The sequence below is a fragment of the Patiria miniata genome, unplaced genomic scaffold (assembly GCF_015706575.1).
Source record: "Patiria miniata isolate m_02_andy unplaced genomic scaffold, ASM1570657v1 HiC_scaffold_3, whole genome shotgun sequence".
NCBI classification, from domain to species: Eukaryota; Metazoa; Echinodermata; class Asteroidea; order Valvatida; family Asterinidae; genus Patiria; species Patiria miniata.
In genome coordinates, this window is record NW_024037069.1 from 4,090,672 (window position 1) to 4,234,850 (window position 144,179).

A 144,179-nucleotide genomic window follows, 5' to 3' on the forward strand; every position below is an offset into this window, starting at 1 on the left:
ATGCATCTTTGATAGGGACGAGTGAATCTAAACGGCGATAGAATGCTCCGATAGTAAAATTGAATGATTCTTTTTGATTGTCGAATGCCGATCTGCATGATCTTTCAATTTCAATCTAAATCGAATGAGCCAGGCGTTAAATTGAACGAAAACTTGGTGAAATTGGCCGAAAAAACCTATATAATATGACGCATGATGCATGGACATTTTTTACGAAGGGACCACTTTAATAAAAATAATGTATGACATCTGAATCGATTTCTTTCTGTCTATTGTTTTTTTTTTATGCATGGTCTCTACTTTTCTGTTTTAGACATCGTCACATTGATCTGTTCATGATATAATTACTAATAAAATGTTACATGGATATCGAACAAACTTTTCAACAGTTTCAACAGTGCATTCAACCTTTTTTACGAGTTGTTCCCATTAAAACCTCCGTGGATAAATGTTTGTTACGCTTCTGATTTTGGACATAGATCCACATGAAGGTTAATTCGTGGGTTGGATTAATAGGCAAGCGGCGGAATAGGGCGTTCTTTTGGAATAGGAGTAGATCCAGATTATTGCCTGCATATTCAAACGATCAGAAATCAGGTTTTATCGGTTTATTAATTTTAGGATAATTAGATGAGAACAACGCAGTTAAACCTAAATTGATATCGTAGAAAACAGTGCAAGACTCATGAGAGAGGTCCTAAAGGGAAGGATACTGAAAGTTCCGGGTATTAAGTACCTGCATCTCCATTCTCCGCAATGAAGGTTTGGACACGAAGCCGGTAATTGTACTCAGATCGGGTTATCTTGAAGTACCCATAACGAATACGGGCCTCATCCCCATCGAACGCCCTCAGAGTGATGACCAGCTCCCACCACGTGTTACCAGTCAAAATGTGCACCTTCTGGTTGCCCAGCCAGAACTCTCCAGCCAGATCCCCGAATCCCTCGGCGTACTCCTGCCAGGTTCGGTTGAAGCTCACCGAGCCGTCCTGGCGTCTCTGAAACACCTGTCAGAAAAGATATGAGTGACGGTAATAATGAGAATTAATACTGGATCCACTTACCCAGAAATATCTTATAGGTTTGTGGGATTAAATGTAATCGGACGCTTTGCCAAGCGCGGTTCAAAACATGTTCATACGACGAGGTACATTTGATCTAGAACACCAGTTAAAAAAAGTAACATAGACATAAACTGAGGACATAATTAACAAGCCTTTAAAACACATTTTTTTTAAATGAAATTGTTTAATTCCACTACAGAAAATATGGAGCTTGGGAGCCAATATAACTAATTTCGATAGAATCACAGTTTTGTACAACAAATTGGACTTTGTAGATGGCAGGGACAAGTGAAACATACAGTTTGTATGGTGCGATTTCCCAATTCATGGTTGATTTTGTTACACTTAATTACAATTACTGATTCAATACTTAACGGCACCCGTGTGCACGGACTAACATTGTTTTACAGTGGTCATACTGCTTTTCCATAGCGAGTGGTACTGGATTTGTTTACCTAAAAAATATTTCTAAATTCAAATTCCGCTGGGAGCAAAATCCACAATCCATCCACCACATTTGACTTGCGAAATACAGCATGGTTTTGAAAAAAAAAAAAAATAACTCACTATGTATCCTTTCCCCGACTCCGGCTCCATGCGGCAGTAGACTTGCATAATCTGGCATGCGTACTGGATGGTATACACACCGCTAGCGCTCTGACCAGCATCCAAGATCTCTTGACAATCTGCAGGCAGCTCCGTTATGGACCGATTGCTTGATAACAAAAGAGAAAATAATTGTCATGTTTTTCTAATAAAGCAAATGAAAAGGGAACAGATTCCGATCCGCTCTCTTCGGGTAAGTGTTGACAATTGATATCCTGCTGTTAAAACATCAAATAAACTGAATCTACATGTACCACAAATAATCAACAAAATCACAATTGTTCACAAAATCAAGAAACATTTTATGAATGGCTATAAGAAATTGTATCACGTATGATAAAATCCATTCTACTCAACGGAAAACATTGGTTTGGTGCCGTGTGCAAATTTCCATGCTAGCCGTCTTATATCTCACGATTGCGGGCGTAACATGAATAGCTCGCATTTTATAGCAGCAGTCGGGATTCTAGGCAACCATTAGTGTTGGGATTGTAGGCAGCCAATCATCGTTAGTGGGTTGCCGCCAAAATGCTAGGCCAATCCGTAGGCACGAATGCGTATTGATATATGTGTGTGTGTCATTTTATGTCGCGGCTTCAAAAGACAAACGTGAAAGTTTAGTTTGAAAAAAAAATTCTCTCCTCCTCCCCTACAATCCTTCCTTGGTAATGTGTTGCAACTGGTTCGGTTGGGAAAGAGGTTGCGTTTTTTTCGTGCCAAATAAGAAGTCGAACACCCAATCTTGTTTGGATATGGAATTAGCTGACTTCAATGGGATGGGACATTTTCGCTTGTACATATACGTCTAAAGTTTCATGGGCTAGTAATTTTGTAATGTAACAATATAGCGCCGGGATGTGCCACACGGCCCATTCCCTACCATACCTGGGAGTTTATCCTTATTGTAAACACAAATGTGTAACAAATAGCCCGTGACATCCCACACGGATTATACCGGCCGTATATTCCAGCGGTTGGAACATTTGATTGTAATTTACTATTCTAAGAAAGTTTTCTGGAATAACTAATTTGTTGACCTTTATGGTCGATGGTTTTACTGTAGCGATTTTTATTGAGTAAAGAACATTCATACTGTTGCGTTCCTTTTGATGGTTTGTGTGGATAGTGGTCATGGGTATCACTGTCTATATTGTGGTTAATGTTATCGTTGAGTCACTGGTTGCATTCTTTGTTGATGGTTTATGTGGATAATGGTCTTGGGTATCACTATCCATATACATGTAGTGCCTACTGTTATCATTGAGTCCTTTGTGAGTTTGGGTGTAACCTCTATGTTTCCGGTTCGCCCTACCTTTTTTGGTATTCCGGTAATCTTGTATTGGTATCACTATCGGAACACATGTACATGTAGCCTGTAGATATCATTATTCATTGATGATTTACGGTGGTCAGGAGTACCGCCTAATGTTCCGGTTTGCCCAACGTTTTGGTATTCCGGTGGATTTTCTTAAAATAAATTTGAAGCTGCAGCACATACACACAACTTTGGTGTCTGTCTACTTTTTTGGAGTTTGAGTATAATGAAAACAAGAGTTATTAATATTTCGCACATAACCGTTTCAAAAATACGCACTGCAATAAATAAAATACGCACACAAATAATTAAGTATGTAATAAGATTGCCAATCTGCAGGTATCGGATGAGAATCGACTCTTGTTGGGGATGGTCTTGCATTGCCGACGATGCCCCGGGGCCCAATTCCCGATGCCAATACGCCTCGTGACTTGTACCGTGTTACGAATACAATCAGTAAATATGTCATTTTTTGAATATCGATATTTGAGAGATTTGGTAGAGAGAATTTAGAAACAATGGTTCGATGGTTAACCCGTGGCGAATGGTTAACCCATGTGGTTAACTGACTTAACCTCAGTGTTGTAGTCCAGTATTTTTTTCCGAGTACCGAGTACTGCCGAGTACTTAGGTTGCCGAGTACGAGTACAAGTACCTCCGAGTACAAGAATGGGTCTCCGAGAACGAGTAGTTGTACTTCCGAGTACGAGTACGAGTACTTGCATTTCCGAATACGGCCATACGGCAAATGGTTCATTGTGCGTAATTGGCCCAGGCCCAGTCAGACCGATGTATAGACCCACTCATGGCTAGCTGTTAAATGTGTTTATCCGGACTGTACTTGCACAGAGGCAAATCAGGAAATCTCGATTTCTCCACAAGCCAATCAACCATTTCAAACTGAAAGCATCTATAAAATAAGGTCCTCGTGGTAGTTGAATTAAGCTATATCATCCCCCGAGTACTGCTATTTGAGTACTAGTATTTTAATAATCGAGTACAATTTCGACATGTCAAGTACGAGTACTTTGCTGCCCGAGTACAAGTACCGTTATTTCGAGTACGAGTACTTTGACATTGGAGTACGAGTATGAGTACTCCAAAAAAAGTACACGAGTACGAGTACGAGTACCGAGTGCGAGTATTACAACACTGCTTACCTGCGTTCACTTCTCGATCAGAGTACAGCTTAACAGAGAAAAGGTGGACGTGAGCCTGTAACCTCAGAAAACCGTACCAGTGCCGTATCGATTGAAATGTTGGTTTCCCATTCAGATTAAATGTGCTCGCCAACAAAATCATTGTTTTTTTTTGCCTGACAAATGTTAACGTTTACATGGTTCAATGTTACGATAAAAACTTTCGATTGCGAGTACAATGGTACCTGGTCCAGACATTATCGATTTTAAAAGAGGGGCATGGACAAGTCTATGTCGTGCGAAAACTTAATTAGTTTCATGTAATTTGATATTTGTAAAGCCTTTTTTAGGGGGGGGTGAAACTCAAAAATGGCACGAACAGACCATTGGTTTTTTTTTTATTTTGTTAGTGAACTTGCTGTTACTGGTAATGTTTCTTAAACGTGGGATATTTGTTTTCAAACCATCTTTCCTACTAAGTTGCCCCAAAACATTATATAGGCCTAGAGCGAAATCAATGTTCTTTATCCAAAATATTCCGAACTTAGTTTTGGGCCCCGTAACATCCCCCTCGTTGCACTCTTGTCTCATTATGGGTCCTTTCTATTACCGGTAACGCTTACCATTTGGGTCGTGTCATCATTTCACACCCTTTAAGAGAGACTGCTTTACCCTTCCAGGTGACCCACTGTATCCCCATGTAATCATCGACTGCTGCGTTTTTGTAGTACAAGCCGTTCAGGTTGCTCTTGAAGAACAAGCTGATATAGCTACCGCAGCGTTCGAACCACCAGCCTCCGTGAAATTTCTCAGCGCAGTTTTCCCCGAAGGTGTCGTCATGGTCTTTATCTAGAGTTGAGAAGTAGTCGAAACGATGTATCGCGAGTGAATCCCCTGTGTGCATAAAAAAGGAAAGATCGTCAGACCTTGTATAAGTACATTAATGGATAACGAATGCTGCATGGACATGTCATAAAGGGACTACTTATTAAAATGACATTTGAATGGATTCCTTTCTTTTCATTTTTTTTTGTTAGGCATGGTGGCCTTGGTTTTTTGCATGGTCGCCTTAATCTGTTTATTTGTTTGTTTATTTATTTATTACATTTTTTTAGCCAAGGTATGCCCAAACAGTTCGAAACTGGTTTCCATTGGGGCCCTGCATACAACAAAAAATGACTTCAAACATGTATACAAATACAATACATTACAAACACAATACAATACTGTACAATACAATGGAATTTTAGTGGATGCCAAATTAGTTAATTGAATAATAAATTGAAAATTTATGTTGCTAACTTTGCCTTAAAGATAAAATTTCTGTGGCTTACATTGCCAAAAAAGATAAAATTTCTGTGGCTAACTTTGCCAAAGGGAAATAAAATTAGACTAGCTTTTCTCTTTAAATAATTAGATAACCTGGGCAGTATTTTTGCCAGTGAAAATTAAGTAAGGCTTGTATTTATTTATTTATAAGTAACAAAGAATATTTAAAAGGAACCACCTGGGTTATCGGTAAAAGTAATAATTAAATGCGACGTCACCGTAGCTCATCTCTTAGCTGTATAGCAAACCTGGTTCACTACGGCGACGAAGCAATGACTCACAGATAATAATTGAAAATCATTGGAATAGCAAATATTATAAGATTAATACAATATATTGTAAAACTAGTATAACTACTTATACAGAGTAAAACAACATTGTTAACAGGCTTTATTACACGGTGAATTCAGTCTACACAAACAACTTGGATCTATAGTGTTCATGATGTAATTGCTGCCTTGGCACCAAACAATTTATTCAACAACAGTTTTAACCCTGCTTCCTGTCCGCTTTATGCGTTTCTATCGGCTGGACGTTTTGAAAAAAAATTGCGGTAAACATCCCTGAATTTTTTTTGTTATACGCTACTGATTTTGAACATTCGTAATTCGTGTGTTATATCAGTACATGTATATAGACAAACGGCCGAATGAAACATCCATTTGGGAGACACAGAAACAGATTATTGCCTGCAATTCAACAGTCTGTATAATATGGTTTTATCGTGGTTTTTTTGTGTGATTAGATGACAGCAGCGCAGTTGTACCAGAATTATATCGTATACAATTATAAACAACAGTGCAATACATACTATGTTAGATAGGAGCAGTCTCAAAGTGAAGCTTATGAAAACAAGGGGTTTCTGTATACCTGCATCTCCACTCTCCTCACTGAAGCCATCGAAATAAAGCCCGTATTTGCCCTGAGAAGTGTATACGTTGAAAATGTCATAACGAACACGGGCTTCATCCCCATCGAATGCATTCAGGGTGATGACCAGCTCCAACTCCAAGTTACGAGTCAGACTATGCAGCTTCTGGTTGCCCAGCCAAAACTCTCCGGTCAGATTCCCGAATCCCTCGGCGTACTCCTGCCAGGTTCGGTTGAAGCTCACCGAGCCGTCTTGGCGTCTCTGAAACACCTGTCAGAAACGATATGAGTGACGGTAAAACTGGGACACGTTTACCATCATCGCTTTATCCTTGTTCGGGTTTAACATTAAGGAATCAATTATGCTGTTCTAAGCAAAATCAAGGACTTTTTCTTAATTGGTGGAACTGCGTTTCAGAACACAAGTTGAAGTCATTTTTTTTGGAGTTGGCAAACAAACTTAAAAAACACAGGCACACCCACGAACAACACTGGACATTTCAGACATTAACTAAAAAATCCATTAACCATTAATTAGTCTGTTCGTAGCTAAACCTTTCATTTTATTTGGGGTAGAATATAAGGCTGGAAGTTAAGTAGCTTTAATCGCATTTTTATTATTAATGACAATAAACAAATTGATGATTACAGGATCATAATGAAATATATTTAGTTTGTATATGGTGCAACTTCCAACTTCCCGTTAGCTTAAGCGCATGTTTGTTAATAATCGTCACTGGTTCAGTTATCAACTGTACGCGTATGCACGGACGTTCTTTTAGATTGCATTTCCTTAGTACCAACAACAGTACTCAGTGCAACAAGTTGAAAACACAATTGCCTGAAGTATTCTTTTTTTGTCAATGTCAAATACATTTCGGAGCTAATTTGCCAAAATATCTTTCAACCATGTTATAATTGTAAAATACAGAATGATTCTGAGAAAATAAGTAACTTTACTCACTATGTATCCTTTCCCCGACTCCATGCGGCAGTAGACCTGCATATTCTGGCGTTTGTGCCGGATGGTATATACTCCGCTTGTGTTCTGACCAGCATCCAAGATCTCTTGACAATCTGCAGGCGGCATCGACGGCTCAGGGGTGGTGCTGAAAACTGGTGTCATGACTCCGAGCGTTGACTCCTCCAGTTTGCTCTCAGTGCAGTTGAACCAACGGCCGATGACCTCAGCAGTCACCTCCGGCAGCATGTCCATATACAACGGTGGATCCTGTCCCTGCATCTCAGGCGCGTAGCGGTGGTAATGACCGCCCAGTCTGACCCCTGTACAGGTGAGAGGATCGCCTGGTGGCAGGACAAATCTCCCCATGCGCTGGCCGCAACCGCGTGAGTCTAGGTCAATCATCAGAGTACAGATTCGGGCTGAGACCGAACTGACGACTGCATTATTCAGTGAGAAAAATAAAGAAACAACCAAACGAGTGAAAATAGTTTGAAACTGCATATAGGGCAAGAAGTGTGAGGGGACTATGGAGCAAGGCGTATCCAAGTTCTTGCCATGCCGAGTTTGTTTTCAGTTATATCGCAGAAACGTTAAATTAAATACTAGTCAAAGACAAGAAACCTACTGGCAATTGCACGTATACGAATGCCAATTCATCACAAGAATTGGCCAATGTAGTATAGAATTTGGACCCTATGAAATACTTTCAATTCAATTCAAAGTAACATTCATTTCCACATGATCATAAAGAAAAATACAATAAATATAGACAAATGTGGAGGCACGTTCCAAAAAAGCGGGGCTTGTCAAGGAACAGCCTGTTTACAAAAAACAAAACAAAGTAACAGCTTCACAATAAACGAATAAACATAACAACACCTATAACAAAAACACAAACAGTGTGTATACGTGTACGACGACTAAGATAAGAAAAGATATGATTCAATAAGAAAACAATAATAAACCAAGATCAGAAAAGTGAAGTAAGTGGGGCTTACTGAGGTGACTGGTAGATTAACAAAGACTTCAGTTTGTGTTTGAAAAGAGCGAGTGATTTACATTCAGAAAGTGGTAAGGGAAGACTATTCCAGTTTTTAGGGCCTGAGAACGTAATAAAAAGTTGAGAGAGAGTGGTTTTAACCAGTGGAATGTGAACTTTAGAAGAAGACCGAGTATTATGACTGTGAACAGATCTGTTTAACTGAAAAAGATTATGCAGAGTTGGAGGAAGTACATTATTGAAGAATTTGAACATGAAAATATTTTGTTGGAGGCAATTGATATTGGCAAGAGTGAGAAGATTAAATTTGCGAAATAACGGCGTGGTGTGATCTCTAAATTGAGCCTGGGAGATAATACGGACAGCTTTTTTTTGCAATTTCACTAATTTGTCAATTCTAGAATGAAAGTTATTTGCCCAAACAATGTTACAGTAAGTTAAATGTGGTAGAATCAATGAACAATACAGAGTGCGTAAAATATTACATGGGAGAATATGTTTAAGCCTGCCGATGACACCAATACTTTTAGAAAATTTGTTTTCAATCTCTTTTATGTGAAACTTCCAGGTAAGACTACTATCAACATGAACACCAAGAAATTTGGTATGAGACACCTGCTAAATAGGAACTCCATTAATCTCAACTTGGCAACCAGGGGGGGGAGAAATATTTGACTTTTTATGAAAAATCATGTAGTTACATTTGTCCAAGTTAAGAGAGAGTCTATTGGCTTGGAGCCAGGTGGCAACATTACCCATTTCAATGTTGATGAAATTAATGATGGAAGCAAGAGTAGCATTGTCGTCAGAATAAAAAACATTGGTGTCATCGGCAAACAAAATAAACGAAAGAAACTTAGATGAATAACAAATACCATTTATGTACAAAGAAAACAACAACGGCCCTAGAAGTGATCCTTGGGGTACTCCACAAGTAAAAGTGTCGGTAGCAGAGTTAGAACAACCAATTCTGGTATACTGAGCTCTGTTGCAGAGATAGCTAGTAAACCAGTCTAGCGGAGTGCCCCTTGGGATGTCATGATTTATCGTGTCAAAGGCTTTGGAGAGGTCTAAAAAGATGCCTACAGAACTGGAATTAGTCTCAAAACCTTTACTGATTTTATTGACCATGTCAATAAGTGCCATATCAGTAGAGTGGTTGCTTCTAAACCCGCACTGTCCATCGAATAAAATGTTGAATTCAGTTCATTAGAAAAAGAGGCAATATTACAAGTATTGATCTCCCTTCTCACATACTGTTTAGATCTCGCTGGAGTTTGGTGAGTATTGAAGGTAGATATTTGGAACACTGGCAAATGATCAGTAATGTCAGCAAACAAGATTCCACTGGAAATATTGCAATCAATATTGTTGGAGAAGATGTTATCAATAAGAGTAGCAGTGGTTTCTGTGATCCGGGTAGGTTTGTTTATTAATGGAATTTGGTAGTTGCTGAACAAGCTGTTCACAAAATCATGAGTGGCCTGATGCGATTCATATTGCAGAAGATCTATGTTAAAATCGCCCATTAAAAAGGTGAGTTTGTCTTCCTGATTAATTGAATGTACAAGGCCATCAAAACATTCAATGAAATCAGCTTGGTTGACTGAAGGTGGCTTGTATAACACCCCTGCAATGATATTTTTGTGACCTGGAGAAGATATTTCGATAAAAAGTGACTCACAGATATCACTGTTTATAGATAAGTCACCCCTCGTTTTGAAATTAAGCGAATTATGAACATACAAAGCAACTCCTCCACCTCTTTTGTCAGCTCTATTTTTACCAAGAAAACTGTAACCTCGTATGGTGGACTATCTTTGTGGAGCCAAGTTTCGGTAAAACCAAGAACTGAAAAGTCAATGTTCAGAAGACTAAGATAGTCACCAATGGCATCGAAGTTTTTGTTAAAGCTTCTAGATTCAAATGAAAGGTAGAGAACTTGCTTTGTTTAACATCTTTGTCATACATTGCATTAAACTGATCACAGAATAAGTAGTCAGATGGGTGATTGTGTATGTCAGAGAAAAAGTTTGCATCAGGATCAATATCAGAGTTGCCACCAAATTGGTTGTTGAAAATGAGCGGATTGAAGTGCATATCTGAGAGTCTCTGAGTATCAATTCTGTGATCAGTTTTCAATTCCAGGAGAGCTAGTAAGAAATCTTGATCGTCACCCAAATGATTAAACGGCAGTGCATGTTGGAAACACGAATTGTGTTGGTTACATAATCTACAACTAGCCATACACAGGAGGGGGGGGGGGGGTCGATTGAGAGTGCTAAACAGACCTCATCAAAAGAATGCCTTTCTACAGCTGTGAGACGTTTAAAGTCAGTGGTACACGTATCCATGACGATTGTAAACACACAAACACTACAGTGAGACATTATGTACAATGAAAACACAGATAAACAAGTTAACTTTGACATGAAAAAAAGGCAATGCAAATCAAGAGAATCACAATAAGTTAATTGTAATTACTTTACATCTGGTGTCCGAGCTGTCCATGAAGGACGATTTTGTCTATAACTTAAAAGACGCGTTGTGCTTCTGTCCATCAATGAAGAGATCGCCGTTTCGGAATACGACTTTGTGTCCAGAGTCATATGCGTTCTTCATGAGCTCTCTCAAGGATCTCTTCTTCACAAGATCGGCGGCAGGCAAGTCCTGAAGTACAAACATACCAGTGGTGCTTAGAGAAGACTTGGCATGCTTCAAAATCGCCAGACGTTCAGGTCGGTACAGGAACTTGACCAGGATATGGCGAGGTTTCTGCGACATTTCAGAAAGTAGTTTGGGTGCGCGACCAGACCGATGTTCGTATTCTACCTTAATGTCCGCCATGTTGAATTTGGTAGATAGGATCTCCTTCACCTTCTGAAGGGGGTATGACGGATTCTCGTTCACAGTTTCTGGTATACCCCCAAATCGTAAGTTGAACCCTCGGGAGTAGCGTTCGAGGTGCAGATTAGCCTCTTCAAGCTGGACGATCTTTGTTTGGGCTTCTTTCATTTGAGACGCCATCTTGGATAGATCGTCGGACATCGAAACATTTTTCTTTTGAATATCTTCGATGGATCGTGATGTAAAGTCAAGGGATTTCTCCATCTCTTCATGATTGGCCTCCATTTTCTCCATTCTGGTAAGGAGATCTTGTTGATTCTTGATAACTTTGTCAAGCTTACCATGAAGATCAGCTGCCAGGACCATGATGTCCTGCCGCAGACCAGCGATCTCACTGGCCGAAGGGCTTGGGGAACTGGCGGTGGGCGACTGGTCACCTGACTGACTTGGCGCGGGAACACTGGAGCTTGATAGTTCAGCTGAAACAGATCCTTTTTTCTCCTTTCTTGGAGGCATGATGATATCAAAAACTCAGCAAGAGAGAGTATATTAGCAGGATGTTTGTGGAAGCGTACATAAAACGGATAAACAATATGAAGAGATGGAGAAAAATCGAGGTTTTGCTCTGATTCTCACGGAGCTGGCACTACATACGTCCGTTCATGATGAGCGCCCTCTGTCTCGGCAGAATGGTTACATGTACTGCACATTTGTTAGGGAAGATAAAAGTCAAATGTTGGAGTCCATACAAGATAAAAGTTGAACCACTTTTCATAGCAGGACCATTCTGTAAATCCAGACGTACACGTCAAACACTTTAGGGAGGAGATCAAAAGGATTTTTTCCCTTTCCGACGCGAGAACACGGGAGGAACGGGCCTATTGTTCCTAATCCCGCCGGGCGCCTGCGTTCGCGGGCGTTCCGACCGCGGGATCACACCCGAAATTGCCTAACAACAGCACAATGAAATGGTCACGCTGGGTGCCCACAGCATGGTAGACAATAGACCTGTGCGGTGACGACGGTGGATAGTGACAACTGCTCAAATAATATCCGAAGAAACATCGGCCACACTGAAATTTAGACTTTGGAAATGTTGCAATAAAAAAAAAAGTTTGTTGTTTTCTCATCTCTTGCAGGCGATGTATAGTTGAAGATGGATAGTGATTTAACTTGTTAAAATGCTAAACAAATCGAGAAGACGTCTCGGAAATTAGAGTTACATGTACATGTTTGATAGTTTTGTGTATTTAATGGGAAATGTGCAACAGTGACGTCTGATGGAGTGAGTGAAGGAAATATTCCTGAATAAACGATCACACCTGGACCCACCAACCAACCCATGGACTAAATAATGTCCCCGGGCCACCACGTGGTTGATCTCAGGAAAGACGCACTGCTAAACTATGTCACGCACAGCTGGCCACTGGTTATCTACTTTCAGATCAGCGAGGCTGGCTACATTTATATACAATTGTAACAATCGTGAATCGGTAGTTGGTTTTTTTTTTCGTTGGATGTCTCATAACCAAATTTAAAACCAAGTTTCGGTGTGGATATTGAAAAGCATGAGCAGGTATACCAATAGCCCTAACAGTAACATTATCAACTACCCAACAAAGAAGTTAATAAAACTTCACATTTGTTTGCATTCTTTTGAGCCTTTATTATTGGGCCATCTAAAATACCGTCCGACTTAACCTTCCCTGTAACTGAAAAAAAACTTTTTACCCCCCCCCCCCTGTTTGCAGGGCTGGGGGTACGAGCGAAAGAAAAACATCAGGTTTGGGCAGACATCACATCACAGGCTGCGATCCTCGTAGTCTTGGAGTCCAGTGGTTGAATAGTCCAGTTTTTATAGCGATTGGTAATCGACGCCCGCGGCGTGTTATAGAGCCGATCTAGTACACCTGGTACCCTGCTGCCTCTGCACGGCCTAACCGCTACAAACGCCCGGCGTCCAAGTCTACTGAAAAACCACCACCCTCTCATGCCACAGTGGGTTTACACGTACATGACGTACATGTACAGTACATACATGGGACGAAGTTGGAAAAGAAACACGCATCGCGATATCGGAACGCTTGCGCGTAGTTCAGGCAGTTCAAAAGATCTATCTTTCTTTTCTTTTTTTATCTTTTTCCATGGAAAGTGAATTTCGATTTTCAATTATTTAGCTTGACCCACCCACCCACAATTTAGAAAAAAGATCGAAATGTTAAAACATTGAAAATTCTGAATGGCCCTTTAGAAGCTTCTGGTGCATTTTAGAGCATTTCAGAGAAGATCTTTTAATATTTTTGTAAAAAAAAAATCAAAATTGTAACCTTAAATCACTTCTGCTTCCGATAACATGCCTTTCAAAATAACGTCGGTAGTATTGTTGGACAAATTATTTCACCAGTTCTATATTTGTTGTAGTAAAGCAAGGAATCGTTTTGTGCCTGGATTATTCTCATTTGCACCACAAAAATTATCAAGACTGACCATCAAAAGTGATTAAAACTTGCCTCACCTAATTAAAAATATATTTGAGGTGGGTCATTCCACAATTATGCCTAACGTACATCACGGCCGCTAGCGCCGCAAACATTCAGTCTGGTCGGCCGTACATCGCGCCGTACACACGGCGCAGTGTCAGTGACAGTGTGCATTGCTTCACTGTGAACGGCCCATCCCACGTGGCCGAAAATTCTGCACTACTGCAGAAACACGCTGCGATGTTTCTCAACAGGTTCGAGTTTTGCAATCTCGTCATTTCAATGGAAAATACATACACAGAAAATGAAGATCCCGTTCTGTGAATTAATTTGCAGAAATTCTCTTTTTCCATCGATGTTTGTTTGGTATTTTTACTATTTTCACAAATTCCCTGAAAGCGGCAGCATTCCTGAGCTGCCGCTTTCACATACAAGGTTTCAAAATAATCACATACAAGATTTCTGGCTACGCAACCGGCAGTCCCAGGCATCACAGGGGAGCCTCCTAGCAACAATATTTCTAAGCCTGCTGCTGGAAAAGTTAATGTGATGCGACATCTAATGAGCAGACAAATATAGACCAAACTGAGGAACCACCACCTTAAAGCTATAGTCCATCATTTGCAGCCATCCAAAAAGTATCTGGCATAATTATTGCTGAAAAACAACCTTGGTTGAAAGATAGTAAGGGAACTAAACTCCCTGTGAAATTATTCTTCCTGGGAAGTTGTCATTTTGAAGCAATCAACGAAAGAAGGCATTTCCAAAGGTGATTCTTAAGAGGCACCGTAGGACAATTTAAATTAGTAGTTCGTTTTGTTATTCAGCGCAGCGCGCTTAGTATTGGAACGACGCACACGCGCGCGCGGTTGTTATAATTCGTCGGATCAGTGCGCGACGTCGCGTATAGCTGCAATTCAAAACAATTCAAAACATGATTTAGTAACTTTTGATTTGAAATTGAGATCTTAGAATGCTGTTTTTTTCTCGGAATGTACAGCTGAAGCTTAGCTGAAACTTCATCAGGTTAGTTGCTCAGTATCCTTCATTAGATTTTGAACTCTCTTGTTGCTTCAAACGAACAAAATGCACCAATTACAAATGATGGACTGTAGCTTTAACGACATTGTACATGTTCACCATGTGGTAGTATACGACGTACGTTGGATGTACGTTACTGGATGGCCCAGTAGTCAAGATATAATGATAACATGGACATATCCCAGATCGGCATGAAACACATGCAAACACATTAGAACTGAATGTTTTATGATGCACAGTCTGGAAACAACTTTGATTTTAAAGCAGTTTTAATATCCAACATAATCATATACATTTCCACCGAAATTGCAAGATGAAACAAAAATGCTTTTCCGAAAACTCCAGCCTGTGCCAAATGATGAATCAAGCAAAATACCTTAAAATATGATGGGTTCTTTACAACCTTTCAGGCCTTAAATTCACACTTCACGACGTCGTGAAAAAGTACTGCTCTTTTTTTTCCCTCTCAAAGCACTTAACATCAATATTACCCCTTCTCGTTGGGATCATAAAACAACTATCTCAGCTCCAGCCCTTTGGGTGTATACACCTCGATGCTGCCATTTAGGTGTAAAGCAGCCAAAATCAATAACATGAACCACTTCTGTCCTCGCAGTTAACTATTTATTCCTGTGTCAGGAAAAGTGTCTTGCCCAAGGACACATGCATCGCAAGCCCAGGCTGGACTCGAACCCACAACCTGAACAATTTCCCACATAATTTGAGTTTGATGCTCCGGACCACGGAGCAACACCACTCCACTCATTAATCAAATAAATACCACAGACCCATATAAATATGTAACCGAGCTGGAAAGGTTACGCAGAAATTTGAAAGTGACACTGGGTATATATTCCACTATAAATTGATCAAAATTGTATTACAAAAAAACGACATTCATTCTTCAGCAGTCTGTAATAACAGAAAACAGAAGAATAGAAATTAATTTATTTACAAATATACAATGACTATGAATCCAATATTCAATTATTTAATTATTTGAAATAACCATCTCTCCTTATCCTTGGTTATCTTTTATCATGACAAATTGCTTTGCTGGTTCTATAAACCTCAATTTCCATTGATTTGTTCCATAGACATGTTTTTGCTGCGAATTTACAAGTACATTTCTTAAAGAGGCATAAAAATATTAAAGGCATAACAATTTAATCAAGGAGAAATAATCTCCATAAGCACTTGCTATGCAATAATTTTACAACACATTAATCTCCAAATCTCTAAATCTCCAATTACTTATTTCGAAGTATGTGCAAGTGTACAGTCAATATTACCAGGAGGTTCAGTATCGAAAATTCAAGTCATATTATGCACAACAATCTTCATACAGACTTGGCTTTCAACCTGGGATATTTATTTTATGGCATAAAAATGTGTCGTAAAGTGTTATTTAAGATAACATCAAAAATTACGAAGTTGAAACACTTACCGGAGCAGTTGCGGCCCGTGTACCTATGCCTCGGGATGTTTGGGCAACTACACGATATGCATGTACACGATATGTGTATGCACAGGCAGCGTGCTAACCATGGCAAAACCACGTGAGAAACACAGCAAAATATAGACAAGCTGGCTCGCAATAAGGTGTGGCTGGCAGCAGCAACGACAAGCAGTCAAGTGACCTACCCATGCTTGCTTACTCTCCAAGAAAACTAGCGAAAAATTCACGGAATGTGCGTCCGAAGCCCTATGCTTTTGAAACACTGCACGGAATAAAAGGCTTTTTCGCACTGCATGTCATATGCAAATTGTTACGCAACTCGGTATGCTCTATTCAACGGAAAACACAAGAGGGCGCTCGCAATGCTTCGACAACTTTCGCATCGCTGTTTATGCTAAAAATATTAGACATCGACAAAGAAATATTTTACAGACGGGAACTGGCAGCATGATTACAGAAATTTAAGTCTGGCCGGTCACAAATAGAATATTGGTTAATAACGACGTACCGATAGCAATCAGTGCTGTCAGCAATTCAGATGATATCCAGCCCGATCCCATGACTTGATGGTCCTTTTTCATTTTAAACATCTGAAGAGAAAAAAAAAAAAAAAAAAAAAAAAGAGTCAAACACGAAATGATGTTGAACTTGAAGGCAGGAAATAATTGACCTGGATTTGAGTCATCCCAGCTCATGCCGCGTTGTGTGAAGCGTGAATGGAACTGTAGTTTGCCCGTGTCTATACGGCGACGGAGTTGTGTGGTCGCATCGCGAAGTGGACTTGGTTCGTACAATCGTGCGGTGTTCCGAAAAAAAAATCATAGCCTTTTTGCAATGAAAGATACAAAGTTAATTCCAAAACGAAAATAGTGTTTATTTCATCAGGATCCTGTGATATTAAATATTTTAGACAGGTCTGAAAATTTTAGAGGTGTTAATAAATTATGCCCTATTTTTACACTATAATTGACAGAATGTTTTCATTGTATTTTGCCATTTAAATTGGCATATCTCCAAAACGCAAGCCATTATAATAATAATTTATACGTTGTTGTGTCGTGTGATTGTGATTTTCTTTCAAATGAAAAAAACGCATTTCGAGAAAAATCTGTTTTAAAGTTCAGGGTCTTCTACGTTTCTATTTTACCATTAATTAAACCTATTTTCTACCACAGATTGTGAATAATGTTGTGATTATACAGTGGAAATTTCAGCCTCTTGTCTTTGCTGTGTTTTAAATAGAAGCAATGGAAAACAGTTGAACATTTTTTACCATGAAGTATCACAAACATAATTAAACGGATTATTTGGTAAAAGGGTGTTCCTTGAGAAAGCATATCCAAATGTACTATTACTGCATTTCTACGATGCGTATAACACACTGCCTAATAACGAGGCAAAAAGGTGTATCTTTTATAGCTACGCCGTTTTGCCTTGTCATATCTGGGCCCAATTTCACGGCGCTGCTAAGCACACGATTTCCTGCTGACAGAGCCTTCGTCTAATTCATAGAGACCGTTAGCATGAGCGCAACAAAAAGCACGCTTACTTCGGAGGAAAAAAAATGCTTGACTTAGTGACGTAACAATATAAATCTCCAAGCACGCACCACCGCTAGCACGTCCATGCCGTGAACTCATGTTCAAGGTTAGCATTTTTTTTTCTGCTATGGTAAGCACAACTTTATTGCCAACTGTTAAGCCGTGAAATTGGGCCCAGGTCACATCTGGCACAAAACAGGGTGTATCTCAAAATGCACCCTTTTGTCAAAGAAACTGAACCAAGCAAGCACGTTTTTGCTATCTTTGAAACGGAAGACCGTGTGGACTTGAGAGTTCGTTTAATAGAAACAGCGCCCCCAATATCCCCCAAAAGGTCAACATTAAGTTTCACTATATATTCTTTAATGCTTGCATTATATTTTCAAAAACCAACAGGCGATTTGGTTGTCGGATTCCTTTGCTTTATCTATGAAAGCCTGGTAATAGGAAATTGTCTACGCAGTTATCATTATGGATGAGAATAATTTCATTCGGTGCCGACAAATACATAACATATTGTGAGACTGAAGACGAGGCCACAAGCAAACGGATAATTGGTTTGTTTCTTTGTGTAGATTCCCGCAGTTACTACATTATGCATGATAACACAGCTCAAATTGTTGCTCATATAATATTTTCAGGCATAATGACTTTTCTGTAATTGCCAACGGCTTAACGTCAAAACCAACTTGGCAATTGCAACAAGTGGCGTGACTTAATTTATTGAGCATAGTTTTTTTGAATTTTAAGCCTGATTCAGTGTTGAATGGTGGCACTTTCTCCCACGGATATTTCAAAGCTTTGGCTTGAATCTAAAATAATGCGCTCACCTCACGTGATATTACGGTTAAAATTACCAAAAGCCAATCCCATAGCAATCCCTGTGTAAGTTCAGCGGCTTAGCGGGGGGGGGGGGGGGGGATGGGGGTAGGATCCTTGCCTACGAGTCGCCCCCAAACTGTAAATGTGTCAGCATACTTGCAACAGAAAGTAAACTCCCACTCCCGCACTGTAGCATCAGCCTCATTCTCCCTTTATGTTGAGAACCCTGGCTACACAGCTGTTTGAAAGGGGGCTCAACCCGCCCCGAAAAAAAGGGACATGGAGAAAAAGTTGACCCTTGTAAAATAACATTATGCAACAATTTCGTAACTGTTACAAACCTGGATTTAAACTGCCAATTTGAACTTAAAATCGAAACAGGGACAACCGTGGTTTACAATCAAACTACAATCAGACACGTAGAAGTAGGTCTACATGTAAACAGGAATATTGAATGTTTATGCGTTAGTGGTACATTTTAAAACGTGTAAATTATTTTCGCAAACGAACTTGATATATCTTAATAATTAAATAGCATTGCTAGAAAATTATTCTTGACACCGAGACTAAAAAATGTATCAAAATGCGGCGCGCAGAGCAACTAATGGTTGTGTCTCTTTTGTTGATGTTCATGAAATATGCAAAACGTCTGCTCGTCAATTTCCTTTCTACACATGAAGCGGCGCAAAGGACGATGATTGATGATGTCATTTGAGTTGTTTTCAATGGAAAGGCATCGTTGCTTTGATTCAAAGCGTTTGGCAGTTATCATTTATGGAGAAGCTGTATTAGAAAGCTTGACGAACATGCAGCGTGTGATTGTATAGTTTTTGGAATTTGAAAGGTTAAAGTTGGTATACACGTGCTTTTTCAAAATCTCGATTTTTCATTCGCGAATGAAATGTAAAAGAATATAATGTCCTGCAGTAAATAAAGTTGTTGTGTATTTGAAAGCCTTTTTACAGTTTCGGGAAAAAAAAGTCGTTGGAATGACGTGCTCCAGTTCAGAAATTGCTCACATTATTCAGAACGAATCAAAAGCGTCTCGCTCTTAATTCCAAAGTTGAAATCAATTAATTAATTACTTGTCTTGGGCCGATTGGCTAAAAACTGTTGCATTCAATTTGAAAAACTGTTTTTCTAGTTGCCACACCCAACAGGCACGTATACACAAACTTTAAGCAGGGTGGCCTCATCAGTAATAACAACTTATTTTTATTTTTTCAAAAACGGCAGTTTGCACCACGTCCCTTCGGCCAAATTTTCGGCATTTGAAAAAAAGAGAAAATCTGACAACAAGATACCAAAGGGAAAACTTGTCTTCTGCTCAACTGCCAGGCATATGTGATAAAATATCACCTTGTAGAGTAAGCCGGTAATAGGCTGTGAAAGGCCATCGTGATAGTTGCACTTCGTGGTGAGAAATGAAGGATACAAAAAAAAAATGTTATTCTTGTTTTTAAAGCCTTCTACTCTTCTGGTCTTCATTTCTTGAAAAAAAAAGGTATCACAAACTCTAAGACAGTGTACCAAGTAAACATATTACCATATTTTAGGGTGTTCTATATATTTTGTCCAAAAATAAAATAATTTTCATTAACCAGTTAAAAACTCATACATTAAATGTTTAAGAAAATGTATTTCATTCTTCGCGAGGGATTATGTCAGCCTTAATGATTTAGGTCGATTTGGGATCTAAAATCGCTTGTAATTTCATACTTGATGACATCAGAATAACGTGCCAGTGATATTGAGAGCAATGTCTCGTTCAAAAGTGAATATTTTTTTATTGCCTGGAAAGGAGCAATTGAAAAGCAAATTTACTTTTCGAGGTAAAACTCAAAAATATAATTTATCTCGGCAAGTCGTCATCTTGATTTTCGTAAGTCAACTGGCAAGTTATCACTTCTTCACAAGTTGTCATGTCAAATTCGGGAAGTTGACTTGGCAACATGATTTATCAGGACAAGCTGACATCTCAATTGAGGAAGTCGAATTACCGAGATGATTCATCTCGACAAGTCGTCATTTAGAATTCGTTAAGTCGACTTGGCGTGATGATTTATCCCGGCAAGTCGTCATCTAGAATTCGTTAATTCGACATGGCAAGATGATTCATCTCGACAAGTCGTCATCTCGACTTCGGAAAGTCGACTTGACGAGATTATTTATGAGATTAAGTAACCTTACTCTCCACTATATGTCAACATGGCGAAGTAAATTATATAAATAAGTGCATGGCACTCATGGCGCGCCATATAGGTATCAATTTGTGAATACGAAACAAAAAATGTTAAGGATTCCTTATTTTACCTTAAAGATAACAAGGCAAGTGATACAATGCCATTGGAATATACAGTGATTGGGACAATACGTTGTTTCGAGGAAAATGAGATAGATGAACACGAAAATAATGCCCCAGAAGAAATGCATCAATAAAAGAAATAACATTGATGAGGATATGATCGTTACGTGCCATTGCATTAGACAGTTTTCTTCAGCCAAGTATTATGGGACATGAAATTCTTGATCCGTATTTAGAAGAGGTGATTTATGTGTTAATACTCCTTGCGAATGCTATTAGCAATCAAGATGTTAATGGACAAGTGCATGAGGCCAAATGCTTTCCCGCACCATTTCCATCAGGTCAGCCTATATTTGATGATGATCGTGAAGTGAAGTTGATCCTCTTTAGATATTTTCATAACAGATTAATACATGTTGATAGTTGATTTGCACAAAATATGCAATTCAATTTGTTATGCTAAGTATTTGTCAGAGATTCAGAAAGGTATGTCAAGTGTTTATATTGCACTGAGAAAAGGCTCTGATCAAAAGTATATTGGTAACAGTGTAAATTTCCCCATGATCAATGATAGGGAACTATCAAGTTTGGAAAAGGGGTGACACTATCCCATTCAGTGACACTTCTTCTCTGGTTACTTGTATGGCTTAAGATGGATGTTGTTAATCTCTTTCATTTGGTACTTGTTTGTGTAAAAAAAAAAACTATTTTCCTAGCGTGTGCGGTATTGGAAAAACACGTTGTGTTTCGTTGTTTTGTTTCTTTATTTTAATACGAATGTATATTTATGTGGAGATGGTGCTTTTTCTTTCCCAAATGTGGGTTGCTTATTTCGTTTGTACCATTCGATGTTGAGATTTATTTATGTTTTTTTTGGGGGGAGGCCAAATAAAGTGTTTATATTGCACTGAGAAAACGCTCTGATCAAAAGTAAAATGGTGACAGTGTAAATTTTCCATGATCAATGACAGGGAACTATTAAAAGATATTTTGAACTTAGACAGTGGATTAACATTTCTCAAACATATTCGTGGTACATCCCTATATTGGCAAGCAGCAGAGAAAGATGTTTTGGCTATGATATGACAGTTAGGAATACCAACATGGTTTTGTTAATTTTCTGCAGCAGATATGCGATGACGTAAAATATAAATACAATTTCGAGACAGCGATGTGATTCTAGAGATGTGAACAACTTAAACTAAAAAAAAAAATTTACCATATTGAGAATTATCCTGTTAATGCTACTAGAATATTTGATCGACGATTCCATAGTGTTTTGAAAGAAATAATTATGTCCAGAACTGAACAAATTGGAAGAAAGTGTTAAAAATAGTTTTTACTGATTATAATTTTTCCATACGCATTGTCTTTTTCGTTTGAAAATGCACTAAAATAGGGACATGAGAGTTACAAGAGGTTTTTAAGTTGATTAAAAAAACAACAGTAGTTGAAGAACCCCGTCAAAGGAGATGTTTGAGGATTGTTTGAAATATTCTCTTATGTGCAATTACATGGCAAAATCATTCTAAATCATGTAAGAAGAAGGGTACGGAGTGCAGGTTTAATTCCCCCAGAACTACATCAGAAAGCATAACCATTACAGAGCCTATGCCAACCAATGATGAGAATTGAACTAGTGATGTTTGAAAGTAGTAACAGAAATAATGCTAATGAATTACTGCAATCCACGGAAGACGGACAGTGCCACTCAATGAGTGTGAATGTATTTGTTTTGGTGCGTGTTAAAATACTTTTGTACAGCGGCCGCCACTTATTATCTGGCGGCCGCCAGATAATAAGTGACGGCCGCTGAAAAAAATACACAATTAAAGTATTCATAGTTATAATAAGTGGCTGCAGCCGCCACATAAAAAAAAGTGTTAATATATATGTGTACGTGTGGAAAAAAAATTGTACAGCGGCCGCCACATAATAACTGGCGGCCGCCATATTCACACTTTTCATGTGGCGGCCGCCACATAAAAAAAGGTGTGAATATATTTTGTTGCACGTGTGAAAATATTTTTTGTACAGTGGCCGCCATTTATTATCTGGCGGCCGCCTGTCCGCTGTTATATTTTCACACGCACCAACAAAATATATTCACATTCATTGAGTGGCACTATCTGTCTTCCGTAGGAATCCATACCAATCAGTATGGATTGCAATATAGAAAAGTGAGAACGAGCACATGACTACCTCTGAATTGATTGCAAGCGTAAACGTCACACAGGCTGATTTTGAGAAAGCAAAAAAAAAAAAAGCATTTTAAGCAGAAGTTCCTGTACTTTAAATAGGAGACAGCCACAAGATGTTTGGGTCAATTTGCACAATCCAGATATGATTAGATGTTGGAATGCGAATATAGATATTCAGTTTATTTGTGATGCTCTGCTTGTGTAGCTTATACGTGGTATCCTACAGGTCAAAGCTGAACGTGAAATTAGCAGATGACGGGAAAATCGTGCAAATGGTGATACAAGCACTAAATTCAGCACAAAGATTCTTTAGGTTAGATTTGGATGTTCTTGGTGCCTATATCACTGTTTTCAGGCATGCCAAATTCATTTGTGGTAGTTTCAATAACCTCTATTGAATATTTATCTCAGTTTTGGTCGATTTAATGATTTCTTGTCTTTTTTTTCTCCGTGATTGTGTTAAGCAAGCTAGACCTATTATTGTAAAGGGGAAGTTGGCCTGGGTGGCTGTGGGTTGAGCTGGTGACCTTAGATTCGTGTGGTATGTGCAGCAGTATTCCCTGGTCGGGAATTGGGTTGCCTGTCGCCTAGACCTGTGTCGCCAGGAGTCATCTCGGGGTTTATAAACCGCGCTCCGTAACCCGAGTCCAGCGCTTACTGTATGCTAGTTTGCATGGAGTGTTACTCTGGTAAAGTCTTGATCAGTGTGTGCAGTTCATAACTTGTTGCTGTTGATCGCACTGGATGGGCACAGTGACGTTTATTACCACTGTCGGATAATCGATCTGGTGGACAAGGTTAATTACATAGAGCCCTGTTATGCTAGTTGTTACAATCATTGGAAAATATAAGAGTTTATTGTTGTGTAAGGCTTATTTAGGGTTAAACGTACAGCAGCGGGTAACGTTGTGCTGCGAGGTTTAGTACCACTCATTGAACCCTCAGCTTGCGTATTTGTGTAGCGGTACGCCAGTAAGGAGGTCCGCTCAAATGATTAGATTTAAGGACGCCAAGGACAAATCAAGATCAAAAGAAACAAATTTAAGCAGGAGTCAAATTATGCTTGGTCTCATGAACTTGTTCACAAAAATCGATTACAATAGTTTAATTTAACAGATGATCTCAATTTCAACTCACAAAAGCAACTGTTACAAAAAGTATTGATAAGATAATAGATCAGTTTCTAGCTCTATAAATTGTGACACAGTTGCCAATGATAAAATATATTAAATCACAAAGGTTGTATTTCTAAAGTTCCCAGATTCAAGGTGAGGTTCCTAAGATTCCACCGGTTCCTAAGATTCACCGGTTCTAATATTTTAATTAGGTTCCCCGAAGTTCCCCGAACGCCTGGCAAGTGTACGGCTGTGTTGTGAACTAGGCCTCCATATTGCACCTGACAATGAAATAGTCGTATTGCAATAAATCAACATGTGACACACGGTGATTAAAACTTTGAGATTGCAAAGACCGTAATTCACCCCAAAATCACTCCTTTTGTCAACATGAAATAAACTAAAACCTAGCCCAGCGGTAGCAGAGAACTTGCATTATGACATTAGAATGTAAAGATAATACAATTTTTTGAAACTAAAATGTTGGTTTTCAAGCACAAGTTGTGTACACGATACTCACACTTAGGTGTTGTTGTTGTTGTTATCCTTCGCGCATGTGAAGTGGGGTTTATTGAGGTTCCCTTGTCACCTTGTCACGTGAATTGTAATTTCTTTATGGTTGGTATATTTCCAACAAACGGACAGGCCTAGGATTTAAATCTTTCGTTCGTGACATTGTCCCCCTTATTTGTGTGTAGCCGCTCATGCGCATGTAAGGTCATTAAGTATTTTTTTATGGGATAGTCAGCTCTTGTTTGTGCGGGTGTATTTCCTTATCCATAGACGGGCAAGCGCGCCACAAATGGTGTCAGTAGTGGGATACTTTATCAAATTCTGCACTAGAAAGCAGGAGGTCGTGGGTTCGAGTCCTACCCGAGTGATTTTTCCAACCTTCGCTCGGGAGGTAACCCACTGAGTATACAGTGTTTAAAACGTCGGTGAAGGGCAAAACCTAATTGGATTTATATCACCCCGGCGCAAAAATTCCATCTTATAATGGGATACTTTAGGTTTACTTTTCACGAGGTTAAGCACCCTCTGTAACGTTGCTATGGTTTACTAATAACCCTCGTGTGGGGTACCTTGTCAATAGTTTGTCTATTGGTTGATTGCACTCGTTTGGTTGTTCTAGTCTCACTGCGACTGTTGTCGGTTGCATGTGGTGTTTCGGCTAGCAGACCAACAGAGACGAGGTTTACTGTGGTTGTCGGGTGTGAGGTTTAACACCTACGCGGAAGCACTTCGGACGTCAGTATGAGTGACGGTTTCAAAGGTAGTGTTGATAATTCCCAGGGAGTCAAGGCTGACATGTCCCTGGAGGCAGCGAATCAATTAATTGCTGAAAAGGGAGATTCAACAGTTGAAAGCTAAGCGACAACAGAATTGCGAAGAATCGCTGGTTGAGGGTGACTTAGACATGCTGCCGCTACGCGTGTTTAACCCTTATAGGGAGAGGCGTGTCGTGCAGCAGGGTACCACCGTATAGGGATGGTCTGTCAGGCTGGGGTTGACCGTGGTCATGATATGTAGAAGAGGCGAGGTTGAGGGTAACCTCTTTGCACATCTACGGGATCTGTACAGTAGAAACGTGAGGTTTCTGTGAGACAAGATCATCATCAGGTGATGAAGTGTCTGTTGGAGTGTAAGGATGTGGTTTCTCGGGATGATCACGCGATATTGGTCGAACTGAGGTTGTGAAGCATCACATTAACCCTAAAGGGGCCGGGTTATTTTGACCATCTCTCAGCCGGCTCAAACTCGGCACATGCATAGAGCAACTCTCCCTAAACATACCCAAGAAATTTCATGACTATAAGTCAAAGGGTTTTGGAATGGCAATTCTGCTCTGTGTACACGATGTATATGCGAAAATTCAGTTTTCACGGCGCGCAACGCCGGAAAATTTTTCGCTAAGCGGCAACCCATGGTCCGATTTTTATGTTTTTGGTATCAAAAGATGCGCAAAGCTCGAGCCTAAAAAGTCAAAACAGCTCGGGTCGCGAAAATTCTTTTTTTAGAGGCTATCACGGAAAATTTTGAGGGGGGGGGGGCGGATTCCGCCCCGGCCCCTTTAGGGTTAACACGGGCGATGCAAGGCCAATCCAAGAGAGGCCTAGGTGTTACCCGAGTTGTAATCAAATGGAGGTGCGGGAGCCAATGCTGAGCCGAAGGTGGGTTACTGGTGGCCAAGCACGACTGTTTCCTGTGCCGTAGATCCTGAATAGAGATCAGTGCACGTGGCCCCCAGACGATAAATGCATGGTACAGGAAACAGCCGTCGCATTTGCAACTCGAGCCCTCGCTCGACAAGCAATTTGCATAAACGCGACGTCACAGCTTGAGGTCATCTCTTGTCACATTCAAAAAGGCTGCCATTACCGGACGTTTCACGAGTGCATATGGGCTCCAGAAAGATTCAAGAATATCTCGGAAAATTGAATATCATTACACCTAAGCATCCCAGAAGTGATAAATGGGACATCGTAGAATACAACCATATGTAAGAAATTCCCTGCAAATTTTATGAAAACGTCCTCAGTAGTGCGCGGATCACGGTCTGTGGCCTTAATTTCAGCGCAGCATACCGACGGCCACACTAGTTGGGCTAGGGGGGTGCCCCCTCTCCCCTCTCCCCCCCCCCCCCCCCCCCAGTTACGCCACTGATTGTACCGGTATGTGATACCTCTTTTTGAAGAAATGAACAAGAAATATAACTGTATATATATTTTCAAAATATCCTTCATTTATCACCATGCAAACGAAGGCCATATTTTACAGCCTAACCGGCTAACTCGGCAAGATAATATTTTTATCACATCTGCCTGCAAGTTGCGCAAAAAGGATTGCTTTCCCTGTGGAATTTTGTTGTCAAGTCTCTCTTTTTGGAAATGTCGAACAAATTAGCTAATGGGACATGCATCAAATCGCCATACAAGTGGTCAGTTCGAAGTAGAGGTCACTGATGAGGCTACCTTTTACAACCATGCATGCGCTGCTCAACCGATACTGATTCGTAAGGCTTTCTACCGGCTTCTCTATACAGGGCGAGTCAAAAAGAAAGTGACTGAATTTGAAAATATTTTTAAATATTTGGCTTGCTCCATTGCATTTAAAGGGAAAATACAGCATTTGCAAACATCGAAAAATAAAATGATCAAGTTTTTACGAAATATCTTACAGGATGTTTCCAGCATTTTCGAAAACAAAACTTCAAACATGTCAGTGTAACAATAATTTGATCTATTATACTAAAAATTAAAGCATAAGCCAATGATGTACATTCCCTTTAATACAAAATAAGATAAAGTACATCTAATTGACTTTTAACTGTTACAATTTCACATAATTTGCACACTATATTCTAAAGTTATGGTTATTTCAATAAAAAGATCACCAAACTCGGCTGTCCACCTCTGATCTTTACTATTCTACGAACTGGTTTATACCCATTGAGTACAATGAAGCATGGACGTTTTCCCACCTCGATGAAAGAACGAGACCTTGCAAAGGAAACATCTATATATATAAGAGAGAGTTTAACTCGGCCTCCCAGACGATGTTTGCTCATGAAAGGATCCGAGACCGCGGGCTCCCGCGGCGCCAAAATCGCTCCACGTCCGTGGAAAAATGCGGAGGGTGTCTTCCGCCGGGTCGGACACTTCGGGTCGTCCTGATTTTCCCGTACGGACCGGCGATCCGTTTCGTCGCTTTTTCGTGACTGCGTTTTGAGCAGGAATTTGCCGTCGTGTGCGCTTTCACGTTGACTGTCTGGCCGCCCCCTGTGCTGGCTTTTCTGCGTGTCTAGACTGTGCGGGGTCAGCGGCTTCGACGTAGGGGTTGCGTTTACGTGTTCTACTCGGCTGTTCTGCAAAAGTGTTCACCAAACTGTAGCATGGCGTGACCTTGGCAAAATATTTTTTCTATGGTGCGTGGCCACCAAGTGTCCCTATTCTTTCATGTGCTTTGCTTGCCGCCCCTGCACAGAGTGCAACGAATACTCAGAAGGACCACACATTAGTATGCCTTGTGCGGTCTGACCAATCGAAAGTCTATACTGCGTAGTATTTCCGGGCTATGCAAAACTGTCGATGGCAACGCGTACTGCAGCCTGCTGCACACCCTGGAAACGAGGTTGAGTCTACGGTGCTCGCTATTTTCAGGCGCAAGCAATGTGACGTCGCGTGATAGAGTGCTGTTGCTTCCATAATGTGTTTACAGCTCCATGCTTCCACCACCAAAGCTGAGCGTTGTGAGTTCGCTGCCCGCCACGTATAATTCAGTGTCGTGTTATAATTTCGGGGGCCTGTTTGGGGTCAACGAAGGATCCGATGCATTCACAAAAAAATCGACGAAAAAGTGTCCGACCCAGCGCCAAAGACACCCGCATTTTTCCACGGTCGTGGAGCCATTTTGGTGTCGCGGGAGACCGCGGTCTCGGATCCTTTCAGGAGCTTAGAAAAGCTTAGAATACCGATAGCTGATTCAATGACTACAACCTCAAAAACGATGTTCTAATAATTATCTTTTGCTAAGAAAATTTAGTTAAAGCATGGAGGAAAGTGGTAAGAAATTGCTTCCGATCACACCACAGAACATCTAGAATCCAATTTTTTTTCGGGGCCCTTAAGCGGGCCCCGAACTTCCACGCCGTAAGGGCTTCGCGCTTCGCGCTCGCATCAGTTCTGATCAAGGTATGTCCCCTCCCCCCACTTTTGAGAAGCGATTGACGCCCCTCCCCCCATGAAATGTGCGCCCCCCCCCCCCCCAGCGCTCCCACTGGTGGGCCATAGGCTAGTGCCTAAGTTTGTAGACAGCAGGCCATTTACTTATGCACAAGTTTCCACTTCCACCACTTTAATACTGCTAAGACAATGAACATTTTGGATTTGTTTAACAATGTATAATTTCATGTTTCTTTTGAGGCCTTCTTCCTTTGTGAAAGCGGAACTGGCAAAACAGATCATAAAGGACTTTCCATTCCTCAAAGACCCGCAGGGCTTTACTGGCTATGTAAGTTTACTTCTTGAATGGAGCACTTTTTTTAAATTTCATTAGTGTATTTCACTGCAATACAGATGTTAAAAACTATTTTTACTGTGAAAGCAATTTTAAAATGTGGTGTTGCAAAGTATTTACCACTTACCCAAGGTGATTTTAAAAAGGCACTGTTTGAGCAGTTCCAAGCCACTAGTACTCACTTGCTAGATCGTTCATGATTTTTTTTCATACACTGATGCATGATTTTGTCATTTGTTAACAACCCTCTATGTTGTATATATTGAAGTGGTACATTTTTACTTCAAGTTTAAATTTGAACATTGTGTGATACAAACAGGAACGTTTCTACTGCCGGGGGGCATCACATTTGCCAGCATGTGGGTCTATTGAAGATCGCATTTGCTACCTATGCAGGATCAGCAACATGAGTCTCCAAGGGGAGTCATCTCAGTCCAGCAAAAGGCACAGAGAAACTTCTCCAGAGAAAGCAGCTAAGAAGCAATGTAATGTATATTGCAGTCGTAATAAGTAACAAAAAGTAGCCTCAATATTAGGTTTTGCCTTTCATTGACGTTTAAACACTGTATGCTGAGTGTCTAACCACCTGAGTAAACGTTGGAAAAATCTCCAGAGTGGAACTCGAACCCACGACCTCCTGCTTTCTAGTGCAGATGTCTTACCACTAGACCACCGAGCTTATGGGATTCGTATACGTCGGTGAAGGGCAAAACCTAATATTGATTTACAGGGGTCCGACGCAAATTCATTTTATGAATAGTTAAAAAGTAACCTGTTGGAGGTAAGAAAAGTGGAGTTAAAAGCTCCAAGGAATAGAAAGATAAAGTAACTCCAAAACGAAAGGTTTGAATATGGCTTTGTAAATGGGTGACTCAATTTAATAAGTCATGAAAATAAGCAATTTTAGAAAGAGGATCAATAAGTGTGTTGCTGAAACTAAGGTTTCCCCGGATTGCACTTCACGTCTTTGTTAATGCTCCAAAAGCTGTTCATATTTAAATTCTGTAATTAAAATTTGCAAACACAATGGAAGGTAATGGCTGCACCTTTGGCCTTCAAATTTGTATTTGGTTGTAATTTTTTGTTCAAACAGACATTGCAGAACCAACTGAGCAAATATAATGGATGAAAGCTAACACCTGGCGAAGAGATTCAACAAAGGTGAAGTACTACATGGGAGAAACAACACAGTACAGGAAGCAGTGGATAAAAGAAGGGCCAGAGAAAACTCTCCATGACATTCTGTCAGAGTATCCACGCCTGTTAGATCCTGGAATGGTTAGTATGAAGATGTTATAATGTTGTAAACTTGGCTATCCTGAAACTGAAATAGAAAAGTAGGGTAAACTTTGTCGGTCCCTGCAACATTCAAGGTAAGACATTGTTCTCATGGAACATGGAATACTGTGTTGCTCATATGCAACAAGGCAGGGGCATGCTTTCTCTTTTTTTCTATGCTTTTTCCTGCATTTCCGCTGTTTTGAGAATAAGTTTAGGAACTTTAGCATTCCATTTAGTAATTTTTGCCCCATTTTTACATTACTGTAACCCCCCCCCTCCACCTCTGTTGCTTAATTATCAACAGCATTTTTAATCCATACACTGAATGTCTAATTTCAAATAACTTTTCACAGATTGAGCAAGACTTTGAGATACTGCACCCTGATGCTGCCAACAACCTTTACAGCAAATGGGCTACACTGTCGGAAGATCTGCTGGCATATTGTCCCAAGGCATGTCCATCATGGCAGTCGCTGGTGTTAGAGGAGTAAAGTAAGCCTTGTTGAAAACCCATGTTAATTTTGAATTTGTAAATTTTGTGCAGCAGTTCTCCCTTTTGTCAACCCTTTGAGAAATTGCCTAGCATAAGCTAACTCTTTGTAAATGTGTGACAAAGGGTTTATCCTAGGTACTAAGTGTTGTTATATTCTTGTTTGTCCAGAACAAAGGAAGAACTCGGCAATTTTTGTTCTGCCTATCCTGTTTACGGGCAGAAGGAAGGGAAAGGGAGGTCGGATCAGCTTCACTGAATCATCAAGAGCCTTCATGGACTTCGAGTGTGTAAGTTGCAGAACACCTTCAATTAAGTTAAACAAGTTAAGAACTTGAACATACATGTTTCATATTTAAGACCTTCAGAAACCGGGGTCCCAATGTGACTGGCAGCAAGGTTTAAAAATGTACTGCTTTGAACTTCACCTGTTCATAATTTACCACAGTTTCTGTCATAAATAATGTGCATAAGATATTGGACAACTGGAACTCGATCTTTCTTAAGATAGTGATGTCCTGCCCATCTTGCTCCTTTCTAAGCACTCGGCTCCCCCATACAGGGGAATTTTCTTTTTCCTTGTCTTGTCTTGAGTGGCATTTATTATAAGATGGAATTTTGCGTCGAGGTAATATTGTGGCATTGTGAAGCATAAACGTGCAGCGCACTTCAACTAAGTAACACATCCATTATCTAATCAGAATTATGATTGCTAGCAAAGGCTACGTTCCCCGGGGTTCGCTCAGTTGATTTCTCTGTCGAGGTCTAAAGTAATTGAACATCAGTCGCGTAGCCAGGAATTTTTCGGGGGTAGGGGGGGGGGGGCTGGGGGTAGGGGGGGGGCTGGAAGATTTCATTGGGGGGTGTCATGTAGATCAATGATATTTTTTTAGAAACTCAAAATCTCAGTGGGGGGGGGGGGGCCACGGGGGGGGGGGGCGACAAGGTACGCCATAGTTGAACATGTAAAATTGTCATGCCCACATGGCTTACACTATTAGCGAGTAAGCATCTTGCAATGCAAGTTGACTTTTCCCTTGGTTGTAATTTTTGTATACACAATATTTCAAAATAACTGTTTTCATCCAACTCTATTTTTTGTTCTTGTTTAGGAAAACGTGAGCTTGGAGCGATATCTCACAGATATTGACAGCAACACACGGTCTCAGCCCTACACTGTTCTGGCTCTTGGGGGACATTAACTTCACCACAGCAAGTGTTTGTCCTAATAGAAAGGAGGGCCTTACGGCAGCCGTCTTTTCTGAAGGCGTTAGATGCTTGCTTCAAGTCATACCTTGTATGCGACCTTCAGTACCAAGACAAGTGCTGTGGAGCATGGGAGTTCGTGGAGTCTGTGGTCTTTGGGATCAAAGGCAATGTTAAAAGCAGCGCAATTAGGGATTTTAGGGCCTTTTGCTCAAGCAAGAAGTAAGCCCATCAAAGGTTAGCAGAAAGTTCAGTGCTGTAGAAGTTAGTTGGAGATTTTTTGTCAGACCTGAAACTAACAGTTATAAGTGATGTACAAATTTATAGCAACCTTAATAATTGTTGAGTGGAAGCCAACTGCTTATTAAAATCCCTGTTTGCGCTGCTTTTAAGATTGGGAAGCCCATCATTATCCAACCGCAGCAAACCAGTGGTTACCAGCGGTTTCCTTGGAACACCTCTGAAAACCGCCGAAAACTGCTGTGGATTGATGAAAACCGCCTGTTTTCCGCGGTTTGTATTAAAATGTGTCCCTAACCAAATGACATGTTGAAGTAGAGTTATGGATTTCAGAAAGTTTTTGGATGAGTGTTTTAATGTTGTTTATATTGTATTGTGCCCTTCACAGGTGTGGAATTTAAGTCATCACTGTATTCTCAGTCCTGCCCGAGTTCTGTTTAAGCTTGTGAATTTATTCTCTCAAGCTCTCAGACAACTTTGAGCATTCAGTGATTATTAATACTATGCCAGTGAAGGAGCACAGTCTACATTCTGGCTCTTGGTTGAACAACAACTTCACCACAGCAAGTATTGTTCATAATAGAGAGGGGGGCCTTATAGCAGCCATATCTTCTGAAGGCGTTTGATGTTTGCTTCAAGTCGTTGTAGGACAAGTGCTGTGGAGCATTGGAGTTCCTGAAGTCTGTGGTCTTTGGGATCAAAGGCAATGTTAAAAGTAGCGCAATATTTTAGGGCCTTCTGCTCAAGCAAGAAGTAAACCCATCAAAGGTCAGCAGAAAGTTCAGTGCCAAACGACAATGAAAACTATTTATTAAGTAAAACTGTAGTAGTTTGTTGGAATTTTTTTTTTCAGACCTGAAAAATAACAGTTATAAGTGAAGTACAAATTTAAAGCAACCTTAACAATTGTAGACTGGATTCCTTACCAGACAAGCTAACTGCTTAGACAGTTACATGCAGCTTCTCTACATTCTCTGTTTACGCTGCTTTTAACATTGCCAGATGACAAGTTGAAGCTAAGGCTTATGGATTTCAAACTGTTTTTGGGTATATTTAAATGTTGTTTATATTGATGTGTTTAAATGTTGTTTATATTGGAACGTGCCCTTCGCAGGTGTAGCATTTAATTAATCTCTGTATTCCGAGGTTCGTTCGTGTAAGCTTGTGATTTTATTCTCGCAAGCTCTCAGACAATGCTGAGCATATGCCAACATGTACAGTAATTATTAATACTACATGTGTGTAAGTAAGGGGTCTTGCCCATTTTGAAAATGTACATCTCCCTAACGTTATCATACAATTATCAGTCTTTTTGATCAATGTTTTTGTAGCCCTTTTTTTATTAAAGTTAACAGTCTTTTTATTATTCTGATATAGTTTCTCCATTTTAGAGACAGGCCCAATTAGGCTATTCAGCAGTGACACAAAACCAAGGTATTGAGAGCATCACTCACTATCAAGAAATAATCATGTAATTGCCTTGATTTGCTAAGCATATTGTCCACAATCAAAAACCAAACTCAAAGTGTGTAACTTTTTTATGGAAAAAAATTAAAACTTATTGACTTTTTTTTTTTCCTTTTGAATTTTTGCTTGAACTCCTCGTCATATTAAGTTTACTTGTTTTTACTTTTAGACATGTATCTTGCCCAACTTTTACATGTTTCGGTGTTTTATTGTTGTTGTTGCAAATTGATACTGAAATAAAGACAAAAATGATATTTGAATTATATTTAATGTGAAAAGATTGCCAACAGGTTGACTTTGATTATTGTAAATTGTTAATTGTCATACTTCGAGAATAATATTACAGTTTTATAATAGAAATGTTTTTTGTTCATGTGTTGATTACTTCACGTCTAAGAATTTTTTTTTATTTAACCAATTTTTAATACATGAATATTAAAGTACCTGAAAATCAAGTTGTTGTTTTTTACATGGTGAAACAGTAAAAAATAACCTAATAAACAAGTAAAAGTCCAGTCATTTAACAAAGACACCATGTAGTTTTTTACCGTTAGATTTTGTAAAGTTTTACTTCACCGTTTTTTACCATGATATTGGGTAAATTTACATACCTATTTTCAAAGTAAAATTTTACCAAACAGTTGTGATAAACCTTACCCATCACCTGTTATGTAAAATGTTATCTACTTATTAGCAGGTTCGTGTAGCACATTGCAATTATGTAAAATTTTACACAACTTGTGTATTTTTTTCTGTGTATATATAGCATCACACTGCAGTCACATTTGCCCTCAACTGATTCTTTATTTAATCCTAAACTGGGGCCGAGGCGGAATCCGCCCGCTCACTTTTTGGCTGGTCTCGACTCGAGACCGGCCAAAATATCGAGACCATAGGGGACCCAGACCAAGACCAAGACCGAGACCACAGCTCCCGATACCGAGACCGAGACCAGCAAAAAGTGGTCTCGAGACCGAGACCGAGACCGGTCTCGAGACCTACAACAAACCGACCACTCGCATGGCGGTTTGCATCATGTCCCATTAGCCAAGTTATTCGACTTTTCAAAAACAGAGAGACTGACAACAGGGAAAACGATCCTTTTGCGCAACTCACACACAGATGTGATAAAAATATAATCTTGTCGAGTTAGTCGGTAATGCTGTAAAGTATGGTTCCGTTTGCATGGTGATAAAATGAAGGATATTAAAAAGTATGGAATAAACATGTTGACATACAGTTATGTATTTTTTTCTTGGAAAAAAAAAGGGTATCACATACTTTCAGTGACGTAACTGGGGGAGGTGGGCCCGGCGCTCCCCATTTAAAGTCTTGAAACGAACAAAAACATGTTACTTACCTTCAGTGCCCAATTGAATGTGGGCACCCAGGTGCCCCCCACCCCCCGGCCCACCGGAATTAAGTTTAACCCTAGTCGCGCCACTGATTGTTGATACCAAGTAACCAAAATAATTACTCTCTTTTGACGTCTTACTTTCTTCCCGGTTTCTATCGTCGTGGAGGAAACCATTGTGAATTCATTTGTATGGAAACTGTTTAGGTTCTAGGGAATTTGAATTAAATGTTTAAGAAAATGTATTTCATTCTTCGCGAGGGATTATGTCAGCCTTAACGATTTAGGTCGATTTGGGATCTAAAATCGCTTGTAATTTCATACTTGATGACATCAGAATAACGTGTCAGTGATATTGAGAGCGATGTCTCGTTCAAAAGTGAATATTTTTTGTATTGCCTGGAAAGGAGCAATTAAAAGGCAAATGTACTTTTCGAGGTTAAACTAAAAAAAATAATTATCTCGGCAAGTCGTCATCTGGATTTTCGTAAGTCAACTTGGCGAGTTATCACTTCTTCACAAGTTGTCATGTCAACTTCGGGAAGTTGAGGAAATGATCTTTTACGTGCCATTGCATTAGTATAAATAAGACAGTTTTCTTCAGCCAAGTATTGTGGGACATGAAATTCTTGATGCGTATCATCAGGTCAGCCTATATTTGATGATGATCATAAAGTGAAATTGACCCTCTTCAGATATTTTCATAACAGATTAATACATGTTGATAGTAGATTTGCACAAAATACGCAATACATTTTTTTTTATGCTAAGTATTTGTCAGAGATTCAGAAAGGTATGTCAAGTGTTTATATTTCACTGAGAAAAGGCTCTGATCCAAAGTATATTGGTGACAGTGTAAATTTCCCCATGATCAATGATAGGGAACTATTAAAGTTTGGAAAGGGGGTGACACTATCCCATTTAGTGACATTCCTTCTCTGGTCACTTGTATGGCTTAATATGGATATTGTTAATCTCTTTCATTTGGTAGTTGTTTAAGTAAAAAAAAAATATTTTCTTAGCGTGTGCGTTATTGGAAAAACACGTTGTGTTTCGTTGTTTTGTTTCTTTATTTTGTTAATACGAATGTAATTTTTTTGTGTGGAGATGGTACTTTTTCTTTCCCGAATGTTGGTTGCTTATTTCGTTTGTACCATTCGATGTTGAGATTTATTTATGTTTTTTTTGGGGGGAGGCCAAATAAAGTGTTTATATTGCACTGAGAAAACGCTCTGATCAAAAGTAAAATGGTGACAGTGTAAATTTCCCATGATCAATGATAGGGAACTATTAAAAGATATTTTGAAGTTAGACAGTGGATAGGCCTATACATTTCTAAAACATATTCGTGGTACATCCCAATATTGGCAAGCAGCACAGAAAGATGTTTTGGCTATGATAAGACAGTTAGGAATACCAACATGGTTTTGTTAATCTTCCATATTGAGAATTATCCTGATACTGCTACTAGAATATTTGATCGACGATTCCATAGAGTTTTGAAAGAAATAATTATATCTAGAGCTGAATCAATTGGAAAACAGTTTAAAAAATAAATATATTTTACAGAGTAGAATCTCCCCATACGCATTGTCTTTTTTCGTTTGAAAATGCACTTAAATTGGGACATGACAGTTAAAAAGAGGTTTTTAAGTTGATTAAAAAACAAAATAGTTGAAGAACCCCATCAAAGGAGATGTTTGAGGATTGTATGAAATATTTTCGTGCAGTTACATGGCACAAATCATTATAAACCATGTAAGAAGAAGGGTCCGGAGTGCAGGTTTAATTCCCCCAGAACTACATCAGAACGCGTAACCATTACAGAGCCTATGCCAACCGATGGAGTGAATTAAACTGGTGATGTTTGAAAGTAGTAACATAAATAATGAATTACTGCAATCTACGGAAGACGATAGCGCCACTCAATGAGTGTGAATGTACTTTTTTGGTGCGTGTTAAAATATTTTTGTGTACAGCGGCCGCCACTTATTATTTGGCGGCCGCCAGATAATAAGTGACGGCCGCTGAAAAAAATAGTTTCACACGTACACAAAATAAATGTATTCATACTTATAATAAGTGGCTGCAGCCGCCACATAAAAAAAGTGTGAATACATAATGTGTTCGTGTGAAAATATTTTTTTTTGTAGAGCGGCCGCCACATAATAACTGGCGGCCGCCATATTCACACATTTTTATGTGGCGGCCAAAAGGTGTGAATATATGTTTTTGTACGTGTGAACATATTTTTTTGTACAGTGGCCGCCACTTATTATCTGGCGGCCGCCAGATAAAAAGTGGTGGCCCCTGTAATATTTTCACACGCACCAACAAAATATATTCACACTCATTGAGTTGCACTATCTGTCTTCCGTAGCAATCAGCATGGATTGCAATATAGAAAAGTGAGAACGAACTCATGACTACCTCTGAATTGTTTGCAAGCGTAATTGTCACACAGGCCGATTTTGAAAAAGCAAAATCATTTTAAGCAGAAATTCCTGTACTGATTAAAGAAGACAGCCACAAGATGCTCGGGTCAATTTGTACAATCCAGATATGATTAGATGTTAGAATGCGATTATGGAATCCAGTATATTTGTGATGCTCTGCTTGTGTAGCTTTCGTGGTATCCTACAGGTCAAAGCTGAACGTGAAATTAGCAGATATCAGAAAAGTCGTGCAAATATTGATACAAGCACCAAATTCAGCACAAAGATTCTTTAGGTTAGATCTGGATGTTCTTGGTGCCTATATCTATGTTTTCAGGCATGCGAAATTCATTTGTGCTAGTCTCAATAACCTCTATTGAATATTTATCTCAGTTTTGGTCGATTTCATGATTTCTTGTTGTCTTTTTCCCCCGTGATGGTGTTAATCCTTTCCCTAAATGGGGAAACATGTAATGACGATCCCAACATCATTGCTGATACATTATAGTTAGCATATCCGTGCTTTTTGGTTGTGGCACCCCGATAAAATAGATTTGAAATTGAAAATTGTCAGGCCGGCCTGGCTGCACGTAAGTCTTCCAAGATCAGAGAGCACGTATCAGAACGGCCGTGATAATCGCGTAGTTACGATCGGTCCATCCATGGTGCACGGCTGATACAAATCGCGTGATTCCAAAATTAACATATGTAATACACGGCTACATACTGTACGTTACAAGATATAAATATTGAGAGCGTTTGGCTCAAAACTTACTGAACTGGAGCGCGATGTGTAGAGCTACATTTCAAAACTGTATAAAGGCCTGCAAATGCAACAAGCAATTTGTTTGTGACGCGGCATTAAATTCCTCCAAATTTCGTTCGGAAAAGACATTTGACATTTTCAAAAAGCTCGTGCTGTACATACCAACTTTCAAGGAACCCTTTGTTCTACAATGGGGAAACGTATGGCTGGTAATCCCCCCCCCCCCCGACGAACCTGAAAAACAATACTCGAGCCTCTGTCCCCGATTATCTCGACGATAAAAGCCTAGTACCTTTTATATTACAAAATAATTGTATCATCAAAGTCGGTTGTGAAACAAAACAAATCCGGAAGGCATTATTGTTCAAATGATTTAAATAACCTCTCGGTATATTACATAACTTTTATCTCACATATTGAACCTCTCAATAAGATGCGCGCAATACGCTAAAGACTGGAAACACGCATTGGCAACACCAATTCACATGGGAGGAGACAAAACAATGTAGTACAAGTAATTATTTCCCTACCTCCATACTGCCAATTGTCTCCAATATTTTAGGAAGATGGGTTGCACACAGCAGCATGTACATGTACATGCCCAAATGAAAATAATCTGATCCCCTGTTTCATATCAGGATTTAGACCATATTGCACTCAACATAGAAGCACCCTACGCCATTAAACAAACAAGCGTTTTTAGGCCATGGAGCATGGAACTTTAGCTACAGGTAGTGTGGTGATATATCTCAGTTGAGCATTTGATTGTGTTGATCATATAATCCTTCTGAATATGTCAACTTCCTTATTCAATTTGATTAAGTCATACCTAACTGGCGGTAGTCTATATTCCGAGCCCGTATTATGCATTATTTTGCAAACTGTAAATGGTATCTTCTTTTGGAAAAAAAAAATGGATTCTAGGTGCTCTGTGGTGTGATCTAAAGCGATTTCTTTCCACTTTCTCTCCATGCTTTAACTAATATTTTCTAAGCAAAATAATAATTATTTGACCATCGTTTTCGAGGTTGGAGTCATTGAATTGGCTACCAGAATTCTGAGCTACAGGCGTGGGGTTCGGGGCAAGGGCCCCCCCCCAAAAAAATTGGATTCTAAATGCTCTGTGGTGCTATCTGAGGCAATTTCTGACCACTTTATCCAATATTTTTTCAGCAAAAGATACATTGAAGTACATAATAGGGCCCTGTAAATGAGGCATAATGGGGCCCTGTAAATGGGACACCAGTTCAAAAATCTGGGGGCGGGGGGGGGGACATTTGATATTGTGTGCCCCACCCTTCAAAAAGTGTGGGGGGGGGGCATGTCCCCTATCCCCCCCAAGATTGACGCCCATGTACAAAAGTATTTACTATCGCTCTTCTCTTATGGAGCAAAGCCTGATTGTTCCGTATTTTAAGCTTGATTTTAATGATTCAAGCTTTATTTCTGTCATAAATGAGCAGGATTGTTGATCTGCCTGTTTGTCTTTTTTGTGCTAGATCTTCTCCCAAACCTCATTTTAGATCTTTCTGCTTTGGTGCACAACGTGTTTCTATTAATTACGTAATACACAGTGAAAATGTAATCTTTGGGCGATTTCATTTTAGATAAATCAGAACGGAATCAAAATGGGGGAGCAGAAACATCACCAGCGGCCTTTCTACTACTAGTCCTGCTACACGTGCTGCGTCATAGCAGGAACAAATCTGCTCCATTGTGCACATGCTTTTGCCTCAAGTCACATTTTGCATTTAAAAAAACGCCATAGTACATTTTGTTTTTATGTCTTCTTAGCAAAACTTTAAGTAATAACCTGACAAATAAGGGAAGTTGGCGGTACATGAGCTCTGACATCGGACATTATTTTACCAGCGACATCTTGTGACCTGCAAGTTTGTAAGACATCTTGTGACCTGCAAGATTGTAAGAAGCGACCTTCGTCGCTCTGAGGTGAATGGTCAACTCGTCTAGTCTACCAATCGTCTCTAAAAATGTGCCTCATCGAAAAGCAATCGAAGCCGGCTACACTTACCTCGTTTTGTTATCTTTTCCCCGCCACTTCTGTCCCCGTCACTTGGGAAAATCTCTTAGTCTTGTGGTTGGTGGAGAGAATAAACAGTAATGGCTCCTTGATACCAGAAAAACAAATCGGCGAAGAAATTTGATAACGTGGTATCAGCGCCCTTCGTCGATATCCGCCGCTCAGTGCGACAATGCGCTAAGTGAACTGTGCACAAATGGACTTAGGTATTGGGTTTTTATTCGTTTAATTTGTTGTCTGTTTCCGTGGTAACATGACGCAGATGACGAAGTCAAGATGGTACGTGCGGGCTATCAGAGTGTGCCCCATAAAATACTAAATTCACGAATCGATCGGCTAAATACATTAAACTAAATCATTCTCAAATTAGACGAACTTCATAATAACAAACATTAATGTTTAGAATAGTGCATTTTCGGAGGCATTGCACCTAACCTTACGCAGTCTGTCTGGGGCTCTTCGATGAAATGGTATTTTATGGACACCAAAACACCAATTCTAAATAAATAAATATGGACATAAATGTTGATTGAAAATGGAAAAAAAAAAAAAAAAACCTAGTTAATATACATTAATAATAGTGTAATGAGCTTGGGGGAGATGGAAACATATCATTTACAGATGTGGTGAAACTATGGTTATTTGAGGGGCCTTCTGAGGGGCTTCGCTCGTATCCCCCGCTCTGCAAACAGGACGCTGGGAATGGCTGATGAATTCCCTCTCTGATTGGATAGATTTCGCGTGACATGTGACCTGCAAGTCATCACGGCCACGACCCTGCAAAGTTTAAAACGGCCCTGAAAACTGAGTCATCACTCGTTTATTCCCATTCACATCAGCGTGATAATGTATAGGAAAATCTGTAAATCTAATCTGTATTGTAAATTTTCAATTCCCGTCACTCGCTCAGGCGCCGTTTCGAATTCACGAGGGGAACTTGTATATCAGGCGACGCTCAAATTTTATCCAAATGGTCCGCAATGAAAAAAAAAATCACATCCAGTATGGAATGTGTGCATTCCTATGAGTAAGTTTTCGGATAGCATTTGCGCGCATTGGATAACTGCAGTCTTAAACAGCTGCAGCCAGATGCTTAACACATAGGTAATGAAAAATTACCCAGAATGCCATCCCACATCCTTCACATGATTCTGTGGAGCTCATCAGCCCTCTCGATATCTCCAGCGCCCTGTTTGCAGGGCTGGGGCTACGAGCGAACCTGAAGGGCCTGTTTTTACCAAGAAATAATAATCAATAGATGGCGCTAAACCAGTCGGTCGAGCGTATTCTAAAAATAAACTGTTTATCTTGGCAGACGGACGGAGGTCACCAGGTCAGGCAGAAGGTGGCCGGCACTTTCAGAAAACCAGACTAGCTGGCTTATGTCTTTTAAAGGTCATGTTACCGATTACAATTGGGGAAGTATTTGAGGGCAAAAAAAACGTTGATGATGGTTGGCCCCCAAACCATATTGGTTAAAAATGATACAAAATTCCGTTTTTCTTGAAAATGGCAGCATACCAGGCGCAACTAATTATTAGACAATTATTTACTCACAGTCAAGTAAAATATTTCATAATAATTTGCTGGTTTTATTCTTTAATTGTTTGCAAATGTTGTACATTACCTTTATATGCACGACAGCAAAAAAATATTTTAAATCTCAACTACAGTCGCATATAAAGAGCTATGTGACACTATATTTATTTAATTTCATATTAGCCTGTTTTCGGTCACGTGAGCAACTGCGGCGCACTTGGGAATCCAATATGGCCGCTATCGACGCGATAGGCTAGGTTTTATTTTCATCCTTTTTCTGCATGATTTTCTTTTGGGTACTTATTTGTTAAGTCGTGCATAAGGAAATCTAAACAAGTATAAATCCTCTCATCAATTTCCAACTGGAGCCCCAAAAATTCAGTGCCAGTTACTGACTAAATAGATGTATTAATGACGCAAGTACATGCATTACTTTTGCAAAATTTGAAAACATTTGAATGAAAACATGAAAAATATGTTGGACCAAAAATGGGCCTACCAACTTTTGTAGTATCCGCAGCGCAATCAAATGATGCCATTTTTGAGTTGCCTAAAATATTTTTTTGAGACAGGCCTATACAGTCCTACATTTTTTATTACTTCGTTCACCATTATGACCGTAATGTATGTTTAAGTTTTGGTTATTTTGTTACTTTAATTACAGTTATTTCGCAACTGGTCCCCCGAATTCCATTAAATAGTGACACTAGGATTTAATGCGTAGCAAAGATCAAGTTTGGACGAAACAATTTCAGGTCAAGGGCCATTGGCCAAAAAGGTAAATTGAGGTCAACAACGATGTAATTCACAAGATTATTTTGGGGGGCATACTCTGATTGAATTTGTTGAAACTGAGATGCAGTGACCCTTGAGTAGGAATTGTGGAGAGCAAAGGTCACGTAGGGTCATTAGAGGTCAATGTACACACTCACCTAAACTTTTCTTTTCCTCAACAATTTGATGGATTTGGATGTGACTTGGATAGAAGTGATCCATTGGTTCAAAGACAAAGTGGGACATTTTAAGGTCAAAAGTCGTGTGCCATGACGGTCAACTGAGGTCAATAGTGATTTAATTCACATACGTTTTTTGGTACATGTTCTGATTGAAACTTAGATGAAGTGACCCTTGAATAGGAATTGTTCTTCTGAGATGTGGAAACCAAATATCATGTAGGGCTCGTTAGAGGTCATTGTACATACTCACCTGAACTTTTCTTTGCCTCAACAATTTGATGGATTTGGATGTGACTTGGATAGAAGTGATCATTTGGCTGGGGTATAAGGGATCATGATGAGGAAAAAAGGCAACACATGTGATACCTAGATAGCCTTCAATGTATAGAATGACGATACCGAACTAGAAATCGTTAGGAAAATCGGCCCAAAAATATGTAAATTACCATGCATAAATAATCCAAATAGCCCGGTTTTGACAGGGTTGATGATCAATGCTCACAATACAATCTACAACAATTACTTCGATTAAACTGAATAATTAAGAAATACGTGTTTACAATGAGCGATGTTTCAAAACGCCGGTTTCTTTTCCCGCAGCCATGTATTGTTCTTAACGCCAACCAAAGTGTGATGGAGCAGTTATATTCTTGTGGTTTAAAAGGGCCTTGCCGCCGAATAATAGCCCAAGCCGAAGGCGAGGTGTATATAAGGCAATCAGGCCTCTAACCGGTCAACTGCTCATCAATCTCATCAATCAAAGATCACACAAAGGCGAACAGTTGACAACGATACAGTTTTTCTTCAGGCTGCTTACATACTTTCTTTTTTATCACATATCATAATTTTCCTGCTAAATCAATAACGTACGATAGTTCTCAGTAAGTGTAAAAATTTCAAAACGAAGTCGAAATTAAACTACGTAGCAATGTGAACAACAAAAAATTGATATAATAATTGATTAATTAAATTTATATCACTAATTTACTGATACTGATAAAGCCATACGCAATGTACGATATTCAATTAATTTCATATCTACCATGAATTCAACCCTATCAGAACCCGGGCCACACTAGCCAGTTTTCGGCCACGTGATCAACTGCGGCACACTTGGTAATCCAATATGGCCGCTGTCGACTCGATTTTATCCTTTTTCTGCATGATTTTCTTACTTTTGGGCACTTATTTGTTAAGTCGTGTATAAGGAAATCTAAATTAGTATAAATCCTCCCATCAATTTGCAGTTGGAGCCCCAAACATTAAGTGCCAGTTACTGACTGAATAGATGTATTAATGGCGCAAGTACATGTATTACTTTTGCAAAATTTGAAAACATTTGAATGAAAACCTGAACAATATTTTGGACCAAAAATGAGCCTACCAACTTTGGCGGTATCCGCACCGCAACCAAATGATGCCATTTTTTAGTCGCCTAAAATATTTTTTTGGGACACATAGGCATATACTGTCCTAAATTTTGTATAATTTATACAAAAATATGTAAATTACCATGCATAAATAATCCAAATAGCCCGGTTCTGACAGGGTTGATGATCAATGCTCACAATACAATCTACAACAATGACGCTCGATTAAACTGAATAATTAAGAAATACGTATTTACAATGAGTGATGTTTCAAAACACCGGTTTCTTTTCCCGCAGCCGTGTATTGTTCTTACCGCAAACCAAAGTGTGATGGAGCAGTTATATTCGTGTGGTTTAAAAGGGCCTTGCCGCCGAATAATAGCCCAAGCCGAAGGCGAGGTGTATATTAGGCGATCAGGCCTCTAACCGGTCAACTGCTCATCAATCTCATCAATCAAAGATCACACAAAGGCGAACAGTTGACAACGATATAGTTTTTTTTTTTCAGGCCGCTAACATACTTTCTTTTATATCACATATCATAATTTTCCTGCTAAATCAATACCGTATGATGGTTAACAGTAAGTGTGAAAATTTCAAAACGAAGTCGAATTAAACTACGTAGCAATGTGAACAACAATACATTGATATAATAACTGATTAATTAAATTTATATAACTAATATACTGATACTGATAAAGCCATACGCAATGCACGACATTCAATTAATTTCATATCTACCATGAATTCAACCCTATCAGAACCCGGGCCACACTAGCCAGTTTTCGGTCACGTGATCAACTGTGGCACACTTGGCAATCCAATATGGCCGCTGTCGACTCGATTTTTATCCTTTTTCTGCATGATTTTCTTACTTTTGGGCACTTATTTGTTACGTAGTGTATAAGGAAATTACGATGATTCACCGTAAGTGTGAAAATTTCGAAACGAAGTCGAATTAAACTACGCTGCAATGTGAACAACAATAAATTGATATCATATTAATTAATTAAATTTATATAATTAATATATTCTGATACACGTACTGATAAAGCCATACGCAAATTTAACCATAAAAGAGCCGTCCGTTCTTAGACGTCGGAGTGAAGATTCCCTCTCACATTTTAGATTTCGGAAATTGAAGATTTTCTTTGAAAATAGAGGTAACATTTTTTTTTTCAATATTTCTTAATTTAGAACGTCTGCCATGTTCTAGTTCATCAAACCTTAGTTCTGTACAAATAATGTAAATGTTTATTCCGTCTATGGCGAAGTTTTTTTTTTCCAAAGCACGGTCAAAGAACAACTTTTCCTTTTTGCTTTAATACCCAAGCTGGGTCGAATTATGACACTGCGCAAGAATGTCAACATTCTTTGAGAAAAAAAATGGTGCTAAAACGTACGGTAGGTCACGAGCAAAACAAGCAATTATGGTTTGATACTGAATACTTGTGAGCTAATGCTATTAGAATAGGTGACGAAATCCATCCAGCTCTTTTAAGGTTAATATTGGTAATTGATATATCATGATATTATACATCAAATACATTGAATCTATATGCAATACTTTCACCACAATCACAATTATCCACAATATCAATTGATATTTTACGAATTATATATACAAAGTTAAAAAGCTTCATGCTCTTTTAATATTTACCACGTAACCATGGGCGTAAATCCCGGGTGGGCAATGTGGAGGGTACACCCCCCCCCCCATTTTTGAACCAGGGGGATAAGGCATGGAATCACCCCTCCCCATGGATTTTCGTGAGAAATGAAATTACAATGTTGTTGTTATCTTGTAATTTGCCAACTATCCTATTTGACCCCACTTATTAGATAGTTTTAAAAGGCAAAGAACAGTACAGAAGCTTTAAGCGCACTGTTTCTTTGTGTATGGTTATCGGACGTAGGCTCGCAAATTTGCATTACATGTACATTTGTATCATAAATAGCTCCACTAAGTGTCATGTGGTGTCCAGCCCAGCCCCCCTCCTCTCCTCCCCCACCCCCACACTTTTTGAATTTCCACGGCCGGGTTGATGATTTTGCGGTTTGATTAGTCCCCCCCCCCCTCGCCGACCGGAATTTACGCCACTACACATGACCGTTTCAAGTAATATCACGCAAACATAGGTTTTCCTGGCCAATTAAAAAAAAAATTGTTTTATTTAACACGAGGCCAATGCAACTTCGTTTTACAACGCATGTTCCCTTATGGGCATTCGAACCAAAACATATATCAATTTCGTTATTTGAGCAGTTTTTCGATAAATAAGTTCATTAAAACTCAAATAATCGTTTCTTTCATTCAAATTCGTTGAAAGACCTAGAAAGTGGTTGATGAAGATTTCGATTTCTACATTGTTCACATGTATGCATTCAAATTTGTTTTTGTGGTATGCGCTTTCTGATTTGTATTCGTCTATAAAGGTAACAAAAGCAACATTATTTTGTTTTCATGTCATAACGATAACCCTATTTCTGCAAACTTTTGTTAACTTTTAATTTGAAATTGTCAAAATAATCATGAACAGCAATAACGAAAAATGAGCCGCACCTTTACATACAATCACGGGCAAACAAATTAAAGAAAATGCTGCCTTGATTTTATATGACTAAAGAGACAGGTGGGGTGCTGTGGTCCAATGGTTACGGTGTTCGACTCGTGTGCCGTGGTACATGGGTTCGAATCCTGACCGTGGGAACATGGTGCTTGTGCTCTTGAGCAAGGCACTTTACCATTACTGCTTCGTCCTTCGGATGGGACGTAAAGCCGTAGGTCCCGTGTGTTGTGTAATGCACGTTAAAGAACCCAGTAGCACTTATCGCTAAGAGAAGGGGTTTGCCCCGGTGTTTCTGGCAGTGGCTGCAATATGCGCCGCAGCACCTTGTAAACCCTTATAAGGTGCTACAAAATGGGTCTCATATTTCTCGTAAACTTTATTTACCTTTCTTTAATAATAGACATATCTCCAGCGCCTTGAGTACCTAATTGTTGGTAGATACGTGCGCTATATAAGACTCCGATATTATTATTATTATTACACGCACAAATAACAGATTAATGATGCAAATGAATTATTCAATCCAAGACAATAATTATGGAACAAGAATATCATTCAGAACAACTTATAATGAAAGAAAGATAGCAATACCTTTATACCCCACTAATCCATATCACTGTAGAACGACTAAAACGAACATCAATGGCAAAACCAGAAACCAAATTTAACTCACTATGTATCCAAAAACAAAACCCCAGTATTGACAAAAACGAGAAAATAATCTGCACTAATCTGAATGCGTGTTGATGAAAATTGTGTTAATTAATCGGTTACACAAAATACTCCAGCCGCTATGCCTGTAAAAACAATACGAATGTTATATGATTGCCAGTCTTTACATATCCAATGGCAATGACCCAGGACTGTAGAGGATGGTCTTGCATTTCTCGTGATATCCCAGGGTCTAACGGCCGATGTCAATACGCCCCGTGACCGTGTTACGATCGAGGTCCTCCTTGGAATATTGATATTTGATAGTTTAGTTAGAGAGAATTTGGAAACAATAGTTCATTGGTTAACCCGTGGTTAATGGTTAACCTCGGCTGTTACCTGACTTAACCTGCGTTCACTTATTTCTAGATCATAGTTGGGCTAGATTGAGAAAAGCTGGATGTGAGAATGTTTGTTTCCATTCAGATGAAACTAACTCTCCTTGATCTCCAACAAATGAATTTCGTTGTCACTTTTGCATGTTTGAATTTTACGGCAAAAGGGTTCTAGTTGCAAGTAGATTTGTACCTGGTCCAAATTAACAGCCTTACATTATCGTTTTTAAAAGAGGGGTGGGAACCAGTCTACCCTTGGAGTACGGAAGTATTGTCGGGCGGCAAATCGTTTGATTTTTTTTAAAGACATTAGGGGCCAATCAAAATTTTCGATGTTTTTAAATTTCATATTTTTTCTTCGAAAATGTGGATTGGTGGGTCAAACTGATTTATTGAAATTATTGAAAATGGAAATTAACTTTTTTTTACAACTAAAATGAATAGAAAATAGAAAATAAAAGCTCTTTTGACTTGCCAATTCAACTCCCTGCGTTCCGATTCGTAATTCTTTTAACGTTTTTGCCCGTACCGTACGGCCAGGAACAGTATGCATCAGGTAGTACCGCACATGTATAATATACGGTACATTGTGTATACGTCCATCGGAGCAACACATGCATGGGGACCAGTGAAGTATAGGCTTGAAAGCATGCGTAAAATCAGTGCGCCGTGCGAAAGGAGCGGGATACCAGGTTCATTTGTCTTAATACACGCCACCAGCATCGGTTACCGATTGCGACAATGAAATAAACCTACTTGTGTTCAAGACTACATAGGCAACTTGTGTGCCCGGTATTGGTATATGTGTGCAATGAACATGGCAGCGCCGACGCGTCTGGAAAGCGCGAGTTAAGAGTGTATTACTTCTCTATCCAAAACGCCTGAATTTCTGAATAAACTTCATGAATAATGGGAGTCATTACACCTCTTTACGCCAAGACAATATAGGCAATTTTTTTAGAGCCAGTTGATACTTGTTTTGGGGGGGATGAAACTGAAAAATATCATGAACAGTACATTGTTAATTTTATTTCATATAAAAACCCAAGTGAACAATGAGCATCCTTTTTGCCGTCACTGGTAATATTTCTTATATGTTGCCATCGTGTGTGTCTTTTTTATACCGCCTCCTCCCAGCCCACTCCTTTCAACTATTTTCCTAAACGAAAAACCCCAATATGTTTTTAGAAGATGGCGTCTTTTTTTTTTTTTTGCCAAAATAATCCAAACTGAGATCTGTCGCCCCCACTACCACCCCTAGGTTCATTGTTATCTTTCAAAACGAATCCTTTCGATCACCGGTTACGGTCCGCGTCGTATCATCATTTCACACCCTTTTAGAGAGATATTTTTACCCTTCCAGGTGACCCACTGTATCCCCATGTAATCATCGACTGTTGCGTTGTTGTAGTACAAGCCGTTCAGGTTGCTCTTGAAGTCCCTGCTGGTGTAGCTTCCGCAGCGGTTGTACCACCAGCCTCCGTGGAATTTCTCAGCGCAGTTATGCCGGTTGGTGTTGTCATGGTCTTTATCTAGAGTTGAGAAGTCTTCGTTACGATGAATCCGGAGTGAATTACCTGTGAGCATTAGAGAGGAAGGATGGTCAGACCTTGTATATAACTACAGTAATATAATATAAGGCATGATGCGTGGACTTTTTTACGAAGGGACCACTTTAATAAAAAATAATGTATGACATCTGAACCGATTTCTTTCTTTTTATTGTTTTGTATGCAAGGTCTTTACTTTTCGGTTTTAGACATTGTCATATTGATCTGTTCATGATGTAATTACTAATAAAATGTTACCTGGATATCGAACAAACTGTTTTTAGTTTCAACGGTGCATTCAACCTTCTTTACGGATTTTTCCCATTAAACCCTCCGGGAATAAATGTTTGTTACGCTTCTGATTTTGGACATTATTCCATAGATCCGCATGGAGGTCAATTCGTGGGTTGGATTAATAGGCAAGCGGCGGAATAGGGCGTTCCTTTTGGAATAGGGGGTAGATCCAGATTATTGCCTGCAGATTCATACAATCAGAAATCAGGATTTATCAGTTTATTAATTTTAGAATAATTAGATGAGAACAACACAGTTAAACCAAAAAATGACATCGTAGAAAACAGTGCAAGACTCATGAGAGAGGTCCTAAACGGAAGGATACTGAAAGTTTGGGGTATTAAGTACCTGCATCTCCACTCTCTTCACTGAAGCCAGATAAATGAATTCCGTATTTGAGCTCAGACGAGTCCATTAAGAAGTACCCATAACGAACACGGGCCTCGTCCCCATCGTATGCCCTCAGAGTGATAACCAGCTCCCACTTCCCGTTACGAGTCAGACTATGCAGCTTCTGGTTGCCCAACCAAAACTCTCCGGTCAGATCTCCGAATCCCTCGGCGTACCCCTGCCAGGTTCGGTTGAAGCTCACCGAGCCGTCCAGGCGTCTCTGAAACACCTGTCAGAAACGATATGAGTGACGGTAATAATGAGATACAATACCGGATCCACTTACCCAGAAATATCTTATAGGTTTGTGGGATTAAATGTAATCGGAGGCTTTGCCAAGCGCGGCTCAAAACATGTCCATACGACGAGGACATTTAGATCTAGAACACCAGTTAAAAAAAAAAGTGACATAGACATCAACTGAGGACATAATTATCAAGCCTTTTTTTTTATGTAATTGTTTAATTCCGCTACAGAAAAATATGGAGCTTGGGAACCAATATAACTCATTTCGATACAATCGCAGTTTTGTACAACAAATTGGACTTTTTAGATGGCAGGGACAAGTGAAACATACAGTTTGTATGGTCCAATTTTCCAATTTCGGGGTGATTTTGTTACACTTAATTACAATTACTGATTCAATACTTAACGGTGCCCGTGTGCACGGTGTGCACGGACTTACAACCTTTTACAGTGGTTATATTGCTTTTCCATAACGAGCGGCACTGGATTTTTTTGACTCAAAAATTATTTCTAAATTCAAATTCCGCTGGGAGCTAAATCCACAATCCATCCACCACATTTGACTTGTAAAATACAGCATGGTTTTGAAAAAAAATAAGAAACTTAACTCACTATGTATCCTTTCCCCGACTCCGGCTCCATGCTGCAGAAGACCTGCATAATCTGACATGCGTAGTGGTCCAGGATGGTATACACACCGCTGGTTGTCTGACCAGCATCCAAGATCTCTTGACAATCGGCAGGCAGCTCCGTTATGGACCAATTACTTGATTAACAAAAGAGAAAATAATTGTCGTGTTTTCTAATAAAACAAATGAAAGGGGAACAGATTCCGATCCGCTCTCTTCGGGTCAGTGTTGACAATTGATATCCTGCTGTTAAAACATCAAATAAACTGAATCTACATGTACCACAAATAATCAACAAAATCACAATTGTTCACAAAATCAAGAAACATTTTATGAATCACTATAATGAAAAAAAAAGGTATGCCTATTAATATCTCGTACATAACTGTTTAAAAAAATACGCACTGCAATAAATAAAATACCGCTCACAAATAATTACGTATGTAATACGATTGCCAATCTGCAGGTATCGGATGAGAATCAATTCTTGTAGGGCATAGTCTTGCATTGCCGACGATGCCCCGGGGCCCAATTCCCGATGCCAATACGCCTCGTGACTTATACCGTGTTACGAATACAATCAGTAAATATGTCATTTTTTAATATCGATATTCGATAGATTTGGTAGAGAGAATTTAGAAACAATGGTTCGATGGTTAACCCGCGGCTAATGGTTGACCCATGTTGTTAACTGACTTAACCTCAGTGTTGCAGTCGAGTACTTTTTCCGAGTACCGAGTACTGCCGAGACGAGTACTTGTGTTGCCGAGTACGAGTACGAGTACCTCCGAGTACAAGAACGGGTCTCCGAGAACGAGTACTTGTACTTCCGAGTACGAGTAAGAGTACTTGCATTTCCGAATACGGTCATACGGCAAATGGTTCATTGTGCGTAATTGGCCCAGGCCAAGTCAGACCGATATATAGACCCACTCATGGCAAGCTGTTAAATGTGTTTGTCCGGACTGTACTTGCACAGAGGCAAATCAGGAAATCTCGATTTCTCCACAAGCCAATCAACCATTTCAAACTGAAAGCATCTATAAAATAAGGTCATCGTGGTAGTTGAATTAATCTATAACATCCCCCGAGTACAGCTATTCGAGTACTAGTACTTTAATAATCGAGTACAATTTCGACATGTCAAGTACGAGTACTTTGCTGCCCGAGTACAAGTACCGTTATTTCGAGTACGAGTACTTTGACATTGGAGTACGAATATGAGTACTCCAAAAAAAGTACACGAGTACGAGTACGAGTACCGAATACGAGTATTACAACACTGAAACTTACCTGCGTTCACTTCTCGATCAGAGTACAGCTTAACAGAGAAAAGGTGGACGTGAGCCTGTAACCTCAGAAAACCGTACCAGTGCCGGTGTAGCGTGAATATCCGACTCCATGAAATGTGGACTCATTGGCAGTACTGCGCACGCGTGAGTACGATACTATGCTATTTTAGGATCATTTCGGGAGAGTGACTTGTCACGTGCGGGGGATCAACCAATAATAGGGAAATAGGGGTCCGATTTTCATAGGAGTCGGATTTTCATGTGACACCGTATCGATTGAAATGTTCGTTTCCCATTCAGATTAAATGGGCTCTCCAACAAAATCATTGGTTTTTTTTAACCGACAAATGTTAACTTTTACATGGTTCAATGTTACGATAAAACTTTCGATTGCGAGTACAATGGTGCCTTGTCCTGACATTATCGATTTTAATAGAGGGGCAGGGACAAGTCTATGTCGTGCGAAAACTGAATTATTTTCATGTAATTTGATATTTGTAAAACTTTTTTAGGGGGGTGAAACTCAAAAATGGCACAAACAGACCATTGTGTTTGTTTTTATTTTGTTAGTAAACTTGCTGTTACTGGTAATGTTTCTTAAACGTGGGATATTTGTTTTCAAACCATCTTTCCTACTAACTTGCCCCAAAACATTATACAGAGCGAAATCAATGTTCTTTATCCAAAATATTTTGAACTTAGTTCTGGGCCCCGTAATATCCCCCCTCGTTGCACTGTTGTCTCATTGTGTGTCCTTTTTTATTACCGGTAACGCTTACCATTTGGGTCGTGTCATCATTTCACACCCTTTAAGAGAGACTGCTTTACCCTTCCAGGTGACCCACTGTATCCCCATGTAATCATCGACTGTTGCGTTGTTGTAGTACAAGCCGTTCAGGTTGCTCACGAAGCGGTGGCTGATGTCGCTACCGCAGCGTTTGTACCACCAGCCTCCGTGAAATTTCTCAGCGCAGTTTTCCCCAACGGTGTCGTCATGGTCTTTGTCTAGAGTTGAGAAGTCTTCGTTACTATGAGTCCAGAGTGAATCACCTGTGAGCATAAGAAAGGAAGGATCGTCAGACCTTGTATAAGTACATTAATTGATAACGAATGCTGCATGGCAGTGTCATAAAGGGACTACTCATTAAAATAACATTTGAATGGATTCCTTTCTTTTCATTTTTTTGTTAGACATGGTCGCCTTGGTTTTTTTCATGATTGCCTTAATCTGTTTCTTTGTTTATTTATTTATTATATTTCTTTAGCCAAGGTATGCCCAAACAGTTCGAAACATTTATGTTGCTAACTTTGCCTTAAAGATTACATTTCTGTGGCTCACATTGCCAAAAAGATTAAGTTTCAGTGGCTATGTTTGCCAAAGGGAAATAAAATTAGACCAGCTTTTCTCTTTATTAAATAATAAGATAACACGGGCAGTATTTGTTGCCAGTGAAAATTAAGTAAGGCTTGTATTTATTTATTTATAGCAAAGAATATATAAAAGGAACCACCTGGGTTATCGGTAAAAGTAATAATTAAATGCGACGTCACCGTAGCTCACCTTCTAGCTGTATAGCAAACGGATGAGAATCAATTCTTGTAGGGCATAGTCTTGCATTGCCGACGATGCCCCGGGGCCCAATTCCCGATGCCAATACGCCTCGTGACTTATACCGTGTTACGAATACAATCAGTAAATATGTCATTTTTTAATATCGATATTCGATAGATTTGGTAGAGAGAATTTAGAAACAATGGTTCGATGGTTAACCCGCGGCTAATGGTTGACCCATGTTGTTAACTGACTTAACCTCAGTGTTGCAGTCGAGTACTTTTTCCGAGTACCGAGTACTGCCGAGACGAGTACTTGTGTTGCCGAGTACGAGTACGAGTACCTCCGAGTACAAGAACGGGTCTCCGAGAACGAGTACTTGTACTTCCGAGTACGAGTAAGAGTACTTGCATTTCCGAATACGGTCATACGGCAAATGGTTCATTGTGCGTAATTGGCCCAGGCCAAGTCAGACCGATATATAGACCCACTCATGGCAAGCTGTTAAATGTGTTTGTCCGGACTGTACTTGCACAGAGGCAAATCAGGAAATCTCGATTTCTCCACAAGCCAATCAACCATTTCAAACTGAAAGCATCTATAAAATAAGGTCATCGTGGTAGTTGAATTAATCTATAACATCCCCCGAGTACAGCTATTCGAGTACTAGTACTTTAATAATCGAGTACAATTTCGACATGTCAAGTACGAGTACTTTGCTGCCCGAGTACAAGTACCGTTATTTCGAGTACGAGTACTTTGACATTGGAGTACGAATATGAGTACTCCAAAAAAAGTACACGAGTACGAGTACGAGTACCGAATACGAGTATTACAACACTGAAACTTACCTGCGTTCACTTCTCGATCAGAGTACAGCTTAACAGAGAAAAGGTGGACGTGAGCCTGTAACCTCAGAAAACCGTACCAGTGCCGGTGTAGCGTGAATATCCGACTCCATGAAATGTGGACTCATTGGCAGTACTGCGCACGCGTGAGTACGATACTATGCTATTTTAGGATCATTTCGGGAGAGTGACTTGTCACGTGCGGGGGATCAACCAATAATAGGGAAATAGGGGTCCGATTTTCATAGGAGTCGGATTTTCATGTGACACCGTATCGATTGAAATGTTCGTTTCCCATTCAGATTAAATGGGCTCTCCAACAAAATCATTGGTTTTTTTTAACCGACAAATGTTAACTTTTACATGGTTCAATGTTACGATAAAACTTTCGATTGCGAGTACAATGGTGCCTTGTCCTGACATTATCGATTTTAATAGAGGGGCAGGGACAAGTCTATGTCGTGCGAAAACTGAATTATTTTCATGTAATTTGATATTTGTAAAACTTTTTTAGGGGGGTGAAACTCAAAAATGGCACAAACAGACCATTGTGTTTTTTTTATTTTGTTAGTAAACTTGCTGTTACTGGTAATGTTTCTTAAACGTGGGATATTTGTTTTCAAACCATCTTTCCTACTAACTTGCCCCAAAACATTATACAGAGCGAAATCAATGTTCTTTATCCAAAATATTTTGAACTTAGTTCTGGGCCCCGTAATATCCCCCCTCGTTGCACTGTTGTCTCATTGTGGGTCCTTTTTTATTACCGGTAACGCTTACCATTTGGGTCGTGTCATCATTTCACACCCTTTAAGAGAGACTGCTTTACCCTTCCAGGTGACCCACTGTATCCCCATGTAATCATCGACTGTTGCGTTGTTGTAGTACAAGCCGTTCAGGTTGCTCACGAAGCGGTGGCTGATGTCGCTACCGCAGCGTTTGTACCACCAGCCTCCGTGAAATTTCTCAGCGCAGTTTTCCCCAACGGTGTCGTCATGGTCTTTGTCTAGAGTTGAGAAGTCTTCGTTACTATGAGTCCAGAGTGAATCACCTGTGAGCATAAGAAAGGAAGGATCGTCAGACCTTGTATAAGTACATTAATTGATAACGAATGCTGCATGGCAGTGTCATAAAGGGACTACTCATTAAAATAACATTTGAATGGATTCCTTTCTTTTCATTTTTTTGTTAGACATGGTCGCCTTGGTTTTTTTTTATGATTGCCTTAATCTGTTTCTTTGTTTATTTATTTTATTATATTTCTTTAGCCAAGGTATGCCCAAACAGTTCGAAACATTTATGTTGCTAACTTTGCCTTAAAGATTACATTTCTGTGGCTCACATTGCCAAAAAGATTAAGTTTCAGTGGCTATGTTTGCCAAAGGGAAATAAAATTAGACCAGCTTTTCTCTTTATTAAATAATAAGATAACATGGGCAGTATTTGTTGCCAGTGAAAATTAAGTAAGGCTTGTATTTATTTATTTATAGCAAAGAATATATAAAAGGAACCACCTGGGTTATCGGTAAAAGTAATAATTAAATGCGACGTCACCGTAGCTCACCTTCTAGCTGTATAGCAAACCTGGTTCACTACGGCGACGAAGCAATGACTCACAGATAATATAATTGAAAATCATTGGAATAGCAAATATTAAAAGATTTATACAATATATTGTAAAATTATTATAACTACTTGTACAGTTTGAAACAACATTGTTAACAGGCTTTATTATACGTTGAATTTAGTCTACACAAACTACTTGGATCTAGTGTTAATGATGTAATTGCTGCCTTGGCACCAAACAAACTATTCAACAACAGTTTCAACCCTGCTTCCTTCCCGCTTTATGGGTTTGTATCGGCTGGACATTTTGAAAAAAAAAAAAAACTTCCCTGAATATTTTCCCCTGAAGTATGTTATTTGTGTGTTGTATCAGTACATGTATATAAACAAGCGGCCAAATGAAGCATCGATTTGGGGGACACAGAAAACAAATTATCGCCTGCTATCAACAATCTGTAATATGGTTTTATCGGTCTTTTTTGTGCTGAGAGCAGAGCAGTTATACCAGAGTTATATTGTATACAACAGTGCAAGACATGATGTGTGATAGGAGAAGTCTCTGTGAAGGATAATGAAATCACGCGGGGGATTCTGTATACCTGCATCTCCACCGTCCTCACTGAACCAACGAACAAAAAGCTTGTATTTGTTCTCAGATGAGTCCACGTTGAAGTCCTCATAACGAATACGGGCTTCTTCCCCGTCAAACGCCCTCAGGTTGATGACCATATCCCGACCCCAGTTACGAGTCAGACTACGCAGCTTCTGGTTGCCCAGCCAAAACTCTCCGGTCAGATTCCCGAATCCCTCGGCGTACTCCTGCCAGGTTCGGTCGAAGCTCACCGAGCCGTCCAGGCGTCTCTGAAACACCTGTCAGAAACGATATGAGTGACGGTAAAACTAGGACACGTTTACCATCATCGCTTTTATCCTTGTTCGGGTTTAACATTAAGGAATCAATTATGCTGTTCTAGGCAAAATCAAGGACTTTTTCTTTATTGGTGGACCTGCGTTTCAGAACACAAGTTGAAGTCATTTTTTTGGAGTTGGCAAACAAACTTAAAATAACACAGGCACACCCATGAACAACATTGGACATTTCAGACATTAACTAGAAAATCCATTAACCATTAACCAGTCTGTTCGAAGCTAAACCTTTCATTTTATTTGGGGTAGAATATAAGGTTGGAAGTTTAGTAGCTTTCATCGCATTTTTTTTTATTAATGACAATAAACAAATTGATAATTACAGGAATATAATGAAACATATTGGTATATGGTGCAACTTCCAACTTCCCGTTAGCTTAAGCGCATGTTTGTTAATTATCGTCACTGGTTCAGTTATCAACTGTACGCGTATGCACGGACGTTCTTCAAGATTACATTTCCTTAGCACCAACAACAGTACTCAGTGCAACAAGTTGAAAACACTATTGCCTGAAGTATTCTTTTTTTGTCAGTGTCAAATACATTTCGGAGCTAAATTGTCAAAATATCTTCCTACCATGTTATAATTGAAAAATACAGAATGATTCTGAGAAAATAAGTTTACTCACTATGTATCCTTTCCCCAACTCCATGCGGCAGTAGACCTGCATATTCTGGCCTGCGTGCCGGATGGTATACACACCGCTAGCGCTCTGACCGGCATCTAAGATCACTTGACAATCTGCAGGCGGCATCGACGGCTCAGGGGTGATGCTGATAACTTGTGTCGTATCGGTAGGAGTCGATGCGACAGGTGTCGACCCCGGGGCAACTTTAGAAGTCAACTCTGGGGCAGTCTCAGTGACTCCAAGCGTCGACTCTACCGGTTTGTTCTCAGTGCAGTTGAGCCAACGGCCGATAACCTCAGCAGTCACCTCCGGCAGCATGTCCATATACAACGGTGGATCCTGTCCCTGCATCTCAGGCGCGTAGCGGTGGTAATGACCGCCCAGTCTGACCCCTGTACAGGTGCAAGGATCGCCTGGTGGCAGGACAAATCTCCCCATGCGTTGGCCGCAACCGCGTGAGTCTAGGTCAATCATCAGAGTACAGACTCGGGCTGAAACTGAACTGACGACTGCATTATTCAGTGAGAAAAATAAAGAAACAACCAAACGAGTGAAAACAATGTGAAACTGCATACAGGTCAAGAAGTGTGAGGGGACTATGGAACAAGGCGCATCCAAGTTCTTGCCCTGCCGAATTTGTTTTCATTCGTATCACAGAAACGTTCAATTAAATACGAGTCCAAGCCAAGAAACCTACCGGCAATTGCACGTTTACGAATGCAAATTCATCACAAGAATTGGCCGATGTAGCTGTTAAATTTGGACTTTATGAAATACTGACTCAATGGTTGCACGTGCTGCACATTTGTTAGGGAAGATAAAAGTCACATAATATTAGAGTCCGTACAAGATAAAAGTTGGACCACTTTTCATAGCAGGACCATTCTGTAAATCCAGACGTACATGTCAGACATTTCAATGACCTGCTGCTGGAACAGTGAATGTGGTGTGACATCTAATGAGCAAAAAAAACACATTACAGACCAAACTGAGGTACCACCACCTTAACGACATTGTACATGTTCGTACACCACAATGTGGTAGGACGTATACGTCGGATTTTACTGGATTGCCCAGCAGTCAAAATATGATGATCACAACGACATATCACAGATCGGCACGCATGAAATATATGAAAATGTTTTGTGATGCAAAGTCTGGAAACAACTTTGATTTTAAAGCAGTTTGAATATCCAACATAATCATATACAATTCCACCGAAATTACAAAATGAAAACAATGCTTTTCCGAAAACTCCAGCCTGTGCCAAATAATGAATCAAGCACAATACTTAAAATTATGATGGGATCTTTACAAACCTTTCAGACCTTAAATTCACACTTCACGATGTCGTACAAAAGTCCTTTTTTTTTTTTTTTGTAGCGCAACTAGATGGACTCTTAAACCACTGTTACCCCTAATTCTCGTTGGGATCATAAAACAACTAACTCAGCTCCAGGCCTTTGGATGTATACACCTCGATGCTGCCATTTAGGTGCAAAGCAGCCAAAATCAATAATATGAACCACTTCTGCCATCGCAGTTACCTATTCCTGTGTGACGAAAAGTGTCTTGCCCACGGGACACACGCATCGCAAGCCCAGGCTGGACTCGAACCCACAACCTGAACAATTTCCCACATAATTTGAGTTTGATGCTCCGGACCACGGAGCAACTCCACTCCACTCATTATTCAAATAAATACCTCAGACCCATATAGAGAGAATATTGGTTAATAACGACGTACCGATAGCAATCAGTGCTGTCAGCAATGCAGATGATATCCAGCCCGATCCCATGACTTTATGGCCCTTTCTCATTTTAAACATCTGAAGAGAAAAAAAAAAAGAAAAAAAAACACAAGAGTCAAACACGAAATGATGTTGAAGGCAGCAAATAATTGACCGATTTGTATGGTGTACTATAAAGGACAGCTATCTGTTATCGTCGTGCGTGTGGGGAGCTCCGTCGTGCCTGTGAGCAGGTCCGTCGTGCCTGTGAGCAGGTCCGTCGTGCCTGTGAGCAGGTCCATCGTGCCTGTGAGCAGGTCTGTCGTGCCTGTGAGCAGGTCCGTCGTGACTGTGAGCAGGTCCGTCGTGCCTGTGAGCAGGTCCGTCGTGACTGTGAGCAGGTCCGTCGTGTTTGTGAGCAGACCGTCGTACGTGTGAGTAAAACCGTCGTGCCTGTGAGCAGACCGTCGTGCGTGTGGGGAGCTCCGTCGTGCCTGTGAGCAGGTCCGTCGTGTTAATGAGCAGACCGTCGTGCTTGTGAGTAAAACCGTCGTGCATGTGAGCAGGTCCGTCGTGTTTGTGAGCAGACCATCGTGCGTGTGAGTAAAACCGTCGTGCCTGTGAGCAGGTCCGTCGTGTTTGTGAGCAGACCGTCGTGCGTGTGAGTAAAACCGTCGTGCCTGTGAGCAGGTCCGTCGTGTTTGTGAGCAGAGCGTCGTGCGTGTGAGTAAAACCGTCGTGCCTGTGAGCAAGTCCGTCGTGTTTGTGAGCAGACCGTCGTGCGTTTGAGTAAAACCGTCGTGCCTGTGAGCAGGTCCGTCGTGTTTGTGAGCAGACCGTCGTGCGTGTGAGTAAAACCGTCGTGCCTGTGAGCAGGTCCGTCGTGTTTGTGAGCAGAGCGTCATGCCTGTGAGTGAAACCGTCGTGCCTGTGAGTAAAACCGTCGTGTTTGTGAGTAAAACCGTCGTGCGTGTGAGTAAAGCCGTCGTGCCTATGAGGCGCCATGTGTAAATAAATTACTTAACAACATTATTTATATATAATTCATTATTTATTATATAGTTCAGTTTTCTGGACAATTATATGTTAATAACTGTTTGGCAGTTTGCATTATATGTAAATAAATTTATTTGCCACTGCATTATTTATATATATAATTTTTTTTGCAACCTTATTATTTATATATAATTTATTTGGTACCTCATTATTTATATATATATTTGTATGCACGCTTTTTTTTTTATTATTTGTTGTATGATTTATTTGGTACCTTATTATTTAAATATAATTGTTTTTCACACTTTATTTATTTATATATAATGCATTATTTAATATATTATTCATTATTTATTATATAATTCATTACTTATTATATAATGCAGTGCCTCAATTCAAAAGAAATAAATAATTCTTAAGTAAGATTTTGAATTTTGACCAATTTTGACCAAGTTCGTTTTAATCTTTAAAAACACTACGCCTAGCACCCTCTAGTACTGGTGGGGCTATTATTATATATAAATAAATAAAGTGTACAAAAATTATATATCAATAAAAAGGCATATGGAGAACTAGGGCGCATTTGCTCATTCGCCACTAGTGCAGCTTTGTTTACGTGGGAAGACTGGCACATTTCAGGGCGCTCTTAGCAAACTTTCGTTAATATGCGGAAAGTGTGTTGGTTAAACTTACTTCCTCGCATCGCATCACAAAATACAGATTTCTCTCTTTCATATGAATATCATTTCTTCATGATTGGAGGCGAAGAATTATGTGCACTTTTTCATTGAAAAACGGGCAACTCAGTGAAAATTTCGCGTTTCCTATGGAGGTCACGGCACATCTCCCCGATTTTTGAGGGTGCGGGTTTACTTCTTCGAACAGCACACGTGTGAACCCGGTCGCATACAATTACCTCGCACGGTTTCTGAAAGAGGAAACAATAAGCTTTCTTTTCATGTAACAATCATTTTTATTGGTTGAGAAGAACCAGGGGCACTTTTCTTGTCAAATCAGACATCGCTTTTGTTCTGAGGTACGACCTGCTGTTCATTTATAGTCCGGTCTACGGACCTATTGCAACCGCGGCACTTGCGTATGTGGTGTGCAGCGGTCTGGCGACTGGCACCAGACTTGCCCATGACACGCTTCTGCCGTAGATTTTACTTGTCGAACGAGCCATGTGTACTATTCTCGTATTTTTGTTGATGCTCTGATCTATTTCAATCGATTTACTCATATTGTTGATGACAAGGGTACTTTTCTGGTCTGTGTAGGTCTTTTCGTAAACCTGCTAGACTTCATTTTGGTGCCATTTTAGCCTACTTTTTTTTACCGCAAATGCCAACCTGATCGCGTGGATCAGTTCATCTCATGTAGAGGGGTGATACGTGTAGTGCCAGCCTGCCAGCGTGGGATGCACACGTGGCATACACATGTACTTGCAGTGCATGAAGAGGTGAGATTTTTAGCTTTATTTTACATGTGATGTTTACTTAAAAATAGCCATGATAAGTGTACAAACCCCATGACTTTCATTTCTGTTTTCAACAGTGAACTTGCTGAGTGATTTATTGATTGTTTCGATGGTTTACATGTATTTCCATACAGATTTCATGGCTGATTCTGATGACAGCAATTTGAGAAGCTCGAGGCTCCGGCAAACTGGACGAGTGGACTACTGCCCGTTGAACAGTGGACCATCTTTGCCAACCGATCGGGTAGGCCTACCGAAAAAGTCTTGGTCAACAACTAAACTTTACAGTTTGGTGGTGGTGGACTCTAAATTTGTTCAAGACAAACTTTTTCTAAAGGTCCACTACACAGATGAGGAATGGAAATCTGCAGAATATGATGAATGGCGGCCAGCTGATGCAATGATTGACATTCCCAACTGCTTTGTGGAAAGTACTCCGGAGGGAAGGGCCTTCTTTGTGGAGCAGCTCAAGATTTCCATCAAGGAGTCACTCCATGGCCAACGCAAAGTTGACAGTATTATGAACATTGAATTGCCAATCCAGAGAGAGTTGTTTGACGAAATTGCGTCGCTTGGGAAACTTACGGAATCCCGTCAATTCCATTTGGAACTTTTGACGGCCTTTAACTCTCTTTTAGGAGAAGGATGGCACTGGCGAATTTTTAATAGCCAAGGAGACGTTGCTTTTGTGACACCTCACACAGTCAGCTTTCGACTCACCGAGAGAAAGCCCCTGGAGCAGTTTTCTTCCGATGGTAACTTGGAAATTATCCATAGAGGTTTTGTATTTAAATTGAAATTCGTCCGTGGAATGGGAAACAAGTTTGATTTCCAGCCCTTTTCCAAATAATCCCCCAGGTCACTTGTCTTCTTCTCTGCACAGGTTCTTCTGTTATTATATATCACTATATAGGATTTTGACATCATATTGTAGTAATGTATTAATAATTTAATTTAAAATTGCATGTACATGTGCATGTACATGTACGTGTAACTGCACTATAGCAAGCGGTTAATTCCACACGTTTTAACACAAGGTGTATCAGTGTTTGTTGTCACATGATTTTCACATGATTTTCTTTCACATTCTTTTTCTCCAACGCCATGGATCTTTTTGGTCCTTTCATAATTTTGCTTTTGGCATTGATGTCCATTGTACGTCCTGTTTGTGCAACTCCTGATGAAACAGACACATATGCTTGTATTGTTGAGATTGACGTTTCTGACATTTTTCTGTTAAATTTGGTCAGCAGTTTTAATGGATGCCTCACGCACGAAAACATTCAATCCTTGTTTCAACGCATACTGGCAAAACACCATGTGTCCCTTGAAAATTGTAGAGTGAACTCTTTGAAGTTTCTCGAAAGTAAATTGGGTAGACTCTGGAAAAAATGGACAAGTGCGAAAGGAACAAGTGGACGTGAGAAATTGTTGGAAAGATGGGGAGAATCTGTATACAAAATGAAAGTCCAACACAAAACAGGCAGTCCAACTAAACGGAAACTAGAAAATGAGCTGGAGAATGAAAGTTGTAAAACAAGAAAGTTGGAAAATGAGTTGAACGATACAGGGATTGAGCTGAAAAATGCTAAGGAAGAGAACGCAGAATTACAAAGCAAACTGCATAGATTATCAAATCCAGTAAAACGCCAACGAGGAGAAAGGGGTCGGAGCAAGGGGATGGCTTGTTACAGTAAATCACAGAAACGTCGTCATAAAGATCAAAAAATCAAAATGGTTCAAGACGTGTTTGGAAACCTCAGTAACATGGGATGTCAGGCAATACATGTGAACGCTCAGTTCCAAAATGATGATGGCCAAATTGTTCATGTAGTTTTAAATGAACAAAATGTCCCAGTCCAGAATACAATGAGCAAAGTGACTCAAGAAGAAATTGATGAAATGATATTCATTATGGACTCCTTTAACATTGCAGATAAAGCATACCATGAAATTGCCCAACGTGTTAGTTCCCTACCCAGAATGTGTAACATAAAGAAAAGAAGACACAAACTAAACGGCACGTTTGAAATCAAGACATTGGTTGCAAAGTACAGGGGTGTATTTAAGTCGTTGGCTGGTCACCTGGTTCAAACCTTGGGTAATCCTTCGAATAAGCATCTTATTCAGGATGGAACAGTGAAAATAAAGCTTAGTGGCGATGGGACACGGGCGGGAACCAAAAAACATCTCATAAATGTGACTTATACTATCATCGGTGATGAACACTGTCGGTCAGAACGTGGGAATTACTTGCTTGCTTTAGTGCAATGCCCAGAGACAGGAGAATGTATACAAAAAGCTTTGAGGGAATTGATAGATGAGTTTAACAGTTTGGACTCGATTGCACTTGGGGAAAAGGTGATCAGCATTGAAAAGTTCCTGGGCGGTGATCTAAAATGTATCAATCAAATCACCGGCATAGGGGTTTTGCGTCTACATTCTCCTGTCTCTGGTGCAAATGTCCAAAACTTGAACGGGCAGACATGACTAAAGTTTGGTCAATGGCAGATACAAGTAAGGGAGCGAGAACGGTCAAAGAAATCATTGAATGCTCCCAGAAGCCGAAGTCCAGTAAAACCAGATTTAACTGCAATTCTGTGCCGATATTTCCTTCTGTCCCCATTGTTAAAGTCATCCCAGACACGTTACATTTGTTCTTGAGGATCATGGATCAACTAGTATATCAAGTGACATTTTACCTCCAGCAGTGTAATAATATTACACGGCTAAATCCAAACCTCAAATTAGAAACTTGCAGCAATCTTATGCGATTTCAGAATTTCATTAATGACTTAGGAATCACTGACTGGAAATATGCAGTACAAGATTCAAAAATCCAGGCACGGACTTTTACAGGACCAGAACACAGGAGAATTTTGGCAAAAATTGATTTGGCTGCAATCATTCCAGACCACCCAAAGTTACAACAAATTCAAACCCTGTGGAATAGTTTCAGATCATTGATAAGTCAGTTGAACAAAGATTCTGCATCAGCTGAGATTGATGAATTTCAGTCATCAGCTAAGGAATGGGTAATGTTGTACCAGAATGTGCACTTGGCAAAAGATGTAACTCCCTACATGCACGTCCTTGCAAACCATATACATGAAGTCATGCGCCTATATGGAAATCCATCGTTTTTCTGTCAGCAAGGTCTTGAGAAGCTGAACGACTTTGTAACCAAGTGGTATTTCCGATCCTCAAACTTTGGGACGGATGCACTCAAACAGGTAATGCAAAAACAAAATAGATTGAGGTACTTGGAAACAAATTGTAAACGTTCTCCCAAGTGGGCGGTGCAGTGTAGTTCATGTAAACAACATGGTCACAACAGACTGACGTGTTCCTTGCAATAAATTAATGTGCAAAGTGAACATATCATATGTTGTCTTATTTTGAATCCCTTAAGAATCAACATAACAAACGGTAGGCCCTATGAAAGGAGATTTGTGTACTTTTACTGTAATTTATATTTCACGATTACATGTAAATGCGTGTTACATTTATGGCAGGTGCATAAAGTATCATGTAGTCTCATTGTTTATGATGAAATGTTACTAATTTTAGGGCTACCTTTTGATGTATTTCATTGCTATTTTTATGTGAGTTGCCAGTCAGTAACAGAGAACGACATAGAGCTGGAACTCGGCTTATTTGCCACTAATGCCACGTTTGTGCACTTTGTGTTTTCTAAAACTGATTTTTGTGTCTTTCTTGTTAGCTTTTTTATGTGTTTAGCCATTTAGAATAGAGTGTAGCTTTATACATGTATTTATATCTTCACACTGTATTTTTTTTATGAAAGAAATATGTAACCTAAGGCTTCCTTTGCATACAGAACATTCAGGTTTCAATATGAAATAAGAATTTAGATTCACAACATCAATCCAGTGTTAAATTTTGCAAAAGGAATACGCTAATGGTACCGCTATAACTATTAGTGTTAATAATTTTGATATGAGTTTCCAATCTGTGCATTCAAGTTTCAACTCTACTATTTGCCACATTATGCCACGATTTAGTTAAACAATGCCATTTTCATGCCTACTTAACAGGTTTTCCCGAGAACTTGTATGATGCCATATAACTATTGTTTGCCATATAACTATTTTTCATAACAAATACTACATTCTACCTCAAAAGTATATATTTAAATGTGCAGCTTCTATTTTGTTAATTTAGCATTTGTTATTCATTATTTGATGGTTAATAATGGCATGCGAATTGAAGCCATTACAAGCTGATACAAAGTTTTTACATTGAGTTATTCAAGGCAGTATTAAAAATAAAAGTGACGTTAAAGTTTTCAAACAAACATACTGTTTCCAGAAGCTTTTTTATTCACACCATGTTGATGTACATTTTGTACATGTACATTGCATACCCGCATTGAAGTTCTTTGTTTACACTTAATGTTTTCCCCTAATTCGCGAAATGGAATGGTCCTCCTTCTGTGCTGACCCAGAGTGGGGCTGTGAAGGTCGCGGGGTCAATTCACCCTGCTGTGTGTGACCGCAGACCAGGGCTGTGATTTTCTGCACATATGAGTGGCAAAGTTCTCCATATGTTGCAAATAAATTATAAATAAATACAAAAGTGTGCAAAAATTATATATAAATAATAAGTTTGCAAATAAATTATATATAAATAATTCTAGTTTGCCCAAAATTATATGTAAAAAAATTAGGTTGCAAAAAAAAAAATATATATAAATATTGCAGTGGCAAATAAATTTATTTACATATAATGCAAACTGCCAAACAATTATTGACATATAATTGTCCGGAAAACTGAATTATATAATAAATAATGAATTATATATAAATAATTTTGTTTAATAATTTATTTACACATGGCGCCTCATAGGCACGACGGCTTTACTTACACGCACGACGGTTTTACTCACAAACACGACGGTTTTACTCACAGGCACGACGGTTTTACTCACAGGCACGACAGTTTTACTCACAAACACGACGGTTTTACTCACACGCACGACGGTTTTACTCACAGGCACGATGGTTTTACTCACAAACACGACAGTTTTACTCACACGCACGACGGCTTTACTCACAGGCACGACGGTTTTACTCACACGCACGACGGTCTGCTCACAAACACGACGGACCTGCTCACAGGCACGACGGTTTTACTCACAAGCACGACGGTCTGCTCACAAACACGACGGACCTGCTCACAGGAACGACGGTTTTACTCACACGCACGACGCTCTGCTCACAAACACGACGGGCCTGCTCACAGGGACGACGGTTTTACTCACACGCACGACGCTCTGCTCACAAACACGACGGGCCTGCTCACAGGAACGACGGTTTTACTCACACGCACGACGGTCTGCTTACAAACACGACGGACCTGCTCACAGGCACGACGGTTTTACTCAAACGCACGACGGTCTGCTCACAAACACGACGGGCCTGCTCACAGGCACGACGGTTTTACTCACACGCACGACGGTCTGCTTACAAACACGACGGACCTGATCACAGGCACGACGGTTTTACTCACACGCACGACGGTCTGCTCACAAACACGACGGACCTGCTCACAGGCACGACGGAGCTCCCCACACGCACGACGGTCTGCTCACAAACACGACGGACCTGATCACAGGCACGACGGACCTGCTCACAGGCACTCGGACCTGCTCACAGGCACGACGGACCTGCTCACAGGCACGACGGTCTGCTTACAAACACGACGGACCTGATCACAGGCACGACGGTTTTACTCACACGCACGACGGTCTGCTCACAGGCACGATGGTCCTGTTCACAGGCACGACGGAGCTCCCCACACGCACGACGATAACAGATAGGTGTCCCTTATAGTACACCATAGATTTGAGCTATGGTTAGACCATAGGTTGTGCTGCGTTGTGTGAAGCGTGAATGGAACTGCAGTTTGCCCGTGTCTATACGGCGACGGAGTTGTGTGGTCGTATCGCGAAGTGGCCTTGGTTTGTACAATCGTGCGGTGTTCCGAAAAAAAAAAGCATAATTTGTTTGCAATGGGAGTTAAAAAGCTAATTCCAAAATATAAAAAGGTGTTTATTTTATCAGGATTCCTATGATATTAAACATTTTAGACAGGTCTGAAAATTTTAGAGGTGTTAATAAATTATGCCCTATTTTTACACTATAATTGACAGAATGTTTTCATTGTATTTTGCCATTTAAATTGGCATATCTCCAAAACGCAAGCCATTATAATAATAATTTATACGTTGTTTTGTCGTGTGATTGTGATTTTCTTTCAAATGATTCCACATTTTCAGGGTTGAAAAAATCTAAAAATTGCCGGACTCCCTATTAAAAGTGTTTGATCGCGGCCGTCAATCTCAGCGGTACTTATAGAATGTCCAATACTTGCTGGAACTGTCCTTACTGGCCTTATTCAGCCATTCCAGTAAGGTTTCAGATACAAACTCAGGGGTTTTCTTCAGAGGTTTCGAGAACGAAAAAACCTCGATCGAACAAACAAATGCAACAATCATCATGTACTTTACAACAGAACGCAGTTTTGATGTTTGATACCCACCATAGGTCACCTGACTTATATACAGAGCGCAACCGGTCAATTCCAAACTAACTTACATTCATCTATTTCTTTTTTTTCTGTTGAAGAGCATGGTAAAATGGTGTATCTTGAAAAAAACGCATTTCGAGAAAAATCTGTTTTAAAGTTCAGGGTCTTCTACGTTTCTTTTTTACCATTGATTAAACCTATTTTTCTACCACAGATTGTGAATAATGTTGGGAATATACAGTGGAAATTTCAGCTGCTTGTCTTTGCTGTGTTTTAAATAGAGGCAATGGAAAACATATGAACAATTTTTATCATGAAGTATCACAAACATAATTAAAAGGATTATTTTGGTAAAATGGTGTTCCTTGAGAAAGCATATCCAAATGTACTATTACTGCATTTCTACGATGCGTATAACATACTGCCTAATAACGAGGCATAAATTTGTATCTATTATAGTTACGCCCTCTTGCCTTGTCATATCTGGGCCCAATTTCACGGCGCTGCAGTAAGCACACGATTTCCTGCTGACAGAGCTTCCGTCAATTTCATCGAGACCGTTCGCATAAGCGCAACAAAAGGCACGCTTACTTCAGAGGAAAAAATGCTTAAATGCACGCCCCACCGTTAGCACGTCCATGCCGTGAAAACGTGTACAAGGTTAGCAATTTTTTTCTGCTATGCTAAGCACAACTTTATTGCCAACTGTTAAGCCGTGAAATTGGGCCCAGGTCACATCTAGCACAAAACAGGGTGTATCTCAATATGCACCCTTTTGTCAAAGAAACTGAACCAAGCAAGCACGTTCTTGCTATCTTTGAAACGGAAGACCGTGTGGACTTGAGGGTTCGGTTAATGGAAACAGCGCCCCCAATATCCCCCAAAAGGTGGACATTAAGTTTCACCATATATTCTTAAAAACTTGCATTATATTTTCAAAAACACAACAGTCAATTAGGTTATCGGATTCCATTGCTTTATCTATGCATTGCCTGGTAATATGAAATTGTCTTCGCAGTTATCATGATAGATAAGAATAATTTTATTCGGTGCCGACAAAAAGTACATAACATTTTGTGAGACTGAAGACGAGGCCACCAGCAAACGGATGATTGTTTTGTTTCTTTGTGTAAATTCCCGCAGTTACTACATTATGCATGATAACACAGCTCAAATTGTTGCTCATATTATATTTTCAGGCATAATGACTTTTCTGTAATTACCAACGGCTTAACGTTGAAACCAAACTGGCAATTGCAACAAGTGGCGTGACTTTATTTATTGAGCATACATTTATTTGAATTTCAAGCCCGATTCAGTGTTCAATGGTGGCACTTTCTCCCACGGATATTTCAAAGCTTTGGCTTGAACCTGAAATAATGCGCTCACTTCACGTGATTTTACAAATAAAATTACCAACAGCCAAGCCCATAACAATCCCCGTGTAAGTTCAGCGGCGGGGGGTGGGGGGGGGGGGGGGTGGGTAGGATCCCTGCCTCCGAGTCGCCCCCAAACTGTAATTGTGTCAGCATACTTGCATATTTTAACAGAAAGTGGGCTCCAACTCCAGGACTGTAACATCAGCCTCATTCTCCCTTGATGTTGAGAACCCTGGCTACACAGCGGTTTGAAAGCCCCCCCCCCCGAAAAAAGGGACATGGAGTAAAAGTTGACCCTTGTTCTATATAATGTTTCGGTTTCTATCATCGGGAAGGAAACTTTCTTTCATGTAATAATGGACCTAAAATAAAATGATTTTCATTAACCAGCTTACAAACTCATGGGGCATCATCCCGGGGCCATCTGTGGGTAGGAGAGTAAACAAAAACAAAGAAATGTGGATCGTATCTAATGATTTGCCTCTATACGTGTGTAAGTGAATGTTAAAACGTTGGTGTTACATTTCGAAAGGTGTAAATTTAGGTGAAAATTTACAAATTGACTTGATGCACATATATTATTGAAAAACATTGCCAGAAACTTATTCTGACACTAATGCCGCGCGCAGAGGCAATTAATGGTTGTGTCTCTTTTGTTGATGTTCATAAAATATCCTCAACCAAAGAAGCTGGTGTATTCCATTTTTACGCTGAAGTGGTACAAGGAAGAGTGACTAATGATATCATTATAGAGTTGCTTTGAATAAAAAAGGTTGTGCGTATACGGCAATTATCATCTACAGGGTGATCCAACATGCAAGAAAATTGATACACAAATTTGATACATGAAGTATGTCGTAAAAGAGCATAATCTTCCACTCATCTGAAAAAGTAATACTGAAATTGATCTATGCCAACAGAAGTTATGCATGTTTTACTAAAAGAAACCATTAGTATAGCTGTCCATTGAAGTGCCATGTGAAGCTATTGAGCGTAGTGAGAATTACAAATTTCACACAAGCATTCAAATGAGATTTTGTTAATTGAAATCAAGACCATTAATTTAACTGTCTTATTTTGTGATTTGAATATGAGGAACAAGTTTGTTTTCCCCCCAGAAATATTGGTAGCGATATAATATATGTTTTTCTTTGCAAGTTCTCGTTCATTTATCGAGGTGGGAAAACCTCCATGTTTCATTGTACTAAATGGAAATTAACCAGTTCGTAGAATTGTGATCAGAGGTGGACAGCCGAGTTTTGTGATCTGTTTATTGAAATAGACATAACGTGGGAATGAAGTATGCAAATAACGTGAAATGTTCACAGTTAAAAGTCAATAAGAAGTAATTTATCTGTGTTTTGTTATTATGAAATGGAGCAAGCAGTATATGTATATATTACATCAGTAACCTCTACTTCGAACCGACCACTCGCATGGCGGTTTGCATCAGGTCCCATTAGCCAATTTATTCGACTTTTCAAAAAGAGAGACTGACAACAGGGAAAAACGATCCTTTTGCGCAACTCACAGACAGATGTGATAAAAATATAATCTTGTAGAGTTAGTTGGTAATGCTGTAAAGTATAGCCACCGTTGCATGGTGATAAAATGAAGGATATTAAAAAGTATGGAATAAACATGTTGACAAACAGTTATGTATTTTTTTTTTTGAAAAAAAAGGGTATCACATACTTTCAGTGACGTAACTGGGGGAGGGGGGCCCGGCGCTCCCCATTTAAAATCTTGAAACGAACAAAAACATGTCATTTGCCTTCAGTGCCGCATTGAATGTGGGCACCCAGGTGCCGTGCCCCCCCCCCCCGGCCCACCGGAATTACGTTTAACCCTAGTCACGCCACTGATTGTTGATACCAAGGCTCTCTTTTAACGTCTTATTTTTTCCCTGGTTTCTATCGTCGTGGAGGAAACCATCATTAACTTATTTATAGGGAAACTGTTGAGGTTCTAGGGAATTTGCATTAAATGTTTAAGAAAATGTATTTCATTCTTCACGAGGTATTATGTCAGCCTTAACGATTTAGGTCGATTTGGGATCTAAAATCAACTACAATAATGAATTACTGCAATCTACGGAAGACGGATAGTGCCACTCAATGAGTGTAAATGTATTTTTTTGGTGCCTGTTAAAATATTTGGCCGCCCAATAATAAGTGACGGCCGCTGTACAAACAAATATTTTGTATTCATACCGATAATAAGTGGCTGCAGCCGCCACATAAAAAAGGGTGAATATATATGTGTACGTGTAAAAATATTTTTTGTACAGCGGCCGCCACATAATAACTGGCGGCCGCCATATTCACACTTTTTTATGTGGCGGCCACCGCATAAAAAAAGGTGTGAATATATTTTTGTTGTACATGTGAACATATTTTTTTTGTATAGCGGCCGCCAGATAATAAGTTGTGGCCGCTGTAATATTTGCACACGCACCAACAAAATATATTCACACTCATAGAGTGGCACTATCTGTCTTCCGTAGCAATCAGCATGGATTGCAATATAGGAAAGTGAGAACGAGCTCATGACCGCCTCTAAATTGTTTGCAAGCGTAAATGTCACACAGGCCGATTTTGAGAAAGCGAAAACATTTTAAGCAGAAATTCCTGTACTGTTTATAGAAGACAGCCACAAGACGTTTGGATCAATTTGTAACTTGTAACTTTGTAAATTTGCTGAGCTGGAGCGCGATGGGTAGAACTACATTTTGTAATTGTATAAAGGCGTGCAAATGCAACAAGCAATTGTTTGTGACACGGAATTATATTCCTCAAAATTGCCTTTGGTAAAGACATTTGACATTTTCAAAAAGCTGGTACTGTACATACTTACTTTAACAGTTTTGTTCTACAATGGGAAAACGTATGGCTGGTAATGGCCTTCCTGACGAACCTGAAAAGACGGTAATACTCGAGCCTCTGTCCTCGATTATCTCGACGATAAAAACCCTAGTATCTTTAATATTACAAAGTAATTGCATCATTAAAGTCGGTTGGGAAACAAAACAAGTTCGGGGAGCATTCGTGTTCGAATGATTAAAATGGCCTATCTTACATATTTAAACTTTCCATAAGATGCGCGCAATACACTAAAGACTGGAAACGCACATTTGTAACACCAATTCACAAGGGAGGAGACAAAATAAGTAATTATCGCCCTACCTCCATACTGCCAATTGTCTCCAATATTTTAGAAAGACAGTTGCGCACAGCAACATGTACATGTCGGCCTTAATGAAAATAATTTGATCCCCTGTTGCATATCCATATTTGGAAAATGTGGAGAATGTTTTCACCCCGTGGCTGCTGCGAGGGTTCTGCAGACGCCGTGGAGTGAGCATCGGAAAGCGAGTAGTACGTGCCGATTAGTGAGTTAACCTCGTGCTGCGACGGAAAGTAGTGTGAGTAGTGCTGTTGAAAGTAGTGAAAGTGGTGCTGTTGAAGGGCAAATGGTAACCGCTTTGTGCAGTAAATCCAACAGCATTGCCTGCAAGCGCCAGCGACACGAACTTTGTAGATAAAAGTGATAATAAGCAAGCTAGACCTATTATTGTAAAGGGGAAGTAGGCCTGGGTGGCTGTGGGTTGAGCTGGTGACTGGGGACCTTAGATTCGTGTGGTATGTGCAGCAGTAGTCCCTGGTCGGGAATTGGGTTGCCTGTCGCCTAGACCTGTGTCGCCAGGAGTCATCTCGGGGTTAAAAAACCGCGCTCCGTAACCTGAGTCCAGCGCTTACTGTATGCTAGGTTGCATGGAGTGTTACTCTGGTAAAGTCTTGATCAGTGTGTGCAGTTCATAAGTTGTTGCTGTTGATCGCACTGGGTGGGCACAGTGAGGTTTATTGCCACTGTCGGATAATCGATCTGGTGGACAAGGTTAATTACATAGAGCCCTGTTGTAGGCTAGTTGTTGCAATAATTGGAAAATATAAGAGTTTATTGTTGTGTTAGGCTTATTTTACCTTAGCTCGCCAGGTTCCCCGACGTCGCGCGCCTGGGGTATAGCGCGTTGTCAAAAATTTTAGGCAGTTCGTCTGCAGACGCCGTTGAGTGAGCATCGGAAAGCGAGTACTGCCCAGCCTCGACTCCATGGGTGCATGTGCGTTCCTTACACTAACCCCTGGCCGTGATGATGACGTAAATGACACTGATTGTACTGATTGCACTGATTGCGCACTGCGCGCGCATTTTTAAGATTGCACGTCGCGCGCATAGATATAGAATAAAAAGACTTGATCGTCAGCGCGTCCACACGCGCGGACTTGCATGGAGGGTCAAAAGCTGGAGGAAAGATACAACTAATGCGCGCAAAACGTGAAGAACGCAACGCCGTGTACGCGCAAAGTGCCCCGTGTGCATCGCTAACGCGTGTGCGCATCGCGTAATTCTCGGTGCTCATCATAGGCGCGCGCATAATGCGCTCGCGTGCTTTGCACGTAACGCCCAGTACGAATAAAAATTGTTATTCAAAAGTCGCGATGCCTGTAAAATATGGATTAAAGCAGCCTCGTTTTTTGCTAAAAAAAACCCTGTATCTGCGTTGTAAAGGCACGAAAGGGGTACGTACATTTAATACAAATCTTTTCTAAATAACACAACGTCTAAACGTTATGTTTGAAAGGATTGATTCTTCAAAATCACAACTTTTAACGTTTTAAAGATGGCGTCGGCACGTAAAACGGATAAACCGCAGCCTAATTATAATGTGCCATATTTTGAAACATTTAAATGACACAATTCCAGGTGTATAACATCGCGCAAGGCATGATGGGAAACAACATGGCGCAGCAAGATCGTACCCATGGGGAACGAGGTTGAGTACTGCCGATTAGTGAGTTAACCTTAAACCTAATTCCGGTGGGCCAGTGGGGGGGGGGGGACCTGGGTACACACAATTTTCAATTGGGCACTGAAGGCAAATGACATTAGGTTTGTTAATTTCAAGATTTAAAATAGGGAGAGCCGGGGGGGGGGGGGCACGGACATTCGGTGTAGGGGGTGCCCCCCCCCACCCCCACCCACCCACCCCCAGTTACGCCACTGATTGTACTGGTATGTGATACCTCTTTTTTGAAGAAATGGAAAAGAAATATAACTATATATATTTTTTCAAAATGTTTATTCCATACATTTTTAATATCCTGCATTTATCACCATGCAAACGATCAAGGCCATATTTTACACAGCCAAACCGGCTAACTCGGCAAGATAATATTTTTATCACATCTGCCTGCAAGTTGCGCAAAAAGGATCGCTTTCCCTGTGGAATTTTGTTGTCAAGTCTCTCTTTTTGGAAAAGTCGAACAAATTAGCTAATGGAACATGCATCAATCGCCATACAAGTGGTCAGTTCTAATTGGAGGTTACTGATGAGGCTACCTTTTACAACCATGCATGCGCTGCTCAACCGATACTGATTCGTAAGGCTTTCTACCGGCTTCTCCATACAGGGCGATTCAAAAAGAAAGTGACTGAATTTGAAAATATTTTAAAATATTTGGCTTGCTCCAATGCATTTAAAGGGAAAATACAACATTTGCAAACATCGAAAAATAAAATGATCAAGGTTTTTGCGAAATACCTTACAGGATGTTGGTAAATGACAGTCTAAAGCGTCCTGTAAAATTATGGCACCTGGTGTGAAGTCATTTTCAAGAAAATTGTATTTTTGTTTACATTTTCAACGGTGGTCGGCCGACCACCGTAGAAAAAAAACCTAGCAGGGCGAGCCAAAAAAAAAATGTCAGTGTAACAATAATTTGATCTATTATACTAACCCCTCGAATAGTTCATTTCTGAAAATTAAAGCATAAGCCAATTATGTACATCCCCTTTTAATACATAATAAGATAAAGTACATCTAATTGACTATTTTTTATATATTTTTTCTTGAAAAAAAAAGGGTATCACATACTTTCTACAGATGAGCAGCACAAAGAATGATGATTAATGATGTCATTTGAGTTGTTTTCAATGGAAAGGCATTGTTGCTTTGATGCAAAGCGTTTGGCAGTTATCATTTATGGAGAAGCTGTATTAGAAAGATTGACGAACATGCAGCGTGTGATCGTATAGTTTTGGAATTTGAAATTTAAAATTCAAATGAGATTTAAATGATTGAAATCAAGACCATTTTTTTACCGACATATTTTTTTGTCAACAAGTAAACACTATTTATTTTCAGAAATATTGGTAAGGATATAACGTATGTTTTTCTTGGCAAGTTCTCGTTCATTTATGGAAGTGGGAAAACGTCTATGTTTCTTTCTACTCAATGGGTATTAACCAGTGAGTATTGTGATCTTTTCATTGAAATAGACATAACGTGGGAATAAAGTATGCAAATTACGTGAAATTTTCACAATTAAAAGTCAGAAAGAAGGATTATATCTATGTTTTGTTATTATGAAATGAAGCAAGCAAAAAATATATTTTTCTTTTACCAATTCAGTCACTTTCTTTTTTGCTCGCCCTGTACGGAGAAGCCGGCAGAAAGCCTTGCGAATCGGTCACGGTTGAGCAGCGCATGCATATTTGTATACACGGTAGCCACATCAGTAACCTCTTCTTCGAACCACTGTTGTAGTCGAGACCGGATAGCCCGAGACCGAGACCAAGACCGAGACCTGAAGTTGCGAGACCGAGACCGAGACCGAGACCGAGACCAGCCCCTTCAGGGCGGACCGAGACCGAGACCGAAATGGTCCGAGACCGAGACTGAGACCGCGGATAATAAATAACACTAATCTAAACAAAAAAAACAAGACATTAATTACAGGTGAACAGTCTGTCCTTGAGATGATGATTTGATGGGGATGTGAAGGAAGTGATTGAAAGCTAGGAATCACTTGTACCTGCTTAATTGTGTCATGCGAGTGCTCATCTTGTTTGCTTCATACCATAAATTTCAACGTGGCAACATAATTTGTTATTGTCACAATCATTTAAAAAAAAAAATGGAAACAACCGAATTTAAAGAATGGAAAAATCTAATTTGATGAACTCCATATATTGTTGCCATTTTTCTAAAAACATTTTCTTTTAAATATAATATTGTTTAACTACTATAAAGTGTCAATCTGATCAAGAAACTCAAACTTAGGAGTACGACAATTTGCACTAGTTTTTTGCAATGTTGAAACTTGACAAAAGTAAAAAGTTAAAGGTGGATGTTTCATCTGTTATACGAACTGAACTGTTACAGGACCCTAAACTCCACAGCCACCCCTTGGTTTCAGCAATGACTATCAACAGATATTTAAAAACAGCTTTAATTTTACATTAGAGCTCCTTGTAAACCTGATTCCAAAAAAATTTGGAGCAAGAAAATATTGATATATTTTTTAAAATTTCAGTCATGGAATATAGACTTGTACATGTAGACCCAAAAAATTGAGAGGTGGTAGCCAGAGAGGCCTGGCTTAGGCTGAAATGTAATGCCACTTTATTTGTGTATAATGTTAATACCATTAAATATACTATAAAAGATCGATGAACCATATTTACCTGATCTATCTTCTGTTAATCTGCCCGCCGTCATCATCGCCATTAGCCTATTGGAGAATATTGCCGACACAATAAAAGGTCGCTGTCACAAACTGAATGTGGTGGGTGAGATGTACATGTACTTTTAGGATTCATGGCTGCGTGCGCACGCCTATTTTGTGTTTTGTACCAGCGTATCGCCCGCATCGGCTGCTATGCCGGGCAATTTACTTAAATATTTTAGTAATTTACAAGTACATGTACAACATATTGCCAATATTTCATTCGTTTATTGTGATGGCCGTAAACAGCATTTAGCGATTAATGGAACAAAAGTCTTCTCGACTCATGCAAACGCAATTGACATTTAGAAAGGAGACAAGGCAGGCAAGTAGACTCTATTTTTGTGTGACTATGGCAGTAGCTCAATTTGTGTTTATCACAGATGAAAAGATGAATACATGGCGAGTCAAAAAGAAAGTGACAGTATGATTAAAAAAAAAGAAATGGCACCCTCCATTTCATAAAAAAAATATGATTGGGATAAAGAACATGTTATTGAGTAGTAACTCTGAAAATTTCACGTAATTTGCATTCCCTATTCCCAAGTCGTGTCTATTTTAATAAAGAGATCACAAAATTCAGCTGTCCACCACTAATAGCAATTTAACGGTCTACGAATTGATGCATATCCATTCATAAATGTAATGAAAAAAAAATGTTTTTACACCTCCACGAATAAAGGAAAAATTGGAAAGGAAAATAGTAAAAATCACCAATATTTCTGGGGAAAAGAGTTGAATTGTTTCCCATATCCAAAACAAAAAATCTGACGGTAAGAATAATGTTTCAGTCTTGATTCATAAGATTAAAATCGAGACCGAGGCCCACCGGAATTAAGTTTAACCCTAGTCACGCCACTGATTGTTGATACCAAGTAACCAAAATAATTACTCTCTTTTAACGTCTTATTTTTTCCCGGTTTCTTTCGTCGTGGAGGAAACCATCGTTAACTTATTTATATGGAAACTGTTTAGGTTCTAGGGAATTTGCATTAAATGTTTAAGAAAATGTATTTCATACTTCGCGAGGGATTATGTCAGCCTTAACGATTTAGCTCGATTTGGGATCTAAAATCGCTTGTAATTTCATACTTGATGACATCAGAATAACGTGTCAGTGATATTGAGACCGATGTCTCATTCAAAAGTGAATAATTGTTTTATTGCCTGGAAAGGAGCAATTGAAAAGCAAATTTTCCTTTTCGTGGTGGAACTCAAAAAATAAATTATCTCGGCAAGTCGTCATCTGGATTTTCGTGAGTCAACTTGGCGAGTTATTACTTCTTCACAAGTTGCCATGTCAATTCGGGAAGTTGACTTAGCGACTTGATTTATCTGGACAAGCCGACATCTCAATTGAGGAAGTCGAATTACCGAGATAATTCATCTGGACAAGTCGTCATCTAGAATTCGTTAAGTCGACTTGGCGTGATGAATTATCCCGGTAAGTCGTCATCTAGAATTCGTCAATTCGACATAGCAAGATGATTCATCTCGACAAGTCGTCATTTCGACTTTGGGAAGTCGACTTGACGAGATTATTTATGTGATTAAGTAACCTTACTCTCCACTATACGTCAACATGGCGTGATAAGTTATCTCAGTATATAAATAAGTGCATGGCACTTATGGTGCACCGTATCAGTATCAATTTGTGAATACGAAAAAATGTTCAGGGTTCCTTATTTTACCTTAAAGATAAAAAGGCAAGCGATACAATGCCATTGGAATATACAGTGATTGGGACAATACGTTGTGCGAAGATAATGAAATGGATGAACATGAAAATAATGCCCCATAAGAAGTGCATCAATAAAAGAAATAACAGTGATGGGGAAATGATCGTTTACGTGCCATTGCATTAGACAGTTTTCTTCAGCCAAGTATTATGGGACATGAAATTCTTGATCCGTATTTTGAGGAAGTGATTTATGTATTAATACTCCTCGCGAAAGCTATTAGCAATCAAGATGTTAATGGAAAAGGGCATGAGGCCAAATGCTTTCCCGCACCATTGCCATCAGGTCAGCCTATATTTGATGATGATGGTGAAGTGAAGTTGATCCTCTTTAGATATTTTCATAACAGATTAATACAAGTTGATAGTAGATTTGCACAAAATACGCAATACATTTTGTTATGCTAAGTATTTGTCAGAGATTCAGAAAGGCATGTCAAGTGTTTATATTGCACTGAGAAAAGGCTCTGATCACAAGTATATTGGTGACAGTGTAAATTTCCCATGATCAATGATAGGGAACTATTAAAAGATATTTTGAAGTTAGATTTCTCAAACATATTCGTGGTACATCCCCATATTGGCAAGCAGCACAGAAAGATGTTTTGGCTATGACAAGACAATTAGGAATACCTACACGGTTTTGTTAATTTTCTGCAGCAGATATGCGATGATGTAAAGTAATAAATAAAATTCCGAGACAGCAATGTTATTCAAGTGATGTGAACGATTTGAACTGGAAAAAAAATCTACCATATTGAGAAATATCCTGATACTGCGACTAGAATATTTGATCGACGATTCCATAGAGTTTTGAAAGAAATAAATATGTCCAGAGCTGAACCAATTGAAAAAACGTTTGAAAAATAATTTTTGCAGAGTAGAATCTTCCCATACGCATTGTCTTTTTTTCTTTTGAAAATGCACTTAAATAGAGACATGACAGTTAAAAAGAAGTTTTAAATTTAATTTAAAAAACCATATAGTTGAAGAACCCCATCAAAGGAGATGTTTGAGGATTGTATGAAATATTCTCTTATGTGCAGTTACATGGCAAAAATCATTCTAAACCATGTAAGAAGAAGGTACGGAGTGCAAGTTTTAATTCCCCCAGAACTACATCAGAACGCATAACCATAACAGAGCCTATGCCAACCGATGATGAGAATTAAAGTGGTGATGTTGAAATTAGTAACAGAAATAATGCTACTGAATTACTGCAATCTACGGAAGACAGATAGTGCCACTCAATGAGTGTGAATGTATTTTTTGGTGCGTGTTAAAATATTTTTTTTTTGTACAGCGGCCGTCACTTATTATCTGGCGGCCGCCAGATAATAAGTGACGGCCGCTGTACAAAAAAATATTTTCACACGTACAAAAAAAACATGTATTCATACGTGTAATGAGTGGCTGCAGCCGCCACATAAAAAGTGTGAATATATATGTGCACGTGTGAAAATAGGTTTTTTTTGTACAGCGGCCGCCACATAATAACTGATGGCCGCCATATTCACACTTTTTTATATGGTGGCTGCCACATAAAAAAGGTGAGAATATATTTGTTTGTACGTGTGAAAATATTGTTTGTACAGTGGCCGCCACTTATTATCTGGCGGCCGCCAGATAATAAGTGGTGGCCGCTGTAATATTTCCACACGCACCAACAAAATATATTCACACTCATTGAGAGGCACTATCTGTCTTCCGTAGCAATCAGCATGGATTGCAATATAGAAAATTGAGAACGAGCTCATGACCACCTCTGAATTGTTTGCAAGCGTAAATGTCACACAGGCAGATTTTGAGAAAAGAAAAACATTTTAATTAAGCACAAATTCCTGTACTGTACATAGATGACAGCCACAAGACGTTTGGATCAATTTGTATAATTCAGATTTGATTAGATGTTGGAATGCGGCTATGGATATTCAGTATATTTGTGATGCTCTGCTCGTGTAGCTTACGTGGTATCCTACATGTCAAAGCTGAACGTGAAATTAGCAGATATCAGAAAAATCGTGCAAATATTGATACAAGCACTAAGTTCAGCACAAATATTCTTTAGGTTAGATTTGGATGTTCTTGGTGCCTACATCACTGTTTTCAGGCATGCCAAACTCATTTGTGCTAGTTTTAACAACCTATATTAAATATTTATCTCAGTTTTGGTCGATTTAATGATTTCTTGTTGTCTTTTTTTCCCGTACTTGTGTTAATCCTTTTTCCCAAATTGGAAAAAAAAATATTGACGATCCCAACGTCGTTTCTGATACATTAAAGCTAGCATATCCGTGCTTTTTGATTGTGGAACCCCGAAAAATAGATTTGAAATTGAGCATTTTCAGGCCGGTCTGGCTGCACGAAGGTCTTCCAAGATCAAGAAGCTTGTATCAGAACGACGACGAGAGTCGCGTAGCTAGAATCGGTCCATCCAATATTGAGATGTATTTGGCTCAAAACGTACTTAACTGGAGTGCGATGGGTAGAACTACATTTGGAACTGTATAAAGGCCTGCAAATGCAACAAGCCCTTTTTTTTGTGACACGGCATTATATTCCTCAAAATTTTGTTCGGTAAAGACATTTGACATTTTCAAAAAGCTCGTGCTGTACAAACCCACTTTAAATGAACAATTTTGTTCTACAATGGGAAAACGTATGACTGGTGATGGCCCTCCTGACGAACCTGAAAAACAATACTCGAGCGTCTGTCCTCGATTATCTCGACGATGAAAGCCTAGTAGCTTTTATATTACAAACAATTGTATCATCAAAGTCGGTTGTGAAACAAAACAAGTCCGGAAGGCATTAGTGTTCAAATGATTTAAATAACCTCCCGGTATATTTCATATTTTTTATCTCACATATTGAACCTCTCCATAAGATGTTCGCAATACACAAAAGACTGGCAACACGCATTGGCAACACCAATTCACAAGGGAGGAGACAAAATAATGTAGTACAAGTAATTATTGCCCTACCTCCATACTGCCAACTGTCTCCAATATTTTAGAAAGATGGGTTGCACACAGCAGCAAGTACGTATACATGCCTAAATAAAAAATAATCTGATCCCTTTTTGCATATCAGGATTAAGACCATGTTGCACTCAATATGGAAGCACCCTACGCCATTAAACAAACAAACGTGTTCAGGCCAAGGAGCATGGAACTTAAGTTACAGGTAGTGTGGTAATATATCTCAGTTGAGCATTTGATTGTGTTGATCAAATAATCCTTCTGGATAAATTGTAAAATCTGAATAATATTATGTCAGCTTCCTTATTCAATTTGATTAAGTCATACCTAACTGGAGGTAGTCTATATTCCGAGTCGTATTATGCATTATTTTGCAAGCTGTAAATGGTATCTTCTTTGGGAAGAAAAAAAATATGGGGTTTTGATGGGGTTTTTTTGGAGAAATGCTCTACAAAAGTATTTACTATCGCTCTTCTCTTAGGCCAAAAAAAAAGTCTCCGGTTTCTGGTATGGAGCTTGCCCCAAAAGTGGTGCGGCGACGCGGCTTTTTTTTTTTTTAACCTGTTTTTTTTTTTTTTTTTGCTTCAAATGTCGGCTGATGACTGCAAGTGGTGCCCGACTAAACTTAGTGCAAATATATCGGAGTCCAGAGAGGCCACATAAAGCTTATTATCGATCATAACCCCATCTAAAAAAACGTTAAAATTGTGCAGCAGCAGGATTCCAGTCAAACCAGTGAGTTTGGCGGTTTTGAGACATCATCTTGTATTGAAAAAAAAACTTTTTCATTTTGCCGACGCGCATGGCTGCGGAGACGCGCGCGCATACCAGAAACCGGAGACTTTTTTTTTGGCCTTATGGAGCAAAGCCGGATTGTTCCGTATTTTAAGCTTAATGTTAATGATTCAAGCTTTATTTCTGTCATAAATGAGCAGGATCGTTGATCTGCCTGTTTGTCTTTTTGTGCTAGATTTTCTCCACAACCTCATTTTAGATCTTTCTGCTCTGGTGCACAACGTGTTTCTTTTAATTACGTAATACACAGTGAAAATGTAATCTTTAGGCGATTTCATTTGAAATAAATCAGAACGGATTCAAAATGGGGGAGCAGAAACATCACAAGCGGTCTTTCTACTACTAGTCCTGCTACACGTGCTGCGTCATAGCAGGAACAAATCTGCTCAATTGTGCACATTCGCTTGTCTCAAGTCACATTTTGCATTTAAAAAAAAGCCATATCACATTTTGTTTTTATGTCTTCTCAGCAAAACTTAAAGTAGTAACCAGACAAATAAGGAAAGTCGGCGGTGCGGAGCTCCGACATCGGACATTATTTTACCAGCGACATCTTGGGTCTTGCTTGACATTGGTAGTGTTTGTAAGAAGCGACCTGCTTCGGTCTGAGGTAAATGGTCAACTCGTCCCGTCTACCAATCGTCTCAAAAACATGTGCCTCATCGAAAAGCAATTGAAGCCGGCTACACTTACCTCGCTTTGTTATCTTTTCCCGCCACATCTGTCCCCGTCCCTTTGGAAAATATCTTAGTCCTGTGGTTGGTGGAGAGAATGAACAGTAATGGCTCCTTAATACCAGAAAAACAAATCAGACGAAATTTGATAACGTGGTGTCAGCGCCTGTCCTCGATATCCGCCGCTCAGTGGACAATGCACTCAGTGAACTGTGCACAAATGGACTTAGGTATTGGGTATTTATTCGTTTAATTTGTTGTCCGTTCCCGTGGTGACATGACGCAGATGACGAAGTCAAGATGGTACGTGATGGCTTTCAGAGTGTGCCCCCATGAAATACTAAATTCACGAATCGATCGGCTGGATCAAAATTTGTTTCGCTTTTTTCAAAGGTCGATTTAGTAGCCAGGGAAATACATTAAACTAAATCATTCTCACATTAGACGAACTTCATAATAACAAACATTAATGTTTAGAATAGAAAATAAAATTGCCGGTTGGACTCTGGCAGGTACGGAGTGCATTTCGGAGGCACTGCTCTTAACCTTACGCAGTTTGTCTGACATCGCAACAAAAGGCATCTTTTTTTCCTGAATGTTTCTTCGAGGAAATGGTTTTTTATGGACACCAAAACACCAATTCTAAATAAATCAATCAGTCCGGTTTACCCAATGCAACAAGTGTAACGAATTTTATCCTAATTTTATGTTTATTAAAAACGGGGGGGGGGGTGAAAACGTAGCTATTACACTCAGAAACGAATACATGTACAATCAAAACATCATTAACCAATATATTGGATTTGCCGCAGCCTGAATGTGTTTATTATTATTAAATCATCATGCCAAATCAAAGAATGTTTTGTTTTCCGTTTCACCATACGCACCACCAACATAAATAGACGGCCAGATACCAGTCTTTCATTGCTGAAATCCTTTGGGCAAACTGGCTCTTACAAACCATTGGGTTGATCAGGCCCACCGAACCTGGGGTACATAACCGGGCCCCCAATCCGGATCCACTTTAAACCGTACCTGGGGTAATAACGGTCCCCCACTCCGAAAACCACCTGTGGTATATCCACGCCCCTTCTAAATTGCTCCGAAATTGAAAGGACACTTGTAAAAACTTTTAAAGTAATTTCCTTAATTGAAACACAAAGTTCGCTGGCATAAATAGCTGAAATGCTTCACGGTCGGAACCGACTTCGTGGAAGCAAACCCTAGCCGGCACCGGCTGGGTTATTGTTGTAAAGGTTTGGAATTAAACAATTATAAATCAATGTCAGCACATTTCACTGGACAGGCTCAGCGACCCTGGAATACGGCTTGCCGAACCCTGTCCCACGACCACAGTCGGCGCCACCCGCGCACTAGGGCGCGGCCCAAGGGACGAAAGACAGCCACCCCAAAGCGAGCAGTCCAGGGAAATGAAAATGTAGTCATCTTTAAAAATAAAAACTACGCAAAAGACCATTTATGCAAGACTGCAGGTTGTCCTTAAATAACTGAGTACCTTCCGGGGACAAATGAACTCCATCGAAGTGGAAAAGCTGAGAAGGACACGACTCAAATTGAGGATGATGTAAATGTACGCATTCAATCTGTAAGCCATAGCCCTGGCCCATTTATTCAATGCGAGTCGTTTTTTATTGATACTGGCATTGGACTGTGCGCCGTAATAAAAGAGCCTTGGTAGAATATCGGACCAAACCAGGCAGACAGATAGATAACGAGTCCTGAACTCTTCCAAGAGTAACCTAATACGCTGGCGCATACAAAAAGTATCAATGGAAACAAGGTCATTAGTACCAAGGTGCATAATTACGACCGTAGGAGCCATGCCATGAGCCAAAGCATCAAGGCGGCTTAACAGTGGGACAAAATTGCCTATCCCTGCCCCACCTTTTCCCATCCAGTGTACTTGTGCCCCGCAATCCATGTTCTTCTGAGCTCTGCTAATAATAGAATCACCCACGATCCATACTGTATCTGTACATAGTGATAAAATTAAAATAGAAATTATCGCGGCATGACCATGCAGTTACTCCCGGAAAATGACACTGCGGAATTGTTGTACATAATTATACATGTATAGGTGTAAACCGCATCCGAACGCTTACGACCGATATTTTGGAATTGCAGTTAAGGGCAAAAGTTGCGGTCGTAATGCAATAAACTTGTGCAATGCCCGCACGGGACAGATCAAAGAAATCTGTAGTTGGGTCTGGAAATGATTTACTTTGGAAAATAGCCCACAATTGATTGATAAGCTGCAATAGTAGAAGAGACTAGACCCAGTAATGAAAAATATACCATAAATAGTAGACAGACGAATGAACGGACTAGTTGCATAAGTTTGTCACATCGCGACGATTGCTTGTTAATAATATGAACTACAGCGCTGTTGTCAGTGCGGAATATGACTTTGCGATTTGCGAGAAATGACCCCCAGCAATAAACAGCTACGACCCAAGGATAGAATTCTAAGTATGCTATAGACAGAGGTGACTGACCTATTCGGGTCATCTCCCTTGAAACACTTCCCTTTGAAGTACGCCCCGTACCCTATACTACCGGCGGCATCTGTGTAAAGCTCAAGTGTGTCATTTGACTCCCAGCCATTAGTCAGAAACGGAGAAACCCCATTAAAATGGTCAAGGAAATAAAGCCACATCATGAGGTCCATTTTAGCCCCATGATTAAGGCGCACCTTGTGATGCGGCTGAGATAAACCCCGGGTTAAAGCGATGAGTCGCCGCAGAAATGCCGTCCCGGAGCGACCGCTTTACACACAAAGTTAAGGGAGCCTACCAGGGATTGTATACTTCCACCAATGTGACGCAGTGCCTTGGAAAGTTGTTGGCGAATAGCCTGCACCTTTAACTCAGGAACTCTAACCTGCTGTTGGTGAGAGTCTATATCTAAGCCTAGATAAGCAATTGTTTGCGATGGGCCCGCTGTTTTCTCTTCAGCAATTGGTACCCCCAAACGCGCACATACCACTTTAAAAGCTCGGAGTGAATCATGACATGCATTTAGAGAATGGCCAACAAAAAGAAAGTCGTCCAAATAGTGGGTTATTAGTGATGTTGTTGCCATCTGTTTGGTCATGAATTCAAGGAAAGTACTAAATGTTTCGAACAGAGAGCAAAATATGGAACAGCCCATCGGTAAACATCTATCATAGTAATACAACCCTTGAAACGTAAGCCCAAGTAGTTCATAGTCAGATGGGGCTACTGGGAGTAAACGGAATGCAGACTTTATGTCCGATTTTGCCAGCCAGGCGTTGGGTCCTGCCTCCATGACTAATTCTACTGCCCTATCAAAAGTTGCATAATGTACGACACATTTGTCTTTGTGTATGTAATCATTGATAAATGCTCCTTCGGGATAGGATAAGTGGTGAATAAGTCGAAAGGAGTTGGGCTGTTGTTTAGGCACCAAGCCAATGGGGGAACACTGCAGATTGGGAAGTGGGGGTTTGTCAAAGCGACCCGCTACGCGACCTAATTGATCTTTTCGATGAATATTGTTGGCTGTTGCGAGGCAAAGGAAAGGCATTTCGCCTCACGCGACACACGGGGACCTTGGTAATGTAAAGTAAACCCATCAGAAAATCATACCCGTAGTAATTCCGCCGCTCTAACATCGGGATAAACGGAAAGCCATTCGGTTAAAATGTCAAATTTAATTGGGGTTGGAAGAACGAAAATTGTCTCCAGCACACGATTCTCTGGCTCTAGCCCCCTGCGAAGCCGTCAGTTGTGTGCTGCGCAGAAGTCAACCCTGAAGAGGGCTGCCGTTTCGGCTCGAAAAAAAAAATACACGGCATGTTAGAGCTCCATAGCCAAAACACAACTCGTTCACTTATGAGCGAATTTACAATTCGCCCAGTGGCAACCCTTCGCCTGGTTATAGGCGAAGCAGAAACCACCGCCTTTGGATGTACGATGCGCAAAAGTGGCACCAGAACTAGGTGGTGCAGATGGAGTGGAATTGGCGAGTACGGCAGCGGCTGCTACCGTAACCCACAACTCCATGTCAATGGCCCCCAGGAACGGCTCGGATTAGCTTCTTGGCGCAGACGAAACTGCTCGTCATACGCGCGCCATCCTAAGCCGCTAAATTGGGAGGCAGCCATCCTCACCGTCTCCGCGTACTTGAGTAATTCGCGGTGGCGCACCGCATAAATGGCCGTAAAGGTGTGAAAGGCAGTGAGCCATTTATCAATGGTATCGAGTCTCCTTTTAGCCCCATTCTCAAGCGCTAACTTTAAGGTTTTATCACTTGGTTGCACCAGAGAAGTCGCGGCCGGATCATGAAAAAGTAAGGAAAGATCAATGTACTTCCCACTCCATATTTTCTCTTTAACCCCAATGGGTACTTGAAACCCTAACGGAGCCTCGCCCTATGGAGTTTTTTTTGGTATAGCGGCTGAACGCTATGCCCCAATCTATAACAAATTAGCTCAAGTTGTCTACTAGTGACACTCGTTCAAATGGGCCATGTTTTGTCGACCGTAAACTTGAATAATGGACTCTCCACGGCAAACTCTTGGTGGCGAATGCATTGTGAAACGCCCGAATTGTATTCATTTGGAAAGTTGGCCTGGGAACTGAGGGAGAGAAAGAACGTGTTTTGGACAAGGCTGGAAAAAAGTGGAAAAATATAGTTGGTGTTGCTCAGAAAGAAGAAACATCATTGGTTTCGTGTTTTAGTTTGAGTCAGCGACTACAATATTTCGGAAAGAAGCAATCCCGCCCCTCTCTTCACAACGTTTCATTACAAATTTCGGTAGCACAGATGGGTGCCGGCCGCGATTTTTTTTCCACGTAGGCTGGTTGCTCAAATGTCATGCGAAATTCGGTTTTCCTTTTAATCGTTGCAAGACACCTATGTTCTCGTTTTTTTTGTTTTTACTTAGAATATAATTATTTCAACTATAAATTCAGAAAAGAAAAAAAAAGGCGATGAAATGATCAGCGACGACGTTGATTCAAACCAGGGATCTTGGTATCCATAGCTCATCACGCTATATAGGCTTCTGTGGTAGCTCTACGACGTCCACACTTTAAAATGCTCTAAAGGTAACTGCATGGTTGACTAAATAACAACGATACTCTTGATATCATGGTACTGTTTCATTAATAAACATACTGGCCAGGTCGAAACTATTGAATTATTCATGACTTTATAGCAACCCACTTACGGAAAAGAAATTCGCGTGCCAGCCACCTGCGGCCTGACCAGGTGACCTCGGTCCGTCTGCCAAGATTCACAGTATATTTTTAAATTGCGGTTTGGACCGACTGGCTGTGTTTAATATTTAGCGCCCTCAATTGATTGTTTAATGCTTCGTAACAACAGGCCCCTCAAAAGGCCCATCAAAATAGTTTCACCAATGTATAGCTTACATAAAATACGTACAGTCCATTACCCAGTTCTTAAGGTTGCACGTACATCACTGATCCAGACTCACGCCACCATCTTTGCAATCGGTAGTCCAAGAATCTACCGATCCGTCCGCTTTCCGCACGTAGGCCTCTCGGGTGCCTATGGCAATTTTCGGCTAGCCCTGGCAAACTTCAAGACCACCTGCTCTGCAAGTCCGCCTCGGTACAGCGGATCGTCGACCGGTGAGTCTAGTCCCGTCAAAACTACAGCCAAGCCTGGTATGTCGACGCGTGTTCCAGTTCGTAATCCAGCACGTTTCCACCCATCTGTGCTACTGCAATTTGTGTTGAAACGTTGTAAAGAGAGGGGCGGGATTGCTTTTTTCCCAAATATTGTTGTTGCTGACTCAAACTAAAACACGAAACCAATGTTTCTTCTTTCTGAGTAACACCAACTATATTTTTTCCCACTTTTTTCCAGCCTTGTCCAAAACACTTTTTTCTCTCCCTCAGTTCCAAGGCCTGCTTTCCAAATGAATACAATTGCAACAACTTTCTCCCAAAGTGCCGGCCACCTCTGGCTTGACCCGGTGTCCTCCGCCCTTCCGCCAAGATACGTAGGCCCGTAGTTTCACCCCATCTGTAAATGCAAATATATGTTTCCATCTCCTCCTAAGCTCATTACACTATCATTAATGTATATTACCTACGTTTTCATTTATTTTTTTCCATGTTCAATCATCATTTATGTCCATATTGCAAGTATACAATTCGTTCCACTTGTTGCATTGGGTAAACCTGACTGATTGATTTATTTAGAATTGGTGTTTTGGTGTCCATAAAATGCCATTTCCTCGAAAAAACATTCGAGGGGGGGGGGAAGTGCCTTCTGTTGCGATGTCAGACTGCGTAAGGTTAGGCCTAAGTGCAGTGCCTCCGAAAATGCACTATTCTCAACAATAATGTTTGTTATTATGAAGTTCGTCTAATTTGAGAATGATTTAGTTTAATGTATTTCCCCGGCTACTAAATCGACCTTTGAAAAAAGCGAAATAAATTTTGATTCAGCCGATCAATTCGTGAATTTAGTATTTTATGGGGAACACTCTGAAAGCCCACACTTACCATCTTGACTTCGTCATCTGCGTCATGTTACCATGGAAACAGACAACAAATTAAACGAATAAAAACACAATACCTAAGTCCATTATGTGCACAGTTCACTGAGTGCATTGTCCACTGAGCGGCGGATATCGAGGACAGGCGCTGACACCACGTTATCAAATTTCGTGTGATTTGTTTTTCTGGTATTAAGGAGCAAAACTGTTCATTCTCTCCACCAACCACAGGACTAAGAGATTTTCCCAAGTGACGGGGACAGAAGTGGCGGGAGAAAGATAACAAAACAAGGTAAGTGTGGCCGGCTTCAATTGCTTTTCGATGAGGCACATGCTTTTGAGACAATTGGTAGACGAGACGAGTTGAACATTTACCTCAGACCGACGCAGGTCGCTTCTTACAAACTCTACCAATATCAAGTAAGACCCAAGATGTCGCTGGTAAAATAATGTCCGATGTCAGAGCTCATGTACCGCCGACTTCCCTTATTTGTCAGGTTACTAAGTTTTGCTATGGCTTTTTTTTAAATGCAAAATGTTACTTGAGACAAGAGAATGTGCACAATTGAGCAGATTTGTTCCTGCTATGACGCAGCACGCGTAGCAGGACTAGTAGCAGAGAGGCCGCTTGTGATGTTTCTGCTCCCTAATTTTGATTCCGTTCTGATTTATTTAAAATGAAATCGCCCAAAGATTACATTTTCACTGTGTATTAGGTAATTAATAGAAACACGTTGAGCACCAAAGCAGAAAGATCTAAAATGAGGTTTTGGAGAAGATCTAGCACAAAAAAGACAAACAGGAAGATCAACGATCCTGCTTATAATGACAGGAACAAAGCTGATTTCATTTAACATCAAGCTTAAAATACGGAACAATCGTGCTTTGCTCCATATTGAGAAAGCAACATTTCTCAAAACAAATTTCAAAACCCAACATTTTTTTCTTTCAAAAGAAGATACAATTTACAGTTTGCAAAATAATGCATAATACGGGCTCGGAATATAGACTACCGCCAGTTAGGTATGACTTAATCAAATTGAATAAGGAAGTTGACATATTCAGCTTTTAAAATTTATTCAGAAGGATTATATGATCAACACAATCAAATGCTCAACTGAGATATATCACCACACTACCTGTAACTTCAGTTCCATGCTCCATGGCCTGAACACGTTTGTTAGTTTAATGGCGTAGGGTGCTTCCATGTTGAGTGCAACATTGTCTAAATCCTGATATGCAACAGGGGATCAGATTATTTTCATTTAGGCATGTACATGTACATGCTGCTGTGTGCATCCCATCTTCCTAAAATATTGGAGACAATTGGCAGTATGGAGGTAGGGAAATAATTACTTGTACTACATTATTTTGTCTCCTCCCTTGTGAATTGGTGTTGCCAATGCGTGTTTCCAGTCTTTAGCGTATTGCGCGCATCCTATTGAGAGCTTAAATAATTATGTGAGATAACAGTTATGTTATATACCGATAGGTTATTTAAAACATTTGAACACTAATGCCTTCCGGATTTGTTCTGTTTCACAACCGACTTTGATGATACCATTAGTTTGTAATATGAAAGGTCATAGGTTTTCATCGTCGAGATAATCGAGGACAGAGGCTCGACTATTGTTTTTCTGGTTCGTCCGGAGGGCCATTAACAGTCATACGTTTTCCGATTATTTAACAAAATTGTTCATTTAAAGTTGATATGTACAGCACGAGCTTTTTGAAAATGTCAAATGTCTTTACCGAACAAAATTTTGAGGAATATAATGCCGTGTCACAAAAAATTTCTTGTAGCATTTGTAGGCCTTTATACAATTTCAAAATATAGTTCCAGTTCAGTACGTTTTGAGCCAAACGCTCTAAAGTTTGGATGGACCGATTCTAGCTACGCGACTATCGCGGCCGATCTGATACAAGCTTCTTGATCTTGGAAGACCTTCGTGCAGCCAGGCCGGCCTGAAAATGCTCAATTTCAAATCTATTTTTCGGGGTGCCACAATAAAAAAGCACGGATATGCTAACTTTAATGTATCAGCAACGACGTTGGGATCGTCAATATTTTTTTCCCATTTCGGAAAAAGGAATAACACAAGCACGGGAAAAAAAGACAACAAGATTCCATCTTATAATAGTTTATGCGGTACCCGCTGCTATGTACATCAGATTCGAACCGGCCACCCGATCCCGTTAGCTCGGTGGTCGAGTGGTAAGACATCTGCACTAGAAAGCAGGAGGTCGTGGGTTCGAGTCCCAACCGAGTGATTTTTTCCAACTTTCACTCGGGAGGTAACACACTGAGTATACAGTGTATACTCAAACCTAATTTGATTTATATCACCCCGACGCAAAATTCCATCTGATAAGAAACAATTAAATCGACCAAAACTGAAATGAATATTCAATAGCGGTTGTTGCAACTAGCACAAATGAATTTGACATGCCCGAAAACATAGTAGGCACCAAGAACATCCAAATCTAACCAAAATAATCTTTGTGCTGAATTTGGTGCTTGATTTGATTTTTCTGATATCTGCTAATTTCACGTTCAGCTTTGACCTGTAGGATACCACGTAAGCTACACGAGCAGAGCATCACAAATACTGAATATCCATATTCGCATTCCAACATCTAATCATATCAGGATTGTACACATTGATCCAAACGTCTTGTGACTGTCTTTTATAAACAGTACAGGAATGTCTGCTTAAAATGTTTTTGCTTTCTCAAAATCTGCCTGTGTGACATGTACGCTTGCAAACAATTCAGAGGTGGTCATGAGCTCGTTCTCACTTTTCTATATTGCAATCCATGCTGATTGCTACGGAAGACAGATAGTGCCACTCAATGAGTGTGAATATATTGGTTGGTGCGTGTGAACATATTACAGCGGCCACCACTTATTATCTGGCGGCCGACAGATAATAAATGGCGGCCACTGTACAAAAAATATTTTTACACGTACACATATAATATCCACACTTTTTTATGTGGCGGCTGCAGCCACTTATTAGAAGTATGAATACAAAATATTTTTACGTACAGCGGCCATCACTTATTATCTGGCGGCCTAATATTTTAACACGCACCAAAAAAATACATTCACACTCATTGAGTGGCACTATCCGTCTTCCGTAGATTGCAGTAATTCATTATTGTAGTTGATTAAAGATCCCAAATCGACCTAAATCGTTAAGGCTGACATAATCCCTCGCGAAGAATGAAATACATTTTCTTAAACATTTAATGCAAATTCCCTAGAGTTTCCATATAAATAAGTTAACAATGGTTTCCTCCACGACGATAGAAATCGGGAAAAAATAAGACGTGAAAAGAGAGTAATTATTTTGGTTACTTGGTATCAACAATCAGTGGCGTGACTAGGGTTAAACGTGATTCCGGTGGGCCTGGGGGGGGGGGCACCTGGGTGCCCACATTCAATGGGGCACTGAAGGCAAATGACATGTTTTTGTTCGTTTCAAGATTTTAAATGATTTTAATGTTACGTCACTGAAAGTATGTGATACCCTTTTTTTTTTCAAGAAAAAAAATACATAACTGTAAGTCAACACGTTTATTCCATACTTTTTAATATCCTTCATTTTATCACCATGCAAACGGTGGCCATACTTTACAGCATTACCGACTAACTCGACAAGATTATATTTTTATCACATCTGTCTGTGAGTTGCGGAAAAGAATCGTTTTCCCTGTTGTCAGTCTCTCTTTTTGAAAAGTCGAATAAATTGGCTAATGGGAGATGATGCAAACCGCCATGCAAGTGGTCGGTTTGAAGCAGTGTTGTAGGTCTCGAGACCGCTCTCGGTCTCGGTCTCGGTCTCTAGACCTCTTTTTGCTGGTCTCGGTCTCGGTGTCGGTCTCGGGAGCTGTGGTCTCGGTCTTGGTCTTGGTCTCGGTCCCCTTTGGTCTCGATATTTTGGCCGGTCTCGAGTCGAGTTTAGGATTAAATAAGAATCAGTTGAGGGCAAATGTGACTGCAGTGTGATGCTAATAGACATGTCTCTCTTCACTTTGTGAGTGAGGCATAGTCCAACAACCAATGCTCCTCTTTTATATTTTTCGCTTTTATTGTGGGATGGTTTGTTAGAACAAGCACTTTATAGCCATCCTCATTGATTCCATATACAACTGAGATTTAAATCCTATGAATCAAGACTAAAACATTATTCTTACCGTCAGATTTTTTGTTTTGAATATGGGAAACAATTCAACTCTTTTTCCCAGAAATATTGGTGATTTTTTTCTGTTTTCCTTTTCAATTTTTCCTTTATTGGTGGAGGTGGGAAAACACTTTTTGTTCATTATATTTAATAATGGATATTCATCAATGCGTAGACCGTTAGCCTACATTGCTATTAGTGGTGGACAGCTGAATGTTGTGATCTCTTATTAAAATAGACACGACTTGGGAATAGAGAATGCAAATTACGTGAAATGTTCAGAGTTACTTCTCAATAACACGTTTTTATCCCAATCATATTTTTTTATGAAATGGAGGGTGCCATTTCTTTTTTTATCATACTGTCACTTTCTTTTTGACTCGCCATGTATTCATCTTTTCATCTGTGATAAACACAAATTGAGCTACTGCCATAATCACACCAAAAAAAATAGAGTCTAATTGCCTGCCTTATCTCCTTTCTAAATGTCAATTGCGTTTGCATGAGTCGAGAAGACTTTTGTTCCATTAATCGCTAAATGCTGTTTACGGCCATCACAATAAACGAATGAAATATTGGCAATATGTTGTACATGTACTTGTAAATTACTAAAATATTTTAGTAAATCGCCCGGCATAGTAGCCGATGCGGGCGATACGCTGGTACAATACACAAAATAGGCGTGCGCACGCAGCCATGAATCTTAAAAGTACATGTACATCTCGCCAACCACATTCATTTTGTGACAGCGCCCTTTAATTGTGTCGGCCATATTCTCCAATAGGCTAATGGTGATGATGACGGCGGGCAGATTAACAGAAGATAGATCAGGCAAATATGGTTCATCGATCTTTTATAGTATATTTAATGGTATTGACATTATACACAAATAAAGTGGCATTACATTTCAGCCTAAGCCAGGCCTCTCTGGCTACCAGCTCTTAATTTTTGGGTCTACATGTACAAGTCTATATTCCATGACTGAAATTTTAAAAAATAAATCAACATTTTCTTGCTCCCAATGTTTTTGGAATCAGGTTTACAAGGAGATCTAATGTAAAATGAAAGCTGCTTTTAAATATCCGTTGGTAGTCATTGCTAAAATCCAAGGGGTGGCTGTGGAGTTTAGGGTCCTGTAACAGTTTAGTTCGTATAACAGATGAAACATCCACCTTTAACTGAAGGGGCTGGTCTCGGTCTCGGTCTCGCAACTTCAGGTCTCGGTCTTGGTCTCAGTCTCGGGCTATCCGGTCTCGACTACAACAGTGGTTCGAAGTAGAGGTTGGTGTGGCTACCGTGTATACAAACATGCATGCGCTGCTCAACCGTGACCGATTCGCAAGGCTTTCTGCCGGCTTCTGCGTACAGGGCGAGTCCAAAAGAAAGTGACCGAATCTGAAAAATATATATATATATATATTTTGCTTGCTCCATTTCATAATAACAAAACACAGATAAATTACTTTTTATTGACTTTTAACTGTGAACATTTCACGTAATTTGCATACTTAATTCCCACGTTATGTCTATTTCAATAAAAAGATCACAAAACTCGGCTGTCCACCTCTGATCATTTCTTTCTACGAACTGGTTAATTTCCATTGAGTACAATGAAACATGGAGGTTTTCCCACCTCCATAAATGAACGAGAACTTGCAAAGAAAAACATATATTATATCGCTACCAATATTTCTGGGGGAAAAAATGACTTGTTCCTCATATTCAAACCACAAAATATGACAGTTAGAATAATGGTCTTGATTTCAATTAACAAAATCTCATTTGAATGCTTGTGTGTAATCTGTAATTCTCACTACGCTCAATAGCTTCCAATGGCACTTCAATGGACAGCTATACTAATGCTTTCTTTTAGTAAAACATGCATAACTTCTGTTAGGATAGATCAATTTCAGTATTACTTTTTTTCAGATGAGTGGAAATGCTCTTTTAAGACATACTTCATGTATCAAATTTGTGTATCAAATTTCTTGCATTTTGGATCACCCTGTAGATGATAATTGCCGTATACGCACAACCTTTTATTTAAAGCAACTCTATAATGATATCATTAGTCACTCTTCTTTGTACCGTTTCAGTGTAAAAATGGAAAACACAAGCTGCTTAGGTTGAGGATATTTTACAGACACAACCATTACAAAAGAGACACAACCATTAATTGTCTCTGCGCGCGGCATTTCGATCAATGTTAACTTAAAACTTAGTGTCAAAATAAGTTTCTGGCAATGTTATTCAATAATACATGTGCATCAAGTCAATTTGTAAATTTTCACCTAAATTTACACCTTTCGAAATGTAACATAAACGTATTAACATTCACTTACACACGTATAGAGGCAAATCATTAGATACGATCCACATTTCTTTGTTTTTGTTTACTCTCCTAAACCACAGATGGCCCCGGGTTGATGCCCCATGAGTTTGTAAGCTGGTTAATGAAAATCGTTTTTATTTTTGGTCCCATTATTATATGAAAGAAGGTTTCCTTCTCGATGATGGAAACCGAAAAAATATACAGAACACCCTAAAATATTGTAATGTGCTTACTCGGTACACTTAGAGTCTGTGTTACCTTATTTTTTTCAAGAAGTGAAGACCTTAAGCGTAGAAGGCTCTTTAAAAACAAGAAAAGCATTTTTTTGTATCCTTCATTTCTCACCACGAAGTGCAACTAGCACGGTGGCCTTTCACGGCCTAACCGGCTTACTCTACAAGATGATATTTTATTACATATGCCTGGCGGTTGAGCAAAAGGAACGTTTTCCCTTTGGTATCTTGTTGTCAGATTTTCTCTTTTTTATCAAATGCCGAAAATTTGGCCGAAGGGACGTGGTTCAAACCGCCGTTTGTGTAAAAAGAAAAGTTGTTATTACTGATAAAGCCACCCTGCTTAAAGTTGCTGTATACGTGCTCGTTGGGTGTGGCAACTAGAAAAATAGGGGTTTTTTTCTTCAAATTGAATGGAACAATTTTTTTAGCCAACTGATTTCAACTTTGGAATTAAGAGCGAGACGCTTTTGGTTCGATCTGAATAATGTGCGCAATTTCTGAACTTGTGCACGCCATTTAAAACCACTTTTTTTAACTGTAAAAAGGCCTTCAAAAATAAACAAGCAATTTTATTTGTTGCAGGACATTATATTCTTTTACATTTCATTCGCAAAAGAAAGATCGAAATTTTGAAAAAAAATTTAACCTTTCAAATTCCAAAAACTACACTCCCGCGTTGCATGTTCGTCAAGCTTTTTTAATAGCTTTTTCATAGATGATAACTGCCCAACACTTTGCATCAAAGCAACAATGCCTTTCCATTGAAAACAACAAAAAACATCATTAATCATCATTCTTTGTGCCGCTTCATATGTAGAAAGGAAATAGACGAGCAGACGTTTTGCACATTTCATGAACATCAACAAAAGAGACACAACCATTAGGTGCTCTGCGCACCGCATTTTGATAAAAAAAATTTAGTGTCGGTGTCGGGAATAAGTTTCTAGCAATGCTATTCAATAATTGAGATATATCAAGTTCGTTTGCGAAAATAATTTACACGTTTTAAAATGTACCACACACGTATTAACATTAAATATCCCTTGCATTGGAGCAAGCTAAATATTTTAAAATATTTTCAAATTCTGTCACTTTCTTTTTGACTCGCCCTGTATGGAGAAGCCGGTAGAAAGCCTTACGAATCAGTATCGGTTGAGCAGCGCATGCATGGTTGTATATAGTAGCCTCATCAGTAACCTCCACTTCGAACCGACCACTCGTATGGCAATTTGATGCATGTCCCATTAGCTGATTTGTTCGACTTTTCAAAAAAGAGAGACTTGACAACAAAATTCCACAGGGAAAGCGATCCTTTTTGCGCAACTTGCAGGCAGATGTGATAAAAATATTATCTTGCCGAGTTAGACGGTTAGGCTGTAAAATATGGCCTTCGTTTGCATGGTGATAAATGAAGGATATTACAAATGTATGGAATAAACATTTTGAAAATATATATATACAGTTATATTTCTTTTCATTTCTTCAAAAAGGGGTATCACATACCGGTACAATCAGTGGCGTAATGGGGGTGGGGGGGGGGGGCACCCCCACACCGAATGTCTGTGATTATATATATATGATTTTTTTTTACCGAAAGGTATTTATGAATGGGAATAAATGTGTGCTCCGTCGGTGTTTTTTAACACCACATGCAACCGACAACAGTCGCAGTGAGACTAGAACAACCAAACGAGTGCAATCAACCAATAGACAAACTATTGACGAGGGCAATCTTCATTCGAACATTAATGCTTCCCGGACTAGTTTTGTTTCCCAACCGACTTTGAAGATGCAATTACTTTATAATATAAAAGATACTAGGTTTTTTATCGTCGAGATAATCGAGGACAGAGGCTCGAGTAATACCGTCTTTTCAGGTTCGTCAGGAAGGCCATTACCAGCCATACGTTTTCCCATTGTAGAACAAAACTGTTAAAGTTGTTATGTACAGTACGAGCTTTTTGAAAATGTCAAATGTCTTTACCAAACGCAATTTGAGGAATATAATTCCGTGTCACAAACAATTGCTTGTTGCATTTGCACGCCTTCATACAAGTACAAAATGTAGTTCTACCCATCGCGCTCCAGTTCAGCAAGTTTTGAGCCAAACGCTCCCAATATTTATATCTTGTAACGTACAGTAAAGCCGTGTATAACATATGTTAATTTTGGAATCACGCGATTTGTATCAGCCTGGCACCATGGATGGACCGATCGTAACTACGCGATTATCACGGCCGTTCTGATGCTCTCTGATCTTAGAAGACTTACGTGCAGCCAGGCCGGCCTGACAATTTTCAATTTCAAATCTATTTGTTCGGGGTGCCACAGCCAAAAAGCACGGATATGCTAACTATAATGTATCTGCAATGATGTTGGGATTGTCATTACATTTTTTCCCCATTTAGGGAAAGGATTAACACCATCACGGGGAAAAAAGACAACAAGAAATCATGAAATCGACCAAAACTGAGATTAATATTCAATAGAGCTTATTGAAACTAGCACAAATGAATCTTGCATGCCTGAAAACAGATATAGGCACCAAGAACATCCAAATCTAACCTAAAGAATCGTTGTGCTGAATTTAGTGCTTGTATCAATATTTGCACGATTTTTCTGATATCTGCTAATTTCACGTTCAGCTTTGACATGTAGGATATCACGTAAGCTACACAAGCAGAGCATCACAAATATACTGGATTCCATAATCGCATTCTAACATCTAATCATATCTGGATTGTGCAAATTGATCCAAACGTCTTGTGGCTGTCTTCTATAAACAGTACAGGAATTTCTGCTGAAAATGTTTTTCCTTTCTCAAAATCGGCCTATGTGACATTTACGCTTGCAAACAATTCAGATTTGGTCATGAGCTCGTTCTCACTTTTCTATAATGCAATCCATGCTGATTGCTACGGAAGACAGATAGTGGCTCTCAATGAGTGTGAATATATTTTGCTGGTGCGTGTGAAAATATTACAGGGGCCACCACTTATTATCTGGCGGCCGCCAGATAATAAAGTGGCGGCCACTGTACAAAAAATATTTTCACACGTACAAAAAAATATATTCAAACCTTTTTTATGTGGTGGCCGCCACATAAAAAAAGTGTGAATATGGCGGCCGCCAGTTATTTTGTGGCGGCCGCTGTACAAAATAATATTTTTAAACGTACACTATTATATTCACACTTTTTTATGTGGCGGCTGCAGCCACTTATTATAAGTATGAATACAAAATAGTTTTTTGTACAGCGGCCGTCACTTATTATCTGGCGGCCAAATACTTTAACACGCACCAAAAAAATACATTCACACTCATTGAGTGGCGCTATCCGTCTTCCCTAGATTGCAGTAATTCATTATTGTAGTTGATTATAGATCCCAAATCGACCTAAATCTTTAAGGCTGACATAATCCCTCGCGAAGAATGAAATACATTTCCTTAAACATTTAATGCCAATTCCCTAAAACCTGAACAGTTTCCATATAAATAAGTTAACAATGGTTTCCTCCACGACGATAGAAATCGGGAAAAAAATTAGACGTCAAAAGCGAGTAATTATTTTGGTTACTTGGTATCAACAATCAGTGGCGTGACTAAGGTTAAACGTAATTCCGGTGGGCCGGGGGGGGGCACTTGGGTGCCCACATTCAATGGGGCACTGAAGGCAAATAACATGTTTTTGTTCGTTTCAAGATTTCAAATGGGGAGCGCCGGGCCCCCCTCCCCCAATTGCGTCACTGAAAGTATGTGATACCCTTTTTTTTCAAGAAAAAAATATATAACTGTATGTCAACATGTTAATTCCATACTGTTTAATATCCTTCATTTTATCACCATGCAACGGTGGCCATACTTTACAGCATTGCCAACTAACTCGACAAGATTATATTTTTATCACATCTGTCTGTGAGTTGCGCAAAAGGATCGTTTTCCCTGTTGTCAGTCTCTCTTTTTTGATAATTCGAATAAATTGGCTAATGGGACATGATGCAAACCGCCATGCGAGTGGTCGGTTCGAAGCAGTGTTGTAGGTCTCGAGACCGGTCTCAGTTTCGGTCTCGTGACCTCTTTTTGCTGGTCTCGGTCACGGTCTCGGTCTCGGTCTCGGGAGCTGTGGTCTCATTCTTGGTCTTGGTCTCGGTCCCCAGTCTCGATATTTCGGCCGGTCTCGAGTCGAGACCAGCCAAAAAAGTGAGGGGGCGGATTCCGCCTCTGCCCCAGTTTAGGATTAAATAAAGAATCAGTTGAGGGCAAATGTGACTGCAGTGTGATGCTAATAGACATGTCTCTCTTCACTTTGTAAGTGAGGTATAGTCCAATAACCAATGCTCCTTTTTATTTTTCGTTTTTATTCTGGGATGGTTTGTTGAAACAAGCACTTTATAGCCATCCTCATTGATTCCGAATACAACTGAGATTTAGTTCTTATGAATCAAAACTGAAACATTATTCTCACCGTCAGATTTTTTGTTTTGAATATGGGAAACAATTCAACTCTTTTTTCCCAGAAATATTGGTGATTTTTTTTCTATTTTCCTTTTCAATTTTTCCTTTATTCGTGGAGGTGGGAAAACACTTTTTTTTCATTATATTTAATAATGGATATTCATCAATTCGTAGACCGTTAAATTGCTATTAGTGATGGACAGCTGCTGAATGTTGTGATCTCTTTATTAAAATAGACACGACTTGGGATTAGAAAATGCAAATTACGTGAAATTTTCAGAGTTACTACTCAATAACACGTTCTTTATCCCAATCATATTTTATGTATGAAATGGAGGGTGCCATTTCTTTTTTTTTTATCATACTGTCACTTTCTTTTTGACTCGCCATGTTTTCATCTTTTCATCTGTGACAAACACAAATTGAGCTACTGCCATAGTCACACAAAAATAGAGTCTACTTGCCTGCCTTGTCTCTTTTCTAAATGTAAATTGCGTTTGCATGAGTCGAGAAGACTTTTGTTCCATTAATCGCTAAATGCTGTTTACGGCCATCACAATAAACGAATGAAATATTGGCAATATGTTGTACATGTACTTGTAAATTACTAAAATATTTAAGTAAATCGCCCGGCATAGTAGCCGATGCGGGCGATACGCTGGTACAAACACAAAATAGGCGTGCGCACGCAGCCATGAATCGTAAAAGTACATGTAAATCTCACCCACCACAATGAGTTTGTGACAGCGCCCTTCTATTGTGTCGGCCATATTCTCCAATAGGCTAGTGGCGATGATGACGGCGGGCAGATTAACAGAAGATAGATCAGGCAAATATGCTGTATCGATCTTCTATAGTATATGTAACGTTATTGACATTAAACAAAAATAAAGTGGCATTACATTTCAGCCTAAGCCAGGCCTCTCTGGCTACCACCTCTCAATGTTTGGGTCTACATGTACAAGTCTATATTCCATGACTGAAATTTAAAAAAACAAATCAATATTTTCTTGCTCCCAATGTTTTTGGAATCAGGTTTACAAGGAGATCTAATGTAAAATGAAAGCTGCTTTTAAATATCCGTTGGTAGTCATAGCTGAAACCAAGGGGTGGCTGTGGAGTTTAGGGTCCTGTAACAGTTTACTTCGTAGAACAGATGAAATATCCACCTTTAACTTTTTACTTTTGTCAAGTTTCAACATTGCAAAAAACTAGTGCAAATTGTCGTACTATAAGTTTGAGTTTCTTTATCAGATTGACACTTTATAGTAAAACAATATTATATTTAAAAAAAAAATGTTTTTAAAAAAGTGGCAACAATATATGGAGTTCATCAAATTAGGTTTTCCCCTTCTTTAAATTCGGTTGTTTACATTTTTTTAAAATTGATTGTGACAATAACAAATTATGTTGCCATATGTTATTTATGGTATGAAGCAAACATGAAGAGCACTCGCATGACACAGTTAAGCAGGTACAAGGGATTCCTAGCTTTCAATCACTTCCTTCACATCCCCATCACATCATCATCTCGAGGACAGACTGTTCACCTGTAATTAATGTCTTGTTTTTTTATTTAGATTATTGTTATTTATTATCCGCGGTCTCGGTCTCGGTCTCGGACCATTTCGGTCTCGGTCTCGGTCCGCCCTGAAGGGGCTGGTCTCGGTCTCGTTCTCGGTCTCGGTCTCGCAACTTCAGGTCTCGGTCTTGGTCTCCGTCTCGGACTCGGGCTATCCGGTCTCGACTACAACAGTGGTTCGAAGTAGAGGTTACTGATGTGGCTACCGTGTATACAGACATGCATGCGCTGCTCAACCATGACCGATTCGCAAGGCTTTCTGCCGGCTTCTCCGTACAGGGCGAGTAAAAAAGAAAGTGACTGAATTTGTAAAAGAAAAATATATTTTTTGAATGCTTCATTTCATAATGACACAACATAGATCAAGTTTTTACTGTGAAATTTCACGTAATTTGCATACTTTATTCCCACGTTATGTCTATTTTAATAAAAAAGATCACAATACTCACTGGTTAATACCCATTGAGTAGATTAAAACATTACGTTTTCCCACCTCCATAAATGAACCAGAACTTTCCAAGAAAAACAAACATTATATCCCTACCAATATTTCTGAAAATAAAAAGTGTTGACTTGTTGACACAGAATATGACAGTAAAATAATGGTCTTGATTTCAATCATTAAAATCGCATTTGAATTTCAAATTTCAAATTCCAAAAAAATATTCAATCACACGCTGCATGTTCGTCAAGCTTTCTAATACAGCTTCTCCATAAATGATAACTGCCAAACGCTTTGCATCAAAGCAACAATGCCTTTCCATTGAAAACAACTCAAATGACATAATTAACCATTAGCTTCATGTGTAGAAAGTATGTGATACCCTTTTTTTTTCAAGAAAAAAATGTATAACTGTAAGTCAACATGTTTATTCCATACTTTTTAATATCCTTCATTTTATCACCATGCAAACGGAACCATACTTTACAGCATTACCAACTAAAAAGATCGACAAGATTATATTTTTATCACATCTGTCTGTGAGTTTCGCAAAAGGATCGTTTTCCCTGTTGTAAGTCTCTCTTTTTTGAAAAGTCGAATAAATTGGCTAATGGGACATGATGCAAACCGCCATGCGAGAAGTCGGTTGGAAGTAGAGGTTACTGATGTGGCTACCGTGTATACAAACATGCATGCGCTGCTCAACCGTGACCGATTCGCAAGGCTTTCTGAATAAATGAACGAGAACTTGCAAAGAAAAACATTTATTATATTGCTACCAATATTGCTACCAATATTTCTGGGGAAAAAAATGACTTGTTCCTCATATTCAAACCACAAAATATGGCAGTTAAAATAATGGTCTTGATTTCAATTAACAAAATCTCATTTGAATGCTTGTGTGTAATCTGTAATTCTCACTACGCCCAATAGCTTCCAATGGCACTTCAATGGACAGCTATACTAATGCTTTCTTTTAGTAAAACATGCATAACTTCTGTTGGCATAGATCAATTTCAGTATTACTTTTTCAGATGAGTGGAGCATGCTCTTTTAAGACATACTTCATGTATCAAATATGTGTATCAAATTTCTTGCATTTTGGATCACCCTGTAGATGATAATTGCCGTATACGCACAATCTTTTTATTCAAAGCAACTCTATAATAATATCATTAGTCACTCTTCTTTGTACCGCTTCAGCGTAAAAATGGAAATCACGAGCTGCTTAGGTTGAGGATATTTTATGAACATCAACAAAAGAGACACAACCATTAATTGCCTCTGCGCGCGGCATTTCGATCAATGTTAACTTAAAACTTAGTGTCAGAATAAGTTTCTGGCAATGTTATTCAATAATACAGGTGCATCAAGTCAATTTGTAAATGTTCACCTAAATTTACACCTTTCGACATTTAACACAAACCTATAAACATTCACTTACACACGTATAAAGGCAAATCATTAGATACGATCCACATTTCTTTGGTTTTTTTTTACTCTCCTAAATCACAGATGGCCCCGAGTTGATGCCCCATGAGTTTGTAAGCTGGTTAATGAAAATCATGTTATTTTTGGTCCATTATTACATAAAAGAAGGTTTCCTTCCCGATGATGGAAACAGAAAAAAAATACATAAAACACCTTAAAATATTGTAATGTGTTCACTCGGTACACTTAAGCCGCTGAACTTACACAGGGATCGCTATGGGCTTGGCTGTTGGTAATTTTAACCGTAAATCACGTGAAGTGAGCGCATTATTTCAGATTCAAGCCAAAGCTTTGAAATATCCGTGGGAGAAAGGGCAACCATTGAACACTGAATGAGGCTTAAAATTCAAATAAACGTAGGCTCAATAAATAAATTCACGCCACTTGTTACAATTGCCAATTTGGTTTCGACGTTAAGCCGTTGGTAATTACAGAAATGTCATTATGCCTGAAAATATTATATGAGCAACAATTTTTTGCATAACTGTGGGAATTTACACAAAGAAACAAAACAATTATCCGTTTGTCTGTGGCCGCGTCTTCAGTCTCACAAAATGTTATGTACTTGTTGTCGGCACCGAATGAAATTATTCTCATCCATAATGATAACTGCGTAGACAATTTCATATTACCAGGCTTGCATAGATAAAGCAATGGAATCCGACAACCGAATCGACTGTTGTGTTTTTGAAAATATAATGCAACTTTTTAAGAATATATGGTGACACTTAATGTTGACCTTTTTTTTGGGGGGGGGGGGTATTGGGGGCGCTGTTTCCATTAAACGAACCCTCAAGTCCACACGGTCTTCCGTTTCAAAGATAGCAAAAACGTGCTTGCTTGGTTCAGTTTCTTTGACAAAAGGGTGCATATTGAGATACACCCTGTTTTGTGCTAGATGTGACGTGGGCCCAATTTCACGACTAATTTTACGGCTTAACAATTGCCAATAAAGTTGTGCTTAGCATAGCAGAAAAAAATGCTAACCTTGAACACGTTTTCACGCCTTGGACGTGCTAACGGTGGTACGTGCATGGAGATTTCTATTGTTACGTCACTAAGTTAAGCAATTTTTCCTCTGAGGTAAGCGTGCCTGTTGCTGTGCTTACTGCTAACGGTCTCCATGAAATAGACGGAGGCTCTGTCAGCAGGAAATCGTGTGCTTAGCAGCGCCGTGAAATTGGGCGCAGATATGACAAGGCAAGAGGGCGTATAAAAGATACACCTTTTTGCCTCGTTATTAGGCAGTGTGTTATACGCATCGTAGAAATGCAGTAATAGTACATTGGATATGCTTTCTCAAAGAACACCCTTTTATCAAAATAATCCTTTTAATTATGTTCGTAGTACTTCATGGTAAAAATTGTTCAACTGTTTTCCATTGCCTCTATAAAACACAGCAAAGACAAGAAGCTGAAATGTCCACTGTATATTCACAACATTATTCACAATGTGTGGTAGAAAAATAGGTTTAATTAATGGTAAAATAGAAACGTGGAAGACCCTGAACTTTAATTAACTAGATTTTCCTCGAAATGCGTTTTTTCAAGATACACCATTTTACCATGCTCTTCAACAGAAGAATGAAGTAGATGAATGTAATTTTGGCGTCTGAAACCCTCTTTTAATTTGGAATTGACTGGTTGCGCTCTGTATATAAGTCAGGTGACCTATAGTGGGTATCAAACATCAACAAGCACTGCGTTCTGTTGTACAGTACATGATGATTGTTGCATTTGTTTGTTCGATCGCGGTTTTTCGTTCTTGAAACCTCTGAAGAATACCCCTGAGTTTGTATCTGCAGCCTTACTGGAATGGCTGAATAAAGCTTAGAAATTCTATAAGTACCGCTGACATTGACGGCCGCGAATGAAAATGTGGTATCATTTGAAAGAAAATCACAATCACACGACAAAATCAACAACGTATACATTATTATCATAATGGCTTGCGTTTCGGAGATATGCCAATTTAAATGGCGAAATACAATGAAAACATTCTGTCAATTATAGTGTAAAAATAGGGCATAGTATTAACACCTCTAAAATTTTCAGACCTGTCTAAAATGTTTAATATCATATGAATCGTGATAAACAAACACTATTTTCATTTTGGAATTAGCTTTTTATCTTTCATTGAAAAAAGGTTATGATTTTTTTTTCGGAACACCGCACGATTGTACGAACCAAGGCCACTTCGCTATACGACCACACAACTCCGTCGCCGTAGAGACACGGGCAAACTACAGTTCATTTCACGCTTCACGCAACGCGGCAACACGGAACAACCAATGGTCTAACCATAGCTCAAAAAAACCTATTTTATAGTACTGGTGATCAATGCCACAATAAAAGGGTTCGTAAGTGTGTTATATGTGTTATTTATCAAAAATAAAGCCGATTGTCGGTACAATAAGCATATCAGTAGTCTTTGCACGTCCCACTGCATGAGCTGAGATGACGTAATACCCACTATAAGTCACGTGATGACATGTAAACATTGGTCGCGCAATCGGTCAATTATTTTCTGCCTTCAACATCATTTCGTGTTTAACTCTTGTGTTTTTTCTTTTTCTTTTTTTTTTCTCTTCAGATGTTTAAAATAAGAAAGGGCCATCAAGTCATGGGATCGGGCTGGATATCATCTGCATTGCTGACAGCACTGATTGCTATCGGTACGTCGTTATTAACCAATATTCTATTTACATGGGTCTGTGGTATTTATTTGATTAATGAGTGGAGTGGTGTTGCTCCGTGGTCCGGAGCATCAAACTCAAGTTATGTGGGAAATTGTTCAGGTTGTGGGTTCGAGTCCAGCCTGGGCTTGCGATGCGTGTGTCCCGTGGGCAAGACACTTTTCCTGACACAGGAATAGGTAACTGCGAAGGCTTTGCGCCTAACTGGCAGCATCCATGGGCGTCGCAAGGGGGGGGGGGGGGTAAGGGGGGGGGGGCACTTAAGCCAAAAAAAAAGGAAGGAAAAAAAAGAAAAAGAAAAGAAAAGAAAAAGAGGCGCGAAGACAAAGTGGTGTAAATTTAATGAGTTGGGGGGGGGATGTCCCTGCCTCCCTCTAAAACTGATAAATCGAGATTGTGTTGAGAAATACCAGCATTTTTTGGCAAACAACAAATTTGCCCCCCTCTAGAAAAAATCCTGGCAATGCCCATGGCAGCATCGAGGTGTATACACCCAAAGGGCTGGAGCTGAGATAGTTGTTTTATGATCCCAACGAGAAGGGGTAATATTGCTGTTCAGTGCTTTAAAAGGCCATCTGGTTGAGCTACAAAACAAAAAAGAGCAGTACTTTTTCACGACTTCGTGAAGTGTGAATCTAAGGCCTGAAAGGTTTGTAAAGATCCCATCATATTTTAAGGTATTTGCTTGATTCATCATTTGGCACAGGCTGGAGTTTTCGGAAAAGCATTTTTTTTTCATCTTGCAATTTCTGTGGAAAGGTATATGATTATGTTAAAATCAAAGTTGTTTCCAGACTGTGCATCATAAAACATTCAATTATAATGTGTTTGCATGTGTTTCATGCCAATCTGGGATATGTCCATGTTATCATTATATTTTGACTACTGGGCAATCCAGTAACATCCAACGTACGTCTTATACTACCACATGGTGTACATGTACGATGTCGTTAAGGTGGTGGTTCCTCAGTTTGGTCTGTATTCTTTTCTGCTCATTAGATGTCACATCACCTTCACTTTTCCAGCAGCAGGTCATTCAAGTGTCTGACATGTACGTCTGGATTTACGGAATGGTCCTGCTATGAAAAGTGGTCCAACTTTTATCTTGTATGGATTCCAACATTTGACTTTTATCTTCCCTAACAAATGTGCAGTACATGTAACCATTGAGTCAGTATTTCATAGGGTCCAAATTCTATACTACATTCACTCTAAAAAAGCATTAGTCAGATTTGACTAGAAACCAGTCAAATTTGACTAGCCATTCAGGTTCAGCTGGGTGCAACTGAAAATCAGTCAATCTGACTAGATTTTTCCAGTCAGCATTTTTGATTTTGGAAAAATAGTTGTGCAAATAACTGAAATTTGAGTCGAACCCAACTACATTTTGTAGTCACAGTATGTAATTTTGCATGTTTAACCAAATTCCTAGTCAATATTCAATAACTAGAAAAACCAGTCAATATTTTGACTAAGTTGTTTTTAGAGTGTTGGCCAATTCTTGTGATGAATTTGCATTCGTATACGTGCAATTGCCAGTAGGTTTCTTGTCTTTGACTAGTTTTTAATTTAATCTTTCTGCGATATAAATAAAACAAACTCGGCATGGCAAGAACTTGGATGCGCCTTGCTTCATAGTCCCCTCACACTTCTTGCCCTGTATGCAGATTCACACTATTTTCACTCGTTTGGTTGTTTCTTTATTTTTCTCACTGGATAATGCAGTCGTCAGTTCGGTCTCAGCCCGAATCTGTACTCTGATGATTGACCTAGACTTACGCGGTTGCGGCCAGCGCATGGGGAGATTTGTCCTGCCACAAGGCGATCCTTGCACCTGTACAGGGGTCAGACTGGGCGGTCATTACCACCGCTACGCGCCTGAGATGCAGGGACAGGATCCACCGTTGTATATGGACATGCTGCCGGAGGTGACTGCTGAGGTTATCGGCCGTTGGTTCAACTGCACTGAGAGCAAACTGGAGGAGTCAACGCTCGGAGTCATGACACCAGTTTTCAGTACCACCCCTGAGCCGTCGATGCCGCCTGCAGATTGTCAAGAGATCTTGGAAGCTGGTCAGAACACAAGCGGAGTATATACCATCCGGCACAAACGCCAGAATATGCAGGTCTACTGCCGCATGGAGTCGGGGAAAGGATACATAGTGAGAAAAGTTACTTATTTTCTCAGAATCATTCTGTATTTTACAATTATAACATGGCTGAAAGATATTTTGGCAATTTAGCTCCGAAATGTATTTGACATTGAGAAAAAAAGAATACTTCAGGCAATTGTGTTTACAACTTGTTGCACTGAGTACTGTTGTTGGTGCTAAGGAAATGCAATCTAAAAGAACGTCCGTGCATACGCGTACAGTGGATAACTGAACCAGTGACGATAATTAACAAACATGCGCTTAGGCTAACGGGAAGTTGGAAGTTGCACCATATACAAACTAAATATGTTTCATTATGTTCCTGTAATCATCAATTTGTTTATTGTCATTAATAAAAAAAAAATGCGATGAAAGCTACTAAACTTCCAGCCTCATATTCTACCCCAAATAAAATGAAAGGTTTAGCTACGCACAGACTGGTTAATGGTTAATGTTAATGTCTGAAATGTCCAGTGTTGTTGATGGGTGTGCCTGTGTTTTTTAAGTTTGTTTGCCAACTCTAAAAAAAAAAATGACTTCAACTTGTGTTCTGAAACGCAGGTCCACCAATAAAGAAAAGGTTTTGGATTTTGCTTAGCACAGCGTTGATTCGCTAATGTTTAACCCGAACAAGGCCGGGTAAAGCGGTGATGGTAAACGTGGCCCGATTTTACCGTCACTCATATCGTTTCTGGCAGGTATTTCAGAGACGCATGGACGGCTCGGTGAGCTTCAACCGAACCTGGCAGGAGTACGCCGAGGGATTCGGGGATCTGACCGGAGAGTTCTGGCTGGGCAACCAGAAGGTGCATATTCTGACTTATAACGGGGGACGGGAGCTGGTCATCACTCTGAGGGCGTTTGATGGGGATGAAGCCCGTATTCGTTATGGGTACTTCAAGATAATCCCATCTGAGTACAATTACCTGCTTCGTATCGGAGACTTCATTGAGGAGAGTGGAGATGCAGGTACTTAATACCCCGAACTTTCAGTATCCTTCCCTTTAGGACCTCTCCCATGAGTCTTGCACTGTTTTCTACGATATCATTTTTGGTTTAACTGCGTTGTTCTCATCTAATTATCCTAAAATTAATAAACCGATACAACCTGACTTCTGATTGTTTGAATCTGCAGGTAATAGTCTGGATCTACACCTATTCCAAAAGAACGCCCTATTCCGCCGCTTGCCTATTAATCCAACCCACGAATTAACATCCATGCGGATCTATGGAATAATGTCCAAAATCACAAGCGTAACAAACATTTATCCACGGAGGTTTTAATGGAGAAAACTCGTAAAGAAGGTTAAATGCAGCGTTGAAACTGAAAATAGTTTGTTCGATATCCATGTAACATTATTAGTTATTAGTTAAATTATTAGTAATTACATCATGAACAGATCAAAGTGACGATGTCTAAAACAGAAAAGTAAAGACCATGCATACAAAGCAAAAACAAAAAAGAAATCGATTCAGATGTCATACATTATTTTTGTTAAAGTGGTCCCTTCGTAAAAAAGTCCATGCATCATGCGTCATATTATATTACTGTAGTTATATACAAGGTTTGACCATCCTTCCTCTCTTATGCTAACAGGTAATTCACTCGGGATTCATCGTTACGAAGACTTCTCAACTCCAGATAAAGACCATGACAAAACGAACTGGGAAAACTGTGCTGAGAAATTCCACGGAGGCTGGTGGTACAGCCGCTGCGGAAGCTACACCAGCAGGGACTTCAAGAGCAACCTGAACGGCTTGTACTACAACAACGCAGCAGTCGATGATTACATGGGGATGCAGTGGGTCACCTGGAAGGGTAAAAATATCTCTCTAAAAGGGTGTGAAATGATGATACGACGCAGACCGTAACCGGTGATGGAAAGGACCCATATTGAAAGACAGCAATAAAACTAGGGGGGGTAGAGGGGGCGCCAGATCTCAGTTTAAATTATTTTGGCAAAAAAAAGAAAGAAAGACGCCATAGTCTAAAAACGTACTGGGGTTTTTCGTTTAGGAAAATAGTTGATAGGAATGGGCAAGGAGGCGGTATAAAAAAAACACACACGATGGCGACATATAAGAAATATTACCAGTGACGGCAAAAAGGATGCTCATCGTTTTACTTGGGTTTTTAAATGAAATAAAATTAACAATGCACTGTTCATGATATTTTTCAGTTTCATCCCTCCCCCCCCCAAAAAAAAAATCTTCTTTAACTACCTTTTTTTCTCGAGATACAACAGATCTACTTGAAATGAGATAGCGATAAAAATACAAATCGTCCAATGGACATTTAAATTTCAATGTTTTTTTGAAAATGTTTTAACCCATCCACCCACCCCAATTTTCGATTGTAAAATTTGATTCTCCATTCAATAAAAAACATAACAAATGTCAAGTTCAGTGACGGCGGAAATTCAGCTGCGGTCCCACTGGCATTCCCGTACTTTGGAAATCCGCCTGGGAAATACGTTGAACTTGTCCATTCTAAACGGTAATAAAAGTATCAACTGGCTCTAAAAAAAATTGCCTATATATTGTCTTGGCGTAAAGAGGTGTAATGACTCCCATTATTCATGAAGTTTATTCAGAAATTCAGGCGTTTTGGATAGAGAAATAATAAACTCTTTACTCGCGCTTTCCAGACGCGTCGGCGCTGATATGTTCATTGCACGCAGATGTCAATCCTGTGCACGCACATTGCCTATGTAGTCTTGAACACAAGTAGGTTTTTTTCATTGTCGCAATCGGTAACCGACGCTGGTGGCGTGTATTAAGACAAATGAACCTGGTATCCCGCTCCATTTGCGCGGCGCACTGATTTTACGCATGCTTTTAAGCCTATATTTCACTGGTCCCCATGCATGTGGTGCTCCAATAGACGTATACAAAATGTACCGTATATTATACATGTGCGGTACTACCCGATGCATACTGTTCCGTACAGTACGGGCCAAAACGTTAAAAGAATTACGAATCGGAACGCAGGGAGTTGAATTGGCAAGTCAAAAGAGCTTACATTTTCTATTTTCTATCATTTTAGTTGAAAAAAAGGTAATTTCCATTTTCAATAATTTCAATAAATTAGTTTGACCCACCCATCCACATTTTGGAAGAAAAATTTCGGAATTTAAAAACATCGAAAATTTGGAATGGCCCCCGATGTCTTAAAAAAAAAATCAAACTATTTGCCGCCCGACAATACTTCCGTACTCCAAGGGTAGACTGGATCCCACCCCTCTTTTAGAAACGATAATGTAAGGCTGTTAATTTGGAACAGGTACCAATCTATTTGCAAGTAGAACTCTTTTGCCGTAAAATTCAAACATGCAAAAGGGACAACGAAATTCATTTGTTGGAAAGAAAGGAGAGTTAATTTCATCTGAATGGGAAACAAACATTCTCACATCCAGCTTTTTTAAATCTAGCCCAACTATGATCTAGAAATTAGTGAACGCAGGTTAAGTCAGGTAACAGCCGCGGTTAACCATTAACCACGGGTTAACCAATGAACTATTAGTTCCAAATTCTCTCTAACTAAACTATCAAATATCAATATTCTAGGGAGGACCTCGATCGTAACACGGTCACGGGGCGTATTGACATTGGCCGTTAGACCCTGGGATATCACGAGAAATGCAAGACCATCCTCTACAGTGCTGGGTCATTACCATTGGATATGTAAAGACTGGCAATCATATTACTTTCGTATTGTTTTTACAGGCATAGCGTCTGGAGTATTTTGTGTAACCAATTAATTAACAAAATGTTCATCAACACGCATTCAGATTCGTGCAGATTTTTTTCACTATTTTGTCAATACTGGGGTTTTGTTTTTGGATACATAGTGAGTTAAATTTGGTTTTTGGTTTTGCCATTCATGTTCGTTTTAGTCGTTCTACAGTGATATGGATTAGTGGAGTATATAGGTATTGCTATCTGTCTTTCACTATAAGTTGTTCTGAATGATATTCTTGTTCCATAATTATTGTCTTGAATTGAATAATTCATTTGCATCATTAATCTGTTATTTGTGCCTATGCCTGTCTCTTTAGTCATATAAAATCAAGGCAGCATTTTCTTTTCTTTTTTGCCCGTGGTTGTATGTAAGGGTGCGGCTCATTTTTCGTTATTGCTGTTCATGATTATTTTGACGATTTCAAATTAAGTGTTAAAAAAGTTTGCAGAAATAGGGTTATCGTTGTAACATAAAAACAAAATAATGTTGCTTTTGTAACCTTTATAGACGAATACAAATCAGAAAGCACATCCACAAAAACAAATTTGAATGCACACATGTAAACAATGTAGAAATCGAATTCTTTATCAACCACTTTCTAGGTCTTTCGACGAATTTGAATGAAAGAAACGATTATTTTAGTTTTAATGAACTTATTTATCGAAACACTGCCAAAATAATGAAATCGAATATATGTTTTGGTTCGAATGCCCATAAGAGAACATGCGTTGTAAAACGAAATTGCATTGGCCTCGTGTTAAATGGAACGATTTTTGTTTTAATTGGCCAGGAAAACCTATGTTTGCGTTATTTTACTTGAAACGGTCATGTGTAGTGGCGAGGTCGGGGGCGGGGGGGGGGCTGATATCAAACCGCAAAATCATCAACCCGGCCGTGGAAATTCAAAACGTGTGGGGGTGGGGGAGAAGAGGAGGGGGGCTGGGCTGGACACCACATGACACTTAGTGGAGCTATTTATGATAAAAATGTACATGTAATGCAAATTTGCAAGCCCACGTCCGATAACCATACACAAACAACGGTGCGCTGAAAGCTTCTGTACTGTTCTTTGCCTTTTAAAACTATTTCATAAGTGGGGTCAAATGGGATATTTGGTAAATTACAATATAACAACATCATTATAGTTTCATTTCTCACGAAAATCTATGGGGATGGGGTGATTCCATGCCTTATCCCCTGGTTCAAAAATGGGGGGGGGGTGTATCCTCCACATCGCCCATCCGAGATTTACGCCCATGGTTACGTGGTAAATATTAAAAGAGCATGAAGCTTTCTAACTTTGTATAAAGAATTCGTAAAATATCAATTGATATTGTGGATAATTGTGATTGTGGTGATAGTATTGCATATAGATTCAATGTATTTGATGTATAATATCATGATATATCAATTACCAATATTAACCTTAAAAGAGCTGGATGGATTTCGTCACCTATTCTAATAGCATTACCTCACACGTATTCAGTATCAAACCATAATTGGTTGTTTTGCTCGTGGCCTACCGTACGTTTTAGCACCATTTTGTTCTCCGAATTTTCAAATAATCTTGCCTAGTGCCATATTTCGACCCTGCTTGGGTATTAAAGCAAAAAGATCAAGCTTTTTTTGACCGTGCTTTGGAAAAAAAGTCCCTCACCATAGACGAAAACACATTTAAATTATTTACAGAACTAAGGTTCGATTGAACTAGAACATGGCAGACGTTCTAAATAAAGATAACTTTAAAAAAAAAATGTAACCGTTATTTTCTAAGAAAATCTTCAATTTCCGAAATCTAAAATGTGAGAGGGAATCTTCACTCCGACGTCTAAGAACGGATGGCTTTTTTATGGTTAAATTTGCGTATGGCTTTATCAGTATCAGAATATATTAATTATATAAATTTAATTAATTAATATGATATCAATTTATTGTTGTTCACATTGCAGCGTAGTTTTAATTCGACTTCGTTTTGAAATTTTTACACTTACTGTGAATTATCGTACGGTATTGATTTAGGAGGAAATTGTTGATATGTGATGTAAAAGAAAGTATGTAAGCGGCCTGAAAAAAAACTATATTGTTGTCAACTGTTCACCTTTGTGTGATCTTTGACTGAAAAAAAAGGTATTGATGAAATCGATGAGCAGTTGACCGGTTAGAGGCCTGATCGCCTAATATACAACTCGCCTTTGGTTCGGTCCATATACGGCGTTAAGGCCCTGTTGAACCACTGCTCCATCACACTTTGGTTTGCGATTCGAAATTACACAGCTGCGGGACAAGAAACCGGCGTTTTGAAACATCGCTCATTGTAAATACGTATATCTTAATTATTCAGTTTAATCGAGCGCATTGTTGTAGATTCTATTGTGAGCATTGATCATCAACCCTGTCAGAACCGGGCTATTTGGATTATTTATACATGGTGATTTATATATTTCTGGGCAAATTCTCTGAACGATATCTTGTGGGGTATCGGTATTCTATGCAAGGCTATCCAGGTGTCACCATGTGGCGCCTTTTTTTCGTAACCCCAACCAAAGGATCACTTCTATCCAAGTTACATCAATATCCATCAAAAATGTTGAGGCGAAGAAAAGTTCAGGTGAATAAGTAAAGTGACCTCTAATGACCCCTACATAACCAGTTTGTTCTCCACATTTCGAAGAAAAACTCCTACTCAAGGGTCACTGCATCTAAGTTTCAACAAATTTAATCATAGCATGCCTCCAAAAAACACTCTTGTGAATTACATCCTTGTTGACCTCGGTTTACCTTTTTGGCCAATGGCCTTTGACCTGAAATTGTCCAAACTTGATCTTTGCAACGCATTAAATCCTAGTGTCACTATTTAATGGAATTCGGCGGACTACTTGAGAAATTACTGTAATTAAAATAACAAAATAACCAAAAAACTTAAACATACATTACGGTTATACTGGTGAACGAAGTACTACAAAATGTAGGACTGTATAGGCCTGTCCCCAAAAAATATTTTAGGCGACTCAAAAATGGCATCATTTGATTGCGCTGCAGATACTACAAAAGTTGGTAGGCCCAATTTTGGTCAAAGATATTTTTTTATGTTTTCATTCAAATGTTTTCAAATTTTGCAAAAGTAATGCATGTACTTGCGTCATTAATGCATCTATTCAGTCAGTAACTGGCACTGAATTTTTAGGCTCCAGTTAGAAATTGATGGGAGGATTTATATTTTTTTTAGATTTCCTTATGCACGACTTAACAAATAAGTAGCCAAAAGTAAATCGTGCAGAAAAAGGATGAGAATAGAACTTAGCCTATCGCGTCGATAGCGGCCATATTGGATTCCCAAGTGCGCCGCAGTTGATCACGTGACCAAAGACAGGCCAATGTGGCCCGGGTTTTGATAGGGTTGAATTTATGATAGATATGAAATTAATTAAATATTGTGTCACATAGCTCTTTATATGCGACTGTAGTTGAGGTTTAAAATAGTGTCTGCTGTCGTGCATATAAAGGTAATATACAACATTGGCAAACATTAAAAGAATGAAACCAACAAATAATTATGAAATATTTTACTTGACTGTGAGTAAATGATAGTCTAATAACTAGTTGCGCCTGGTATGCTGCCATTTTCAAGAAAAACGGAATTTTGTATATTTTCCAACCAATATGGTTCGGGGGGCCAACCATCCTTGAAGAAAAACGAGGTTTTTTGCCCTCAAATACTTCCCCAATTGCAATCAGTAACATGACATAAGCCAGCTAGTCTGGTTCTCTGACCTGATAATTATCTGATGTCTATTAAATACCACGTTTCGTCTGAAGCATAGGGTCAGGGAACTAGACATATATTTTTTTTTATTGGGGTTTTCCCCGGAATCCATGAACACAGACTTTAAACAGGTCAGCGGAACGATATCTGCTTAACAAAATAATAACCCCGGAATCCATCCACTCTGAAAATTACAGCGAAATCAAATGTTGTATATTACCTTTAACTTCAACACATTTCATATTTGAATGTTAAAAAGATATTTAGCAACGTGTTGCAAAAAAGGGATATGCTTAATAAGTGTGACGTCGTAAAATGTGACATTTGTTGAGTAAAACAAGATAGTTTAATCTGCTTTTTTGCTTTATATTAACCCCAAAAAATATTCAGAGTGCATTATCATAAACAAACGTATTCGCTATTGGTCCATAAGTTACATTTTTAATTTAAAAATAATTTTAATATGTAATGCGTCATGGATAATGGATTTCTCATACGTGACTGAATTTCATCAGTATGAAGTTATTGTTGGTTATGAATGTGAGGCCGTGGGCTTGTCATGCATTGTTGATATTGAACAACATACTTTGGCTGTAAAAAACAAATCGCTGAATGGTTTCTAGCACCAGTGTAGCGTGAATATCCGACTCCATGAAATGTGGACTCATTGGTAGTATTGCGCACGCGTGAGTACGATACTATGCTATTTTTAGGATCGTTTCGGGAGAGTGACCTGTCACGTGCGAGGGACTAACCAATAATAGGGAAAAAGGGGTCCGATTTTCATAGGAGTCGGATTTTCATGTGACACCGGAACGGCAGTCTGGATGCGCAGGTTCAAAACCCACTCCGGTCAATTTCTTCATTCAAATAAAGAAAAACTTATAATGCACCAATCAATTTCCCTATTAGTCAAGTTCACTATGTCCAGATATTGAACTTCGTTAACTTTTTTGGGGGATTTGCAAACCTATACATTTTTTGGAATCTGTGTGGTATAGACAATCAGAAAACCAATGTTTACAATTTGCCGGAAGCATGCATGGCGGCCATCTTGGATTTTCAAAATGGCCGCCTTCAAAATGGGTGTTACTCAATATCTCAGCATCAAGGTGGCCCAGAGTCATGATTTTAACGGCTAAACATACATTTTCAGGGGTGAGGAAGCCAGTGGTACAAAGTAAAATAAGCTAAACATAACCACCAAGCGGCCATCTTGGATTTTCAAAATTGCTGCCTTGAAAATTGGTGTTTCTCAATATCTCAGCATCCAGGTTTCCTAGAGTAATGCTTTTAACGGCTGAACATACATTTTCAGGGGTGAGGAAGCCAATGGTATAAAGTAAACTCAGCTAAACATAACCACAAAGCAGATTTTCATGTTCATTCCATTATAATACATTTTTTAAATGGCTCAAAACTTCTACATGTAGCAAGTCAAACCTCTAGCATGTCTAGGCAGCTTCTTGGACAACTTCAATATCATGATAGCATGACAAAATAAGTGTGGTATAACAAAATCTTTGTTATATAGCAGAATCTTTACACATCATCATCATCACTGTCACTGGTCGGCAACATGTCATTCCTAGAGTCCTCATCATTCTGGCACTGGGTGCTGCACTGGCAGAGGTCTGTGCATGATAAGTTCTTGGACCTGCAAGAGCATCGAGATGTTGAACATTCTGCTCTGCACTGGCATCTCACCATCTCAATGATGGCCTTGGGGGCTGGGAGGACCTTAGTTGTGATTGGCTTCACCTGATCAGCTGCTGTGTCCTTGTAGAAGCCATACTGCAGCGGATCCAGGAACTGCTGCTGAGCAATGCTTGCCTGGCCCCATACTGTGGCCTGGATCTGGACTCGGTGGATGTGCTGCTTGAGAGCACCAAGGGTGGGAGGCAGCTTGTCACTTTCAGCCATATGCTTGCAGAAAAGATGCCATCGCAGCTCAGGGATGCTCGCAATCTGGATGCCCTTTGGCGCGTATGCAGCACAGACGAATGTAGCCAGCGTTGACAGCAGCTCTTCAGTGACTTCAGCGGCATCTGAAAGCATCTGCAGAGCATTGATGACTACTCCGCCTGCTTTGAGGTAGACTTTCAGCCAGGTTGCCTTTCCTATGCGAGAGAACCTCCCAGTGTTGTCTGCCCCCGTGAATGCGTGGAAGGCTGGCAAAGCCTTTGCTCTTTTTGGACCTAGATCTGTCCATATTGGCTGCACTTGGACCACTCCAGAAGCCATTGACATGGACGTGTTTCTCAGCAGAAGGTCATAATGTGCTACGACCAGCACCAGAACATCAGTGTCTGGGGAGAAGACCACCAACTCTGCATCAGGTGGGTTCCTCTGTGATGCCAGCACTGCATGATAGATTAGCAGCGTGTCCGCCTCTTCGTGATTGTTGTCCTCGATTAACAGCTCGCTATTGCTCCTAGTCAAGCCAAGAAAAACGTCCTCGTAACGACAATGCTGATAGGCATGATGTTCGTATTCTGCTGGACACCAAGTGAAGTATTGTACATGTATGAACTTCTTTCAGGAGATTGGGGCACTCCGTTGTACGGTCCCCTTACCAGCCTCTTGGCGTGCAACATGCTCGTCAACCCGGTAATTTACTGCTTCAAGTACGAGAAATTCCGCTCAGAGCTGAGTAAACTAGTACTCAAGCGGTGTCGTAGAAATCAAGTGGAGGATGGAAACACCATTTCAATGTCAGCTGGTTCCTCACGAATGAACACAAATGTGAGGCATGTTGCTCAATCATCTTAAGCAGAGTGTAGCGTTCAAGCTCACGGCACAGGAGAGCTACCTACTGAGCAAAACGTCATTTGAGGTACAATATTGTTGTTTGTCGGTCGCGTGATTTAAAAATGCATGGGGGCAAACACCAGCAAGCTTTAGACCATTTGCACAAACATAGTCTTAAAACAAGGTGAGCTGAGTACGTGATTTTATCAGCCAGTTAATCTTTTTAGCTCAGCACGTAGCTCGGGTTGACCTAAAACGGGTGAGTTTTTCGACTCGCGAGGCGTAAAAAAATCACGATGCAGAAAACTTATCAAAAATTCACCAAAACAATTTATGTAAGCTACGTGCTGAGCAAACTGCCTCGAACGACTTTTTGCTCAGCACATAGCTCTTGTGTGAGGCGGGCATCACATCGGACACTTACCTTCCTAACTGGCGTTGCACCGACAAAATATTATTTAGAGCCCAGCAAGTCAAGAAGACCAAAATATAATTTTTTAACAGACAGAATAACATCAATACTTACATTAGCCGCCATTTGACTGAAACTCCCAAGTCGTTTTCAACCGACATCAAGAAGAACCGATGGGTCGCATGAAAAACGCTCTTATTTGTGTTTCAGATGTCGAACATGGTTCTAATCTTCTGAATAATAAGGTTCATCAAGACTCTGGTGTGCAAGCGCTTGTTAAAAGTGGTGAAACTGATTTTGTTGTTTTTCATCTTACTTAGAAAAAGAAGGGACTACCAATAACGAATGCATCATTAAAAACATCGTTTCAAATCCTTCTTTTATCTGATTTAATTGCATAATTTCTTATGTCAGATATGCTGTTGCTTTTTGAAACAGGTCCTCTTTTCCTAAAAACGAAAACACGATTCATTAAAAATACAAAATGAACAGCCGTACAAACTGTTTTGTTTAGCAAGTGCACAGAAGTCGTGTATCTGTAGTTGTCGAAGTAATTGAGCACTTAATTATACACTACATGTATGCTGCACCGTCAAGCTACCAGTCACACGTGCTCTTTATCAACTTGGCTTATACCTTAGCAGCCCATTGTTCAATTTTTAAAATCTCTCTTAAGCATAATAGTCTAAATCGAGTTCAGTCGGTGAGTAGTTAATTTTTAATAAGGATTGCTGACGGGTCGAAATGGTAGCGCCGAGTAAGCTCTACACTGTCGACTTCAACATTATTGACTCCTTCTTCTGTCTGGCTGTGCAGAGTTCGAACTCTAATGGAAGTTATAAATGTAATTAATCTTTGCGGATCAAACGCGGCTGTTAAATTGGCTTTCGTTGTCAATCAAAATCTGCCAATCAATTACTACGCCATTTAACAGCTGGTTAATGTTTACGAGTAGAGACATACAACATACTGTGGCAAGATATACCCAGGCGAATGACAATTAACGCTTCAGAACGGATCGAGTTAACAAACAAAGAACAGCAAAAATTGACGATCACTAAGACAACAATTTCTGGAGCGTGAGTGATCATGTGTTCAGCTGAGCAGAAGCAACTTTTGTTTGGCATCGACTTTGAAAACGGAACAAACGATGAATGGTTTCCGAAGCCTGCCAGCCGTGCACTGGATGCAGTCAACACAATCATCGCCTGCCTGGCTGTGCTTGGTAACGGCATGGTCATCACCGTTATGCTGCTCCGACGACGAGTGTTCAGTTCCTTCACCAATCGTCTCATCCTGCATCAGTCCATCATTGACTCTGTCGCTGGAGTCATGTTCTTCTTGCACCATGTCGTTATCAAGAGTCAAACCATTTCAATATCGGCGGAAGGTACTTTAACTGATCAACTTGTTTGTCGCTTCGTGTATTCAGATTTTGCCCTTTCGTGCGTCAATGTGACATCCACGTTCAACCTTGTCATAATATCGCTTGAACGGTACATGGCGACTTGCTATCCGGTGAAGCATCGCAACACGTGGACCAAATCAAAGCTTAAGTTTGTCGTTACCACTGCCTGGATCGTCGGCTGTATTGATAGTGTGCCCACGTTATTTTTCAGTGAACCACACCAGGGGTATTGTCAGACGGTGAGTCTCCAGTCTGCATGGGATTACTTTTTATACACAGTACCCATTACAGTCGAGTACCTGGTACCAGTCACCGTCATGATATTCTCGTACACGCGGATTGTCATCATGCTAACCAAGAAACTTGCTAATCCAGCAAATGGTGCTCCGAATGTAATGAGCAAAGCTAAGAAGAATCTCATCTGCACTACCCTGATAATAAGCATTATGTTCCTCTTGTGTTGGGCACCTGTTCAGATATTTTACTTTCAAAACTTGATATTCAATGACGAGAGAAAGAATAGTTTGTTTTATGAAGTATCTGTCTCACTTTTGTCGTGCAACATGTTCGTCAATCCGATCATTTATTGCTTGAAGTACCAACATTTTCGATCACAGTTGAAGGACCTTGTTCTCACACGTCTCCAGAGAAACCGAGTGCATATCCTTGCACCAGCTGTAAGGGTGAGGACCCCTTAAAATATGTCTGTAAGTTAATGTCCATAAGGCCAAATAAAAATAAAATGTTTAGCTTTCCCGCCCGCTTGCTTTTTGGAGGCCACCTCCTTATTTCCCCCTTTTTTTAACCGAAAAAAATGATAACATTTATACATTGACATCATTTTGGTCTGGTATATACGTCAATTCCGGAGTGCAAAGGCAGCCATTTGAAAAAAAATGGCGGCCATCTTAAAAAATAGCCCGGTCGGGCAGCCATTTTAGTGGAAGAAAGGGCCTCCCGATTCCTTTTTTTCTCAAAAAGGCAGGACGCTAAACATGATTTCTTTTTAAATTTCATAACTTCAAAGTGTTTTGTTCATTATTATACAAATATGACATGGTTTTAGGGTGGACAGTCAATATTCGCTCCGCGAGGTATTGGAAGTTGACAAACTAGTTCCCGAGGCAAACTCTCCAGAGAAGGTACATCCTCAGTTTAGTTATTGCGATTGTACATGGGTAGCTACGGGCCGCGTTCCTGTAATAAGAGAACAAAAATCCACTTTTGGGTTTTGGACACACCCAAGTCATGTTTAAAACCAAGGTGATTGTCCTGGATAGAGGGCAAGCTTTTTATTTGTTTAGGCAACCTTTGTGGGTAGGCCTAAAATTACCATACAGACGACAAAGCCTCAACAAAGAAATAAAAAATTAGTCATCGCTGCTGTGCACCATGAATGCACGGACCGCGTTGATTCGTCATGTTCGTACAGGCCATATGGCTTCACATAATAACCAAACGTTTTAACACAAAGTTATATTTCATAATTGCATGTAAAAACGAAGGATCATCTGAATTTAAAGACAATTTTTTTCAGGTCGCAATAGTCATTTCGAATGATAAAAAAACACTGAAAGGACCAAAGGGGGGCGGTCAGTAACTACACAATGACTGTTGAAATACATATTGTTTTCCTAACGTTAGTTCCGAAACAATGTTCACGATTATTTTTGTTCACATCAAGAAGTTTACATGCAGTTCACTTTTCAAATTTCACTTCGTCGGGAAAAAAGGTAGAATAATATTGGAGAACAACTTAATAGAGGTAGGTTTTCGTTAAGAAAAGATCGAGACATGACGGGACACTTAATTATACTCTCTAAATCCCAAAGAGTGAAATAAGGGACTGAACGTTTTAAAGTGAAAATCACTGTCATTTTCGATTGGAATAGTCTGAAAAAAAGAACCACTTCAGTCAAAGCTTGAGTGAAAACTCGGTCTTAACGATTGAAGGAATTTTACTCTAGAGCGTCTAGTCCCTAGTTTCCGACAGTGGCGAATGGAGTGAAATTTTACTCTTTGGAATTTAGAGAGTATTGAACAACACATTTTAATTATTTTCCTGTTGACTGAAACTCAGGGACGACAGGCGCAGAAGGTAGAGGGGGTTGACCCCCCCCCCCTCCAAGTTCTGCGAACATTTTGTCATAGGAATTCATGAAAAAATGTGAACACCCACCCCTGCTCTGACACACCCAAACACTTTTTACTAGTATTGTCCGCCTTTGCACAAAACAATGAAACACGGACAGAGCCAACTTGGTATAGGGGCTATTTTGTACACTATTCTGTGATAAGGTGTTAATAAACGTCGGATTTGAACTGCGCGCCATTGAGAGTTCTCCCTTCCCCCGCCCCCCCCCCCCTTTTCAATCTTTTCGAGGCCAAGTGTCCGGAGTCTACATTTCAGACTTTTTGCCGATGAACCCCTCCCCCAGCGAAAATTCCTAGATTTGCCCCTGGACGAGTAATGTAACACCGTGCTGGCGCTGGTCAAGACAATGCCGGAGTTAAACTTATCATACGTTAGGCATCAGCAAACAGACAATATCTGTTTGGAATCACGACTATAGCTCTCTAGAAACTGAGCTATCCGGCCGCTTGTTCGCGGAAGTTTTGTGCATCATTTATGGCTCACCATTTTTGTTGTCATTGGGTTCCTCACTTTGACGTGATTTATCGGTAGTTCGCATCATTTACCTTATTTGTTGTTCTTGTTTCAGATACTAGCGAAAGGCTGCGTCAAATTCTTCTCACGAAATCTGAATCCAGCCAACAGGCAAATTCACAAAAGGTTTCCACCGTTGCCTCCGTCTGTAGCCAAAATTAACAATATAACCGACCAAATGCAACCAGCTTAGTGGGGGAAGTAAATTCACCAAAACAGCAGGCACGACAGCTAGAAAGACAAACGGCAGTTTGTACAGGAGCTCTGATAGACGAACAGAATAAATTCAAAGGGAAAGAGTCAGCAGTGTCCGGCAATCCCCCAGAGGCCCTCGTCACTCTCTCCGTCAAAGTAGAAGAAGGTGGTGTGCTGTCCATCGCTAAGAATGATCGATAAAATGGCCCAAAATGCGGTAGGATGACAGACAGTTATGTTGCCCTGCCATTAAAGAGAAGGTACCGTTTAGATGAACGAGCAGGCGCAGGCCGCGTTACAAGAACCTCGGCCCGACCGAAGTAGGTCTGCCAAGATTCCGCGGAAAATGCCTTGCTCCGGGCCGGGTTGTCCTCACGGGTATTGCACTGTTGCACTTCACGCTAGTTGTTGCAAACAGTTACTGTTTTACCTTGGATACAACTGTTCCTTTAGTCAGTGGGCTGCAGAATATAGCAAGTGGGGACACTATTGTCAATGACATGTTAGAAGTATGGCTGAGAAGAGAACAGTTGTCAACATCATTCAAGAATAACAGGGCTTTGACAGAGAGAAACTTATTGCTGTAGAATTATATAGGCAATACAACAGCCTCTTAAAGAAACTGCCGGGAAAAACCAAAGGGCAAAATCTGAATACACGAAGCGACAAAAAAAAAAAATTGTGCCGGCGAACCAGACTAGGGACGTATTATGTGAGGATGTAACAACCGAAACAATGTTAGTTATGGGCCTTATACACGAGTTGGCCATTTGTATCGAGTTCCCCGAATGTAATGGGATGGCGCCAGACTATCTATGCAGGAATAATGAAGCTATATTTTACTCTCATTTGTTTTTAAATCTGATTTTAAACATTAGGGAACGTTTAATTAAAAATTGGAAATTATTCATCGAAACAGAGTGGAATTAATTAGTTATTAACTTGCTTTCATTTCTCTTCACAAGTTCCAAAATTCAAGATTTTACCTCACTTTCAAAACCAATATGGCCAATTCGTGAATAAGGCTCATGTACCATCACGAAAATAAACTTTGTATTTGTGTAAATCAGATGCCATTCAAATACAGTAGTAACAAGTGTTCTGAACCCATTGTTCTGAACAATGTAACAGAAATTGACCGATAGTGTAGTAAAAATGTACTACACTATCAGTCGATTGTTGTTACATTATCGGTCTTAACCGATAATGTAACAAATATTGACCGATAGTGTAGTAACATTTACTACACTATCGGTCAATTTCTGTTACATAATCGGTTTGTAATACAGTATCGGTCAACTTGTGTGACATTGTCGGTTGGTGATACATCATCAGTTGGTTACTACATTATCAGTTGTAACACAGTTCATCTTGTCAATAATGGGCATGCCAACTCAATCATCCTGAAGTGTAAGGCTAAAAGGATGTCCTGTTTTGCCAGGATCTCCAGATGCCGAAACTCTTGCTGAAATTGACAACAAAAGACAAGTACAGTGTATAATTGTACAACGGGTTAAGACCATGCACAATAAAATGCGGAAGGGAAACTGTATGGCAAAACGATATCATTTGTACAACTATGTCAAGTCACTGTGCAAGTTTTTTTTAGGTATCGAGGTCATCAATTCTTTACAATACAGTCAGTAGGCTGTAGTTGTACTAAGCCTAAAAAAAAACCCAGAAATTGTTTAAAATTCGATTACACTGGCAAGGCAGACAAAATACAAGAACAGTCTGATTTAATTTGGGTTTTTTTTACCTGCATGTAACGTGTATCCTCTTAATAGTCCTATCTCAGTCACTATTAAATGTAAATATCAATCTAATATGTTAACTGTGAATAAAAACAGAAGAGGAAGTAACTTTTATTTCTTTGTGATATAAGTTGTCCTTACTATGTTCGTTATAATGAAGCAAACATACCGATATGCCGGCGAATAAACAGAGTAGCCAAAGGTGAATCGACACAATTGTCTCTTCGGGTTCCACTACACCAAATACGCACTCACAGAAAACAACGCAGTGTTGGACAGAAAGTTGCGCCACCTGATGCCGCTCGGAAGAAATGCGGTGAGGTTTTTTCCCTCACTAGACTCTAATGATTATTACCCCCGGGACATTAGAAAAAATACCATAGAAAGCCATGTATTTTTTTATTCCCTCCCGCAAGCTTTCCCCAAAATGGTTGCCAATCTCAGCTCAAGGCCCAGGTATAAATGTCGCAGCCCGCCTCTGTGCGAAATAGGCCCACAAAATAAGGCTTTTTGTGAACGAAATCACCCGATTTGGAAGCCACAAGTCACAAATGCTTGATATCGCAGACAATTTTCTACAATATGTCGCAAGTATAGGCTACGATTGGAACTTTTATTCAAAATTATCTTTGGGATTATAAAATGTTAATGAGCTTGCGCTCACTAATTTAAAGCTGCAATCCATCATGCTGCTTTCCGAAAAGTAACCGACCTTATTAATGTCGAAAAACATACTTTGTTGAAGGATAAAAGGGACTAAACTCCCTGTCAAATTATTTTTTCTTGCAAGCTGTCATTTTGAAGACATTAACGAAAGAAGGCCTTTCCGTTAGTAGTTATGCGAAGTGGGCACAAGCGTTGGCACAACGCACACGCGTGCGCAGTAGCTATAATACGTAGGATCAGTGCGCAACATCGCGTACGCGCGTTCAGTAGCCGTGTCACGCACACAGCCCTGTTTGACCTTAGTTTCTCGTCTCGAGGTCAAGCACGCATGGCCCAAAAGCGAGATTTATTCGAGACTACAGAAAAACACAAAAAGTGCCTCGATACATGCACTGTTTGGCCAAGATGGCTAAATAAGTGAAAAGTTGAAATCGTGTGCTTTGTTTTGATAACAAAAATAACTGCCTTTGACAAACATAAAGTGATGTTATGGCCTGTCAAACAAAATCATATTTTTGTATCAACAAAATCGAGGGCCGATAGTTTTTAGGTGTACAATTCGATTCTTAAAAAAGGCTGAAACAAATGTCAAGGCTTAGTAGATAGAGGAAACTATACGCTTCATTTTTATGTGAAACACGTGCAGGAAACTTCTAATGTTTGGTACAAATCGCCGGTTGAAAAATGAAGACTTTTGCAAGACTTCATGATTTGCAATGACAATGTACGCGTGTAAACGTACGCCGACGTACGTTGGCCTGAAAACATTGTGAATAGCTCGCGCTATTTGCTCAATGAATGACTTATTAATGACTTGAATGACTTATTTTAAGCAGCCCACACTCGAGCGCGAGCTCGACCAATCACTGGGCGTATGGGTCACAAGGTCACACCGTGTTTGGGTTGCTCGCTCTATGCTTTACAAAGGCGACGATCTTTTCGCGTTGTGAAAAATGGGAGTTGTTGGAAACATTAGGTGAACATCGAATTCTTAAACATTAAAGACAACACACTCACAAGATTTTTTGTAGATTAAGGTTAACTCTTTCGTTTGTTTACCTCAACATTTGGGAGACTTTCGTCGTTCTCGAAAAAAACCTGAAATTTCATGACCTAATTTTTAGTCGATTTGTCCGTGAAATAATATCGTCAAAATCCATCGAAATCCTTTTTTGTTTTAGAAAAAATACCTTGATAGATTAATGAAATAGGTCTTTAACTGCCTAAAACAACTTTGTTTGTTTGGATCAGTTATGGTTTGCCATGAAAATTGCGAATATTCTGAAGCCCTTTTTACGGCCATCGTTCGCTGGCCTCGCGTTGCTATCAGTTGTGTGGACAAGAAAATAGAGCAGCAACGCGAGACACGGCAACTGACTGCGCGTAGATGCATTCGGCTCGACAACGTGTCTTTGACGCTTCACTTCTGATTTGAAATCGAGATCCTAAAATGCTGCTTTTCTCAAAATAATACAGCTACAGCTGAGCTGAAACTTCATCAGGTTAGTTGTTAAGTACCCTTCTTTAGATTTTGAGCACTTTTGTAGCGTCAAACGAACAAAATGAACAAAATACAAATGATGGACTATACCTTAAAAGTGTGCACCCATCGGCTGGAGACGGAGCTGGTACAACTCTGGACTCAGTGCAACCACCCATGTCTACGTTATTGGTCACTTGATGATTTTTCGAAAATTATTAACTCTGCTACAACAAAACTCGGCTGCTACTCATTCCGTTGATATCATTCCACTGCTCTGATATTTTTTTATGCACACATAGTACATGCGCCTTTATGGTTTGTTTTGTGTTTGGTGGAAAGGTTTCTCCATAGAAACGTATACAAATATTGGTGCGTTTGAATACGTAGAAACGTTTATTGCGTCAGAAAGTCAAATTCTGTGATACGCTCATTACGGGCGAATGACAACGTGATGTTTTACGTAAGGACATTAATTTTGTTACGCTTCATGTGTCAAAGGCGTCACAATCGGCAACGCGCGTTCGACTTGCTTCTATTGGTCAGTTGTTGACGCTTAATTCCATAGATATAGAAGAAAAAGACGTTTATTCTATATCTATGCTTAATTCATAGATATAGAACTAAAACATCTCTGACTTAATTGACCTAACGCGGTAGAATTGCGTTAGAATCGCGTCAACGCAGCTTGAGAAATGTTGTCCAATTACATAATATCTGAGACAAACAAAACTTAGTGTACAAAATCTCAATTGGGTTGTCTAAGGGGCGTGGCTAACTCACAAACGGCGATAGGTCAATTCTCCGGGCGGCGCGAACCAATATATCACATCGCTTTTTACCACCCGTTTCACCTATGACCAAAACTTTAATACTCAAGTTGCTTCACTGGTGCATTTGGTCGATCATGACGCAGGGACTTGATTTCATTTATGTCGCCACAAAAAAAAATGGAATCAAAATTTAGTTAAGTTATGGTTCTTCTCGGGGCGTTCGGTCAATAACATTAAAAACTAAACGGATACCATTAAAAAAATCATCTAATCGAGCTAACGAAATGACGGCTTCATCTTCAACTTCGGTTTCCCCTCTCTGTATCAACCCCCTTTCCTGAAGCTAGATCCGCCCCTGATAAAACATTTCCAAACACCGTTTGCAAAAGCTGCTAATTGTAACAATGCTCGGCCCGTTACATTATCAAGGCAAAATATATACCACTATAACACTATACCATTAACAAAATTAATTATCTCGGCATACAAGCTATATCCTTTCTACATTTTCTCTGCATTTAAGGAAAAGAGATGAACATACCACAATCCACTACAAGTCCAGTCACAAGCAAAATACGGGCCCAGGATCAATAAGAACAAAATACACCTGTCAAAGCTCACTACAATAGGTTACTCTACACCAAATACGCGCTCATAGAAAACAACACCAAATCGGACACGACAGAGAAAGCGCCACCTGGTGACGCTCAGGAACAAGGTGGCCAGGGTTTTTTTTTGCTGAAAATTATAGATTATGACCCCAGGACTATTTTACCATTGGTAGCCCCGGTTTTTTTATATTCCCCTCCCCGAAACCGTGCGCCCCTAAAATGTTTGCCAATCTCTGGGCCCAGATCTAAATTTAGCCCCACCTCTAGAGTGAAGTAGGCCAACAAATAATGCTTTTTGAGAACGAAATTCCCTGAGTTGGAAGCCACAAGTCACAAACGCTTGATCTCCAGACTATTTTCTACGATATGTCCCAAGTATAAGTCGCAAGGACCTCTTATTCAAAATTACCCTTGGGATTAATGAGCTCGCGCGCACTAATTTAAAGGTTATTGGTGATGTGCTCCCTGCATGCAGGGACTTGTGAAGGACTCGAATACTTAATCCTTCTTTTTTTTTGGCTAGATCTGCTGCTTTGTTTTTGGTCAATATCCAAACGCAGTTCACAAGTCTTGTAACTCCATACTCTTGTTTTCGTTATGTACAAATATGAATGTTGGGGAAACTTCTAAAATTCTGTTTTTGTCAAACGAATAAAAAAACAGAGTGTAAACAAACGTGTTTCGAGAAAATCACACTATACGTTCTCAGAAAACATTCTTATTCTACAAAATTTACTATGCTGTGATTATTATTGAAACAATAATAACATTTGTAAAGTAAGATGTTTTTTAAACGACTACAGGAAATTTTGAATTTTTCGAATCGCTCATTGGTGTGTTTTCAGCAGCCCTTATTTCAAAGCTCATTGGTGTAACGTTGGTAGTCCTCATTACGTATCAAAATAGTATCAACCCTATGAGTCGCACATGCGCGCGTCGTTAAAACAGGCTGCCAATACGGGCGCGTAGTGTTTCGCACTGCGTCGCGCGCCAAGTTCGCCAGCGTATGCGCGTTCATTCAAATAGTATCGTCACAGAGTGAATGCATTCGATCGATGTGCGTTCGACACAACAAGCAAACGCACGTTTGCAGCTGCTGAATGTGCAGTGCACAATGCATGTCAGTTGTAGATTTTGATTCAGTGATTATCACAAATGTATCAACATTGCAAGCGATAAGATTTAAGTTTTCATTGCCGCCGACGGGAAATTTGACGGGAACCATGATCGTTGCAACTGGGAGTAACCTCTCCAGAGAAGGTAGGTCCTCGATGATTTTAATTACTCAACCAAAAATTGCAATTGTGCATGTAGTTAAAGGACGCGTTCCTATCCTGCCGCAATCGTTAGTCTCGTGGTGTATTATAATGGCGTAGGTGTTCGGCATGGAGGTGCAAATTCAAATAGGTAACAACACTGCGTGGATAGAAGTATAGCCAAAGACTTAATTTATTTCTTTCATGTGAGTAAAATCGGTTTGTAGGGTCTTAGGTGCGCTAAAATTGCCAACTCGAGGAAATGTACTTTGCGATTTTTGGACTCACCTAAGTATTTAGCCATGTTTAAACCGACATAAATGTCTTGGATACATGGCAGGGTATATAATTTTTTAAGGGAATCTTTCGGGGTCAGTTCAGTATGCAGACGGACTAGAGACTACAAACACGTACAAGTTTAACGTTGCTTTGGAGTTTATTTTCCTGATTAACGTCAGTCAGCATCGCATATGGAATTCCTGAACCCATCGCCCAACAGATAAGGACACATAGAGTATGCAGGCGTGAAATAAGCTTCTATAACGAGGTAAAACATAAAAAAAACTCTGGTAAAAATGTTGGGTGGTTTCATGTAGAGAATTCTCGTCCTGGACGTTAGTCATATTGCAATGAAGACTTCGTCCAACCTGGGCTAGGGGATTAGAGTGAAAAAGATCTCATAATTACCTTGGTCGTTATCACTAAGCCTGGTTCTGGATCGGTTATATATTGAAATACCTTTATTGTCATTCACATCAGTGATACAATAAGAACATTAAGAAATTACATTTATTTATAAATAAAACCATCTACATTTTGTTCATTATCACACAGAAAACGTCAAACATGGACAAATTCACAAATGTACATACACCAAAGTAGCAGTAAAAAAAAAAAGAAAAAGGAAGAAGGGGGAACCTAGGACTCAGGCGTAGGAACAGGGGGGGGGGAACCCTGAAAGGGCCTGGCAAGGTAAAAAGGGGAAAATTCCACCATCTGGAGGGGGACAAAGCTATAAAAAAGGCAATTTGGCGGGACATGTATATTAAAACAAAAAAAAGTGTTTTTTTTTTTTAAAAAAAACGGGGGAGATTCAACATGCACAGAATACTTGCAATAAACACCTAAAACCCTAATGTCTGGAAATAGAAAAAAAAAAGGAGAAAAAAATTGCACATTCAAAGGCCTTACTTGATGCTCAACTTCCAGTCAAGCTAGGGAACTTGTATAGGAAATTGAATTTGCACAGAACTTACATTTGCAAAGGATGGCTTCTAGGCTATAATATTATAATGGAGCGCCAATCACATTCAAACTCCCTATATTAAAAAAAAAAAAAAAAACAATAGAAACTGCATGTATAGGTAAAATTTAAAAAAGATATGGATAAAACTGTCACAGATCATATTCACACACAAAAAAAAAAAGGACATGGACTGGAATTAAAAACTTAAAACTTAAAACTTAAAAAGTCTAAGTTTTTACATGTAGCCCGATGAGTAAAAAAAAATTTTTTTTTTCCACACAAAATCAGCTTATGAAAAGGAAGAAATTGCACATGTATTCAAGGGCCCGAAGATGCTCAACTACGAGCCAACCTAGGGAGCCTCTATCAGAGAGTATAATTTGCTGACAAAAATGCCAATGAGCCCACCATTAAATTTAAGGGAAAAAATAACCCAATATGACAGTCCCATTCGAGATCCCTTTACACTGAACATGTATCCCTGAATCAAATTACAGCAATTTTCTGAAATTATTCACACATTCGCTGGTTTTTATAATAATAAATGAGTGGTTTAAATGACCAGTCACACTCGATTCTCCGGTTACTGAAAACAGTATATGAGGCATTCACTACTGTCCTTACAATATCCTCTAAGAGAGGCTTAATGACCCGTTTAGACATACTAGGGGCCAAAGTTCTGACAGCAGAGGTTAAGTCTGATGGGATATAATGACCTAAGGCACCTACTTCTATTGTCACCAAGTCCACTGATCGAATTTGTTCTGTTAAGTCTGCCACCAGTCCTTGGTATTTTGTTGTTTTGCGGACTTTAGCATTCCCCAGGTTTACTGTGGAGTTGTTTGGGATCGTCAGTTCTCCTACAACGGCGCTTGTGTGCCCGCTATGTAGAAAGATGTCCGGACGAAGGTTGGTTGTGCATATTGCGACTGGAATAGTACTGGATTCCACGCACATACCTGGGAGGTCGACTGTCAAGTTCGATTCCTGGTCCACATGATCGTACAGGTATTTTGAAAGACATTTGAGGACGCAGTTGTGTCTCCATGTGAAGTGACCCAAATTCAGGGCTTTTTCACATGCGCTCAGTATGTGAGCAAGCGTGCATCTAGGTTTGTGACACAGGTGACATTTTGGGTCAACTTGGATGCGCCATCTTGTCAAGTTCATGGGGGTGGGTAGGGTATCGCATCCTGCTCTGAGTAGAAATGCTAGCTGGCCGCTGGGGAGAGAATAACGCACTCGCTGCCAGGCTTTGGATTCACTCTCCAACTGGATAATGTCTGATAGCTTTGATTGTACTTGTAGCTCTTGTAGGTGTGTTTCCCAGTGGAGATCATGGTTGGCTTTTGTCAGTTCCTTTATTCTCCTGGCAGAGGTTCGTGAGGTGTGTGTAGTGTCGCTTGAAGCCAGTTCCCGGACTTTATCAATGGCTGATTTGAAGATTTTAGGGACCGCATTTCCCCAGTCACCCGCAGTAGTGTGTTTGTAGAGGGAGTCTTGTAGATTTTGAGTTATGAGTGGGTCACCTCCATGTTTGAAGATTGAGAGGACCAGATTAATTTTGCACTTTTGTTCTAGTTGGGGCAAGTATGGGGCATTGAGAGTTTTGGTGTGAAAAAGAGCTGCCAGTGTGGTTGATTTGACGAAACCGAGCCATTTTTTCAGTTTTGGAGTGACTTTCCGTTGGAGCGTTTTCAACTGGTTTTCGGACACAGCGCCAACTGATAGTGAGAATCGGATGGCAGGGCACAAGTAGTTGGAGTATATCCAAGTTTTATACTCGGGCTTGATTGGTCGTTGGTCGATGTTATCCAAAGCCCTCATCACTGTTTTTTGAATATTAGATGCCGAGGCGATTTTTGTGTTCAAAGCCGTCGCGCCTACTACTGCACCCAGAAATGTTGTCGGCTTATCGCACACATTTGCGATTTTCTGGCCACTAATGGAGACTGAGGCAGATTTAATCGCTTTGGGGCCTACCTTACGCAGGTGGGCGCACTTGTCCGGTCGAATCTCCAATCCAACAGTCAGGAAGGCATCATTCAATTCGTTAAGAATGATTTGATGATCCGTCTGGTGCTGAGTAACTAATGTCAGATCGTCCACATAGGCAAGGGCGATGATTGTGTCGGATTGTGCAAACTTGACCTTCTCAGATTCCTTGCGAATAGCTGGAAGTTTTCTGACTGGAATCGTTGTGGAGAGGGGCAGAAAGGGTTTGTCTCTCTTCCAGGCCAGGTGCCAATCTACACTGTGAAGGTTGACTGTTTCGGATGAGCCGTCTGCATACCGGAGGATCGTTGACCCATCATTCGAATGCGATTCAACTTGGCAGTGATACCATCCTACCGTGTCGGTGTCGCCAGCGTTGTTATCTGAGGGTTCCTCATTCCACTTCACATACAATGAGGCACCCTCAGGGGGTAGACCTGATGACCTATTCTGGATCGGGTCAAAAAGTGCTTCGCTTATGAAAACATAAACACGTCAGAAAATCTTTTCCCCCTCAGATAGAACAACCCCAAATCAATCAGATTTTCTGATAAAGTATTATTATTGTTTTGTAGTTCATTTAAGGGAATTGTTGTAAAATTTAAAAAGTGAACTTGCGTCAATGTGTTTAAACCTTCGTCTGCAGCGCGAAGGCTTGAACACGCATGATCCCGATAAAGTTGTTTTTCCAACACATCACACTACTCCATACATACCGGCGCGATCCAGAACTAGGCAAAAACATGCGGTCAGTCTTTGGTGAATTTGAGACTATTCGTCTTATCTTTATTCAACAAACATTCGATGCAAAATGTAAATTCAGTACGAAATATTTAAAATAACATATTTTGGATACAAAAGAAAACAAATGTCGTGGATTTGCGGATCTCGTGATTTTCCACAAACCGTCCAAACATGTCAAAGTGCGAGTTTGGTAAGCTGGCCCAATTTCTTTTTGTAGTGATCTAATCAAAAATATATTCTGGTATCAAGAAGATTACACTTCACTTTTCAAAACGCACTTCGTCGAAAAAAGAAGTGTATAATTGGTAACCAATCCCAAAGGGGTAGGATTTCATAAATTTTGGAGCGATCCGAAACTAGGAAAACGACTATACTGATTTGTATTGAAAAGTGAAGTGAAGATATTGATTGCATTTCAATGTGGGCCGGGTAACAAGTGGTGATTCTGAAATGTGAATAGCTAACAGTTGCAAGGCTTAAAAACATGACAAGACACTGCAGGGGTGACACTGTCTTATGTGAATTCCATTTTAAACAACAGAATTGAATTTCATGTTGACTGAAACTCGGGGACAAACAATGTTAAACTGTACTGGCGCTGTTAAAGAAAACTCCCAAGTTAAACCCACTATCAGTCATTAACAACTGCGAGCCACAATATCTGTTTGGAATCACGATTATAGCTCTTTAGAAACTGATTTATCCGACGGCTTGTTGGCGGGAGTCGCTGTGCATTAAGTTTACCAAGTTTTTCATCCCCACTTTGACGTCACCCATCTGTAGTTCGTGTACTTTACCTTTCTTGTTCTTGTTTCAGATACTAGCGAAAGGCTGCGGCAATATCTTCTCACGAAATCCGAATCCAGCCTACAGGAGAATTCACAAAACCCTTCCAGCGTTACCTCCGTCTGTGGCCACAATCAAGAATATAATAGACCAAATGCAACCAGCTTTGCAGGAAAAGTAAATTCACCAAAACGGCAGATGCAACAGCTGGAAAGACAAACGGTTGTTTGTACAGACGATGTGATAGCAGAACAGAGGAGACTTAAAGCGACAGATTCAGCCGTTTGTGGGAATCCTCCAGAGCCCCACGTCACTCTCTCCGTCAAAGTAGCAGAAGGTGGTGTGCTGTCCATCGCTGAGCATGATCGACAAAATCGGCCACAATGCGGCAGGATGACAGAAAGTTATGTAGCCGAACCACTAAAGAGAAGCCACCGTTTAGATGAAAGGGCTGGCGTAGGCCACGTTACACGAACCTCGGCGCGAAGTAGGTCTGCCAAGATTCCACGGAAAATACCTGGCTCCGAACCAGGTTGTCCCCGCGGTTATCGCACAGTGCACTTCACGCTGTGCGTTGCCAACTTGATGAAAGTAAGCGACCACGTTGATGGAACTAGCCAGGTGGAGCTCAGGCCCTTGCGCTTGGGCCCCGATCCAAGGCTACCACCGCTCTACGGGTGCATTGACGGCAAGGGAGAGCTGCAACTCTCAATGGGTGGCTACAACCAGAATGCGCTTGGCAGAATGGCGAGTTTGGTGGCAGCGATGGGATTGGAGGAAAAGCCCGGCGATCCCGCGGAACCTACAGCGAAACGAGTCGTACTGAACGGAAAGACGTGGCCAACCTTTCCAGTTTCTGTGACCATTCTCGACAATGAACGCCATCCTCAAAACCAAATTCATCATAGGATCCAATTAACAGCCACTGTTGCTCCATCCGCGCCTAGCTCCATTCTCTCTTATGGGATGTCCACTGTACACCCTCACACTGTTCCTAACTACTCGTCGCCGCCAGTTGAAGCGCTGCCTCTCTGTCAGAATCCAGTCATCAGACCTGTTACATCCAGCGTGGGTGTTCTGGTATCGGGCCGAGAGACAAAGCCGCCATACCTTGGAATCGGCTCCACGGCGAGATACAGATGCATGCCATTGAAGGACAAAACCGCGGTCCTGATGGCAGACAATGAGAACAACAGCGCATCTAGTTCAACGGGGAACGGCACACAGGATGAAAACCTCGCCGGGACTCCCAAGCTGCAACGGACCAGCCACTACGGGTCGACGGATTCCATCTGCAGCATCGACACTACAAGCGGCCGGCTCTACATCGCCGATCACACGAACACTCCACCGCCGATGTCACCACCAGTCACGACCCAGCGGACTACGGTGCCTGGAGAAGTATCACAACCGGAATCCTCAGCGTTCCAGATTGATTGCGCCCACAACGGGTCTAAAGGTAAAACGATCTCAGCGTTTCGCTCATTATCCTTTTTTTTGCTATATCTCGGACACAAAAAGAGCGCACTATTTGGCTTTGGGCTAATTCTTATTGCTAAAAAAAAAGTATATCATAAAGCGAAAAGCTCCCGCCTTTTGTGTTCTACATATTTCAGAAATGCTAATGTTCACAAATAAATGCATGTAGATGTTTTTAATTTCAGTTTTTACTGATTTAAGTGATTGAACGAGGGTTCAAAAACCTTTGCCTTTTTGGATATGGTTTCGCCATATCAACTGTAGTTAAACTGTACATTCATTCTGGCATATCCCGAGTGTTTTCAAAATCATATACACCACAATAATTTCAATATCTAAGACATACCAGTTTTTAGTTGTTCTTTGTTGGCGTGTTTGACTTATTTTGTCTTCAATTTCTTTTGTCTTCAGAGTATAGTTTCGAGAGAATAACCCTCAACAAATTGAAACCATTGAAATATACCTAATAAATGGATCCCCAACCGACAACGCTCCTGATAATTAAAAACGTGGCAGTCTTTACCAAAAAACTAGGCTGAAATCCCGCTTCATTCCAAGCAGTGAGCATTAACTCTATTCGTGTGAAAAATCACTCCATCGATAACGATTGAAATTTCATTAAATCGAAACGATCACGTTTTCACTTGAGTTTCGTTTAAGACAATTCTTTTGAGAACTATTTCAATCTAAAATTGCAGAGAATGTCACTCTAAATCATCTTGTGTCTAGTTCCACTATTTGGAACTTGGAGAGTAAATGCTTGCAACACACTTTCCATAGATCCCTCCCATAACAACTTGCTCATTTCCTATTAAAACGCAGAGTCTAGCGAACGCGAAGTGAGAGTCCCCAGTCCCCAACGATGCGTCAGTTCTCCAAAACAAGAGTTGCTGGAGGATTCCGCGTTCCTCAACACCGCACCGGTCGATGCTGACGATGAGTCCCAGGAAGTTGACGACCCGGGCACACGGGAAGGCGCGCATACCGCCTCCCAGGACTCAGTACTCGACGCCCAGGCGGAGGGAGTCGCTAACTTTTTGTCTTATCTGCAAGAGATGAACAAGCTGATGGAATCGGTGCTCGATAAAGGTCAAGTCGAGACTCCAACGGTGGAAGAAACAAACAAATGATTTTACCAATATAGAGCGTACAAATATCGCCACGTCCCAGAGCTCACGTTTTATGTATTACCACATGGTGTCACTAGGTTAAACCTTTCTTTTATTAATGCTCTAGATATAAAATTCACTTTTATTCCAGTATTTTTTGCCATCTCTTTGCTGTCTGTGGACTTGCAATTTGTCGGCCTATGTCAGCCTATATGTAATTTCAATAATTTGGCAATTTCTTAGATTCTTCTCAAAGTTTTATTGTTAAAACCTGTATATTTTTTTAAATAGCAATACTGTTTCTTTCTACTCAAGTTTTCCTTAAAAGTGTCTGTGAGCTAAATCTATATTTCAGGATGGATGATAGATTTCTTTTGTCTGGGATACACATTGTAACTTGGGTTTGTTTATTAAAAAATATTCATTTACAGTAAAAAATTAAATGTTATATATCATATAATAAAACTTGCAAGATGAATTATTTCCCTCTCCTTAATTTAACTTCAAACGTTATCAATAAGGCAACATTTCGGCATTGCATTTGTGTGCGCGCATATTCAGACTTGGCGATTTGCCCTCCGGCATACAAAAAATGCTTGGAAATAATTCAAGGACGTGTAATCAAAATTAAAACGTTCTTTCTCTGAGGTAGGCACTATAATGCTTGACAGCGTTTTTCATATTCATAATGCGTGCTTACCACTCACGACATACCACTTTGGACTTCCTTGCTAGCGGCAAAGTCGCTAGCGACTTCTCCCGCGACTTTGCCGCTCGCGAGGGACGAAAAGTCGCGAGTGGCGAAGTCGCAAGCACCTCACCACTAGCGACATCGCCGCTTGCGACTTCACCGCTCGCGACTTCGCCACTCGCGACTTTTCGCTACTCACGACCTTTCGCCACTCGCTTGTTCACCACTTACGTCTTCAGCGCGCGCGTCTCTGCTCAACTTCCCTAACAGTTTGTCTGTGCAGTAAAAAAAAAAAAATCCAAATTTAAACATGCTGAACTTATCAAAGGGTAACTCCCGTGCCAAGTCACACAGGAGGACCAAGCAGCGGTCATGTAAACGGCTGACCTCACAATAAATCGCTGCAAAATGCAGTTTGATAATCAATCAACGCGTTCGTTTTGTGCGATCAAGTTTTATTCGTTTGCAACATAATGACGACATTTCACGGTTAAACACGATACATTTTAACAACGATTGTATTTGGCCCCTCTAACATTAAAAAGCTTAAGTTTCTCAATGCAAATAAGATATCAGTTGAAGTTAAAGTTATTCTTAAAGTTATTCGCGTTAAATAATTTTAATTTTCTCGCCTGATTAAAAACAAACCATTACAAAATAAAAAAGGCATTACTTACAAAGTCACATTTCAATTTAATTCCAATATTTAATTTTTTTTTTTAAGTTGCTCAGTTTGTCTTTTTGGTTGGTTAAAGTCCTTTAATACCTACTTTACACATATACTTTACCCTTTTTTCAATCGCTTGTTATGCACACTATAACGTTGAATTTGCAGAGAATTTCTTTTTCCAACTCACCTTACTTTACTAAAATTACAGTTACCTGTAATGCAGTGAGAAATAAAATGTTCGATTATTAAGTGTAAGTAATTAAAACATTCAACGAAAATCGAGCCAAAATAATCTCAAATAATAATCTCAATCGGACAAGCTATTTTTGCAATTGTGGTCGTTAATTTTCCACAGTTGTGTCCTTGAATACGTTTCTCAATCCACAGTGGTTTTTTTTTGGGGGGGGGCCGCATTGAAAATTATTTTTAACATCCTTAGGTATAAGCAAAGTTGATAAGCATACAGATTCAACACCAGTTTAAAGCGTACGGTGCAGCATATTGTACAATTAGTAAGTGCTCAATTACTTTTTACAATCAGAGTTTACATTCGACAACTACAGCACCACTTCCATGCAATGAAACGATCCAGTAAGCACCGCCCCATGGTGTTCTGACCAATCGCAGCCGTGATTTATGTCCGACGTGCGTGCACTAAAGTCAGACATGCTTGCACGCGCGGAAGGAAAATGCAGCGTGGCATTGGAGAGTGGCACGTGTTAATTTGCCCACGTGCGCACTGGGCGGAGCTTACTGGATCGGTCCATTGTTGAACCGAAGCAATTTTGTTACATCTTTATTTTTTTTAATGTGCAGAGAATGTGTTTTCATTTTGAACAAAAGAGAACATGTTGCTGAAAAAAAATCTTCTTACTAAACATCTCTCACGAGAAATTATGTCATAAAGTCAACTACAGTATAGGTTTTAAACGATATCAAAATGATACATTTATATTTGCTGGTAATTTCCAGGTACCATTAGACTACAACAACATTAACAACAAGACCATTTTTACTTTTTTTTATACCGCTTGCGTTTTAGAGTCGTGTGCAAATTTTCAGAAAATTTGAATTATGTTTGACATACGGTTGAAAACGATTTGAGAGTTTCAGTCAAATGAAAAAAAAATATAGGTTTTCCTGGCTAATTTCCTAAAATGTTCATTCAGTTTAAAAATTGGTCATTCGTTTTCGTCTGAATTAGAAAGCACGTCTTTAATCCCATTTCAATTCTACGAGAGTTCAATCGTTTTCACTGTCCGTGTATTCGGTTTTGAGAAACAAACGGCCAATTACGTTACCTGTGCATTCATTTACACAAACATACCTGTTCGCGCAGAGTTCTGGAATACAATTTTGTGAATGACTGTGCAATAAAAAGTACGTTTATCTCATTCAAAATAGCAGATGACAAAGAAAAACATTGAACTAAAAGTTAAAAATGAAATGGTCAATGTTTAAAATCGCCCTCTGAAAGTGAAAAAGAAGCCTTGTAAACGAATCTGAATGAACATAAATGAAAGGTGCTGCTCAATCACTTAATTGATTGAACTGAAATGGAATTGAATGCTCTGGTAGCGAAAATGAAACGCCTGTTCAGGGCGATTCTCAAATTCAGACGAAAATGAATGACTTGTTTTCAGAAGTGAATGAAGATTTCAGAAAATTGGCCGGGAAAACCTATATTAGCGCAACAACAGGTTATTGGCCTGTATGTTACAACATAAACAGCACGAAAAAAAAGAAAGTCAACGCACATTGGAGGGGACGTAATTTTGAATCTGATCATCTTAGATGACGTCATTTATAAACCCATGGGGACGTTTGCTACCAAAGACCGTCAACCGTCCAAGATTGACAACAATTTATGAAAAAAATATGCAGTTGGAAACTTGTAAATTGAAAGATACGCGAGGAGAAATTGCTGAGTGCAAACACATGCAGCAATGTCCACTCGACTAGCGTACTCTTTAAATTTGCAACTGTTCAAACTGCGTCATTACCCAAAACAGTTGTCATTACGGTGCTCAACTACTTTTTACAATCAGAGATTAACTCAACAACCACAGCACTACTCCCGTGCACTTGCTAAACCAAACAAGTGTTAACAGTTGTTTAGTGCTAATGTGAGAGGAAATGTGAACAAAGGAGAACAAAACAGGATTGTGTTAGCAAACATCTCATACGAGAAATTATGCCATGACAATCAACTACATTAACGATTTTAAAAAACTTTTTCCAGATTTGTTGATCAAATGGCACAATTATATTTGCTTGTAGGTATATATGTTATAGGTACCATGAAACTACAACAACAGTAACAGCAAAATTAGTTTCACTCGTTTCCATACCCGATGGTGTTTCAGAGTCGCGTGCAACTATTATAATTTTTGTTTTCAGGTTGAAAACGATTTGAGAGTCTCAGTCAAATGGAGAACAGAAAAAAAATTGAGTGCGACAACAAATATTGGCCTGTCGAATTTTGGTCGCCTGTCCGTTGCAACATATTTTGGTCTACTGGATTTGCTTCAACTCTAAATACATCTATGAATACTTGCGACTCTGGAACGCCAGTTCGGCAAGAAAGTGTACGGTGTAAAGGTAACACTCTGCTCAAGGTGCGTTCATTCGTGAGGAAGCAGCTGACATTGAAATGGTGTTCCCATCCTCCACTCGATTTCTACGACACCGCTCGAGTACTAGTTTACTCAGCTCTGAGCGAAATTTCTCGTACTTGAAGCAGTAAATTACCGGGTTGACGAGCATGTTGCAGGCCACTAGGCTAATAAAGGGATCGGTCAACGGAGTGCTCCAATCTTCCGAAAGCTGCTTATACAGGTACAAGACTTCTACTGGTGTCCAGCACAATACAAACATTATGCCTATCAATATTGTCGTTAAGAGAACGTTTTTCTTGGCTTTATTCATGACTTTCCAAGCACCGTTCATTTGATTAGAAGATTTCTTTGTCAGCGTGATGATTATCCGGCTGTATGTATAGATCAAAATGGTCATTGGGACCAAGTATTCGATAGTAATCGTTGCTGAAATTTCGAAAACCTTCAAGCCAGTTTCGAATTCCGTAGGTTGACATTGTCCTTCATTAACTTCAAAAATAAATATAAAATGAGAGCCGTACATGAAGCCAATAGCCCAGGCTGTTCCCATGGCAAACTTCAGCTTAGCGGTAGACAAAGAATTTCGATGCTTCACCGGGTGGCAAGTTGCCATAAACCGCTCCAGCGATATGACGACAAGGTTGTAGGTCGACGTCACATTCATACACCACACGAAAACATCAACATTAACGAACCGACAGATTAATTGGTCGGAAATATAACCATCGAAGAAAACTGTTTTGGGGGCGATCTGCAAAATTACCTGCCAAACGAAAAACACAACGCCAGCAATACAGTCAATGACAGACTGATGCAGGATGAGGCGATTTGTGAAAGAGCTGAATACTTGTCGTCTGAGCAGCATAACAGTGATGACCATGCCGTTACCAAGCACAGCCAGGCAGGCGATGAGTGTGTACACTGCAGTAAGTTGAGGGCTACGCGGATTGGGTGTAAAGTCAAATTTGGTAGCGTTTCCAAAATCCGTCATGATTTCATTCAGGTCGTCTGAAGACATGATTTCGTCGGCGCCCGTTTTCTTGAATGTGGTATATGTTTCTTCAAGAACTTAAACCATTAGTATGTTGTCCGCATCTATGGTTCAGACTTCACTTCCTAAAGTGTTTTTTTTTGTGAGTGTGTTGTTATCCTCAGCTACGATTTCAGTCAACTGTCCACTCTGTTTTGGTCGGACAAAGACACCCATTTGGCTATATATACCAACAGGCGAGGTATCTATTTTATCAATCAGTGTGGTTGGCGCCTTTAGTTCAGACCTCATTCCCAAAAGGGTTTCAGTGAGTGTGTACCAATCCTCAGCTACTAATTCAATCAACGTTCCACTCTGATTTAATCTCCCAAAGACACCGACTTCTTTATGATGGCATGCCACTTCACCCAACCGCTATAATTTAATAAGAAACATGGCAACAAAACATTATTCGAAACACTTTATTTTATCCCTTTTTAAACAATGTTGACTCGTCCACGCTGAGATCACATTTCGAGGTCAATTTGTTTGTTGCTCTTTGCTGACAAACACTAGACCGGAATTTGCGTTTTCAATCACATCGCGGCTTCGCA

The 144,179-nt window shown here is 39.8% G+C and overlaps 6 protein-coding genes and 1 pseudogene across 6 annotated transcripts; 3 read left to right on the forward strand and 4 right to left on the reverse strand.

Moving 5' to 3' along the window:
• Positions 1-703: 703 nt before the first annotated feature.
• Positions 704-16,185, reverse strand: LOC119738281 (techylectin-5B-like). The gene is made up of 6 exons (XM_038213119.1): positions 16,103-16,185; positions 7,288-7,724; positions 6,324-6,594; positions 4,748-5,018; positions 1,632-1,779; positions 704-1,007 (listed from the first exon to the last, which is right to left on the reverse strand). The coding sequence occupies exons 2-6, from the start codon at positions 7,687-7,689 to the stop codon at positions 729-731; spliced, it is 1,371 nt and encodes a 456-aa protein (XP_038069047.1). The 5' UTR covers positions 7,690-7,724; positions 16,103-16,185; the 3' UTR covers positions 704-728.
• A 14,054-nt stretch (positions 16,186-30,239) lies between these two features.
• LOC119738265 lies at positions 30,240-32,317 on the forward strand (annotated as a pseudogene).
• Positions 32,318-48,989: 16,672 nt separating this feature from the next.
• LOC119738266 (ficolin-1-like) lies at positions 48,990-51,123 on the reverse strand (the record flags this gene model as incomplete). The annotated part of the gene is made up of 3 exons (XM_038213093.1): positions 48,990-49,452; positions 50,068-50,338; positions 50,968-51,123. Coding segments are annotated over 3 exons (702 nt in total), but the record flags the coding sequence as incomplete, so codon positions are not given.
• Positions 51,124-53,051: 1,928 nt separating this feature from the next.
• On the reverse strand, positions 53,052-58,295 carry LOC119738269 (ficolin-2-like). Its single transcript, XM_038213098.1, has 4 exons — positions 57,799-58,295; positions 56,842-57,112; positions 55,506-55,727; positions 53,052-53,326 (listed from the first exon to the last, which is right to left on the reverse strand). The coding sequence occupies exons 1-4, from the start codon at positions 58,270-58,272 to the stop codon at positions 53,052-53,054; spliced, it is 1,242 nt and encodes a 413-aa protein (XP_038069026.1). The 5' UTR covers positions 58,273-58,295.
• Positions 58,296-65,117: 6,822 nt separating this feature from the next.
• On the forward strand, positions 65,118-111,678 carry LOC119738273 (ficolin-3-like). The gene is made up of 5 exons (XM_038213110.1): positions 65,118-65,234; positions 107,523-107,604; positions 109,351-109,787; positions 110,477-110,747; positions 111,376-111,678. The coding sequence occupies exons 1-5, from the start codon at positions 65,118-65,120 to the stop codon at positions 111,648-111,650; spliced, it is 1,182 nt and encodes a 393-aa protein (XP_038069038.1). The 3' UTR covers positions 111,651-111,678.
• Positions 111,679-131,041: 19,363 nt separating this feature from the next.
• Positions 131,042-139,096, forward strand: LOC119736465. Its single transcript, XM_038210482.1, has 3 exons — positions 131,042-131,261; positions 136,060-137,487; positions 138,330-139,096. Exons 1-3 carry the CDS (start codon positions 131,102-131,104, stop codon positions 138,635-138,637), a joined length of 1,896 nt encoding a protein of 631 aa, XP_038066410.1. The 5' UTR covers positions 131,042-131,101; the 3' UTR covers positions 138,638-139,096.
• A 3,494-nt stretch (positions 139,097-142,590) lies between these two features.
• LOC119738284 (galanin receptor type 1-like) lies at positions 142,591-143,613 on the reverse strand. Its single transcript, XM_038213121.1, has one exon. The coding sequence runs from the start codon at positions 143,611-143,613 to the stop codon at positions 142,591-142,593; it is 1,023 nt and encodes a 340-aa protein (XP_038069049.1).
• Between the last annotated feature and the right edge of the window lie 566 nt (positions 143,614-144,179).

Bases quoted from the DNA above. Each gene is read 5' to 3' on its own strand.
- LOC119738269 (XM_038213098.1), bottom strand. From the start codon at position 58,272: ATGATTGACCTAGACTCACGCGGTTGCGGCCAACGCATGGGGAGATTT. The intron at 55,728-56,841 runs GTATACAGAATC...TTATGCTCACAG, and splicing joins TGAGGACGGTGGAGATGCAG to GTGATTCACTCTGGACTCAT. The intron at 53,327-55,505 runs GTAAAGCAGTCT...TTATGCTCACAG, and splicing joins ACAGTGGGTCACCTGGAAGG to GTGATTCACTCTGGACTCAT.
- LOC119738281 (XM_038213119.1), bottom strand. From the start codon at position 7,689: ATGATTGACCTAGACTCACGCGGTTGCGGCCAGCGCATGGGGAGATTT. The intron at 6,595-7,287 runs GTGAGTAAAGTT...CGTTTCTGACAG, and splicing joins AGTCGGGGAAAGGATACATA to GTGTTTCAGAGACGCCAAGA. The intron at 5,019-6,323 runs GTATACAGAAAC...TTATGCACACAG, and splicing joins TGAGGAGAGTGGAGATGCAG to GGGATTCACTCGCGATACAT.
- LOC119736465 (XM_038210482.1), top strand. From the start codon at position 131,102: ATGTGCAGTGCACAATGCATGTCAGTTGTAGATTTTGATTCAGTGATT. The intron at 131,262-136,059 runs GTAGGTCCTCGA...TTCTTGTTTCAG, and splicing joins GAGTAACCTCTCCAGAGAAG to ATACTAGCGAAAGGCTGCGG. The intron at 137,488-138,329 runs GTAAAACGATCT...ATTAAAACGCAG, and splicing joins CGCCCACAACGGGTCTAAAG to AGTCTAGCGAACGCGAAGTG.
- LOC119738273 (XM_038213110.1), top strand. From the start codon at position 65,118: ATGCGCCTATATGGAAATCCATCGTTTTTCTGTCAGCAAGGTCTTGAG. The intron at 109,788-110,476 runs GTGAGAAAAGTT...CGTTTCTGGCAG, and splicing joins AGTCGGGGAAAGGATACATA to GTATTTCAGAGACGCATGGA. The intron at 110,748-111,375 runs GTACTTAATACC...TTATGCTAACAG, and splicing joins TGAGGAGAGTGGAGATGCAG to GTAATTCACTCGGGATTCAT.
- LOC119738284 (XM_038213121.1), bottom strand. From the start codon at position 143,613: ATGTCTTCAGACGACCTGAATGAAATCATGACGGATTTTGGAAACGCT.